The sequence below is a fragment of the Cygnus atratus genome, chromosome 1 (assembly GCF_013377495.2).
Source record: "Cygnus atratus isolate AKBS03 ecotype Queensland, Australia chromosome 1, CAtr_DNAZoo_HiC_assembly, whole genome shotgun sequence".
Taxonomy (NCBI): domain Eukaryota; kingdom Metazoa; phylum Chordata; class Aves; order Anseriformes; family Anatidae; genus Cygnus; species Cygnus atratus.
This window is the reverse complement of record NC_066362.1, coordinates 181,544,248-181,685,773: the sequence shown is the minus strand read 5'-3', so window position 1 is coordinate 181,685,773 and position 141,526 is coordinate 181,544,248. Positions and strand designations below refer to the sequence as shown.

General features: G+C 42.7%; 3 long non-coding RNA genes across 6 annotated transcripts; 2 read left to right on the top strand and 1 right to left on the bottom strand.

The window, feature by feature from the left end:
* Nucleotides 1–19,884: 19,884 nt before the first annotated feature.
* On the top strand, nt 19,885–42,254 carry LOC118245993 (uncharacterized). Its single transcript, XR_007707718.1, has 3 exons — nt 19,885–20,230; nt 40,732–40,803; nt 42,168–42,254. It is a non-coding gene; the product is annotated as an uncharacterized LOC118245993 (long non-coding RNA).
* An 8,366-nt stretch (nt 42,255–50,620) lies between these two features.
* On the bottom strand, nt 50,621–67,519 carry LOC118245992 (uncharacterized). Of its 4 annotated transcripts, XR_007707717.1 has the most exons (5): nt 67,433–67,519; nt 64,502–64,601; nt 63,064–63,208; nt 51,914–52,094; nt 50,621–51,608 (listed from the first exon to the last, which is right to left on the bottom strand). It is a non-coding gene; the product is annotated as an uncharacterized LOC118245992 (long non-coding RNA). The 4 variants fall into 4 exon arrangements; XR_007707716.1 differs by having other exon boundaries at nt 50,621–52,094; nt 63,064–63,302; XR_004778051.2 differs by having other exon boundaries at nt 50,621–52,094.
* On the top strand, nt 66,249–73,023 carry LOC118245991 (uncharacterized). Its single transcript, XR_004778049.2, has 3 exons — nt 66,249–66,503; nt 70,089–70,303; nt 72,825–73,023. It is a non-coding gene; the product is annotated as an uncharacterized LOC118245991 (long non-coding RNA).
* The last annotated feature ends 68,503 nt before the right edge of the window (nt 73,024–141,526 follow it).

Here is a 141,526-nt window from a genome sequence, read left to right as displayed (position 1 = left end):
AATTATGACAATGAGTTATACATGAGCAAGTAGAGGGATTCCTATGTGTACACTGAAGTGCATAGACTATAACTGGGCACGAAACATTTCTGAAAAAGTACTGTGTTTTAAGGCATCCTATAATCAGCTTTTTACTATTATTATTATTTTTCCTTCTGAACACACTGAGACTACCTCATAAAACGGATGGATGCCCTAATAATACTATTCAAAAATTTAAAATGAAATTTCATGAAATGGGAAATCTGTAAAATATTTGTAACATATTTTTAAAATCTAAATATTTTCAGTAAAAGTATTTTGATAAAATATACGACCTTATGTTACAAGTCAAAACAGAATTGGTAGTCTCAAGGATGCTTTAAACTAAGGTAATTTATACATGTGTTGTTTAATATCTCTAAGCAATATTTACCTCACTTCATATAGATTTCAGGCTGTTTTGGTGGTTTATATATAGCAGCTAGTTCCTTAACACATTTGTGAATCTGATTAATTTATTTCCTGTCTTTTATGGCAAGTTAATATTTCCTATAACTAGCAATGATAGTAAAGTTCTCCCAAAGCATGCCAGCTACAGATGCAAGCATTATAAAGACTAAATAGTGTGTATCATCTCATAAATGTGTCCTTTGAGATAATGCAAAATGAGGCACAGTCAGTTAAGATATTAATCGTGTATGTTTAAAGTCCCTGACAATGAAACTATTTTATGAAATAGCTTTTAAGGCAGTTATAAGAATGATTCTGTCTCCATTAACACCCACACACGTTTCATAAGCCTCCATTTCACTTTGATAATTTTAGAACTGGATAGCTTTGTTGTGAAGCTGAGAAAGCAACAAACTCACTATTCCTCTCGTGCTACCCACAAAATGCTGAAGATGACCTCCAAAACTGGGTTCCCCTTGTTTAAAGGACAGCTACAGGCAGTAGGGTGTTCCCCCAGGTGATGCCTCTGTGTCTCCTGAGGAGCTGTGGTTGGTTCAAAGGGGGCAGTCGGTGCTGGCACCTCATGTGCACAGTCTGGAAGCTTACAACAGCCCCCAAATTATCTGCTGATGGCAGAGGTGTGACTGAGTGCAAAACTGTGTATCAAAACCTGTACGATAATGCTGTCCACTCAAATTCACCCCTGGGGTATACATATGCATATATACATACATTCATTCAGGTAGCTATATGTATACATATTCACATCTGCTTCAGGCACGGAGCTTTGGCGAGATGCTGAGAACCAAAATGATGATCTGAAGAGATCTAGAAAGGCTACGGGGAAAGGCTATAGGGAAAAACTTCCTCTCCTTATTCCCTTCCCCATTGCTCGTACAGCTCATTAGCTCAGCCAGCATACTGTATTTCAATACACTGATTTCAAGCTCGGTCCCAGCAGGTTCTCACAGGGGCTGATGAACAGTTACTGATCTGCACAGACACATTCTTCTGTTATTATCTGAACGGGATTGTTGCTGATTGATTGACAAGGGGATAAACCACAAACCAGTGAATCCTCCCCTACATTCTGTTCCCCCCAACAGCTTTTGGGTGCAGGAGGAAAGAAAAAAGCTGGTGTCCCTTAACGAGGATAAGACATCAATGTGCTTAATGAGACTATGCACAATTATATGAGATAAGATAAGAAGCTTAGTGATATCAGAGCTCAGGCTTCAGGGCAAACCCAACTCATAACTAAGAGGTGCTCAGAAGAGATACCCTTAGTGGGCTGTGGAGTTGTCCCCACAGCTGCAGGGAGGTGGCCCACCACTGGTCATGCCTGTGCACCACTGATGGAGTCCCAGGGACCTTTCTGCTCCCCTCCCAGCCTTCACAAGGAAGGCACATGGGTGCATCTGGAGAAAGTATCTTGCATTATTTTTGGTTTCATGCAAGCGTTTCTGCCCTATGGGGCAGATGGAGGGGTCCTCATCTATCTCAGGGTCTCCAGTAGGAAAACACAACAGAATGCCTTCTCCAGAGTAACCCCATACAACAGTGCCAGCGTTGCTTGGCAAAATCAACATTTTTTTTTCTATTTTTTATTTTCTCCTTGTGGTTCAGGTGCTCCTAAAACCAATGCATTGGACCTCACCCTTAACAGAAGAAGCTGACGGTGCCATGGGACACCCCTGCATAAATGCAGTGCTAAGGAACAGCCACATCCTTGGAGCATTAGCTGGTGCAAAACCTGTCCCCAGGCAAAACAAGATGTGTTGCTGGTTACTGCCATCTCTTCTGTTTTTTGTACTGGATTCAGCCAAATCTGGAGCTCTGCCCTGCTGGAGACTGGGAGAGGACCACACTACTGCAAGGCGAGGATGAGGTATGGAAACTCAACAGAGCAAATAAATTACCACCCTGCCCCCCATATGAAAATTGTCTCCATGCTGCTTTTACAGCATGGGGTGTTTCAAGGCCAAGCCCATCTGAGGGAAGGAGGACAGCGGCCAGCTCTGAAGGAAACTCTGCAGCACTGGTGGCTGGCTCTGAGCAGAGGAAGCTTGCATCATGGTGGTCTGTCCTCTGCCCTCTAGTATGTAATTATTTATATTATTCACTTCCTAGTGCTTGCTTCAGAGTAACAGTTGTGCCACATATTTGTGCCTTTGTGCCAGGTTCTATTACTGTGTATTCTTTGTATTGAAATGCAACTGGGGACAGCACCTGCTCCACAGGGAGCTTTTTCCCTCAGTGCACTGGACAGACAAAACCCAGGTTGTTTTCTGTGGTTTTACACACAAGAGAATGAACGAGGTCTAGGATGCATTTCAGAAAATCTTAAGCACATCTGCTTAGCAGCAGCGTGTGTTGAAATGATTTGCTAAATCAGGCCTTTCAGAATCAACCAAAGCCTTTCAGGAAAAAAGGTCCCAGTGCCAGCTATCAGAGGGGGGATGGCCAAGTCCAAATTTTCTGTCTTAATTATAGGAAGGTATTTAATTTATTAATGTATTCTTTCAAGTCATGTATATATCTTTTCCACAAGTAATCCAGGAGACCAAGAAAACATCTTTCAAAATTCCCAAGATCCAAGGGGACAATTAGAGGAAATATTTATTTATTTTTTTTCCACTAAGTGGTAAAAACATAAAGAAGGGTGCCACTTCTCAGGAAAGCCACATTGACTCTCTTGCTTCTCGGAAGCTTTTCTAGGAAATAGGATGGGGTTCCTTCGGTTCCCTTTGAAGAGGGCAATGTCACTGAATTTCAAGCCATTCATTTGCAGAGACCTAAGACAAATATTTTCCTGAACTTTGACTACCTGAATCAGGAAAAAATAATGTTTATAAACAGACACTGATGTTACTGATGACATACTTGGCTGAAATCACAAAGGCTTATCAGTATTCAGGGGCTTCTGAAGTAGGGTTTGTAAATGTCTAACATGTGTGTAAGTGAGCAATTTCCTGTAAATCAATGTACCTTACTTTAGACTTCAGCTTAATAGCAAATCTACCCTCCAAAACAAATGACACAATCATTGCTATATCTCTACATGAATGCTGCCCTGTACCATTTTGCTATTTTCTCTTTTTCTTTTAGCAGAAAATTTGTACTCATCGTAAGCTTCAATTATGCTAAATGAGCGCTATAAATCTGGAATACCTGAATGCATAATCAGCAAACAAAGGGTGGTTTCTTGAATGTTTTTATTAAAAGGATGTACCTTAATAAATAGATGGCAACAAATGCTAGAGAGAACAACAGCATGGCAAAACGGGTACTTGCTTTTTATGGTTTGAAGAATGCCTATTCTGATCATTTAAGGGAACAGAAAAATAAAATGGAGCAAATGGGTTGATTCAGAGAGCAAACAAAGAAAAAAAAAAAAAGGAAAAAAAAGTGCTTCTTGGCCTTCGTACCGCAGAAGACAGATGGGTAGAGTTCGCATTTTCTGTGTTTCTGGGATAAGCAATATTTTCATGGCCAGTCCACCCTAAGCTGATGTAAGCAGATGACACTCTGAAGTCACTGCAGCCCTGCCAGTTTACCAGTCCCCGGGATACCCTCCTCTGTTTTTTAGAGCTGTTATTTGAAGAGTGTGCTTTTTAGCAAAGCAGCAAAAGTTAAGCAAGGGGTTGAAGTGGCTCTCATTCCACTTATAAGCTTGGTCCAAAGCTCCGTCTTGCACTTCATTTCCAAGCCAGCACCAGGACTTAATGCATATAACTCATCCTACAGAGTTTCTGAAGGAGACCTGGTTTGCAATTTCTCAGCCACAAAGCCTGCAAAATAGGGCTCAGAGGGTACCAAGCTGAATTGACCTGAACTAGGAACCTCCAAAGCTGTGCTCAGCAGAAGCTTTCCCTTTTATAAAGAAGCCAAGGAAAGCAAACATCCCAGCATATCTCTCTCATGGGTCCCACAGGATGCTGACCTGTGGGCCCCTCTTGCTGCCCCCTGCTCTGGGTGACGTAGGTAAATGTGTGATGCTGTGCCTTTTGGACAGGGGCTTTTTGCCAGCCTTTGGAAGAGAACGAGGCTCTTGTTTCACAACCGAAGGGAGAAGACTAAGCTGTGTGAGAGCTGGCCCCGCTTGCTTACGTGCATAGCTATTGCTGAATGGGATGCTTAAATTGCTAATTCTTCAGGAATCCATTTCCATCAGCAATAAGGGGTTACAGAGACACCTCCTACAAGGACAAGCACACACACAAAACAAACAAACAAAAAAAAACCCCACCAGCTAGGACTCATGATCACTTTGAGGCCCATGACTACTAAATTTTCTTCTCATATATACAAGAGAGAGGGATAAAATAGCCTGGACCATCTCATGCATCTGAAGCACTACCTAGGGCCAGCAGAAGCAAAAATGGAGCTTCCTGAGCAGGGTGGAATTAGAGCAGGAACACATATTTTTGGGAAATGACACTGAAAATTCTGATGCTTTCCACAAATGTGGGCCCACTGAGTTCTGATGCCATTAAGCCAAGGTGTATGAAACCTCTTCACTTTCCTGTGTGGATTCTCTGATGTCTGGACAATGAGAAGCTTGTCAGCCATTGCCTGACCTAGTGCATGAGGAGGGGCTGACTTCAGGATACTTTTATAATCATATACACCTCAAAACTGAAAAGTTGGACTACTGGGTTCACGCATCATAAAGACAGGATAGACATGTGCATGCCCACTAACTTGATAAGATTATGTGTCAATCTTAGGAAATGTGACCAATTTATCTGCCAGAGCAGGAGGTAGTACAGCAGTTGTTCCAAGTTCTGCCAATGTGTAAAATCAGAAGTGGTACTGACAATCCTAACAGCATGTGTGGTGTTAGCTAGGAGGCATCCCTGTACCTATCTTCACCCATACAAAAGACAAATCATTCACCTGCTCACCTCTCAGAGGAGCAGACACACAGTGCAGCTTCATGATGTCACTGAAATCAAAGCCAAAAGCTCCCTGCGTGTCCATGGCACAGCCAAGTGTATATTGAGCTCCCATCCAGCCACACCATATAAGAGCATGATGGCATCTGTGCTATGAGTGAATGAATGAAGGAAAAAAAAAACACCTGGTCTTCTCATCCAAGCTCCTTCCTACACCGGGTGTGGGCTGGATGCAGGGTCACTCTGCTGGAGAACATCTGTGTGTTCATGAGTGGCCTGGTGACCATCACCTCTTGAAGCTGAGAGGTGCTGCTGATGGCCCCCAGCTCTATTTCATGAGGGCTCAGCCAAGGGCTGCGGCCAGGTATGAGGCACAGGGATTCATTCCCTTGCTGCAGACTCAGTGAGGAGGATTTTATCTGTAATATCTGAATCCTACTTCATAATAAGAAGCTAATTACCTTAAATGAAGCCTCAGCGCAGCTAGTGAACTGAAGGTAATGTATAATCATCCCTCATATCAACAGGATAGCAAGTAATTGGCTACTTTCCTGCAATCTTCACCCCAGCTCACCTTGATGTAAAATAATTTCACTGCTCTGCCTCAAAATTCCCTTCCATGCCAAGTAAATAAGGGTGCAATCTTTTTCCATTAATTCTAAGAGGCGTTGGAGCAAGCCTTGCACATGTGGGAAGTGCAGCCGCGGTGTGGTCTTGCTGGCTGTGGCTGAAGCACTCGTTCACAGAGCTCATCGCACACCAGCCTGCATACCCAGGGCCACAAAGGCACTTCTTGGCTCCCTTTAAATGTGCGTGTGATGCAGTTAGAGCAGGAACAGGTATTTCTGTGAACCGATACACTCTGAAAATGCTGGTGCTTTTCACAAATGTAGGCCCAGTGAGGTCTGACTCCGTAAAGCAAACTAAGGCAACAGCTCACGGGAGTGTTTTGGGCATGCTGTGTTTGGGACAGCTGTGACAGGTTTTTCCTTTTCTGCTCATATGATGAGCATATGAATCCTCAGGATGCCTTGGGGTTCTCTAGGTGAATTGTTCTGTCTGCACAGAACTTGAACCTGCATTCCTCAAGCAATGTGCCAGCCACCAGATGAGGAGGACTTTCCATGGCTGAGTCATGGTGTCTCTTCCTGGAGTAATTATAAATGTAGAGTAATAGTGCAGTAATACTGTATGGTGTATAGTATTTCAGTAGTCACTGGAGCAGATCATGGTCCCCAGCTGCCAGCTTACTGTTCCTACATCTCTCAGTTAATATTTAAGTATCAAATAGCTATTCTTTATTAAGAAATATTTAAGTGGGAGAGGTATGGTTTCTGAGGTCACTTGCAAGATAGATGGTTGAGGTGCATTCATAAGATAGAGGTAACTTGGCTCAAATCCAAATGCAAGTCACAGTGAGGATTTGACCTGCCTCTCTCATACCCTGAATGAACGCCTAAACCATGGGAGTTCAGAACCGAAGAACAGTATTACTGCACCTTACTACAGGCAGCCAATCCCTTGGTGGGTATTTGTTTATTTATCTCTTAGGTGGCATGTCTGGAACCACTCAAAGGCAGTGTCAGGACTAGTCGTGGTTAAATCCAAACCTCTAGAGGACAGCAGAATGCTGTGCATTATTGCAGATGCTGTGGACATCAGATAACCTCCGCAGCAATGGCAGGGTTCATGGCAGCCGGGAAGTGATCAGCAGCCACCCTGGGCAAGAGAAATCTCTCCGCAGGTTTTGAAATCACACATGTGAAAGTACACAGATGTGTAAGTACATGGAATTGAAACAATTTCTTTTTGGTCAGCCATTTTTATATATATATATATATGTGTGTGTGTGTGTGTGTATATATACTGGTTTGAGAAGCTTTCTTTTATTTTTTTCACCCAGGTTTTATTTCAGACAGTCAAATGAATACGTCTATTATTTGTCTTTTAGTACCTGGAAAATTCAGAGTGTGTTTGCTCTCTGGATTTTATTGCATGAGGTCCAGTTCTCTCTAACCCCACCAACGTGTTTGATCCTAAAAGTAGACATGAGAATCAAAATTTCTGTATACTCATGACTAGTTTAATGACACTTTTTTCCCCCTAGGATGTATGTTCCCTCTTTGAAATGACACCAAAGACAACTCTCATACCTCAGTGTCATCATGCCTTTATTGCCATATAGCTGTCCACTTCAGTGCAGTGTCCCTGTGGTACGTGCCAGGTACATTTATCCTCCAGGTACATTTATTTACACAGTAGCACTTTTGTTTTACCGAGATTGCAAAATGAGCTGTTTTTTTGTTTGTTTTTGTTTTTTAAGAAAAAAGACAAAACCCAGTGGGAGCTGGGCTCCTCTCAAAACATCAGACTTAAGGATGCTGAAACAGGTGCAGAAACAATACACTTGAATGCAGCTCTCCCCATAAAGGGAGCTGGCCTGTGATACTAAAATACCACAGTTCAGCCCTCATTCTTTTTTCAGAGCTGGTTGGGAATCTGGATGGGGTCTGTTTTTCCAAAAGTCAGGACAGTGAAGTCATAACTCTTGTGTGCCTCTGCACACACTTCATGCAATGCTGCATACGGCAGTGGTTTATGTCTGCAAGGGACAAGTTGTGCTGGTCCAAACAACAACTTCAGCAAAGCTCTGGCAGGCTCGGTCACTTGTTCTCCTGTTAGGTAGTTGGAGGTGCACCCATGCAGGTGTTGTTCATGCATCTTTATGTCATCTCCAGATTACCCAGTTTCCCTTCTCTCAGAAACTGCAGTGACAGCTCTACAGGAGGTGTCCACCATGCCCATCATAGGACTTCAACTTCTTTCCACGTACTAGGGTCCTGACTTACTATTGCACACAGCAATAGTAAGCCGGGAATGTGCACTTGCAGCCCAGAAATCCGAAGGTATCCTGGGCTGCACCAAAAGCAGTGTGGCCAGCAGGGTGAGGGAGGGGATTCTCCCCCTCTGCTCTTCTCTGTGTTCAGCTCTGGGGTCCCCAGCACAAGAAGGACGTAGAAGTATTTGAACAAGTCCAGACAAGAGCCATGAGGATGATCAGAGGGCTGGAGCACCTCTCCTGTGAAGACAGACTGAGGAATTTGGGGTTGTTCAGCCTGGAGAAGAGAAGGCTCCAGGGAGATCTTATAGCGGACTGCCAGTGCCTAAAGAGGGCCTACAGGAAAGGTGGGGAGGGACTCTTTGTCAGGGAGTGGAGTGGTAGGACGAGGGAGAATGGTTTTAAACTAAAAGAGTGGAGATGTAGATTAGATATTCGGAAGAAATTCTTCCCCCAGAGGGTGGTGAGGCACCTGCACAGGTCGCCCAGTTCTGAACTCCCATGGTTTAGGCGTTCATTCAGGGGATGAGAGAGGCAGGTCAAATCCTCACTGTGACTTGCATTTGGATTTGCCCCAGGTCCACCCTGTGGAAGCCCCATCCCTGGAGGTGTTCAAGACCAGGCTGGATGGGGCTTTGGGCAACCTGGTCCGGTGGGAGGTGTCCCTGCCCATGGCAGGGGGGTTGGAACTGAGTGATCTTTAAGGTCCCTTCCAACCCAAAGCATTCTGTGATTCTATGACTACTCTTTGGTGTTTAGGACCTCTCTGTTTGGTCAAAAGGGAGAGTTGAGCTTGTAAGAACTGGCATGCAGAGCAAGGGCCTTTTTCATCCTCTAAAGGGATATTGTGTGAGTGAGATGTGCCTTAAAGCTGTCTCGCTTAAGGACATTTTGTACGGTACTTGAACACCCACCAGGGTGAGGACTGAAATCTAGGTGTACCTTTCCTTGAGCCATACCTTAGCCATGTGCATGGAGCCAACCTCACCTGTCCTCCAACCTCCTAAGCATCTGAAAAATGGGACAACTTCAACTGAGGAGAGCCCAACAACCTTCAGTATGGGAAGATGATTAAGGTGGTGGGAGTACTGCACCTGGAGATGCACTTTCAGCTTGCAGCAGACAAGCTTGCAACAGAGCAGGCTGCTAAGCTGGGTTTTGCATCTTAAATTTGTTCATGGGAGTGGGATGGCAGGTCATATCCTCCCAGCTGTAAAAGTAGGAGAGTTCCTAGCTTTGGGGACTGTTCACAAAATAAATAAATAAATAAATAAATAAATAAATAAATCCATAGTGAGGAGCACTACATTTCCTTCATCAAGGATGTGTTCCAGTGTGTGTCTATTTACAGGTATTAGTAGATGCCAGGAATACAATAAAGCAGAAGACTTGTTCCCTGGTGCAGTGATATTTCTTTCTGTTTATTCACATTACAGTTATTATTACGCAATGAGCATGAAGAGAGTTATAATACAGAGGGCGGCAGAGATAAGATCATGTGCCTGGCACAGGCTGATGGTACTTTGCACGCAGCTTGATCCTATTCAAAGGCTTAGATGTGCTTAAACCCCATCCGAATACTTTATCACTTTAAGCCTCTTAAAGCTTTAACACTTCAAAAATACACCCTGGACAAGTCAGCCTGACAAATTGGGGTGAGGAACGGCTGAGACTTTTGGTGGCACTCGTGGCTGGTGTCCAGCCTGGCCAGGTGGGGGGAGCATGGGACACGTCCCTTGCTGGGTGGGGGGTTCATGGTGATGTAAATAAAAGCCTCTGCAGCAGTGGGCTGTTTGAAAGGCTTTAAGAAATGACAGCAACAAAATGACTGGGAATGGCATTTGTTCTGCAAGGAAACCTTTTTATTTTTTTTTTAATTTTTTTGCCTCTTAAGTTTGACATTATGATTTGAGGCAATGGCATTAATATCTGCCCCAGTTCCTTTTCCTGAGATGAAATATGACTTCAGTATGCTTGGCATTAAAGTCTGTTTTTAAAGAGTCCTTTTGCAGTATATTTTGTTGCATATATTCATCAAGTGTGGGAATAAAATGTCATAGTTAATGGTTTACTCATCATGTGGCTTCTCTTGTTTCAATGAAAATAATTGATCCCAGGCATGTACATGCAGTGGCGCTTTGCAGAGAGCCGCATACTGTACACATACTGTACCAAACGCTGCATACTCTACTCGCAGACTAGAACTTTGTGTCAGCCCATGTGAATTATTTGCAAGGCAAAATACAGAGGAATTCTCTCCAGGGTAACACTGAGGTTACAGCAGTTCATTTAGCACAGGGGAATCAGCTTCTGGGCTGGAAAAACATGTTATGTGATCTGCTTGTGGAGTGGTTCTGGTTCAAAGACAAGTGTGCCAGGAGCAAATACATTACTGAAAGGAAGAGTAAAACACATTTTGCAGAAGAAGAGCAGCAATGATCGTATTCCAGCACACCGTACAGGCAGCCCAATGGACACAAGCTCCTGCCATGACCACGTGGAGATGCATGGACATGGACCACATTGTGGTGTCAGTGATGCAGCCTGGGCTTGCTCCCTTCTCCCCTCACTCCCCCATCCCAGTCTGTTTGTGATCGTGGCTCAGTGTGCTTGAGGGTGGCAGAGCTGCTGGGGTGACAGGGCAAGGGCACCCACACACCCTACCTATTGGTGATGATGATGATGATAAGGCGGTGTGTTTTGGGGTTAGACACTGCCTTCCTGCCCACTCTCATGACTGCGCAGCAACAGACTCTTCACCCCCAAAGATCAGATGCCCTGATTCACCACTAAACTTGTATCATCCTGCAAAACCCTCTTATGCTGTCACGTCAGACCTCACTGAAATTGCTCTCTGTGGGCTAACGCTCATCGCTGCAGAGCACATCAGTGAGAGTATGCCTATGTCAGCTCAAATGATGCACCTACCAGGTCTATTTGGACTCAAATTGCTATCAGACAACTGTTTTGTTTTTTTTTTTAAAGAGTCCTCTTTGGCCTCATGTGAACCTTGCACAAGCAGAACTTGGCCTAGGAAACTTGTCTAGTGCACTGAAATGCTGACTTGGGGTGCAGCTCAGATCCTCAAAGCGTGGGTGCCTTGCAACCCTGCCCCATAGCCTTGTACCACCCTCCTCCTCGTGGTGAAGATGCAGTACTATCAATGTTAGGTCTTACTTCCACTCTGCCCTCCGTCATGGTGGGAATTTGTCTCTTCTCACACAAGCCCATGTGCTTGCCCAACTCCCTCACCCTCCCAAAGCCTGATGAGAGGGCAGAAAGCCCAGGAGGAGCTGCAGAGACATGCAGGGCCAGGGGGTGCCTCTGTACCTATCGAGGGTCAGTATTATCTGTGACTCAATAGCAACAACAGGAGCTGTAGGGTGCTCAGCACATAGCAGCAGGAAGACTTGATGTTTTCCAGAAATGGACAAAGTGAATGTACCCAATAATCAGTACAGATTTAGGGAAATTTCCCTGAATTGTTTAATAGTTACAGAACCTTTTTGATAACATAAGTCAACTCCAAATTTGCATTAAATAGAACAGGTTTTCATTTGTTTGTTTAAGCTTTAAGTTACTTTTTTCTTACTTTTTCATGTCCTTGCTTTGTCTTCATTTCCTTCCCTGCTTTTTCAACCACTGTTCCGGTACTAGGAGACAGCCTACCTTTGCAATATTTCTGATATGACTCAAGCCAGAAAAGGCTGGCTTTCGTTGGTAGAGATTTACAGCCCGACATCTGAAGAAAAACATTTTCTATAGAGGTTGACCTAGAGAAAGGGAGAAGAAGGGGTAGAGGCACTGAGTGGCACTGTGCATAAAACCAGCTGGGGGCCTGTCATGTTAGTTGGAGCATCCTAAGAACAATCGTATGTATTGGCTATGGTACATATAACTATTTTTGCTCTTTTTTTTTTTTTTTTTTTTTTTAGCAAATGTAAGGATGCTTCTTTTCAAGATAGCTCCATGCAGCAGAATAATGTTTGTGTATGGGAACAGTTCTTATTAGATACTTGGATTCTTTATGAGTTGGGAACAGTGGAGAATTGGTATGACCCTCCATTGCATGTATCGTGTGGTGACACCTGATAATCTTATCATTTTGTACTCTGATTGTTTGTGAAATCTTCCTTTCTCTATGTTTTTGGGCTTGGTTCTGGGGTCCAACTCTGTCTGTGTGTCTCTATGTCAGACTTTAAAACTGGTTATATTTTGCTTGTGCATGTGTGTCTTATTTATTTTTCTTTCCATTTTTATCATTCTTTGCTCTTATGTACGAACCTTTGAAACCAGAGGAGCTGGAGGAAGAATTCTTGCGTTGGGTATAGAGGGGAAAATCACCTTCATAACTGTAGTTCTTCAAATGAAGCAAGCAGAGTAACAAGCAAAATGACAATTTCCCGTGACAAACCAGATTTTCCCATCTGAGCCAACTACTGGGGTGGGTGGGGTGGATTCACCACTCCCCATCTCTGTCCCAAACTCCTGCTGTGAAGCAGGGACAAAATCAGGAAAGGGAATGGCATCCAGGTGTTTTGCTATGTTTAGACTTCCCGTGTCTTTCTGGGACTTCCTATAGCCTCTGCACGGCAGAGCCAGCGCCGCTTGAGCACTTAGGTCTGGGACGGCCCTGAGGTTGCCCACACCCCACGTCCACTGGGGCTGTATGCCAAGGGTTTGTACCACAAGGGCCCCACAGTTTCCCCTGATGTGATGCATGGTGAAGCAGAGGTTGTGAGAGCTAGCTAGATGTCAAACAGTTGAAGTTTTGCCCACTTTCGTGAAGGCCTACAGGCCTGGGCTCCCACAGACCTTCATTTCACATCCCCTTCTGGCCCCAGACACCACTCAAATCCCGGTTCAGCACCGCAGCTCCTCTCATACAGGGGTTCAGCCCCTGAAGAGGAATGCTGCACCAAACCAGGGACACAACAACAGAGGCCCCGAGCCTCCCCAGCTGCCCCCGCTGCCTCATGCCCCTTGCCCAGAAAGGGCCTGGCTGGCTTTTTTGTAAATGTCTGTCTTCTAAAAATGACTTGACCACTCATTCCTTCCACTTCTAGACCTCACCAAGAAATGGAGGGCTGGGAGGGGAGCTGTGGCCGCTCGGTGTGGCTGCCAGCAGCTGTGGTAAGCCACACAGGCCTGGAGCAAGCACAAGGACATCTGCTCCAGCCGCCTTATAGCAGAAGCCGCAGAAGTCCGTGCAAGAGGCTAAAACAAGCTTGAAGACTTCAGTAACAAAAGCTTGGATGTTTAGAGACTCTACTGCATCCAAGTCAGAACAAAGAAGGGGTCATCTACATCTTAGGTCCTTTCAGTGTAAGTAGGTCACGGCCGAAGTTGCTGAGGAATAAAAACAATCCCTTCCTAGCACCAAGAGCCAAAGGCAATATCATGGCAACAGGGATGTATCTCAAGGATTTGAAAGCAGGTCTTTCTCTTAACTTGAACTGGCAATTTTCCTGCAAGAAATAAACTTGATTTGTCCTGTGCATTGGCAGCCACAGCTTAGAGAGCTTCCCTTGTGTCTTGGTTTCCATGTGGCTGGATATTCCTGCAAATTTTCCGGTAGCACACTCCCGAGTCTTGGTAGAAAGGTGTATTTTGAAGTGGGGTTAAGAAAGGCAATGCTTCTGAGGTCAAGAAGATTAGCAGTGAAATTTCGTTTAGCTAGACAGATCATTAACTACATTGTACTGTGAGATTTCCAGTTTAGCTGGCCTGGCCCAGCTCTGGAGGTAACAGGTCAGTTTTGCACCTTTCAAAAATGTTGTGGGTTGATTCCCCAGCAGAAATACTTGAACTGCATCCAAGTGAGTGATCAAATCCTGCTTCTTGCCTTTCCCCCTCAGCACAGGAGGACAAGCAAGCCCACTTGGAAGAGAGCTTGCATTTCTTTCCGCCTTGCTCTCTAAGGCATGTCAGTTCAGCTGCATCTTATCACTCCAATCTTTGTGGGCCTGCATCTCTGGTGTTAAGAGAGTTCAGGACCACACAGAATCAGATGTTAGTTTAGATGGATAACATGAGACAAAGAATAAGGTTGAGGCTAACCCAGAGAGCTGTGCAGTGGGAAAGCAGACATTGCGTTAGCTGAATGTCATGGCTGCTGTTTTCAATATGAGCTTTTTCAGTACCGTGATACTATTTTACTGTATTTTATAAAAACAGCTTGAGAGCTTTAGTGAGATTTGCAAAAGTCTGCTGATCACTTTTAGTATACCTGTGTGTTTCTTTCATCGGAGTGCAGAGCGCTACCCTGTCACTTACTCCACCGTAACGATCCTACAAAAAAGGGCTAAAAAGGTTAAATCCACTACTCCAGTTTCAAGCAGCTAGGACATGAAAACATAATTTTACAAGCTGCTGCCAGAGAGTGAATTTTAAAAGATTCACTCCAACCAGAGAGGAGACCGGATATGACCTTCTCGAAAAGTCTTAAGAGTGTAAATATTTTGTATCAGCTGTGTAAAATACCAACGTGATGAGCACGTGTAAGAATGCTGTCCAGGCTGCAGCACATCTGAATGACCGTAAAGGCAGCTCGGGACTGAGAGGGATGTAGTGGATGTGGGCTGGGAGTCTTCTGCCTTTGGACACACAGTGATAAAGGGTTTGTAGGATTATTTGAAAGAACAGCATCACTGACTCCTGAATGCAGAAGGACTTCCATAGCTCTCGCTCCCCCTTAAACTTCAGTTCAAAACCAGTGTCGTTTTGTTTATTTAAGGAGCATTCCTAAGTAAGTCCCCACAGATGCCCCCCCTGTGGTATTGGTGGCTTGGAGAGATTCTCCCAGCAGTGGTCAGCTCTGTTTTCCTTTACCAGACCCCTTCCCTGAAATGTGTGCCCTGGAAAAAGCGAAAACTGGCAATAGCCTATGTTCACTGAAGCCCAGCTGGGAAGCTGTTAATTAGAGGGATTTTTCCAGAACTTCAAGGCTTGGTAACTTGACTGTACGTCTAGTTAAGCATTTCATTCTGACTCTTGATTTATCAGGGAAAAAGGCAATGCAGTGCTACCTGGCTTGGAAGGATTTTATTCCCTATGGACTTTACAAGACCCTGTATCCCTGGTATCCCTGCTGTGAACTGTATCCCTGCTCATAGACTCAAAGGGGATCGGCCAGCCGCAGAGGTACACCAGAAATGCCTTTCTCAGATGCAACAGTGGTGAGAAATATGCTAAAGCAAGAGCAGACGGGTTCAGTGCTGGTTTTGTTAGGTAAATCACCTGGTAATTGTAAGGTGGTTGAACCATAAGAGCGCCCAGATAGGCTCTGGCCAAAGCACTCTGCAGCATCGTTTCTCTGCTAGTGCAATCTGCAGGTCCTCAGTGAAAAGCGAAAAGTCTCAAAGCACTTCCTCAGATGCAGCCTTCCAAATTCCAGCTCTCTATGTCTCAGGGAACTGAAGCTGTACTTAATAGCCCTCCAGGAACTCTTCTTCCATGAATTTGTGAAAATGGGCTTATTGGAACCCTGCTCCCTTTCCTCTCGTATCTCAAACCCAAATACAAAATGGAAAGTTTAAGACAGGGAATGAGGAGCTGAGGGTCATGGCATCAAATGGTACCAAAAGTGATGAAGAATAAAAAAGTGATGGAAGAACAGTTAAAAAAAAAAAAAGGGGGGGGGGGGGGGGAATCAAAACAAGTTTGCTGTGCGATATCATGTTATTTTATTGCTTAGCAATGTCAGAATCAGCTCCTGCTTGTGAATTCCAAGAGTTTCAAAGATTACTTTTTCAAAGATTGGTATTTCAGAGAAATATTATTGCTATGAAGCACATATCTGTATATTCTCTAGCTTCTGAGAGGCAGCCATTTAAAGAAAGGATAGGACAAATACCGCATGACTTGAGCGACTGATTACACTTCATTAAGAGCAACTATTGTATATCTAAAACATCCAGGGCAGGAGCAGCCTACACAAAAAAAGCATTCCTGTAATCCATAGAAATAATCAGCCAATTCCCAGAAATTAGGGAGTGATTGGAGGGCTAACTGATTGAGCTATTTAGCCAGAACAGATGATTTGGTTACTCTAATTAGCATAAGTACGTGAAGAAAAGCTTGAAAACCACTTAGCTGCTGAATTACTTAGCCCAGTGGTAGTTGTCGCTTGTTTTTATTGGTCTTTAATTAACTGATACACTTACAAAGGCTAAATATAAAAAGGCTCCTTACAAAAAAATGGAAAAAAAAATGACAGCAGCAAACGGAGCGCTTTGTTTCACAGTGAAAGCTGGAGTAAAGGTCTCAGAGCGGTTATCGCTGCCACCACAGCTCTCTCATCTGGAGCCTTCACTGTATTTTCACCTCTGCCTGCTATGGCCATGAGTGTTTTTCATCCTGGGGCTGCGTGGTGAGCGCTAGGAGTAGTGTGGGGCCATGGCAGGGATGTTAGGTACCTGTATGCTGCACGCCAAGCTTCCCTGCAGGAGCTGTAGGGAGGATTTAATCTGGCCGTGGAGCTTTGGTCACGCCTGTCTGCTCACCATGCCAGCTGCAGACAGGTGGCCGGGGTGGGCTGCAGGCATTTCTATACTCATTTATAACCCAACATCGCTCCAAAACCCGAGGCGGCTGACAGCAGCTGCCAACGTGAGTGCGTCCTGGACCCTCATGCTTGCTCTCCTACCAGGCATTGTCAATCAGGATGCTGGTTTTTTTTTGTTGTTGTTCTTGTTTGTTTGTTTGTTGTTGTTGTTGTTTGTTTGTTTTTTAATCCACGAGTTAATCTGTTTTTGTGATGAAGTGTCTCTCGGCTGAAAAATGCTGGTTCCATGAAGGAAAACACTCCTTGCAGAAAATGTTGTTTTCTAAAAACTGAGCAAAAGCCACCAGTCAAAAGCATTTCTCTTCAGCCTCTTTGAGACAAAATTTGACTTTGCATTTCAAAGCAACATTTCAATTTTGTGTTAGGAACTTTTCAGATGTTCTAATTCCCCACAAAACATTGTATTTTTCTTTTGGCAAAAAGAAATTATCTGACCAGAAGCATTATTTTCCTCATTTCAGTTTTGTCTCCTAAACAATTTATTCTTTTTCGTCTTCTTCTTTTTGGTTCCATTCCGAACAGGAAAATTTTTTGAATCACCGACTTTCCTTTGAAATGCAAAAAACTGTTTTCCACACAATCCTTTTTAAGTAGAGGGAATGTGTTTCAGCAAATGTCCCTGCCATAAGGACCTTCCAGACAAAACTGATTTAAATCTCATTTAATTTTGCTTTCTTTTCCTGCTCAAGCCTTTGCTGGTTCTCCCTATTGTTTGTAGATCTCTGTTCCTCATTCACAGCAGACTCACACCAACCTCAAATCCCACTTCCCACTAAGTCTGGAACAAGAGATTCATAACTCCACTGAGTATCAAATAGGATGGATTTGTTGGAGATACCAGCTTTGCAGCCCTTCACAATCCTGCTCTCCCCACTGGCTGTAGGCTGTAGATTAGCCCTTTCTTTTCTTCTCTTTCTTTTTCTTTCTTTCTTTTTCTTTCTTTCTTTTTCTTTCTTCCTTCCTTCCTTCCTTTCCTTTCTTTCTTTTTCTTTCTTTTTTTCTTTCTTTTTCTTTCTCTTCTTTTCTTTCTTTCTTTTTTTCTTTCTTTCTTTCTTTCTTTTTTCTTCCTTTCTTTCTTTCTCTTTCTTTCTCTTTCTTTCTTTCTTTTTCTTTCCTTTTTCTTTTTCTCTCTTTCTTTTCTTTCTTTCTTTTCTTTCTTTCTTTTCTTTCTTTCTTTTCATTTTTTCTTTCTTTCTTTTTTATTTTTCTTTCTTTCTTTTCTTTTTTCCTTTCTCTTTCTTTCTTTCTTTCTTTTCTTTCTTTCTTTTCTTTCTTTTCCTTTTTCTTTCTTTCTTTTTCTTTCCTTCTTTTCTTTTTTTCTTTTTTCTTTCTTTCTTTCTTTCTTTCTTTCTTTCTTTCCTTCCTTCCTTCTTTCCTTCCTTATTTTCCATCTTTATTTTCCTTCTTTATTTTGTTCTCCAAGGAGACACATTGCCTCTCTTTTCATACTGAAACGAGTTCTTCACAGATCCCAACTACCTCCTCTCAGATCCTCTGATACCTGTCTGATTTCACTCAGGCAATTGTTCACAATCTGTATTCAGCTTCAAAATTTGCTGCTTCTATTTCAACCCTGAAAAAATGGCTTGCTTGTTTGAAAGCTTGCCTGCTTTTTCAAACTATACTTGTTTGTTTAATAAGAGATGATAGTATCTCTGCATACAGACCTTGCCCTGCCTTTTATTACAGCTATATTTTACAATAAATATTACTCACATGGACGGACATAGTGAAGAAGAGCACGAGACAGGAGGAGAATAGCAAAACACCATCATTATGCCAACTGCCTCCATATAGGTATCAGGGTAATGTTCAGCAGACCAAATACAGTCTCTGCTCTTTGCACCTACTGGTGAGATGGTCCTGTTCTTGGTGGCAGTGTAAGGTCAAGATGCTTCACACAATGAAGCTTTGCCCTTCCATAAGGTCCCACTAGAAACTGCACAAATTGACCTTTAGATTGAAGTGAGATATTAAAGTAGGGCAAGGAGGTATTTGATTTGGTGAAACCAGTGCAACTAGAGCAGAAAGCCCTTCTTCAAACACCCAGAGAAGAACAAAGCTAAAACACAATGGTCTTTCCAGCACTTTAAAAAACAGTCCAGTTTCCAATTCTTCATCAGATAAGAATGTTTTGTGCACATTGGGCCAATTTATTCTGGAGCAGGAAAGCCTGTAGCCATGCACAGCCCACCCCACCACTTCCTGTGGGAGTCACTGAAAAATCTTCTGTCCTGCCATTCCCCTGACCAAAATATTTCTAAACATTCTGGGAGATTCTTGCAGGCACCCATGTGACTGCATTTAGGAAGCAAACAGCCAACTGCAGGCAGTCACCAGGGGACACACATTCATTCCTAGTATGTTTTGCTGATGTTTTTATTAAGGGGGCTTAACCTTTCTCTGGCTTGCAGAACCCTAACCAATTAATTGCTATTTATGCAAGCTAATTCTTTGTAATTATAATAGGATAAATTCCCCCATCCACATCCTTAGAGGGCATAAGGAATACGAGAACATAAAAGAGCGTCTAGCCCTGAATATTTGACCTTTTCTACTAAGTTTTAGAATCAGAGTGGAGTAATTCTTCCAGGATAAAATCACTTCTATTTCAGGAGAGAATGTGTACCTAGGGAACTATAATGAAATTGTGCAATCTGTTGGTCATTTCCCCCATGTAGATAAGTCCTAAATCTTATTTTCCTAGAGTTCCTCAGCTACTGTCTTGCTTCAGGAGTGGTATAAAGAAATGTGAATTCATCCCACATGCACAAACACTTCTGCCAAATGAAATTCCATAGTGTATTCTGTTTGTAAATCTTAAGAAACTATCAAGTGTAGTCCATTATTCAGCACATCTCAGAGATAATATATTAGCTTGAGAGCTGTATAGAAGAGCTTTATCCAAATAAGATAAATCAACAAGCAAAAGTTAGGTAACAAAGGATACAAAGCTGAAATTAAGCCTGTTGGCAAATCTTTTTCCAGAGCATAAAGCATTTTTCCTCTTCCTAAGCCTGGTTCATCATTATAATGTGATTAGTAGTAAATGGCTCAATAATACTACTTAGGGTGCATGAGCTTCATTTTGGTCTACACCAGGAAAGAAGCTGATTGACTCCAGCTCTGCAGCATGCTCCCATGGGCACTGGGTGCTAGTGCCTCTGCAGTAGGCATCTATCCTTCACAGATATTTTAGAAGGGCTAGCTGTAACTTGCCGAGAGCAAGTCTTTAGTGGAGTGTCTGTAGAAAGCTGCAACAATACAAAGGAGCCATAATCATGTCAGCTTTGCACGAAGACATGGAGGTGTAGGGAATGATCCTTTCTACTCTGTTCAATTGCCCACTTTGTTCCAGCAGTAATGAGTGAGTCCTGCAAGGGGAAATTCTTCAGCACACGGATCATTCTGGGATAGAGAACTATTGTGGCTGTAAGGTGTGCATTACCTGAGTGACCCGCAAATTTCTGGGTGGAAGTGATGAAGCACTGCAAGGTAAGTACTGTAAAACAACTCATGGCTTGCAGTCTGGATCAAGTGCCTTGCCTAATGTGATAGAGAGCTGAAATGGATTGGTACAGGGATCATGAAAAAAACAGTCCTGAGGGGTTTACAGGAGGGAGGATCTAACCTCTCCTCTGCACACAAAAATTTAACCTTGTATGGACAGCCTAGGAATGGGAGCCTCTCTAGGATGTCTCTACAGAGACATCCAAACTCTTCCTCAAGAGCTGCAGAGTAGCAGGAGCTACCTAAGACCCAACTCTTGGGCAGAAACTGAGTCGGGCAGGGGCAGGTGCTTCCTTCTCCTGATTTAGCTGTGCAAGGGCTTCCAGGTCTCATGGCTACAAAAACCAGGAATCCTACAGCATACTTCTTTCATGGCAAGGGCAGTCAGCCTAGTCTTCACCTCACACTGCAGAAGGATCTCTAATAGAAAATGCTGCCATCCCAGAGCTGTCCTCCACCTCATCCATCAGAGCCTTTCCCAGCTCCTTTCTTACCCAGATATATGCCACAAATTAGAGGAACCATCCACCTCCTCTACCTACTTCTACTAAACAAGATTCGTGAACTAAAGGTACTCCACATCTCCATTGTGGATTCAGCTCCGATTAATCAAGCAGGAATTTCCCTTCTCTTAGAGCTTTGTCCTTTCCTGAACAAGGACACTCAGCAGACATGAAAAACAACTTAACTTTTTCTTTCTCTTTCTTTTTATTATTATTATTATTTTTTTAATGAGGAATTTCATGCATTTGCCAGTTCAAACCTACAGGATTCCTCTTCCTGTTACCTATACAGACTGTTTTGTTACTAAATACAAAACATGACACATACAGCTAGAATAGCCACCAAGCTGTTTTTACACAAGCAAACCTGTTTCAGCCTGAGGGACCTGGCTTGGGCCCTCTCCATCTATACCATGCAGGGTTATGATTCAGGCTGAGACAGACAAATGACTCTGTTTTGGAGCTGTGTCCTTGACCAGAAGGGACAAACTAGCTGATTTTTTGGCCAAGTGCAGGGAGGGGGAAGCCTGTTGCCACTCCAAAGCCAACACTTGTCCATTGGATAATGCTGGGGCTCAGGCAGGAGCTTGTAGTGCTTCCAGAACCAGCAGTGGAGCTCTCACTTGTGCTTTTGCAAAGTCTCAGCTTGTTGCAGGAGCCTTTCTGCCCAATGTTAAATGAGACAAGAGAAAGCCCAAGCATGCCGCCACGTCTCCCCCCACTAGCAGCCCTGCCTTCCCCTTGGGCTATGAACTGTCTGGAGCTGCAAAAGCCAAATGTTTTCAGTGCTGCACTAGCTCTCCTGCTTCATGCATCTAGAAAGAGTTTGGGCCTAAACACATCCTGCCCCTTTGCTTCTCACCCACCTCCTCCTTTATTCGCTATCTCCAGAGATTAACATGTCCACCACCCCCAGCCTTCTGCTTTCTCTTTGCTTTGTACTAAGTAATGAGCTTTGCCATGCCATGGGAGCAGGCTGACTAGGAGCAAGGACTATGTTAGCATGGTTTGTGGAGCCTTTGAACTCACACTAACCATGGTTGGCATCGTGAGATGAAGCACAGTTCCTAGATCCTGATGCACACGTGAGTAGAGGCTTAAGATCTGCCCTCACACAGAGAGCTGGCATATGTTCTTGGCCTCACAGAGACTTCACTAGGAAGGAAAAAACTAATGAGCTCAAAGCCAACATGTTAGAGATAGATGTCTGAGAACCTGTCTGCATTCAAGCCAGCACATCATTAACAAAAGCATTTTCTTTCTTGGGGAGAATCTGTCAGTTCTGGTGCAATGGAGCTTCCTGGATGGCAAAAGTGGGAAGTACCCAAACCTAGGAGATAAAGTGAGGGGATTTACTTGGCACTACGTCCACTCCACATGCTAAAAGGGACCTAGTAAAGCTGAAGATAATTACACAAATTAGGATGTGCCCAAGGGATTAACATGCCCTGTCTTCTTTGTCTCCATTGGTACAATTTATCCACAACTGGTTGCTTCTTCATTATTGTCATAGCAGCAAATAACAAATACAATTTCCAGCTGAAATATCACCCTCCCTTTGAACTAATGTCTAGGTCCACCCTTTTACACCATCTTTTTATGTTGGCGTCCAACTCATCAAATCAAAAAAAACACCAGACTTTTTTTGCATGCTTAAATTTCTTCCTCTGAGACATTTCAATTCAACATTTATTTTATTGCAGTTGTGAAAATAATTGACCCTGAGATCCAAGCCACCTGTCAGGAAAACTCACAGTTCATAGGTGGAGCCATCTTCTGGCAGGAGTCCTCCAGACCCTGCTGAGAACACTGACCACAAGACCACCATGCATGGGCTCCAGAGGTACCCTTATGTGCAAAGGGAGTCTACAGAAGATGGACGCACCCAAGATTTGCAGTTACGCTCCCCTAGTCTCTGTTGAAGAGATGGGCACTGGCAGAGGTGTCAAGGTTTGGCACCCTTGGCAGGCAGACTAAATTCCCACTTGGATTTTTCCACAGGAGGCCCTCAACCCAACCATAAGATATTATTTCCTTCTTCAGCATGCAGCTTCCCTTTTGAGGGGCATTCAACTTATCTGCCCCACAAGGAGCTGTGCAGCCCTTACAGTTACCCTGGTACACCTCAACCTTCCCTTTCATTCTCACCACAGTTGCCTGCTCATGCTGGACTCAATTTCTACCTTCCCACCCCTTACATTTTCTGCCTCTCCAGTGATGTGCCTGCAGCCAGAGCAAGAAAGCTGCCATGGGGATTTAGTGCTGCTTCAGTGACAGTTTTGAGCACTGCATAAGTTGAGCAAACTTACATAAAAGTTATAGCAAGCTTAGAGCCAGGTTGCAGAAGCTGGTATATAATTCAATAACGTGCTGTAAATTCATCGAGGCAGGACATCTGGGAGACCGGTTTCTGACTGCTCTGACCTGCAGCCAGATAAATTCTCCAGAAGTGCAGTATATATATAAAAATAAATAAATAAAATAAAAAGAATCAGAGGCATCATCCCAGCTTCACAAATATATGATAGCAACCACTGCATCTCTTATTTCATCATCATCATAACAACTTCATCCTCAGTCAGAGGCTGTTTTATTCACAAGTTTAAAGCAGAGAATCAGATGTAAGACTGGGACTGGATATGTAACAAAATAATTTATATTTGAGAGTAGCACTCAGTATAAATATTCAGAGTATCCTAGAAAAGTGGAAGGAGGTTTCTGTGAAAGTCAGGGGGATTTTGCTGCTGGCTTTAAGGAGATCAGCATGTAACCTTAAAAGGTGCAGCATGTTCAAGAATGAAAACAGAAGTCACCTTTTTTTTTGTTACATTTTTATGGTGCTTCTGCTGCTAAATAAAAACTTCTTCACTGCCATTAAAACACCATCCAAAACATGATAGCCTTGATATTGTTGAGTCTGCAACAGAATATAAACACACACTACTGGCAATGCTGCATGAAATGATTGCCTTCAAGTGACCTTCAGAGCGGTAACACAACAGATCATACTCTTCATTATTATTATTTCCAGGCTGCTCTCCATAATATCTCAAGTATGAGCCAGATAAGCAAAACTGCATCCCACTGAGCTGATTTTTAATGTCTTGATTTGTCAAGTAATAGGGTGGCTGTTGGCATACATGATTCTCATTCACACACATTGGTGCTAATTGCAGGAGAATATCCTGAGCAGCTTATTTTTCAAGCTCTTAATATTCACGATTATTGTGAAGAATTTCCCAGCCTGTCCTGGATATAATTAACTGCTTGAGTGAAACATTGCATTTACTGCTATTGCTAAGCTGTTCTGAATACACTTTCAGTTTCAGGGGGGTGAATTGACTAGTGCACGAAATCTTTAAATGATCAGATTGATAGTGCGTGCTAAGAAGACAAAAGACTCTCTTCAACAAGCAAAGAGAAGAAACTTGGTCTGTGGCTTCCAGTGAGGAAGTGCTTCAGGTATGAGGAGGAATAAATGCCATAGTGTGGCGGGCTGTGTTTTAACTCTGTGTGTGGACTTGATCAGCAGCACTGGAAAACTCTTTTAAACAGTAATTCACACAGTTCAGGAGGGGAAAAAAAAAGCTTCTGTTCATTGTTTGCACATTAGAGTAAATAACATTTGATGACAGGAAAAGGAACATTTGGCTCTCACCACGCCAGGACTCCGAGTTTGTCTTTTAAATTACTCACATGGTTATGCAGTGGATTCTTTCATGCCCTTTTTGTAGCATCCTGTTTTTGGAGGCTGCTGTATTTTCTTTTAATTAGCGCATCCCTGGCCCACCTCGGGATGCTCGGCAGGGACTGGGGAAGGTACAGTGGCTGAATTGATGCCTGTCTCTGCCCCACTGGAGCTGTTGGCTTTTAAAATAGCCGTGCTTGATTACAGGATGGTCATAGAGTTATTGACTGGAAGGGCCCAGGTCGTTAAAAATGGACTTGAATTTATTTTAACCCACTTATACAACCCAAACCATCATTCATTGTTTTTATAGAGGAAACCTGGAAAATGCTTAAAGCGACTGGGTGAGGTCTCCAGCCACCCCTGGGGGGGGTGGGGGGGTGGGTGGGGAGAGATGAGTTCTTCTCCCCACCAACCTCTCTTCTGCGTCTCACCAACATATTTTCACTGGAAACTATGGGTTTAAAATGATGGCATTTTCTGATTAAAAAACCACATTGTGTCTCTCCAAACCCTGTCTACTTCCCACCCGTGGGTCTCCTCACCAGGCAATTCCATGTTTCAGGGACTTGCCTTGCTGTTAGACATGGGTAGTGCCACCTGCACAGCAGACTCATAGTCTGAGGATGAGAGCTGGGATAAAAATATTTGAATATTTGATTGTTATTAAAGAGATCTCACATCTTATGCTTGCATTGCCCCTGTCCCTGGTTCCTCTCTGACTGGAACATAGCTGCTTTTTTAAGCCATGATTTCAGACAGGTGCCTATAGAACAGTTTGGTTTGGTTTGGTTGGTTGGTTGGTTTTTTTTTTTGGGGGGGGAGCAAAGGTAACACCAGAAAAAGCAATATGTCCCTAATCTGTGCTGGGTCACATAGGCTTTGAAGCGGTCTGAGCCCCAGGAGGAGCTCTGTGCTCTGGCTGGGGAACCTCAGCACCAACACAGCCACAGTGTGGCTCATGGTCACCCTGCAAGACGTGCTGGTATTCTTGTTCTCCTTAACCATTTTCATTGGTGTTAAAAAAGCACACCAGCCATAAATCTTTCCATTGTTTTTTTGTGTTTTACTTTTTTTTTTCTTTTTCTCCCCAAACCCCAGATATAGAGCTGAACTGAAGTTGCCAGTGTTTTCTTTATGTTCATCATAATTTCGCTACAAACTCACCACACGCTATGCTGGAAATCTGCCTGACAAGTGTTTTTAATTTGAAGGGAAAATACCAGAAGTTATATTGCTTGCAAGTTGACGAATGTTTTTTTTTTCTTTCTTTCCTTTTGCAAAATGCTTTGGTCTCATTTCCAACACCCTCTCCTTGCAGATGGTATCAGCATGAGCAAATCAAGGTATCGCTGGAGTAGGCTGTTCATGGTTCAGCTAAGTACACTTCTGTGCCTTTGCGTGTCTTTTTGTAGAAATGCATGAATGGTTTACAAATTCAGCAGTATCCCAGAATGTTACTTCACACAAGATTCTGCCATTTTGCCTTCCATTACATATTGTAGCACTTCACACTGCGTACCATCTCCTGGCTAGCCAAGACTGCCAAAATCATTTAGGTGTCTCAGTCCTGTGGGAGATCTGAACCCCTGTTCTTCTCGGACCCCAAACAAGCAACCTATGTTCCGTTTGTTTTCTCTATGCACTTCCACACCTGAAACCAGTTCTACAGGGATCTAGGAAGTCAAAGGGAGAGAAAAAATTTTGAATTGTCCTAGCAGGATCATTTCCATAACACCTGTTCACATAACAAAAAGAGAAAAAATAAAAGCAAGAAGGGAGTGAAGGCGAAAGAACTTTGAACATATGAGTAGCAAAATGAAAATGCATGGACAAAGTTGGAACGAGCACTTTACAGAAGACCATTTCAGAGAAAAACAGGGAAACGTAAACATATGCCTGTATCATCTGCTTTAGGGGCCTACCAGAGAGGAAACACAACTACAGAGGAACTTGCAAAGCAAAGCACAGGATTTCTGGTCCTCCTCCTGTTTTTCTCTCTTGGCCACAGACCAGAGGAGCACAGTGGTATTCACAATAAATACTCCTTGTAGGTCGATGCCAGCAAGAGGCACAATGTAGGTCTGAGACAAACAGCCTGACTCTGCCCTGCTGGCCTGCCCCTGTACCTGGGGGCAACCACATTCCATCTACCCTTACACTCCTGCAGCACAATGCAAAGTAAAGGCACAACAGAACACATATCATACCGTTATATCTCCCACATCTATGTTGTATTCAGGCAAAAATGGTCCTTTTGGTCAGACTTTGAAAGGGGGCTTCTCACACAGGTCAGGCTGTATCTGTAGGGCACAACAGAGACTCAGGAGGCAGGGAACATACCACATGAAAATATAGCATCTGCCCCAAACCTGGCCAGAGTTTGTTGAGTTATACGTCTGCTGACATGTACTATATTCTTTAACAGAAAAACTGCCATACCTTGGCTCAAGTAGTCCAACTGTATATAATAATATAAACTGTTGCTTGTAAAATTCTGTTCAGTAGGTGCTGAAGAAGCTATTTTCACCCAGGAAAGCAAAGTCTCCTACCTAAGCTTGCTAGTACTGCGTTGTAATGAGTTAAAACAGACTACAGCTTGTTAAAAGGGCTGAGATGAACCAGCAGATATATGTGGGGAGGTTTATGCTAGCACCTACTCCTACAGGGTATGAGTCAGGCCAGAGCTGTTGCTCTTTCACTTTTGTAAGCATTAAACTTTGCAAGCTTTTGAGCTGCTCTGAAATTTCAGGTACGTATCTTTTAACTGACTAACCAGCTAAAATGTCTGCAGGCTGATAAAAATTGCAAAACAAGCTTAAAAACAAACCAAAACAAAACAGGTAAGGTGGCAGAAGAAATTAGGCTTAAAAAAAAAAAAAAAAAAAAAAAAGTAAAACCATAGGATCTAAGCCTTGAAAACGAGGCATCCTAAAGATGTATGATGTTATAAAGATGGTTTGCTAACTTGTCTCATTCTAGGCCTTACCTATTAGTTGTAATCCAGTCCAGCCTCTTTCTTAATTTGAACTATGACCTGTGGGGTTCATATTACCTAAATTCAGTGGGTACAGCACTCCTTTAAAGCAAACAGTTATAAAAACAACCCTTAAAACATTGATCAAAACATGGTAACATAGGAGAGGAAATGGGACTTGAGGGAAGTTACTGCTTGAAGGAGGCAGGAAGATGAGAGCAGAAGCTTGTGTTTGAGCCACCTTCTCACCATGGCTAGTGTAACTATTCTGACTCCTCTGGCTTGTGAGGAACCTGAGGAGAAGCAGAAAAGTCAGTCCTCATTGTCAGGTTTTTGTATCTTGTTTCACAACCCATTTCAATGCAAACTGCATTGAGCACTTCCTTCTTTTCCATCAGGTTTCTCTTCCATCAGGCAACTGAGTATTATAAGTAATTTTTATTTAGCTGTTTTTCCTTACTATAATACTGTATGAAGTCATTTTTAATTCCCCTTCATCTACTTTTTCTAGAATGTGCACATACGTGGAAAAGGTCAGAGTTTAACTTCAGAGCTATGCCTAAAGTTAAAGGGAAGATAATGGTACCTACCACCTTATGCATAACATATGTGTAAAAATTGGTGATGTTCAAGGTAACTTTGAGGTTTAGAAGCCACCCCCCCCCCCCCCAACCCTTCAGCAAGAAATCAGAGAGCACAGAAGTACAGGTCTGCTACAGATCCTTGACACAGCATGACCCATTCCCTCTGTGAGAGGACCAGCACCTCTGTCCTCTTCAAATATCCTGATGGAGGTACTGAGCCTAATGGTACAGCAGTCCTGAAAGAAGAGGGAGATCATCATGTATTCTTTAAACATGGTTCCCAGAAGACAATGGTTTCCTATCTACCTGGCTGGAAGACAGCTGAATAGGGTAATCTCATCCATGCTGCTAAAACTGGACCCCTGCACAGCCAGGAAGGCAAATACAGTGCAATCTGTAGCAGCTACCAGAGAAAGCACAGCAGAATAAGGACCACATCATGGTGAGTCCATGATTGAGGGACATGCCCCCACAAAGGAGAGCCAGGGCTGGCATTTCTGAAAGTCCCAAAGGCGGTACAAGTGTACAAAACCAACCAACAAACAAAAAAAACACAGAAGGCCGGTAAGAAAAGCCAGGACTTCGTGAAGAACTTTTTTCCCTACCTACCATTTGTTTCTCTGTACTCAGCCATTTCCAGTTTCAAAGCCTTTGTGCCTTTCTTCCTTCATACATAAAACTTCAAGAAATAATACTTCAAAAAGTCTACATGTCAGACTAAATTCAACACCTCTCCTGGTAAATACATCCCACTGTGCCCCGTAGCTTTCATTGTGAATCAGAAGAGATGACTAATGCCATAACTGCTTATTAAAAAGAAAATTAATCATTTCTTTGTGAGTTAAACTCTTAAAATTTTTTTAACACTTTAAAACCGAGGAAAATTAGCTTTGATGAGATACAGCAGTGGCACTTGGTTTTTGTAGATGTAAAAGAGCATTTTGTTCTCAGCAGCTATTGCTGATTTTTCTTTTTGCTTGACAGATGAGCTTATCAAGTGTCACTGACATTTTTGCAGTACTGTGTTAAAATATGCTTCATTTGCTACTCATCTGAAAACTTAAGATGTGTGTTGTTCAGAAGGCACTAAAGGATTGATCCAATAAATCATGTGGGCTGGAAATGCTTCAGTTTCCTAGAGACCCCTTGGCTTTACTCTCAGTGCCTACATCAAGAGTAGCAGATAACTTGATGAATAGAGCTCTTTCCCAGGCAGTGGGAAGTGATGATTTGAACCTCCTCACACTGGTCCAGGATATCTTTTGCAACATGTGATGGAAAGCAGTTACACACTTGGTTCACTCCATAAGGCAGTTTAAGGAGGTGCTTAGATATTTGGTGCTTTTCTGAGGAAGAGTACACTTGAACAAAGAAGAGGGCTGCATCCATTGATTATCTTTTGCACCTGTAAGCACTTCCTTTTCTCTTCAAATTCTTCTATCTCACCCTCAAAAAACACTGGTTATTTTAAACAATAATGTAACCGGGGCCTCAAACAATAATATGTGACTAGCAAACTGAGATTTACCAGTAGGCGTTCACAGAAAAATATAGGATGGAAGAGACCTCTGCAACCACCTCATCCATCCCTTTTCTCCATTGAGAACCAACTTCAAAGTTAGATCAGAAGCTGGAGGGTCTTGTCCTGTCAAGATGTGATGATATTCGAGGATGAAGATTTCCCAAGCCTCTCTGTGTAACCTGATTCAGTGAATGACCACCCACCCAAAACTGTACATGGTTCTACAGGAGTGGTTTCACAAATGCCTAATACAAAGGAGAATCATTTTCCTGGACCATCTGGCTTTTGCTGATGCAGCTCAGGATCCTGCTGGCCTTCTTCACCCAAACTTGTTGTCCACAGACCCCCAGGGTATTGTTTACAGAGCTGCTCTTCAGCCAGTTTGTCCCCAGCTTATACCAGTGCATGGGGTTATTCCACCTTTGCACATGCTGTTGTTGAATTTCATGAGGTTTCTGTCAGCTTGTTTCATCAGCTTGCTATGATCCCGCTTAATGGAAACCCTAACTTCTAGTTCCTCCCCCCAGTTTGGTATCATTGGTATACTTGCTGCAGGTTCATTCTGTATCATCACACATGCCATTAATAAAGATATTAAAGAGTATCAGCCCCCCTTTATTAAGCCCTAAGCAATGCCATTCATGACTGGCCACCAGTTCAAGACATGGATCCTTATTCTTTCAGTGGGGCAGTTCAGCCAGATTTTTTCACCAACCTTGTACACACAGTCCAGACCTTCCCAGTCTGACCACATCAGTGCTATGGGAAACTGTGTCAAAAGCCTCACTACAGCCTTGATAATGCTGTGCTCTTGGTTTTCGAGCCAGTCATCTCATCAAATAACACAATCAAGCTGGTCAGGCATGATTTGCTCTTGGTAAATCCATGCTAGCTGTTCTCTGTCATCTTTTTCTCCTTCACGTGCCCAGACTTGCCTTCCATGAGGTTTTGCTCCCTTTTCTGAGGAAGGAAAGTGGAGAGGGAGGTGCTGGTTTCTTCCCCTGATAACTAATGTTGGAGTGAGAGGGAATGTCACAAAGCTGCACCAGGGGAGGTTCAGACTGGACATTAGAAAAAAATTCTTTACTGTGAGGGTGGTCAAACACTGGAACAGGCTTCCTAGCAAGATGGTTGATGCCCCATGCCCATCACTGTTCAAGAGGCATTTAGACTATGCCCTTCATAATGTGCTTGAACTTTCAGTTAGACCTGAAGCGGTCAGGCGGTTGAACTAGATGATCTCTGAAGGTTCCTTCCAACTGAACTGTTCTCTCTTCTTCCCTTCCCTTCCCTTCCCTCTTTGACTCAAGTTGGGAAGATTCTGGCCAATAACCAATTGATTGGTCTGTTACTCATTCCATAGCAAAGCTTAATGCTCTCAAAGCCCTCCTCTGTGTATCATTAAAGCCTCCCCTCCTTACCTTCTCTCTCTGCCCTTCCTACAGACCCTGTATCTATCCATGGCACCAGCAGGCAGGTAAGCTCTTCCCTTGCATTTCTGTGATGCCAATGGCATCGTAATTTTGTGACTGAGCATAAATTTGTAGTTTCCTCTTTACTTTCCCATACTTTGTCTTTTGCGATTTAAAAATAAAAATTAAAAAAATCTCTGCAATTACTTATGGAAATGCAAAATTTGTAAAAAATAGAGGATTTTTAAAATCAAAATGCCCCTAGGAATGATCATATTTTTTCCTCAGCCTATTTTAAAAAACACTTTTGCTTTTGCAAAGACTCTAGCTTTTCAAGACAGCTATTTCTGCTACGGCTAAGAGATAATAATCTCATCAAGTTATACTGTAAGCCCTTTAAATACACGTAAGTAAGAAACACTAAAAAATTGTGATAAGGATACTATATGCTACTGAACATTTCTATTTCTTTCCCTCTGAGCAGCAGATGCAAGCTTGAAGAAACAACATTCACAGGGTGATATTTAGTTCCAGAGGTTATATTTGTAGTTTCTATTATGAGATTAAAGCACATGAGCTACTTTGCCCTCCAATACTGGTTTTCATGGGCTTTGCAGAATTTGAAGACTTTTAACTGCTGGAAAATAGTCTTAATATATCACATCTATGCCAGTAAATGTATCCTTTCATTGAAAAGATTTGGCCATTAAGTTTCTTTACTTTACAGAGATTGATGAGATTTACCTTACACTTAGGGCTATGCAAATAATTGATTTTTTCAGTTCAGCAGAACACAGCTAAAGCCAAAACCAATATTTTTGGAATTTTCTTGCCAAAATGAAAAAAAATATATATCATTTTTCTGGTTGAAAGGAACATTGAGATCAACCAGAAACTAAATATTTCATTTTGTTTTATTTTTAATAAAAACAAAGAAAAGTAAGGGATAGAGTCACAAAATCAGCATGGAGGAAATTTTCCATTTCTACCTGGTTTCCTAGTGGTTGGCAGCTCACAGAATAGTTTGGAAGTGTCCTCTGGAGACCATGTAGTCTAACCCCTCTGCTCAAAGCAGGGCCAACAAGAGCAGCTTCATCTGCAAAAACTGGTTCCATCTGTGACCACACTTTTCACAGGATCTGGATGAGGACAATCCCTTTCTTCTCAAGTTTCTTCTCATGTGTTTGCAATGTCACTTCAGTTGCACCAAGCCTGAGTGACTGCGGGAAGGTTGAGCAGGCAGTGAAACTCACTTCTGACAGAGGGACTAGAATATAGGTCATTATACTAGTTAATGAGGTGACCAATCCTCTCCTAAAAATGTTTTGTATTACAGAACAATAGAAAAAGTCTTAGATATTCTGCTACTTAACACTGTTGCTGCAAAGAGAAGACGATAACACTGTAGAGATTAGAGAAGATGAAGCAGTCCCCACACTACTGAAGAAGGTTACATAAAGCAGACTATTCATGTCTCTTACGAAGCATAAGATGTTACTTTGATTTTTTTTTGCTGTATGGTTCTGATTTCCCACAGTGAGATTCTATTTAAGATGAAGAACATACTCTTGAGTCTCAGGGTCTGATCCTGCGATGTTTACTTCCCCCTTACTCACAGACAATAGAAGGGGAACTCTGTGTTGGAAGGGGCCACAAAGGCAAGGAGGCTCATGCTCCTGCAAATGCCAGACCAGGCACTGCCGTACATTTGCAGCCAGCTCTGGTTTCAAGGCTGGCTCTAAATGGGAGCCTCAGAGTTCAGCGCACCCCAAAGCTACAGTGCTTTGCATCTCTCATTATTACAAGCTTGGCCTGAGGTGTACTGTGGGAGAAAGGTTTGACCTTGGTCACTTTGAGTACAAGCTAATACACACCAGGAGCAGGGTAAAGTAAGCACAGCCTCGGCTTCCACCCTGCTGAGCAGCAGGTTTGGCTGCTCATTTGGTGCACCCTGCCTTGTGCTCGTCCCTAGAGAGACACCAAGCATACCCTAGAGGTATGACATGGTATTTGGTTTCTCATCATGCTCAGTATGTTCAGCTCCAGTGCTGGCAAAAACAGCACTGTGAAGAATCTACAGGTAGTGCAAACCTCATGAGGTTAAACAAGGCCAAGTGCAAGGCCCTGCTTCTGGGTTGGGGCAATCCCAAGCACAAACAGGCTGGGCAGAGAATGGATTGAGAGCAGCCCTGAGGAGAAGGACCTGGGGGTGTTGGTTGACAAGAAGCTCGACAATATGTGCTTGCAGCCCAGAAAGCCAAATATATCCTGGGCTGTATCAAAAGAAGTGTGACCAGCAGGCTGAGGGAGGTGATTGTCCCCGTCTGCTCTGCTCTCATGAGACCCCACCTGGAGCACTGTGTTCAGCTCTGAGGCCCCCAGCACAAGAAGGACATGGAAGTATCAGAATGAGTCCAGAGAAGGGCCTCAAAGAGGATGAAGGGGCTGAAGCACCTCTACCATGAAGACAGGCTGAGGGAGTTGGGGTTGTTCAGCCTGGAGAAGAGAAGGCCCCAGGCAGACCGTGCAGCGGCATTCCAGTACCTAAAGGGGCCTACAGGAAAGCTGGGGAGGAACTCTTTGTCAGTGAGTATAGTGATAGGAAAAGGGGTAATGGCTTTAAACTAAAAGAGGGTAGGTTTCGATTAGATATAAGGAGGAAATTTGATGAAGGGCAGCTCCTCTGCAAATCCCCATCCAGCTTCCTCCCGTGCCACAGTCATAGCAATGCTTTCATGGTATCCAAAATTTCCATGGCATGTGATGAATAGGAGATCTGCTTTTCTATTTAGTTTGGAGTTATAGCTGAAGAAGGTAAGATTAGTAGTTTTGTAGTATAAAATATCTCTGCATTGTCCTCACCAAAAAAAAAAAAAAAAGGAATTTTGCCCACAGCCTCAAATTTGAGGCTTTATTTAATCAAGGTGATATGCACGCACCTTGTAATGGATCCTCATTGCAGATACAGTGGCACGGGGGCAGCGAGAACAAAATGACTCCTCAGACAGCACCTTTCAGTAAGTCATTAGTAGGATACATATAGTAGTCAAGCACCCATGATGCTGAGACTCGGACATTAAACCACTCGTTGCCAAAATTTTTTGCCTCAATTTTAAGCAGAACTGTAATATGGTTTATAAACATTGCTGCAGACTTGAACATTACGACTTTTTAAAGGAGGTTTACCAAAACAGAGAGAAATTATTAAAGTTGGTTGCAAGATCTGCTGCTAAGTGATTCAGAAACTGTTGGACTCTACAAAATTAGTCATTTATTAAAAGGTGCAAGAATCATTTCTTAACCTATTAATGAATGCACTCTACTGTAAAGCGTGACTAACTTCCCATAAAAAGAGATCAAATTTGTGGGTGCACATAGTCACTTTGTTACCTTTCTACCATAATTCGGTCTGTTTCTGTGCTGTGCATGGGCACATCCAGGAACTCAATGCGCAGGTGCTCGAAGGCGCTTGGTGAGGGCTGACAGACTCGCTCCTTGAAGGGAAACCTTTTCTCGGAAAGTCTCGCTCTGTGCTTATTTGGAAGATAGGAAAAGCAACAGCAGGTTCTCTCATCTGGTTCACCAAGCCTAGACCTGTTCCCAGTCAAGCTGTTAATCTCAGCCTCTTTTTAACTCTTGTGGCTTTTCTGACCCAGCCTTAATTTTATATTTAGGCCATTTTCTTGTAATGAGTCACAGCTGTGACTGTCATTTTAGTACAGTGAAATGTGTCGACAAGACCAAGAATAGCAGCTGTCTGTCAGACCTGCACCTAACATGTTAATGGAGATACCAAACATTGGAAACAGAACCAAAGGCAGTGAAATGGAGAATGCAACTCTACAGTGAAAGTCTTCTTTTAAACAGCCTGTGGGTTTTTTTTCTCCCCTAAAAAGACAGTAGAGGATTTAAAAATGAATTTCACTGGGGCTTATCCTGCCCAGATCAGCCTAAGGTAATGGAAATAGTCAGGATAAACCCTCTACTGGGAGGAGTGGAAGAATCAGGGTTACTTCTACCTCATTATGATCTCCCCACCAAGCTGTCCTGGTTGATACAAGCTAAGAACTTGTCCCTTCCAGCTTCACTGAAATATATGTATATGGCCTGGGAGCATAGCATGAGATTTGAGAGGAGGTTGGCCCAGCTCATCTTCTGCACCCCTTGAGGTACCACAGCTGCCTCTGTTCTGGGCAATAAAACTTTCCAAACACAAAAACTTTCACTTCTGCAGCAGCTGCTCAGTTTTGAGATGTTGTGGTCAGTGATGCAAAGGCCAGCTCACATCCAGTACCTACTGGGGTCCCTCAAGGATCAGTCTTGCTTCCTCATGACTTTACTAACAACCTGGGTGATGGGACAGAGTGCACTCTCAGCAAGTTTGTGAATAACACCAAACATTCAACACTTTCAAAGGCTGGGCTACCATTTGAAGGAACCTGGACAGGCTGGATAAACTGGCTGACAGAAACCTCATAAAGTTCAATAAGAGGAAGTCTTGCATCTTAGATGGAGACAGGACAGTCAGGGGGGCTGCTTGTATGGGAAACAGTTTTGCGTAAGAGGATCTGGTGGGCAACAAGGCCAACAGGACCTTGCAGCAAAGGTCTACAACCTCCTGGGCTGCATCAGCTTGACCATAACCAGGTAAGCCCATGAAAGAGTCTCTTCCTCCTGCTTGGCATCTGGAGCACTTGGTGTCTAAGCTCAGGCAAGGGGCAGACAGCAGGAATTCTCTTGGTTAGGCTGCTTGAGGAACCCATCTAATGAGTGCATATCTATTTTGTGTTAAGGTCAGTGCAATAGGATTGGCAACAGCAGAGACCTCCAGGTCTTCAGAATGAGGCTCGTTTTGTGTTGGTGTTGTTTACTCTGCTGTCAGCAGCGGGTTTCCACTGTTTTGTCTGGAAGGGAAAAAGGCTAGCCTGTGGCTTTTGGGTCACAAACCGAAGGGATCTTGAGGGATTTAAGGAAAACTACCGTTGTTGAGGTGATGTTACCTGGTCAACAGGTGGACTGAGATGGTGCAGAGGCTGATATGAAATCCAGCTCTTTAGCTATAGGTGGAAGTGACCCAGAAAATGAGGAACTGGTTCTATTCTTACAAGAGAACCTGAGACTCCTAGGCATCACTGTTCTCACCCACCTGCAAGTAGTTTTGGATCTGGCCTGTCCCTCTGCTGCCATGTGCCTGGTGGCACTCAGTCCCACGTGATTTGGACATGCAACTTGTAAGTGTGGAAGCTGTTGGTTAGTGCATGTCCGCAGGCAGTTGGGGAGCAGAGCCCAGTGCCATCCTGCTCCGATGTACGTAATGTTGCCTCTCCTGATCAGCCAGATTCACTCCTTAGAAGCTGCACTCCCTTCCACTCCCCCAGGAATGACATAAAATGTGAAACAGAAATCGAAGAAAGAAAACACAAGAAGAGGCAGTGGGTCTGGCATTGACTTTGGAGGAAGGAGACTTTGGTCCAAGATCACTCCCCTGTTTTAGTCAATGAAAAATAATTCAAGGAGGAATCCTTGTCTTTGATCTGTCATTATCATCTATCTCTGGGCTAGTGTCTTTCAACTTCAAACAGCCCTCTCATTAGTGTTTGACTATTTTGGAGGTTTGACCAACTCTCCCAAGCACTATGTAGGGTCTACACATCTCACACCAGGTTGTAGATTACACTTTGAACCTGAGGCATTAAAGCTGGACATCACGGCACCCTCATTGCTCAGCTGTACAAATCTTTATTTGATCTACTAATCAGTTTCTGTGTATGGAAAACTTACCACAGCCACAAAGTTTTCCATGCCTTTGAGCGCTAGTATGTAGTAGTAGTAATAGGATGCTGATGCTCATGACAAATGATGATTTAGTGAGCTCTCTGTGTTTGTCAGGGAAATTTCAAATGCCTTGACAAATCTTATTTCCTGAACTCGACATAACCCATAGTAAGTCAGTAGGTTGGGAGGAATTAAGCACAAACAAATAAGAATCTTCATTAGCCTGGTTGAGTCACTAGTGTTTCAACAGAGTTCGAAAGGCTACAGGTCCCCTGAGGCACAGAACCAGAGAAGCTAGCTAAAGCACTTCCTCCAGCATTCAGACTGATGCTCAAGTGGTTCAGACTACAAGATGTTAGACTGAGGTTCCTAAAGTTTTCTTCGTGGAGGGCTGTTTAATGAGCCAAACATCAGGCTGGGGCCAGATAACAAACCTCATGTGGAATGTAATTCCCTTCTGATTAAGAGTGTAATAAAATGTGCTTTACGAATTGAATCTGAAGTAGAACAAATACAGAAGTATTTTTCTGTGTTGAAGTGGGACATATGTAAGTGACATCCTTGCCAATAATTTAAGACAGCCTATACTCAAAACCCACCCCAGCACGAAGAGCTGAGCAAAGGTAGTACACAGGGCAGCTCTGCACATGCCACCCTTAAAGGAGGTTCAAACTGATCCCAGTAACACAGTGTGTCTGGAACAGACCTTGAAGCAGTCTATTAATGCTACATAGGGAAACAGGAGGGCTTGGAAGCACCATTATTGCCTATTCCGGGAGCCTGAGTTCATCAGTTTTGTACAACATTGTGGAGTTTTGTGGTAGGAAAAAAAAAAAAAAAAAGGTCATACACTAATTTATGCTGTGCCCTTTAAAAAAGAAAAATACCAGCAATAATTACTGTTATGCTGTTCTTGATCATACAGAGAAGTGGTGTAACAGCTTTAAGGACACATTCCCTCTAGTCCTGATGACATGGAAGTCTATTCAGTCCTAGATAGTACTGTGTGAGCATGATGGGTCTGCTTAACAGATTCAGAGAGTTTAAAACCAGGGGAAACTCAAGTCCTCTTCTGAAACAATCCACAATGTTGCACCCCATTACCCTTAGTTGAGTTCAATAACTTGTGTCTGGCTGAAAGCTTATTTTTCAGAACAGTATCCAGCGATGGCAAACCCATCACTGCTTTCCATGGCCAATCCATCACTTCTTTCTGTAGCTGTTTCCATTGAATAACCATATTTCTGATTTGAAATCTTGGCTTTATTTCTGATTTGAAGTCCTCTGATTTCTGCATCTGGACATTGGCCTGAGCTCTCAACTAGACAAATCTTTTTTGCTTGATGTCATGCCTTCCCAAGAGGACGTGATACCCATTATGGTACTTCTCCTATAACAGGGTCACATCGAAGCCTTGTTTTGGATAATTAGACCTAACTCTTTAAGGTTTCCCCTCTAAGGCATTTTCTCCAGACTACAAATCATTTTAATGGCTCTCTTTGTGACCTTGGACACAAACACTGCGCACCAGGGAACCTCTGAAGCGCGCGGACTGAACTCGTGAGCGTGACTCTGCCTCAGATACTTCTGTAAGAGATAAGAGTGTTAGGATGAAAAAGGGATCTGTTTCCCAGGAATGGTGAGACTTTCCTTGAGAGGCAAGTTTCAAAGCAATGTCTGACAGATGCCCGCTCCAAACTGGCATCAGGGAGAGCTGCCTATATCTGAAATACTTAAAGTATTTCCAATTCACTCCAGTACGTTTCTAATTCACTATGTAAAGATTTAAATCAGGCAACACAGGCACACACTAAGTAAAAAGTGAACTTGGATTTATGATCTTGCGTTCACAACCACCACAGTCAACAAATTGTACCACGTGTCCGTAAATAACAGGCAAAGTTGAGATCACATTCTCCTATTATTAGAAATGTAATAGTCATATCTTGTTTAAAAACCTGTTTTTAAATCTGTTGCCACCTGGAAAACTAGACTAAACAGATCAAGAGTTAAGGTTATCTACAAATATTCTGGGCAGAAACATAATTAGGGCTGTAATTAGGATTATCGTTTAGTAGGCAATGTAGACAAGCCTGAGAAGATAAGCCACTATCAGCTGCTGTTGAGGGCTAAAGTGATTATTAAGCTCGTAAGTTTGGGCCATGTGTTTTCCTGGCAATGTGGAAATAATGTTGAACAGCTTCCAAAAACCCCCGGCAGGACTGCAGGCTGTTTCTCCTAAAAAGCATTCCCAGTGCGGCAGCACCAGCAGGCAGGTAAGGTGCTCGCATCTGCCAGCTCTTGCTTGCAGCTCTCCAGCACCAGGTTGGTGGAGCGTGGAGGCTGCAAAGCTGGGTGTAAAGCTGCTTGCTGAGCAGACTCCCTCTAGTCCCTCCTGGCATGCCCACCTGGGGTCCATGCTTTCCACCTGCACGGATTCACTCCCATTACTGGGATGCGCAGAACCCAGCACCACTGCACATCACTAGGCTGAAGGCTCCTGTCTGCAATAAGAAGGAACTCCAAGCTGAGATAAAAGAGCAAAATCATTTTTATAGCAAACCATGCTAAACAGGCAGAGCCTTTAAATGAACGTGTTGCAGGATGCATAACTGTCAGTCCAGGAGCTTTTTGTGCCCCTGGAGCGTGTGGCTGGTGGACACGGAGGAGCCCCACTTGGAGCCTGTAAGGTGGCAGGGGAGGGCAGCCAGCTCTGCAGCACCAGGTGTCCTTCCCCTCTGCTCCCTCTCGTCTCTGCCAGTGAGACAGGCAGCTCCCCAGCACCCTCACCTTGCCTTGAGCTACATTCCTCAACTCTCCCAGGCCCTTACCACCAGGAACCCATTGCTGTAACCTCCTACCACATGGAAACCCATCTGGGATCAGGTACCGGGGCAACCACCAGGACCTGCATGCTTCCCTGGCTCACTCCACTCCCAGGCACCGCTGGAGAACCCGTGGCACCTCACCTGCAATGCAATGTCTGCATTGCACTGGGGACCAGTAACAAACCAGTAGCAAACCAGTAGCAAACCAGTAGCAATCCCCTGATCATTTGATGTCACTGATTTTTTTTTTTTAACATGATGAGCTGCTCAGTGAGGAACCTTCATTTTGTTTCGAGAAACAGAAATAAATTGACTCAGCACTTGCTTCTTTCCTCTAGATAACTGATCTTTTTCTTCCCCTCCAGTTACTCAATGGACCTGTTTTTATCTGTGTGGTGTTTACTTTCCAGAGGCTTTGCCATGTTTGCAGCTCCATTTTTTTTGTTTGTTTGTTTTTTTAACCTCAAGCTTCTCCACAAAATACACAGAGAGCTCCCTGCTGGTCCCTGTCATTGGGTGGGTAAATTGACTCTTGAGGCAGAAAGGATAGCGCTCCTCATGCTTTTTCTTTTCTCGACTCTGTTTTGACATTTTATTTTCCTCCATGTTACTTGAACAGGAAACTATAGGGGCAGTCACAAACTTCTCTCTGGCTTACATCCTTCAGCTTCACTATTTTTAAAGTGTCAGTTGTTTTCATACATGTGGCTCTACATTTACAGGACAAAATGAAGATGGCAGAACTTCTCTTATTACAAATTCCATCGTATATAAAAAGCCCAAATGCTGTTCCCTTACTCAGACCTAGCCAATGAATTCAATTTATAGTAACTATAATTCCAAAAGATCCTCAGATACCTCACAGTGGTTTTTCAGTGTGAATAGGTTTTACAGCTGGGCAAGGTCTTACATTACAGAGAAATTTATGCTTAAACATCTGCTCTTAAATGTCCTTCAGCTAGTCGACATGGTTACAAATCCATCCACAGAACCTCCTGGAAGTTATAAAAAAACTACTACTGAGGCTTAACATGCTAAAGTATTTGTTATTCCGCCATTAGTCTGGATAGCAGGAAGGAAGATGTCAGGAAACTTTAGATTCATGTCAGACCTTTCAATTTCTGGTTATTTCTTAGTGGTAGGGAAAAACTCTCTCCTTTTTTTTTTTTTTTTTTTTCTCTCTCTCTCTCTCTCTAGCCTGTGAAATGTGCTCAGGAGTTGAACTAATTCAGCGTTGCTGTGAATACACAGCTTTACATGTCCTAACAGGTAGGAAAGCAGTGGCTACTCATTTATTTATGCTTGCCCTAAAACTTTTGATAAGGATTTGATGAAGCACATTGCAGCAGGCTGACTTTGCACACATAATAAAAACTCACCCTTGACACGTGAATTTCAAAGCTGAGAGCTGAAACCTACAAATGCCTATATATATGCTTCACTTTGCTACCATGAGTAGTGCCTTATTCGAGATAATAGGGTAAACAAGTCTGTAAGTATTGTTGCATTACTGAATTACTATACTGAATTACTAAATATTTTCCCCCGCCCAACATTGCTTCTTAAAAAAAAAACCAAAAAAACACAAACACACACAAAAACAAAATCAAAAACAACCAAGCATGGAGAGTCATCTCCAAGTAGACCAGCCTGGCTTAGCATCTTTGCCCACGAATGAAGATTTATGGGGCAATTCTCCATGGAGCAGGTCTTGTCAGGGGAGTTCCTGGTCTAATGGCCAGATTTGTTACTTAATTTAGTGGTATTGATATTGACCTCCTTGCTGCTGTATCTCAGCATCTACACTGTTGTTCTTCCCAGTAAGGTAGGTGTTGAGATATATTTACTTTTACTCTTACAGATTTCCAGCATTAATATAATACAAACAACAGAGTTAAAATTATGTCAAAACAGTCATATCTGTCATCGTGGAATTATATACATTTTGTTATAGTAATTGAATATATACAAATACAAATACATTGAAAAAAATACAAATACATAAAAAAATACAAATACAAATACATCGAAAAAAAAACAAAACAGTCTTTCAACTGAAAATGAAAATGTAAACTTCTTTAGGTTGGCCTCATTTGGGTTCTGTAAATGCTCAAAATATTTTTTATTTACTATGCCAAAACCTCTCTCTTTTTTTTTTTTTTTCCCTGCTAGTGCATTTAAACCTGAATAGTTCTTTTTACAATGCCGTTATGGAATTCCTGCATCTTCATCAGAGCCAGATTTAACATCATGGTTTCTTTGAGCTTTTATACAGTGGTTTTCTTCTTTAATCAGCTCATTCAATGTCGAAATAAAGCTAGCACCTCCCATGGGCTAGACATTCAAAAGGGTAGATTGGTGGTGCTCCAGATGGAGTTATGCCAAGTGACGCCAAATGAGGACAGCTTTTAGAACCTAAAATCTCTGTAATAAAAGACTGGAGCCCCATACCACACTGATTAAAGCCATTTGGATTATTCCCATTAACTTTAGTAGTACATATATTAAGATGTCGCTTTTTTTTTTTCTTTTCCAGCAAAAGTATCTTATTTGATGCACACTGTGGCTCTCTTATATGTGACGAAGAGCTGTGTTACACATTCTCTGCTATTTTTTATTTGGGTCTTTTGTAGGCTTTTGCCACACTGTTGTCTGGGGCTCCCATGGCTGGTACAAGTGAGGAATTGGCAGAAGATACTACACTGTGGATGAAAAAGAAAAAAAAAAAAAAAAAAAAAGTGATGTGTGTCAGGAGAAATAATTTCTGTGTTAAATACTTGTTAAACACTCACTATTTTGCCAAGATGCAAAAATAAATGTCATTGCCTGGAAATAATGGATGCCCATTTATTCTTTCAAAACTTATTTGGTATTTGTTAATAAAAAAGACTATATATAATCTAAATACATCAACATACCCAGCTCTGAGAGAGTCTAGGCGGTAGTTACAAAGCCTAAAAGGAGTCACTGACCTTCTAAACAAGCCTTAAATCAATGGCTAAACCTGTGCTGATTTCAGGGATGTAAAATCATACTGTAGAAGAGCAAAATTAGAGCCTAAATGCTATGCTAGGCTGAGTTCAGTCTAATCAAATTCATTTAACCCCATTATTTTCTTCCTCGTGTATCACAGATGAATACAATGGAGCCCTCTTGGCAGGAGGCCAGCCTGAAGCCGTCTATTACCCTCCACGCTGAAGTTCTGACAAGGAGAACAAGGCAGCTGTCCTTACAGTAATTGATATTAATGACTGAGGTTAGAGCCCATAGAGACAGCTCGGGACTTAAAAACAGACAAAGAGAAACCCCAGCCCAGCTCTGCAGCAATAGTAGTCTAGAGTAGTCTGATGTAGTACAGAGACAGCCTGGTGAAATTGGAGCAGAACTATACTGTTCTATCCTTTCGTTTGTTTGTTTGTCTTGGAAATGATTTAGATGGGATATCAACATACATTAAATAAGAAAAAGAATTACAGTTCAAATTAGCAGTAGGATTAGGATCTTTATTTCTCATTTTTTCTGATGTGTCCTGCATTCACCTTTGGATTGGCTGGAAAAAGCAGAGGTGGGGCTGGCCACCCACTCATGGGGCTTATCCTCCATGGCATGGGAATAACAGTGTCCAGGGGGCCACATCGCAGCCCGATGGTCCTCATGGGCTCAGCCCCAGCTGTTTCTCAGCAAGCCCCAGCCTGAGCTCAAGTCCTGCCCCAAACTCTGTTCCCAGGCTTCTTACTAAATGCCTGCTAAGGTCATTTTCAGTGGTTTGTGGAAGTCTGTGCTAATTTCTTCAGATGCCTGCAGATTTCACACATTTTTGCACATTTGTGTAATGCTGAAAATTAGCTTTTGCTTTCAAATTTGCTAGAGATATTTTAACCAGCAGAACCAGTGATTTGCATTGGTGAAAGCTGAAGTGATTGTGCCTACTTAGTTCGACTTCCAACAGGCTCTGATTATTTGCTTTCAGCTTTACCTGTTGAACACAGAAGCAGGGTATCCATTAAAATGAAAAGCCCTTCTCCCATGAAAGATGTGTTCACATTAAAAGTGGCTCAAGGCTGAAATAAAAGGGTGTGGAGACAGCCCTCATGGTACAAGAGACAGCTTTTATATCCAGGAACAAGATTTTTTGAAGCATTTCTTGATATAGTTTTTGACAGTTTGGGGTTTTTAACTCCTGAACGAAAAAGAGGTCAAGGGGACAACTGGATATGACAGTCCTCTGTCATACCAATGTGGGGGCAGCCACTCTGTTGTGACCTCGGGTTTGATAGACCACTGTGTGCTTTCTCATTCTTAACTCAGGTTTCCCATGTCTTCTTCATGTGTTATTTTCACTTTGTCCCTTATTCTACTCTTAGCTATTATACCCTACAGCCTGGAAACTATGTTTAGATGAAGAGCATGGAGATGTGTCACAAAAATATCTAGCACTGCTGGGCTCCTAAATCTTACCTTCATGCAAACAGCAAGTAAAATCAAGTGGTTTAGAGTATGAATATTTCAAATCATGTTCTCATTGTGAACCTTACAGGGCAAGTAGCAGTTGTGGGACAGAGTGCACCCACTTGAGGGGCTGCAGTAATCTCAAAAGAAGAGGTGGGAAATGCATTTGCCAGATGGTCAAAGAGATCATAAGAGGAGTGATTAACATGAATAGCTGCTCTGCCTCCTAGGAGTGTTTTGTCATTTGGTTACCCTATTGTGAAGGTGTTGAGAAGCATACACTGGCTATTAAAATAACTGTAGTGTCTTCAGTTGTTGCTGAGTAAAACACTTTCCTAAGCAGGTCCTTGAGAAATACATTCTCTTCTTGACCCAATTCCCTTCAAAAGACTGACAGACATAGTCAAGTGTATCACTCTTGAAAAGAAAAAGAAAAAAAAGAAAAAAACACTAAAACTTGCTCTATAATTTCTGTTCTCTCATGTAAACATATAGTGATGTTCCCTTCCAACCATCCCTGCTTCTGCACCTGTGGAATTTTTTAGCACAAAGACAAAAGAGCAGAGACTATCCAAGAGGAAAACAGGACTGACTATACATCCTCACTTTTCAGGAAGACAGCAAATCCCTGAGTTATTACTAAAAAAGCAATGTTTGCAATGCTCTTACTTTCCCAGCCCCATACTTTCTCTACCATCACTGCTTTGGAGTTCCAATAACACAAAACACGCAGTACAATTCATCTGGGCTGGGTCCATTAAAAAATTATTTAATGACACAGTAATCTGAAGTTCCAAGACACTGTAACAATCTGATTCTGATAGCTACCTTTAAGCTGCTGACATGACAGTTCCAAAAAGACGTTATAGTCTCCTATGAAAGGGAGTAGGGTTAAATCTCAGGAAGCCAATCCACCATATAACAGAATCACAGAATTGTAGGATATTCTGAGTTGGAAGGGACCCACAAGGATCTTTGAGTCCAACTCCTGGCTCCACACAGGACCAACCAAAAATCAAACCATATGTCTGAAAGCGTTGTCCAAACACTTCTTGAACTCCAGCAGGCTCAGTGCCGTGACAACTGCCCTGGGGGGCCTGTTCCAGTGCCCAACCATACTCCCAGTGAAGAATCTTTCCCTAACACGCAGCCTGACCCTCCCCTGTCCCAGCTCCATGCCGTTCCCTCAGGTCCTGTCGCTGTCCCCAGAGAGCAGAGCTCAGCGCCTGCCCCTCCACTCCCCTCATGAGGGAGCTGCAGGCTGCCATGAGGCCTCCCCTCAGCCTGCTCTCCTCTGGGCTGAACAAACCAAGGGACCTCAGCCGCTCCTCAAACATCTTGCCCTCTGGACCCTCCACCATCTTTGTAGCTCTCCTTGGACACTTTCTGATAGTTATGTCCTTATATTGTGGTGTCCAAAACTGCACACAGTACTTGAGATTAGGCCACACCAGTGCAAAGCAGACTAGGACAATCACATCCCTCAGACGGCTAGCAATGCTGTGCTTGATGCGCCCCATATATATATATGTACGTATTTTATGTCTCAGATAAATCAAGAGATTTGGGATCTTTTTTCCCCTTCCTAGTGCTAGCAGGGTACTTTTGAGAGATTATTGTTGTCTCTAGGGAAGTCACAGCTGGACTGTGAGTAGAAGAGATGAGTAGAGGAGGTTCATGTGATCGTGGTTGTATAATTCATGGGCACAGACTCAATGCTGTAGTGTGTGACTTTTGGACCAAAAGCCATTTATGAACAGTTTATACAAGACCAAAGTGCATGGCCATGGATAGCTCAACATCTGTGCTCTTGAATCATCCTAATCCCGAGCTGTGGAAGAAAGCAGTGAAGCCTTGGGCCTGCAGTGTGCCATGTCCAGAAGACCCACTGCCATCTCCTGCTGGGAACTCTCCAAGGACATTCACATCTCTCAGTTCCCCGAGGTGTGCCATAAATGTCTTCTGGTTGTCAGATGTGTGGAGACTTAGCTGTGTTTTGTAGAGTTGGTGTGGCAGTTTTACCCAGCTGGGCAGCTGAACTCCACCAAAACCTCTCTGTCACAACCTGTCTTCAAAGGGAAAGGCAGAGAAAATATGATGAAAATGGCTCAAGGGTTGAGATAAGGACAGGAAGATCACTCAACAATTATTGTTACAGGCAAAACAGACTCAGCATAGGGAGAATAATATAATTTATTACCTACTACTAACAAGCTAGAGCAGTGAGAAACTAAAAGCAAACTGAAAACACCTTCCCCCAATCCACCCTCTTCTACATGCTCCCCTGAAGCAGCACAGGGGAACAGGGAATGGGGGCTGTGGTCAGTCCCTGACGCTTTGTCTCCACCGCTACTTCACAGTCACTCTCTGCCCCTGCTCCACGTGGGGTCCCTCCCACGGGGTGCCGTCCTTCCCGAACTGCGCCTGCGGGGGCTGCCCACAGGCAGCAGCTCTTCAAGAACTGCTCCCACACGGCTCTGTACCACGGGGTCCATCCCCCAGGAGCAAACTGCTCCAGCACGGGTCCCCCACGGGCGGCAGCTCCCCCCAGACCCCCTGCTCCTGCGTGGGCTCCTCTCCACGGGCTGCAGCTCCGGCCAGGGGCCTGCTCCTGCGGGGGCCCTCCATGGGCCGCAGCCTCCTCCAGGCCACATCCACCTGCTCCACCCGGGGCTCCTCCATGGGCTGCAGCGTGGAGATCTGCTCCATGTGGGACCCATGGGCTGCAGGGGGACAGCCTGCTCCACCAGGGGCCTCTCCACAGGCCGCAGGGGAACTGCTGCTGCATGCCTGGAGCACCTCCTGCCCTCCTGCTGCACTGACTTCGGGGTCTGAAGGGCTGTTCCTCACCCCTCTCTTTCCCAGCTGCTTTTGTGCAGCAATTTTTTCCCTTTTTCAAATTCACTCTCTCAGACGCACAAACGACATCGTTAATTGGCTTGGTTCTTGCCAGCAGCGTGTCCCTTTTGGAGCTGGCTGGAGCTGGCTCTTATCTAACATGGGGCAGCTTGTGGACTCCTCACAGAGGAGTTGGAAGGGTCACTATCCCTACTATATGTAGTATGTAAAACATCTCTTGTCCCTTTCTTGGCAAGTTCAACTTAATCACTTTGTATAGCTCCCTGCTCCATCTACTCCTGAATTTTAGCTGTCCATTATTATTATTTTATTTTTATTTTTAATCTTTACTTACACATGTTTTTACACTCTGCCCTCTAGGCTAAAAGCTTCTTTCCTGGGGGAACCTGCAGTATCTTTTTTCAGATGTCTCTGTAGAAGTCCCTTCCTCTATGAATTCTCCAGGTACAAGTCTTCTATTTTTAGATCTAGTGCTCACAGACAGAGCCTTCCTTTGGGTCTCAAGTGAAGTCTTGGCCTCACAACAAAATTGTTGTCATCATTTACAGAAGCACAGATTGTACAGTTACATGAATTGCCCATTTCTGCCAGATTCTGTTAGAAGCAGCACAAAGGAAAGTTTGGCATTTCCATTTTTTTAAATACTTTCAAAAATGTAATAAAAAAAAATACATTTTTAAAATATCCACTTTCAAAACAGTAGCATTGAGTGTCTGAAGATCTGGATCTTACAACTTAAATCAGTTGCTTATTTTTTAAACACTGTGGATGCCTGGAGGCACTGTATGAATGTCATCCATTTGCACATATTTTTCTGAGCAAAGGTGGTTCTATTTCACTGTTTCTTTACAGAGATATTTGGCAAGAAGTGAAGAAGTGTCTTGGTGTAAGAGATTGGCATGTTGTAGTCTGGGTTTAAGTCTTAAGGCTTTCAGACAACAATGAGAGCACTGTTGGTGTTCAGATATTTTTCATCTTACAGTCATACAGATGGGTCTCAGCTTAATGTCTTGTCTGGTCCACCACCACAAGACAAATTCTGGGTCATGATTGTCCTTTGTGTGTGATAGGAGCTGGAAGAGAAGTACAAAAAACATGTCTCTAGTTGCTTGATCAGAACTTGATCAGGATCAGAACAAGTTAGGGTAATTTGTTACTGAAGAAAAAAAATCCTACTCATAGCTTTTAATTGTGCTGATGAAAACCTGTTCATCATTTCATCCAGAGCTCTGTCATAAAAGGAGTAGCTGATGAACTTCTCAGACCATCACCTTCCAGTTATTCTTTAAAGATGAGTGTGCTCATCTTTAAACATGCTGTTAAACAGCATCTTTGAGATGATGTTATTTAGTGGGGACTACATGATTACAAAATCAGCAATAAATTTAAGGGCACTGCCAGTATTAGAAAGGTCATAAATAGCTATCAAGAGTGTTTATCTCCATATCTGAGAGAATTCTAACACCACAAAAATCAAACAATAAATCATTTTTTTTACCACATCCTACCAAACTAACCCCTGAAAAAGCCTTTGTTGTTAAAGATAAATGTTTCACTGGGCTGTCCTTTACATCAAAATAATTAATTCTGGATGGCACTGATTTTTAGATCTATTGTTCCCAGAGGTTTAGAGAGATCATATATTGCCTGGAGAAGGGAAATCCCCCATTTATTACTTGTCTTGCAATAAGTTGACCAAGGGAATACAGCCTGTGAGCATGTAGGATTTCAAGCCCGTTATCATGTCTCAAGGGAGAGTTCAGTTAATGAGACATTAGGAAGCAGTTTCTTTCCTGAGAAGATGAGGGGTCACAGTGCCATGGTAGTGCTTCATAACCCAGTTTATTCACAGTTATGTGCTTGATACAATTTAGATCATCGAATCATTGAATCATCGAATCATTGAATCATTCAGGTTGGAAGAGATCTCTAAGATCATCTAGTCCAACCTTTAATCTAGTACTAAAGTCCACCACTAAACCATGCTACTAAGTTCTACAGCTACCTGTTTCTTGAAGACCTCCAGGGATGGTGACTCAACCACTTTCCTGGGCAGCCCATTCCAATGCCGCACAACCCTTTCAGTAAAGAAATTTCTCCTAATATCCAACCTAAACCTCCTCTGATGCAACCTGAGGCCATTTCCCCTCGTCTTATCACTTGGTGCTTGAGAGAAGAGCCCAATCCCCACATCACTATAGCCTCTTTTAGGGTAACTGTGCAGCACGATAAGATCTCCCCTAAGCCTCCTTTTCTCCAGGCTAAATAACCCCAGTTCTCTCAGCTGCTCCTTGTAAGACCTGTTTTCTAGACCCCTCAAGAGCTTTGTAGCCCTTCTCTGGACATGCTCAAGCACCTCGATGTCCTTGTAGCGAGGGGCCCAAAACTGAACACGGTACTTGAGGTGCAGCCTCACCAGGGCTGAGTACCAGGGGTCAATCACTTCCCTAGCCCTGCTGACCATGTGATTTCTGATACAAGCCAGGATGATGTTGAACTTCTTGGCCACCTCAGCACACTGCTGGCTCATATTCAGCCATCTGTTGACCAATACCTCCAGATCCCTTTCTGCCGGGCAGCTTTCCAGTCACTCTTCCCCCAGCTTGTAGCGCTGCTTGGGGTTGTTGTGCCACAAGTGCAGGACCTGGCACTTGGCCTTGTTGAACCTCATGCAGTTGGCCTCAGCCCATTGGTCTAGCCTATCCAGATCCCTCTACAGAGCCCTCCTACCTTCAAGCAGATCAGCACTCGCACCTAGCTTGGTGACAACTTCTACAACTATTTCAGTGTGCACATGATAATTCTTTCTTTGCTTGGTTCTTGAAACTGGTTTTGATAACCCCAGCTTACTACCAACTCAGACGACACATAGGTTTTAGTATATTAATTGCTAAGGTTAGATCCAGGCAAGTAGTACAATTAATTTTGCTGGTGTAGATCTGGAAAGCTTAGGTGTAGGGTTTTGGACTCTACTGACTTGGCACAAATTTGTTTAAATTACTGAAGGCCTACCAGTGTAAGTTAGGAGAGATATTTTTCCCGTTTTATTTATTTATTTATTTATTTATTTTTTATTCGATAGACAGACTCACCAGCAGGAACTCAAAGTCCCTTTTCTTTGAAGACGTGATGTGCAGAATGTTAGGCTATAGTGTTACCTGGCATTATAAAGCCCTGCGAAGCAGGCAGAGTCCAGTGAATTCTCAGCAAGACGAGAACAGTGGCTCATTCACGTCACAGGTATATGCTATTTTTGGCATCCAGTTGACTTTTCCTTATTAGGAAAATAAAAACTATTTAAGTAGAAAGTCCTTCTTGCTCAGCATATTCCCAATTCAACTCCTTTCAGCAAGATTTACTTCTTTTCACTTGCAAAATCTGGTGGGGTCTTTTTTTTTTTTTTTTTTTTTTTTTTTTGTCTGCTGCAGCACTCTTTAAAGCAAGTGCATTTCAAGATCTCTCTGTCTCTCTGTGCTTCTTCTGTGAATATGGAAAAGGCTGGCCCCAAGTGAATGACGATGGATCTGGTTATTTGCCAGGGAGAGGAGGAGTTAAAGTAGGCAAAAGAAGGGTGGTGAATTTTCAGACTTCACTTGGTTGTCCATGAGCAAAGCACATAGCTACAGACAGAGGTGGTCATGTACAGGAGAGGCTGCAGGAACGCCACATCTAAGCAGTGTGTTCATCCTGCTCTCCACATTTCCCTCCTGTGTAACTTCTCCTCCACTTAAAATTCTACAAACATGTTCTGGAGTTTACCAGGCCAAGGATTTTTCAAAGCAGAACCATGACAATGTTGATTTTGTGCCTTCCATGGGGATTAAGCAGAAATGCTTCATTAATAACAGCTGGAAACCTTGTCCTGGCTCTCTTTTCTTGTTTTAATCTGAATACCACATCTGATCACTAGAGCAAGGCCAGGGCAAATCAGTCCTAAAAACATCACTCTAAGGTGGTTTTTGCTCTATTCATACCAATCCATTTTTGCACAAAAGTAGCAGCTTACTAAATTAATACCTACTGACGTGCATCAGCATAATATATAAGCAGTAAGAAAAAATGTGTCAGTCTTTTCTTCATAAACTTTACTGAGGGAATGAGATGATACAGTTATTGTACAACATGACTTCTCCTTATTAGGAGAATAAAATCCATTCTATTGAAAAGTGTCTCTTGGTCATCTCTTAAAGTAGTTCAGATTTTCTCCAGTCTCTTCTCATTATTTAAAAGGAATGCAATTCACATCCATAATGGTCATGGATTATTTTCTGGAATGGATCTCTGTCAGGATGGCAGGCATACATTATACAATGTACGAGCGCCAGTAAAATCGTGCAAGGACAAGTGTAGCTCCCATTCTTTTCTAAATGATAAATGAAAGAAGTAAATCTCTTTATTTCAGTATGTGTTTATGGTCCCAGCTGGAGATCAGCTTCTTTCCAGATTCTGTTAATACAGAATGTTGAACTGAATTTGGTCTAAATCATTCAGGACTTTTTTTCTTATATTGAATCTAAACTGCTTTCTGAAAGTTTTGATGGGTTTAACAAGAACCGAACAGGAACAACTCCATCCACAGCTGAACCTGAACTAGAACTGACTGAAAACAGATACTGGTTCAGCTTCCTGGCTCACAGATGAGGTATTGTAAGACATTACTCACTTTGAGAAAGATGGGACCCAAACCTGTTGTGATATTTGGGTTGAATCGGGTCTTAGTTGAGGTCATTCCAGAGCACAAGTATTACTTTCCTGTAATGTCCCTCCTAAAGAGAAAGGAAAATGTCATGATTTCATGAAAAAGAGGGATTCATCTCAACTTTGAACTGGGCAGTTGGTTTAAGCTGGTTGTCTTCTCCATTTACAGAGACAGAGGCAGATCCAGTGAAAAATTCACAGAGCCCACCCCAGCAAGTACCCTAAGCTCATTTCATGACTTTCAGAAGGAGAAAGTTAGATTAAAATTTCAGAGTCAAAGGTCTACACGTGCATAGATGCTTTTTTTTTTTTTTGGTATTTCAGCCACTCTGCTCTTTTTTTTCCATGTGTTCCATCTTTCTCCAATTCATACCTTCACTCTTCCCAAGGCAACTCTGTGTGGTAGCGAGAGCTGTGAAAGCTACCAGGTTCCACTTCTTTTAGAAAGTTCACAACATTTTTGGAAGAAGGCTCTCTTTCCTGTTTCACCACAAACTGGCAGCACCAATCTGAACAAAGCCAATGGAAAATATGCACTTAAAGGTCATGAGGAACTAGGAAAAAAAAAAAAAAGAGAGAGAGACAGAAGGAGATTGTTTGATTTTTATTTTAATTCTTATTTCCATGATTGTATGAAAACATGATGGTGAGAATCTCTCTTCCCTTTCTCATCAACTCATTCCATCTGTAACTAGTCAGGAAGAAATTACAGATGAAGAATGGGTCATTCAAACTTATTTGTCCATGAAGATATCTGTTGCAAGAATGTTTTTTTTCTCTCAAAAATCTAAACTGCTTCATTCTACCAGCCAGACAGGATGAATGTTGTGAAGTAGTTATCCACAAATACTTGAAATATTTTTTAATGAATCCACTTTAGTTCTGTTTGCATCTGCTCTGGCTTTTCTTTCCACAGATATTCATGCAATATATTTTGTTAGAACAAGGTCCTTCTCAATGTAAATATTAAGTAAAAGCACTCAAACATGTGTCCAAAGGAAATTTGAGATTGGCTTTCTGCAAGGCTTCAGAAGACAAACAAACAAACAAAAACTCAGAAGGGTTAGGCTTATTCCTCCTGTCGAGGAGCAGTAAGAATGCAAAGTAACTGAAGTGACAAGTCCAAACTGACCAAGCCAAGGCTCTTTTTCAAGGGTGAAATCCTAGTTCTTCTGAATTCAATAACAGAATGTCCATAGATTTCAGTGTGACAAGATTTTATCATCTTTTTAAGGTACCTACTCCAGTTTATTGTTGTCGTTGTTGCTTGTTTGTTTTTTGCCTAATGGCTAATTAAATGCTGACAAAATAAATTCAAGAAAATCCCTTTATATTTTGGGGACTTTTAAAGAGCACAGAGCAGGCAAATCATTCTTTTCCACTACTGTTCCAAATTCATTTTAGACCAATTTAGAACTGCATCACTGCCAAAAAAAAGATGCTTTGCCAGCCTTGGCTATGCCCTGCCATTCCTTCCCTTGCATCTGGCACCCTGGTTGTTCTGTTTAGCTACACCAGTGAGCTGACCCAGCAGAAAAGAAAAAAAAAAAAAAAGGAAAAAAAAAAAGGAAAAAAAAAAAAGGAGGAGGGGGATGGTTGTGAGTTTATTCTGAAAAAGACTTGTGTCATCTTGATGAGCCCCTCATCTGGCTGGCAGTTTTCTGTACAAAGAGAGGTGCCCATAGAGGGGAGGTGGCAGAAACACAAGGTCTGGAAGGATGGCACAGCATTTGACTACCTCTAAATTGCTTTTAAGCCAGCCGCATCCTTGTTCCTTAGCAATAATGAACAAGAAGTGTGGAAAGAGACTCCTTTAGCTGCTGCTATGGCTTGAATGTCTTGTCTTAAAAAGGGGTAAAACCAGAGACAGTGCTAGGTGAGGGGTGTTACGGTGGCAGGCTGCAAGGCAGCACACAAACATACCTTTCTTCAGACTGAGGTTTCTCAGCCCTTTCTCAGGGCTCTGCTCTTCTTTCCCTGCTCCCGTGGCACAGTCACAGAATCACAGAATCACAGAATTGTAGGGGTTGGAAGGGACCTCGAAAGATCATCAGGTCCAACCCCCCTGCCAAAGCAGGTTCCTTAGAGCAGGCTGCCCAGGTAGGCATCCAGACGGGCCTTGAATATCTCCAGAGAAGGAGACTCCACAACCAGCCTGTTCCAGTGCTCCGTGAAGTGCTCACCGTGAAGAAGTTCTTTCACATGTTGGTATGGAACTTCCTGTGATCCATCTTGTGGCCATTACCCCTTGTCCTGTCCCCACAAACCACAGAAAAGAGGTTGGCCAAATAGTCTGCCAAGCTCCAGAGGATTAGGAGCCTGGAGGCTGTGGCTGCAACAGATCTACAGCTTCTGGTAGGACCAGACCCAGTGGGGAGTGTTCACACAGAGCCAGGGTGAGCTATGGGGCTCCATGCTCAAAATTTGGCTGTGATTGTGGCCAAGAGTCAAACGGCACACTGCCACTGAACTCAGGTGGGTGATATTTCACCTCGAGTACCGTGTTCAGTTTTGGGCCCCTCGCTACAAGAAGGACATGGAGGTGCTCGAGAGAGTCCAGAGAAGGGCGACAAAGCTGGTGTGGGGTCTGGAGAACAAGTCTTATGAGGAGTGGCTGAGGGAGCTGGGGTTGTTTAGCCTGGAGAAGAGGAGGCTCAGGGGAGACCTCATCGCTCTCTATAGGTACCTTAAAGGAGGCTGTAGCGAGGTGGGGGTTGGTCTATTCTCCCACGTGCCTGGTGACAGGACGAGGGGGAATGGGCTCAAGTTGCGCCAGGGGAGGTTTAGGTTGGATATTAGGAAGAACTTCTTTACCGAAAGGGTTGTTAGGCATTGGAATGGGCTGCCCAGGGAAGTGGGTGAGTCGCCATCCCTGGAGGTCTTTAAAAGACGTTTAGATGTAGTCCTTAGTGATATGGTTTAGTGGAGGTTTTGTTAGTGTTAGGACAGAGGTTGGACTAGATGATCTTGGAGGTCTCTTCCAACCTAGACGATTCTGTGATTCTGTGATTCTGTGATATTTGACTCACAGCTCTGTTGTCTATACTGGAATTAGGAAATAGCCCCTAGCCACCTCTCCCAAATGTCAGTTTTGAAGTCACTGCCTCCACCAAAGCAGGGCAGCCACCTCTTTCCGCTGCCAATGGAAATCTCACCAGCATCAGGATGTCAAACCTATGGCCTTTATCTAATCTTGCCCATGCACCCCTTCCCAGCCCTTCATTATCAATATCCCCACAGCTGTAGATGTGTTTTAATGCAGCCAAACTTAGTCATTGCAGGGTCCCACAGGAGTACTGTTTCTAGACCCTTATAATTTTCCATTGTGCCTCTGTTGAAATAGAGAATACTGGAAGGCTTTTATGGAGGAGGCTTATAAAATATGAACATCTGTTTGTTATGAAACTTAATGCTGACAGCTTGTAAGAGCCATCTAGAAGAGTATTTAACTTGAAGTGTTCTTCGTGTGTGTTGGAACAAAAGGTTTATATAGGTATACCGGAGGAGGCATCTGCTTCAGGTAAGATTTATTTCAAGATAGTGTCATTAGGGAGTTAGAAAAGATTCAAATCAGAGGATGTGAATTCCCCAGAGACTCCTCTTCAAGGCACACTTGAAATGTCAGATTTCCTCACTTCAAGACCACTATCTGACATGCTTTGTTACCTGATTAGACCTGCATTTCTTCAGTGCTGGCTTTCCACTGAATATGAGGATTGCATTATGAAGTGAAAATCACCGGCATTCACCAAACGCATGCAATGTGTCAGAAGGTTCTGCGTTACTATCTTGTAATTACAAAATGCTGCCTGGGACAGGTTAATTCCAACAGAAAGTTAGCAACATACTTATCTTTGAAGTGAGGCTATTGAATTAGATGTGGTGTAGCAGGCTGTTTTATACCTTGGTTTTACATCATACCAGTTTAATAAGCAGCATGAGAATGGGAAAGGAGTAAATAGCGAGCTTTGTTCCAGACATTCTTCGATTCATCTATGTATCCGAGGGGGATGAGAGAGTTACTCTTTTCTGAAATGCATCTGTCATATTAATAGACCATTTGGTACATTGCCATATGTGCGTGTCAGATATTGCCAAAGGCAATATAATATTGTTAATAGTGGGATCCTAGAAATTAGAAATGGAAGAAGCTTATTAGATTTACAAGCTGCCCTTCTGTCGATATACTGCTAAATGACTTTCTCTGGTGTGTTCTGCAATTGCATTTTAAATGAGTTCAAAGTTATATTCTGTTAGTCAGCCATCGGGTCTGAGGAACTCAGAGCCAGAGGAAGTGTGCAGGTTAAGTCTCAAGTAAGAAGAATTTGTTCCCAGTGGAAATAATATTTTTTTTTTCTGAAACTGATTATTGTTTTGCCATTGATTCAAATGGAGCCAAGAAGACTCAAATTGACAAAGCTGTCCTTCAAAAACAGAGTGCAAACCAAAACATGCTGGTGGTATTTTAAAGCAACACTGAAATATTGGAGCACAATGTGGTTCTACATTCCCAAGTATTTTTGTATTTCTGTCATGACTGATCTTTTTCCCTTTTCCCCTTTTGCTTTGTGAGCAACCAAGAAAAACAGGGGAAAGAGCTTCCCTGAGAGTACAGGAGGAACAAAATAATCTCATCCCACACGCAGAGGTAAGAAAAAAAAAAAAAAAAAAAAAAAAAAAAAAGGAAGGATTCTTCTTCTTTTAAACTATTTTAGTAGGCTTATCTCAGGTGTAACTTAAAACACTAGAATACCCAGAATACCCAAAGGGTAATTGAACAGAGTGTATTTATTTTAAGTTTCTAGCATCCACTTGAAGAAATGGCACAGAATACTTTAGCTTAAACTTTGTCTGACCTTGCATTTGTGTGCACTTTGCCAGTTTAAACACTGATGTAAGCAAAGCCATTCGAAACTGAAAGCACAACATAGCCCATAACACATTGTCTTCTGGTACGAAATGTCAGCTTAGTATACTACTATTTTGTATAATTTACTACTTGACTTATAAACAAAGACAAACCTCCAGTGACACGGGCAATCTCAGTTTGCAGTGGCTGGACCACACGCAGGCAGATTTATTTGTAAGATATATGAGCGCATATGCATGCAGGACATACAATATCTCCTGTTATTAATAACGCGCTGATATGATTATCCCTGGGTCTGGCTACTGTTGAGCTTCCTAATATATTATCTTTCAGCTGCTTGTAGTCTTAAATCCCTGAGCACATCAGGGATCGCTAGGTGTAGGTTCACCCTGAGGTGTCCCATAGTCATACTCACCAGGAGACCTCTGGAAACTCACTGTGCTCCCCACCATGCTGAAGGATGCACCAGGGTGGGGATGCGCACCCAGGTCTCAGCCTTACAAGAAGTAGGACTGAGCCAGGCTGTGCACTGCAAACTGGGTCCTCAGGGCATGCAGCAGTTCATCTGCCTGCTGAATTGTCTAAAATGATGTGAAAAAAAAAAAAGGAAATCTTGCTACTTAGCTTTACGGGAGGCAGGCCCCCTCCACAGCCAAGCTTGTCTGCTGCTTTACTAGACCCACAAATCTCTCAGAGGTGCCCCCAGCTTACAGCCCCATGCTATGCGCTCCATACCATGGCACAGAGGCAACTGTGCTCTAGCATGTAACCACATTAAATGAGATTACTTTGTTCATGCTAAGCCTCCTGCGAAATAAGCCAGGCTTCAGAAAATGAGAAACCACAAAAAATACCTGAAGCGATTTATTTTTTATCAATGTGATGCTACCAAGTACAAGTGCCAGTTTAAATTAAAACTCACTCTGAATGATCAAAAGATGCACAGCGAGCCTACTGCTCGCAAAGCTCCTCTCGCTCGTGATGTTTTGAAAACAGGAGTAGATGAAATCCAAGAGATTTCTTGCAGCCTTCTGGATGTATTTAAGGCTTCGGGGAATAGGCCTCCAACACAGTTTCAAACCACAGCATATAAACAACAGTTCTTGTTACTGAGAGTTTTAAAAAATCAGGTAAAGGAATTAAATGTAGAGCTCACTACATTCCTACAAATAGTCAATATATTGTAGCTGATATTTAGTCAGAACAGAGATCGTGATGAACACACTTACAGCAAAGACAATTATGGGGCAGAAGAGGCAACAAAGTGGATTACTGATTTCTTTTCTTTTTCAATAATCAGTCTTGGTTATTTACAAAACACTCCCTAGGGATGTCACTTAAAATACTACTAGAGTCACATTCTCTAACAGGGAAAGTGATGATATTTTGGGACTTCCCCTCTCCCTTCCCCCTCCCGCCCCCCCCAAAAAAAAATCAGAATGGCTAATTCTATTATATAGAGAAAAATTAAGTTGTGGTCACTGATACACCGCTTTGCTCATATTTTTCTTCATTTTCTATTGGCAGTAGACTCAGGGTTGGCTTCCTTTCCTGGACTGCTGTCCTCATTTCTGAGAAACAGGGTGTCCTGGACTGTGTGTAACTCACACTGTCGTGAAAGATGATCAGGGCCAGTTGTATTTCATAAGCTTCATGAGCTTTTGTACTATAAACTTCTGCAGTAGCCGCCTTTGCACACATCCTATGGGAAGGCTTGGTCCCAGTATTCAGTGGAAATCCTGTTCCCTTTTGCAGCTTTGCAAAGCTCAGTGGGACTCTGCAGTGCCTCTCGGCAGCCAACTGTCCATGCTAAGACACGTAACTGGAAGTGACCTGCAGCAAGTCCCCCAGACTTGCTTCTGGTTTTTGTGTATGAACTGGGAATCGTCCAAACCAGGAGAACCACACCAGCTATACACTGCTAAACGCATCATTTTCAGAGGGTGATCCCTGCAGTCTCAGCACTTGTGGATTATCCCCTTCAAGACAGTCTGGCCACACCCCCCACTGCTTAACACAGATCTCCTCCAGGTCACCAGTGGTGCTTCTGCATTGCCAGGACGTCAAAAATCTAGTGAAGAATTCAACGAAACAGTTAAAATTTTGCATTTTAAAATGCTCTCAGGGCAAGACTTTCCTCCCAGATCAGAATACACTGCACTCAGCACTGATATTTTGCCTTTCCTACATGTGAAGATCTCTCACAGTTGACAGTATCAAAGAACAAATATCAAAGCTCCTTGGTGCCTGGAGGATCCAAGAAAAGAGTTTTGCGCCCTTACAGCAATTTACACAAGGTGTAATGTATACTGTGCATGGCATGGAAATGAAGCTGTCATTTCGTAAGATTCCTTGTGATATTGCAAGCCTCGAGGGTGAACACTGAGCAAAGTGGTTGTGTGCCTGAATCCTCTGTGTGCATGCAGTCTCTCTTCACAAAATCTGTGGCTCGTCAGGTATTTTTCTTAGCGGTAAACCAGCTATTTGAATACTAAACTTTACAGAAATGGCAGGGTGTAGAAACTTTGTATCCATTCAGGTCTGAGTGCTCTTTTATTTCCTTAATTTTGAGTTTTTTCCCCAGGCCCACTTGTTCTTCAGTGTATTCCACACTGCTGTTCTGAAAGCAAATACACACTGGATCAGACACTCCCTGTGTACCAAAAGTTGAGTCTAACCTAACTGGAAGGCAGAAAAAGAGCAGCATACATTTGCTTGCAGTCATACCTTAGGGCAAACTTCAAAGCAATGAGATGAGGGATTCCTGGGAGTAGTTTGCTCGGGTATGATGCATAGCAGCAGCTCTGTGCAGAGCTGCATACGAGAACCATAAAAAAAAAAAAAAAAAAAAAAAAAGGGCTATTTCAGTAGCATTTATCTACAACTTTGATGTAGATCTCATATTGCTAATGATATGTGTGCCATGCCATTTGGGAGCTGTGTTTTACACTACTAGGCTGATATTCATTGGTATGCTGTCTACCCCTTGGAAGAGGCACTTTTATGAGAGGCAAGCAAAGTAGAAAAGGACATACCAGGATACCAGGATGTATGTTTTTTTTTTCATCTGAGAGCTTCTAAATGCTAATATCTCTGAATATCTCTTCTGAACACCAGTATTCACCTACTGAGGACTTGTCCCCTTATCTTTCTCAATCTGTAAAATAAAACCACTTTCATTATCCAGTTTGATAGATAAAAAATCAGGTAAAAATTCCTGTTCAGTTTTCTCCCCGGTTTTTCTATATTAGACCTTACACAGGGAAAATAATTAATTAATTTAATTTAATTTAATAATAAAGAAACAAATTAAAGACTCCTTCCCAAATGTTTCTGTTTTCCAGGCATTCACATCACTGCAAACATATTGACGTCAGTAGAAGAAAAATTAGCCTCATTGACTTCCCAGACCTTGCATTCAAAGGACCAGTCACTGTACAGACATTGTTTCTACTGTATCCTCAATAGACAGTGTATTTTACTTATAAAAACACATCCCTCAAGAGGGAGCAAAAAAAGAGAACACATGAAGTATCAAGAAAGAGTAGAAGTGGGGAAAAACATTCAAGAAATTCAGATGCAAGGATGGAGACACCTATTGCAAGCGTAACACGAACAAGCTCAAACTGATGTCCGAGCCAACAACAGGCAATAAGAAGGTCTAATACTGTAGTACTAGAAATTGTTTGGGGGTGGTTTTGCCAGAATCTTAAGCACAAGCTCATTTACCATCAGCATGAGCTCTAGCTGCGTTTCCCTGGTTGTTGACCACAAGGAAACATTTTCTGAGAACTTTGTCAAGGGTCTATCTGAGCTCCTGCACTGATCTCTAGTCTCACATTTACTAGGCTTGAGATGATGCAATGCAATTTGGTAAAGAAGAATGGAGGCACAGCATTACATCCTTTACTAGTGATGTCTCTGCAGTATTAGGACCTACTGCTAAAATGTTAAATTCCAAAAATATCACTGTCCTCTCTCTTCGTCTGTCCCACTTCAGTGGCAGAGGAATATGAAATCCTAACTCTTCTCAAGATCTGAGACCCATGGGCTGTGGGTTCCCAAACTCCATGAGTAGCAAAGCTTGTAGATGTGGCAGGACTCATTGGTGGCTGGATGTGTTTGTGTCATGCCAACAGCGGCAGAAATTACTTTAATTTCATATGCATTTAACTATGCCAAACTGCCACAACAGAAAGACCAGGTAGAGCAGAAATCTGGATACTTTTTTGTGGGTTAGAGCAAAAACAGGCAGATAAATAATAAGCAAATGTTTAATTTTAATTAATAATTAATAATAAAGTGTTTAATTGCATGGAGCTTGAGGTCTTGATTCTGCTAAAGTATGAATTAGGCAAACTGGTATTTGTACAATTGTTGTAGCTGAACAGGTGATTGTTTGTAAGACTGAACAGTAAGATCTCAAAAATACTACAGTTTCAAATATATCCCAACTAATAGAAGTTAGGGGGAAAAATATTGTATTTATTTGTTGAACAGAGATTTACCATCTACAACAGCTAAATGTCTTCTGTCTTGAAGTGGCAGTAATCAAAATTCAAAGAACAGATCAGGCAAGCAATGAAAAGAAATAGGAATTTCCCTAAGACACAGAGTTAGATTTTTTGATTCACATAAAGTTGTTACTCCTTTTCTTCTTTTCTTAAGTTATTAAATCAAACCCTCCTTCTGTGGCCTGTGGTAAGCGCAATCCTTTCTGCACTGTTTAATTTCCATTAAGCCAACTATGTGTTGGATATACCAGAGCCATTTTTTTTTCTTGAATTTTTCATCATTTAACATCTCGTCCTTCCAAGAAACATACATACATAAGACTTTCTTCCAGCACTGAGGTTGATTGTGAAATTCAAAGGGAGCAGCATCCATTCTTTCCTTAGGCAAGCTCTATCTTTAACATTTGTCCTCTTAACTCCTTCTTAAATGGTGACAAGAAAGTAAACTCTAACTGATATACACCATAATATAAATTTTTAAAATAAATATATGTAACTACTGCAACTTAAATCCTACTGCTGCCTTCTGCAAAGATTTATTAATGGTGGCAATTGTTCCAGTCAGGCAGAAACCCACTAAACTGGTTCTTATTGGCAGGATTTGTATGCCACAAAATCACCTTCCCATCCATCTTCTTAGATGGGTCCCTGAAGAGCTACCAAAGTTCTGTGGTCCAGAAAGGAGAAGGAGGAGAAAGGAAGAACAACCTCATACTACATCAGGAATTACTCCAAACCTCTGTAAGTGCAATGGGAAGAGGACAGGTTGAAATATCAAGCAGAGGTAACAAGCAGTGGGTACAAAAAAAAAAGAACACCAGGATGGAAACCTGTAGTGACAGCCAATGGTCAAAATATGTCAGCAAGACCTATCAGTTTCCCTCTGCTGAGAATTATGTATTTTATTTTTTTCTGAAAAGGTAATGCACACAGGCATAACTTTAAAAAGCTGGATGGGACCTCCAGGACTCTCCAGGACTCCAGGACTCATCTACCCTGCCACACCAAGCAGCATGACCCAGACCTTTGCCACCATTCAGCCTCCAAGTCCCATTCAGTAACATTAGAAACATTTTTGAGAATCATCCCCTCACAACAAAATTTCTTTTGCATCCCAGAAGATGCTCACCTGGAACTTCCTGACACTTTCTCATTCTTCTCCTCCAGCCTCCCCTCCTTGGGTTTAATTTCCTAGACCCTCTGCTTTTTTTCTCTTAATTACACACTTATTTTTCATTGGGTTTCATCTGTGGGAACAGTGCTTGCTCCATTCTGCTCAGAGAATGAATAATATGACAAACTTCTGCATATGATACAAGACCCAATTGCATTTTTGGTTCCTTAGCCATCCAAGGAAACTCGTCAAAGAATAAAAGAAATATCACACTCTTCAACCGGATAAACTAGGTCAGGTTTAGCAAAGACTAGCAACTGAAGTGTCATATTCTGGCTCTACTGCTCAGGCAGACAGTAAGGATATACCCATAAAACAAACACAAACCATTAACATTGAGTTGGGAGCTCTAATAGGCTTTGGCTTATTGCCTTTGCAGGAGCACACTGTGCCAGCGGAGCACAGAAATTAGGCATTCAGGCAAATGGTCCGGGGCATGGTGGCAGAGTGCGATCTTTCAGACCTTCAGAGCTATTTAACTGCTCTCAAAACACACACACAACAACTCTGATAATTATACCCACTGCAAAACCTAGGCATGGCACGCTGGAAACCTTTTAGGGGCTCTTTATCTTTTCCTGCCTTTGCCAGAATAAGGCCAATTTACTCCTTGCTTGTGCAGAGTGCGAAAGGAGAGACTGGATTGTCAGCATTATTGAAAAGATTCATGATTAGTCACACTCACTTGAGGACAAGTTACTTGCCAGACACTACAACGCTCATTAAAAGACCTTCAAGCTGGCAGCCCTCCAGCTGCTGCAAAACAGCTCCAGGGCTGGCAGGTCCAAGAGGACCTCAGAAACCCTGGGCTCCCCCGCATGCCGGGGTGCGAAAGGCCAGTTCAAGCATGCCTGGGTGTGATTGGCACCCCAGGAGCTCAGCAAACCAGGCTCATGTTTCACAGGGTTAAAAATATATATGTAAACACAAGGGTGCCCAGCTGGTGCTAACATCAAGGTACTTACTGCCTTTTCAGGCTGGTCTGAAACGGTTGCCTTAGCACGGTCCCGGTATTACCTGTAGGACTTCACCCTTGGTTGGCCAGAAAAGTCTTTCAGTGATCTGGGAGCTTGGATTGTTTCTTAACCCACTGCAGCTCTTAGCCAGTTCCTGCAGGAGACATCGAGGTATATTGGAAGTGCCACGCCTGCTCAGACACACGAGAGTCTGTTCCACATTCGTAGTTTCATTTCCACGCCCTTGACTTTGCCAGAAGAAAGGGGAAACAACACTTCATTCCTCTCCTCACACACTGTAGCCTGCATGTCTCTTTCTTTGCCCCTTCTCCTTCAGGGCCAGCCCAAGCCAAACCCTTCCAATTTTTCCATCTCTCGCACCATTTGATGAATGCTGACTTCCTACCTTGGTGAAGCCAAGTCCACCACTGCCCACAGCACCTCAGGGAAGTGCCTGCAGCCTGGTGGATCAGCACGGACCTGTGCCAATATATGCCTTATTCTAGGCTGGGGGGTGAGCCGGAAAATACATCTGAAGGATGTGCATCCCAAACTGAGAGCAGCATGTGTGAGTGTGTGTGGGGAATAATTACTTCTCATAATAATCTGAAGCAACGTATAGTTTCCATGGGGAAAAGTTCTTTTTAGTTAATCACTCTTGCTTTTCCCTATCCCTCTCTTGTAAACAAGCTTTTAATAGAAAACTAGTGCACAGTATGCTTCTAATATGCTAGATTTGTATAGTGTATGTGCTGGGGAATTCATCTTCACGCTGAAGTTAAACTGCAGTATATGAATAGCGCTCCCCATGGAGAAAATACCAACTTCTTTGCCATTCGGTACCAAGTTTAAAGCTTGAGTGGCTGCAGGTCTCACTTTTCTGCTGTGCAGCAGCACTGTGTTGCAATATTTGCACAGCACAGACAGCTCTGAGGAACCCGCACAAGGCTGATCACATCCCCTCCTGCACCCTGCGAGCTCAGCCCTGAGCCATTCCCCAGAGAAAGCTGAGCGAGGACCATTGCACACGCTGAATCCCAGATGCCACTTCTCCCCATGTCCTGGCCACATGGTTGCTCTGCAGGACTTGCCAAATTTCATGTGAAGGAGGCTAAGTATGCATTGTCCTGTATGAGTTCCAGGCTGGGTTTTCACGTACTCAATGCTCAGTACATCCTCTGGGCCTGTGCAAGTTTAGGAGCCATGCTAGTCACACCCCATTTCTCCCAGCCATCTGCCACCATCACACAAGTCACACAATCACTTTTGCATCGTCATTTCCACTCCTTGGGTTATAATTCCTTCCTTCCACCTTTGCCTCAGAGAAATACTGATCATGGGACTGCACTCTGAAGTGACTCAGTGAAATCCTTTAAACTCAAAACAAGAAGCAAGAAATATATTTCCCTATATATTCATCTATCTACCCATCTATTTATCCACCTACCTTTTTGTATGCAGATTAATTTTCAGCCTCAGCCTTCCACTGAGACAGATTACTGCCTGTGGTTGTCCTGGCACTGCTGAGAAGGTGGTGAGCGGTGGGGCTGGTGGGAAATAAGAACACAAGAACATTTCAAGCTGGATTAACCACAGAGATTGATATACCGTGTAACGACACCATTATCCCATCTCCTGGCAGTATGTGCCATCCCATTCCTCGCTGTGTAGTTGCACATTTTGCCTTTCCATGACAAACTTGACAAAGAGCTTCCTAAGCCTGCCCACTCCAAGCTGCTGCTGCTGCTTCCTTCCCTTCTCCTCCCAATGTGAAGATTTCAACTGTGTATGTGAATCAGGGAGACAGGACTATAAGGCAGGACAGAAACATTTGATTTAGGTGGAGAAACCAACTGCTGCCAGAGCTAATAACATGCAAAGATACCTGGAGAGGTCTGGCCTTCTATATTGGTGTTGAAGCACAAAGGCTAAGAGGAAAATGCTAATGTGAAGTACAACACTTTTCTTTCCATTACTGGAGCTTCTTTTGACATCTTTATACCATTTGCTGACTCAAATAAAAGTTGTGAAGGTTTAAAATTGAGCACGTATTCCCTGTAAAAAGTTAACATATTTCAACAAGTGCCAATTAGTTTCTACTCTCTCTTGTTCCTAATCCATTCAAAGTACCCATAGGCAAATTATTTGAGATAGAGCAGCCTAGACTCCTTCACCTGAAAGTTGTCCCATACTTATGCAAAATACCACCCTGCCCTTCCACTGCTCCAAGAAACAGCTTATAAAAATAATACCTGTATTATTTCATTTTCATTATTTATTTATTTTATATGTATGTGACTTATATTCAGGGAGAGCATAAGATTTAACACAGAAGTTTTCTAGGGGAACATAAGATTTAACACAGAAGTTTTCTACAGACAGAACTTAAGTTTAAAAAACTACATCCATTTCTATCAAACATAATACATTACAGAAATTCCCAGACACAGGACTCAGGAATGCAGGTGGGGGAATCAAGGTGTTTGGTAGGGCCCGTTCACATTTAAGAGTGCATACGTGTGCACATGTTCATGGAGTGCATATTCAGGACACAATTTAGACAGCTGTTAATGCTGGTGTGACTTGGACAACATTTTGAAAGGCAGCTTCTCCCTCTTCTTACCACAGACATAACCAAAACACTTTGAGTGGTAAAGTTGCTAATCACTTCCCTGAACAAGTGACATTTATTGTCCTTAAAAAACCCTCTTATAAACCAGGCCCCTGTGCTGTCAACACGGATGCCTACCACCCACCAGCTCTTGCACTTCTGCACTGGATTCCCACCTCAGCGTAGCCTTTTCCATTTCAAGTACAGGGTCTTACTGGCCAAAGCTGGTGACAGATTTCTGATTTCTGGAGCCTTCTGGAAACACCACAAAGCCTGCTGCAGAGCTACCACGTCCCACAGAGAGGAGAGGGAGCCCACGGCTGGTATCTTCCAGCCCATGTTGGGTGAGTGCTGATGCGTTTTCAGGAAGCAGAGGACAGACAGCGAGCGTGAGTGTAGGACGTGTGAGCCACAGCAGAAGGTTAGTGATGAATACCAAAGAATCCCAAAATTATGAGTTACAACCCGCAAGCGGTTCCAGGGGAGTTTCCATTCAGGGCTGTGACTCAGCAAGGCGACTGTCACAGACAGCAGCGTGTCAGTCTCATGCGGCCACTAAAACCATCCGTGATGATCACCCTCTCCTCAGATGGGCGATTGCCTTGCCTCCATGGTTTTTCATAACTACCATTTTGCTCTCACACGAACTGTTGGCAAGGCAAGAAACCAGAAAAGTCTAGGCTCTGGCAGCATTGGTTTCAAAGCCAAAGCACAAAAAGTTAAAAAGTTGAAGCGCCCTGGCTTCTTCTGGAGGTGCACACACAATCTGCGGAGGTGCACACACAATTTGTGGAGGAAACGTGCTGAGGAGCAACCTGGTCTGGAAACCAGCTGCAAGGTAAGTTCGCTCAGCGTGCTGGAGCCGTGCAAGGCTCACCATGAGATGGCAGCCTTCCCCACCGCCTTTGCACGCTGCGAGGAAGATGTGCCAGCTCCAGCTTCAGCACAGAGCAGTTCTGTCTTCCTGGCTGAGATGGGCTGCCAAGATCTTAACAAAGGGCTCCCTCAAAAAAAAAAAAAAAAAAAAAAAAAAAAAAATCAGCCTTGCTTTGCAATGCATGCAGCGATCTCTTGGTGAAATCCCTTTCGTTCCTTCACATAAAAATGAAATCGCAAAATTTTGCATTTCCAGTGGCTGTGCTCCCCACGCAGGTCTACCAGCTGCACATTGTCCCCACGGCTGGACTCGGCACCCCTCAGACCCCCGAGCTCAGGCTCTGCACAGCGTGCCGCTGTCTCCCTGGTGCTGCCTTGCTCTTGGTGAAGGCCCTCGCACGCTGCCAGCCACGTCACAGCCAGAAAGTCTGCTTTATGGGTTGAGGAGCAGCAGGAGGTGGGGTGGAAAGGCACTATACCATTCACATGTTCCCATGGCTCCAGTGCTTTTTGGAAGCACATTGAGGATGATGTTGATGGGAAATGCTGGCATGACTTTTCCATAGGAGTAGAGGGCTGCTGGCCTCACAGCAACACACTTCTGGGAGGCTCAGCGTGTGTCGAGGAGCCCTTCAGCTCTTCCACTGTGGAACAACCTGTGCTACCCCTTCCTTACTGGACACAGTGAGAATGGGCACAGCCCTACTTTGTGCTGGTCACACCTGTACGTAGTCTCACAGAGAGGACCCAGGCAGATTTGGCAATATCAGAATATCTTTCTGCTTTCCTGGCAGTTGTTCAAGGAGGAGATAACAGTGGGGCCATAGTACTGCTAATCTTAATGGGGAAATAAAAGAAAAAAGTCAGTCACTGAACTGAGCTGTCCCTTACCTTATGTAGGTGTAGTCACTCCGTGGGTAGGGTTGTGTCTATTTAAGCCTGCTTCAGTGAATTTTGATTTGAAACTGCACTAATGTGAATCTGGAGAATCGGCACTGCCTCGGATGAGTCAGAGAAACTCTCATGTGTCAGATGCTGACTTCAGTCGCACCACTGTAAATCCAGGGTCACACCTCTGAAGGCAGTAGTGTGATTTCAGTGGGACAATTGTGCAACCGTGATCAAAATCTGCCCCACTCACCTCCAGGTGTTGTACTGGTACTACTTACAGCAACATTTGACCTCTTGCAGCTGCAGACTTCATCGGGTTTACTCGTGAATGGCTGCTGAGCATGCTGTTGACAACACAAGGTGACAAAGTATAAATGAGCAGGATTTGCCTCCAATATCAGCTTCACTTACACAGCTGTGTGAGCAGGGGTGTACGTGTGGCACAGTCTGCTCCCCTCGCCAGGATCTCCAGCCTTCATCTTCACAGAGCTGTCTAGAGCAACTTCATTGCCTTCAGCAAAGAGATTCCCAACAGACAAAGAGAGGGTCTGATTCTGCCTCTCTAGATTTTAATTAACGCCCCTCTTGATGGCACTAATTGTGCTACTGAGTCCCACTATGCCTTTCACAGCTTTGTTCAGGCTATAAACACAGTGGGCAACTTTAAAATCACGGGCTGCAGTTGAGCTTGTATACTGAAAACATTCAAATATAGATGACTTTTCACCTTTACTTGCCAGAGGCCAAATTCTTTTAAACAATGATAAACCTTATTTAACCAGGAAGTCTTCAAAATTCTGGAGTGGGCCTAAAGGTCATGAGGTCTGAGATGACCTTGAGAAGTGACTTTTATCTCAGTGGACATCCTGGTGACTCAGGGCTTAAACAAATACGTTCTGATACCTAATTCTCCCCAGAGCAGGTCTTTGGTGCCAAAGGTTATATACTTAGTGAAGTATTCTGCACAGACACGCAGAGCTGGGAGCCATCATATGCATTTCCTCATAATTAACAGGGATTAGTCGTAATTAATAAATATGGGTCTTTAGAAGGAGGAGGACTTGGAACTCCAAGGATACGCAATCTTCCTGCAGAATGTGTGCCGCTTGATATAATGATTACACAAGACCAGACGATGCAAAGCCACAGGCAGAAGGATGAGCACAAATCTTCAGGTCCAAGCACAATGATTTTTGTTATTTTGGAGGAAGGCAAGCAAACAGCACGGATGCAACAGCACCGAAGGCACTTATGCACAGAGCAGAAGCTGGCAGGCTGTGCATGAAGCTGCAGCCACTCTTGCTTGTGCTCACAGAAATAACACAGGGGCCATGTACACACGAGGCAAATGAAAGAGCAGAGTGGGCAGAGGCCTGCATTAGGGCTGAAGATCTGAAACCATCCAAAAGATGTGGAAAAGAGAGAAGCGGCAGCAGGGCTAGGAGCGTCTCATGGCACTGCATGAGTAACAGGCTAAGCATGTGAGGCTGGGTGGAGCACTGCTGGGCTGTCACCCAGGCAGGGCAGCCCTGCTGCAATTCCAATCATCTGAGGGCATCTACTCCAGGGATTAATCGCGGCAAAGGTACAGAGGTGTTTTGAGGTGCCTGAGTACTGCTGGGCAACCCAGAAAGGATCTGTCTGGCCCTGTAGGCACTCTGGCATTCAGAAACCTCTACCCCTCTCTGAGAGGTAAAAGTGGCACACCTCTGCTTGCAACAGGAGCATCTCACTCCGTTAGCTTGGGTACTGCAGTCTGAAGAGCTGTGGTATCTAACCCTGCATCTCCTCTTGTGCTCCTTGGCTTGTGTTGAGCCTGGCCAGTTGTGAGACTTCTGCAGTGTCCTCAGCAGCTGCTGTGTTTCATGTGCATAAGTTGCCTACAAAACCCCTGTGATTCCTCACCAGCGCGGGTTACGATATGTGCAGGTAACATGCAGGGAAGTTAACTTCAGGGCTCCTTCTCTGCAACAACTTCCCTTGCTTTCTGGTACTTCCTTGCCTGCTTTCTCTACTTCAGTTCAGTTCTCTTTGGCTTTACTGCTGGTTTTATCCTGGTTATCTGTAGACATGTATGTGAGTCACATATGTGAACATTGCCATTTTTATTCCATAATAGCTGCTGCTTTTATTGCAGCCAGGTTAGGAATTTAGAAGGTACTTTACTTAATCTCTCCTATGTATGTCACAAACAAAAGGACACATACCAGGAAACACAGACGGTTCTTCAAGAGCCTGATCATTGGTGCAGAAAGTCGTGGGAAGACTTGCCTTCAAATGGCTGTTGTGTTGCTGTAGCTTAGTCCTTGGTCGTGAGTTAGATGGTGAGGGTGCCTCAGAAGTGAATGGGGGGAAAGGGCAATTGCCAGCAAGTTGCATGGCAAGCTGCCTTATCTGACTAATAGGTTATGCCTCAAAGAAAGTTGGGTCTTAAATCTCATCTCTGTCAAGGACTCAAGTGCTTTATTCTTGTCTGAAAAGGGGTATTTCCTCCCACTTAGAAACCACAGCTCTAAATCTCTTGGAGTTGGTCATTCAAGCCCTTTAAAATTTCTTCCAAAGAAAATCTGCCAAAGAAGATGTGGTTCACACCCCCATCATTCTTCTGTCCATCAGCTCAACATTTAGAGCATGACTAAATCCCTCTTTTTCCCAGGATGTGGAGGGAGCTACGCCCCTTCTCCCCCCAGGCCAGAGCCGTCTGCTGTGGGACTGACTAGGAGGAGAGAGCTGGAGCTCACCAACCTGCCGTCACCGCTCATTGTGCCAAGCCCACAGCACTTCAGTAAACCCTGCTAATCCCACAGCCAGTCTGGGCTGGAGGACAGACAGCACATGACCGGAGGAAGAGGAAGAGCAAGATATCCTGAGGTAATATCACTGCAGTCAAACTAAGCCCTTTCTGCATGCACAGAGGCAGAGCTGTGCTGGAGATTGTTTGGTCCCATTTGGTTAAATAACTGTTGAAATCAGAAGAGGCAAAACCCAAACTTGTGACAGCCTGCTTCAGTGCCCCACTTCTGTGTTGCTGCTCTTTTCCCTTTAAACATATCACCAGTCTTCATTTCACTAGGCAGCTTCTGCTCTGCTCCATCTCAGATTCAGACATCAATGGCTCTGTAACATCTTCTGCAGCTCCACTCCATGTCCTTCCCCTCATGTACCTTCCCCAAGGCCTCTTGCTACTCTTTCTGAACAAGGTGACCCTGAAAGGCTGAAGATCTCCTGTGTGCAGAAGCACGTCTTGATGAATCGGGGGAACTTTGCTGTTGAGCCCAACATCCCCTAGGAATGGCAGGTGCTGCCAGGGTTCAGTGGCAGCATAGCTGGGCATTTGAGAGTCATAGTTTTGCATACAGTATCTAAATCCTCTTGTGGCTCCAGCCACAAACCTTAAAGCATAACCCCCAGAAAACAGAAACCTTGTCTGGAAGGATATTTGGAAGGTGGCTATGTCCCCTATATGTTTCCAGGGGAATTGTGTGCTTTGCTGGTTCTCTGACAAATAGGGACATCTGAAGTAAATATTTCTCCATGATGTACCAGCACTGCACTGGTGAAACCAAATTTGGCTATATTATTCTGTATAACCAGACACTTGCACCCTGATACAGATTGATAGGCATATTCAAGGCATGCAAACGGGAAAGCATTACTCATCTAGAAAAAGGCTATCACAGTCTATTTGAAAGGCTGGGTTGTTTTTATATTTATTTATTTATTTTTATTTTTATCTATTTATTTTTAATTAATGTAATTATAGGGCAACCAACTTGCCTTGTAATTCTGTATCACTCTCGTCACTCCAAAGTTACACCTGTAAATTGCTTGTCTAAAGTTTTCTGGCATTTCTATGAAATATATATCCTATCAGTTCACCAACGCATTTACATACCCTTTCCACACTTACACTGGTGTTTAACTCCAAAGAATCAGTGAATCAAGAAGTTCTCTGAATGATGGCTAATCAAAGAGTGAACAGGCTTTGCACTTGGTGGAAAACTGCAATAATTCACTTTCAAATGAGGTTTTTCTTCATTTGGGCATACACATGCACAGGTGCATACTAGTATTAGCTGTGTCAGACCTGGGAGAAGCTAGACTAAGCAAGATAAATATGATGATAGTGACAGGTGAATGTTCAGTGATAAGATCCAGAGATCCAATTGTTTATAATATTCATTATTTTCAGGCCTAAATCCCAATGTTAGCTTTATTTGTATGCTCATGATTGCATCAGGTTTTCAAGATTTCTGAGCTATAGGAAGTAAATAGGAAACTTGATTGGATGAAATGGCAAGTGAAGCCTCCAGATCTCGATGTCTTTATCTAACACATCCTTATCTAACACTATTGCAGAAGTACCTGGGGCACTGGGTATGGTGGAGGGGAGAGGGAATGGTGTGCTCAACTGAGCCTTGCTCCGACAGGATGGTAGGACGTGGTTCAGAGAGCATAGGTGGAGGCAGAGGTTTGCAATCTCTCCTGGGTTTGCTACAACAAACTTCCTACAGCTAGGCTAGATACTCCTAGCTATATCTACACCATTTTTTAGAGCACAGCTGGGACTCATCTGACTGTGCAAAATTATATTTTGAGGTGTTGATACACTCTATACTCCTCTCCTAGAAGTAACAGTAATAGTAGAGATAATATTAATAACAACAACTTAGGAAAAGAATGTATTCAAAAAGTTTGTTCACTTCTCACATTCTAACAGTCTTATTATTATTATTATTATTAAAAGACTCAATAAATCTTCCCCCATCTACATCTTTGCACTATCCTGGCTACATCAACTCCACAACATGTTTGCATTCTTGTATGTGTAAAAGATGGTGGAAAGCCTGGAGGGAAAACAATTATTAAGGTTGCTCAGTGTTTCTCATTAAGACATCTTTTCTTCATGAATTAATTTCAGGTTTAGAGCTGGACTTATAAACATTAAGTGTCTACCTCAAACTGACTGAAATCTCATTTAGAAACTGAATCAGCTTATGATTCATATTGGAGCTAGGAGAAGAAAGGCTGTTCAATGCTGTTCCCTCAGAAGCCCTTTTGGCATATATATATGGTTATTCAGCTCTTAGCTGCTTTGCTGGATTGCCCCAAAAAGGACTGACACTTAAATCTAGCTATATTTGAGAAATGGGTGCTTATCACAAGGAATTGGTTGGGTATCAGCTCAAACCAGTCCACTATGAGTTGGCCAGAGAGTCTGCTGGGGAGTAGCATGCCTCCGGGTTACACGCAACCTAGAGGGAAATATTCTATTTCTCTCATGCAACACTGTGTTAGATTTAAAATTAAATTGCTCTGAATGAATGCACTCCATTGATTGCGATGGGAAAGATACTGTATGTTGTAAATTCTACCCTACTACTCACCACAGGTAAATTGTCCTTTGGTGGCAGCGATGGAAATATGGGCTGAAGATGGGGAGTCTCCCTTCACAGCCAGTGAGACGTTCTCTGTGTGCAGCTTCCCGACGGCTGTGGATCCTTGGAGACCAAGGATTTGTAATGATTTTTTGTGGGTGTTAAGTGTTCTTATACAAGTGAAAAATAAATGACTCACAGGAAGAAAAGAAATTCATAATTTTTTTCCATGCTGAAAACTCCACTATTGTCATATTTGTTTTATCTCTAGTCGGGATGAAAGTCAATGGGTTAACATTATTTGAGGAATCTCGAGTCCCCCCCAAATTGTTACATGAATGTAATACAAAAATGCTTCAATATTATCAACTGAAATAAAATGTTTGGCTATTTTCAAATCCAAACATTTCATTCTGTATGTCAATGCATTTCACTGGTGGTAAATTCAACTTAAGTTACACTTAATGCCTTAGCAGGGTATTGGTACTCCGGTGCCTCTTGTTGATCTTCTTCCCCAGGGGCTGAACTTCCTAGACAAACAATACTTATAATGTGTCTGCAAAGGCTTCTCTAGATACCAGCTACAGCTCTGAGGATGCACAGCCAGGAAAATGTAAAGAACAAAACCAAACAAAACAGCAACAACAAAAACACACAACAGGTTGATTTTCCTGAAGGAGACATACGTCGGAAAAAGAAAAAAAAATAGTCTTGGAAAGTTAAGATTTTGTAGAAAATGCAGTTTTGGTGGAAGTTTTCCAGGTAAGCAAAAGAAAAAGCAGCTATTTGAAATGTTGACAGTAGGCTGAAAAGCTAAGTAAATAGACCTGGATTGTCACGTCTTGCCCCTTCCACCTACCATGGTTTAGCTTTTGTTCTTATCTGTGGCAGCATTTGCCAGCCCTAGATCTGCAGGTTGCCACTCTCCTTACATGAAAGGAGGCAGGTGCCTGAATTGCAGGGGAAAAGGAAGAGGAGGAGAGGAATTAACTTCCTGGAGGCTTCAGTTTCCATAGCTCTGCTTCTTATTCAGACAGAGGCAGAAATGCAAGTACTTGAGCTGGAAGTAAGTGAAGAAAATAAAGAAAAGACTGCTTTGAGTTCTTGCTTTAATCTATTCTCTCACACAAAGGTTAAATTACCATTTGAATGCCACTGTAGAAGAGCTAATAATATTGCTTCTATGTTCCAAGGATCCTCTCTTTCTTGATAATACGCAGTCTTTTCAACTCCAATTAAGGAAAGCTGTGGTTCCAATCATCCCTACGCTGAAGATCCCTGTTTTTGCAATGCAGGAGCTGGTTGCCCTGTTGTTCCCTCATCGATTTCCTGTAGTGCTTCAGGTGGTGCTTCAGAAACCGCTGACTGTAAGGATTCGCTGCTGCACTTGTAGAGAATGGAGCTATACTTTGAGGTCTTTATGAAATTATGCCAAGTGGCTTGTGATTTCCAGCTTCTGGACCCCAGGGAGAAATGTGAACCCCTGGCCGAGAGCTGAACAAAAACTTTGGTACTCTATTACTGTCCAAGAAAGCATTTTTGGACCACAGTCGAAAATACGCTCTCCCTCCTGATTAGGATACAGTGTTTTCATTGCCATTTAGAATGGATTTAGCTATCTATGGAGGTTATCCTGCAGACTTTCCAGGCTTTCCCATTATGTGTACACTAAAAAGGAAATCAAAACAAATGTGTATTTTTCTTCAGCACTGGCAGTGGTGTCAACTGGAAGATAAACACAGCTAAAGTAGGAAAAGGAATAACAAAACCACTTACAAAGAACTGAGCTAGTATATATAATTTTTTAACAGGGCTGATAAAAGTTCAGCATGAAAACTCCCAGCTCAGCAGGCAGCAGTGGGAAAGAGTTCGTAGACTGGTGTATCATGGCCCAAGTGAGGACAAGGCGCAGCTCATCCTCTCATTGGTGTGTGCTCCTCATTTTCCTGATCTACGCTACACACTAACACACCTCCTGTGCAGAGTCCCCCTTGGAGATGGATATACTCCCTTGGTGCTGGTCTTGCATTGCTTTGGATGAGCAGAGAAAAAAACGTCCATATGTCCAAGATTTTTCCTTTATCTCCTGATCTCCCCAGCCAGTTTCTGAGAAGTGTCCTTATTCATGAGTATCAGATAGGCAGAGCACATCTAAGAGGACATTTATGGCCACTTTGATTCCTGTCTGTGCTTCTCTGGTCGAAGAACCTATCCCTTTTTAGGAGGAACCTGCTTCTAGAGACAGTTATCTCTCAAACCAGCATGGCAGAAGTTAACTTAGGCCCTCTCATATATTCTTTCTCTGAAGGTCTTCCTCACTGCTAGCTCAGGGTATTTACATATTCCATATGCCCTCTTATGAACCCCTTATGAAGATAAGGACGATTAAGAATGAGACTCTCGGGCCAGATCTGCTGGAGGAAAAAATGAAGAGAGTTACAGATCCTCATCAATACTGCAGGTGATGATGGCATGACCCTTTCCCCAGCTAGAAGGCCTCCTGGAAGAGGCCAGGTTGGAGGTCTGCCCTGACTTCAATACATGAACTAATGATTGGAGTTGATGTGATCTGTGGCTTGAATCTGCTTACAGTCTCTATTCAGCTCTGAGTCTACCTCAGAGCTCCTCCTATGAACACCACTGCACTCACCTTTAAGGCCTGAATAGCTCTACATGTGTGCACTGAACAAACAGACCAGGAGAATAGGACTGGAGGGCTCCCAGTTACACAAGATGCCTGTCTAACCCTTCCAAGAATCCCACAAAGTTCTTGGCTTTTGGGACGTGTTGTGGCAATAAGTTTTGCAAGCTAGTTCTGTGAAAGGTCAAAGACCTCTGTCCCGCAGCTGAGTATTTGAAATTATGCCTTCTCATAAACACTGTCGTTATTACATTGTGGTAGCATTGCAAACACTATGGCCTTGTGCACACTAGGAGGAACTGCAATGTTTCATTTTACAGCTCAGCTCCACCTTTGGTAGCATTGCTGGGAACCATCAAACCAGCAGCAGGGAGCTCAGCTCCTCCTTGGTAGCATGTGATCACCTGGAGGCAAATCCCAGATGGGCACAGGCAGAAGAAGACTTTCTGCTGGAACATCTCAGCAGCTTGCTCGGTTTAAACCCAGGTGACAGCTCAGAGATAGAGGTTCCTCTGGTATTTCCCCAGTGACACTGACCTGAGGATATCCTGGACATCTTCCCCATATGCTGATCAGCTTGGAGCCTGTGAAAATGAGAAATCTTTTGAAGTCTTTTTGGGTTGTCCATGGACTTGAACATGGCTCTCCCATGTCTAGTAAGATGGTTCAGCCACTGATGGAAACAGTTTATCTTCTCTTTGTTTCCTCTCTTCTCTTTGTTTTCTTGCCTGTTGCAGCAATAAAGAAAACCATAGAAACCCAGAGGTTTAAATCTTTAGGAGGAGGCTCATAGGTATCACTCATTACAGAATTTAGCATGGCAGCACCCTGATTGACCTTTGCATCTCACTTCACTTTGTGCATGTGAATCTCTGTTATCTGTCTGCTCAGAGGAAAGGAAAGAGGTGCCTTCCCACACTGTAGCTTGTTTTTCTGAAGACATTATAGGATATTCTGAACAGAAATTTTAAACACTATCACAGAAATGGTCAAAAAGTGAAGTTCTTTTCATGTTTGTATTGCAGTAAAGTACAACAGTAGTTAGCCATATAGCAAAATGAGCAGTAGGCTTTCAGACTGATACAAATAGCTATAGACCCTTTAATTGTTTTCAGATCCTTTAATTTATTCTTTGGTTTTCCTGCTAAATTAAGCTATGCATCTGTCAACTCACAATGTAAAAACTCCCAGGACTTCATGGCCAATTAAACTCTTCTGGCAGAGGAAGAGCTCCTAAAATTGAAGTAAATTGTATTAAAAACTATTGGAAAGCTTTTCCATTATTGGCAAAAGAACTTCAGTTTATATTTGGATCAAACTACTTACAAAGAAATTCATTGTATCCAGTCAAAGATCTTATATATCTTAATTGTGTCTTTGCTTTCTGTGATGTGTTGAGAAAGGAAACCAACTATTTTGTGAGAATGAAAATCAATGATGCCTCATATTCCACAGATCTGTGCTTGTGGTTTATGGTAATCTCTAACTAAGGTTATCACTGTGGTTGGGGCACCCATATGGTGTCTCTTCTTTTTCTAACAACATATGAATTCACTCACCAGGCTTCTCTAGCTTGGGCCATTCGTAGGATGTATTTTTGGAGTCTTGCATCTCCACTTGGGTATACTTATTTTCTTGAAACTGCAATGTAATCTCTCTCACACTTGTCTTCCTGTCTTAAATAGGGCTAAACTTGGCCAAGAATAGGAAAGCAACTAGTGAGAGATGATCAGACTGACTGATCACACCACATGATCACATAATTCTCAATATCACTAGGAAACCATTTGTCTAAAAAATGAACAGTTATTTAGAAACTAATAAAGTTTCAGAGTGACTTCATAGACTGTTTCTTTCCTAATGACTTTAAAAGCTTCTCTGGAAGTAAGCTTGAAGAAATACATAACATTAGATGTCTGACTCTTAGTAGTGACACTTGCTTGGACAGAGGTAAGCTGATCCACCGAGGACCACAAAGAACATTTTCATTTCACAATATGTTAGCAGGAACTGGGTCGTTATTCCCCCTTCCCCCCCCCCCCCTTTTTTTTTTCTGGAACAATGAACAAGAGTTATCTCTTACATTCAAATGAACAAGGCCCCACAACATTTCCTGTATCAATTCCCTATGGAGAAGGCAGGATGTTTAGGAACCGTGATGCTGAGGACAAAGGTTGGTCAAAATACCCCACTAGCCCACTGCAGGAGTGGAATAATGGCTTCAGTGGTATTTTCCATCAGAGAAAATTGCAAATAAATGTATTTCAACTTTGTTCAGTGGAGAGCCAAGAAAAATCACTTTTGCCTCTGACAGAAACCTGTTTCAAGTCCAAGACATGTCCAGACAAAGGTGTATTTCTCACTTCCCTGATCTCCAATACGAGGTTAATAAATTTTAAAAAAATCTGTGCCACAGACATTTAAGATATATATTGCTCAGTGACAACGCAGACTGTTTGATCTTTGCTCTAAGGGTAAAGCACCATTTCAAGGTTGCTTGGCAGCTCTGTTTTCCTTCCCTTAGAAAAAGAGATGGATTCATTTAGAATCACAGGCCACTGAGAAGGGAGCTCAGGTGTGGCAGAAATGGCAGGTGGCTAGAGCTGACTTGACAGCAATTAAATGTACAAATCTTTGATTAGGCTCACGGGAATGGAGTCATTAGCTACAGCGAATGGACCAGCTTGCTTTCCACTGCCTCATTAGCTATAATACTGATATTACTTTAAAAAGCCTGGAAAAAAGCCCTCCCACACAGAATTAGGAAAGCTGAGTTTCAGGGGAAAAAAATAAGCTAGTGTAAGCATTTTCTAGCCAAACAAACAGAGCTTGGCTTTTCTGCATGGTCACTGACAAAAAAAGCCTCATGTTTGCTGTACTGTGAGATAGCCCCATACCTTGCGCTGTGAGCAACACATTCACGGAGATCAACAAGTTGCTTTTGGCCACCGAAATTTAGTAATGGCCTCATCAGGCAGCTTCCTGCTGTGCTCCAGTTCTGAATATTGGTGCCTTTAACAACATCCTACACTGCAAGCGAAGACCTTTGTTCAGTCACACAGTGAAATTATCAGGCTGCATACAAGTTGCACATAAATCTTCAAACTAGCAGGCTTAGCCCAGAGGAAGATTTGGCTTGGGCTTTATTTATCTTCCTATAATGCAACTAGTTGAAGAAGGGCTGCAACAACATTCTGCCGTAAATTAACATTCTCCCACCCCTAACTCTACCCCTGCTATTTCATGGAAAGTTCATAATAAAATAATTTGTGCCCACTCACCCTTTCTCTTCCACTCTTCCTCTCATACTCTCTATCCCACCAGTTTAATTTCTCTGGCATGCTAACTGAAGAGTCTTCTGAACAAAGAGAATCGGAAGAAGTGCTTTTCCCCAAGGCCCTTTAGGTAGGGGTTCAGGCCAAAAAGTTGTCTGCAGAAAAGGAATTCAGGACTTAGGGAGGGTGGTAGACTTTCTGCCTCTCACATTGTTCAAGCAATAGATAGCACAACTGAACTGGGAGCAGAGAAAAATCATGTTTGCTGGTCAGTGGCAATGCTGCCACTGCGCACTGTGGGGCCAGGACTTCACCCTCAACAACAAGAGGAGGATTGGAAACAAGGATGCCATGCTTCCTCAGGATTAATACGGTCCTCTTGCAGCATGGGACATTGAATTGCTGTGTTTTTATGCTGTCCTTTGCTTACTTCTGAAGTCTATGTTTAGGTACCTCTGAATCCCATGGGTCTGTTCTCCTGTTGCAGTGGTTTGACAACATTGCCGTGATTTGGTCCTTCTAAGATTTCATGGGGACAGGACTCTGAGACAAGAGATATCTGTGTCACACATGATTTACCAATATAGGCACTAGACAAAAATAATAATAAAAAAAAATCACATGGAAATAGTTTGAAATTAATTATACAGTCTCCCTGCAGTAATAACCAAGTACTTCACCTTCTTTAGATACATTTGTTCTTTACATGTCTTTTGAGATATAAGAGCTACTGAAGAATAGAGCTGTAAGGGATGCTTCCTCTGAAGAAGGATGTTCATAATTGTCAAAGTCAAAAATATGTGATATAAATTGTCCCCTGAAGGTAATTCCACTGAAACAGAATAACCAGTCCAACCTCGATGTCTCAGTGACTGCCAAAGTCATGTGAAGTAGATGCCATGTCATCCAACCAGCCCACACTGCACACTTCATCTGAAAGACTTCCATCAGGATGTCCTTTCCCAAGACCATGCAAGCAGAGGACAGAGAACCGGCTGCAGAAGTTCCTAAAACAGTTCAGAGGTTCATCAAATACACAGCAGCCTAATCAGTCATGCGGCACTGTTTTTCTTTCCAAAATGGTGGTGTTAGAAACACAAGGCGGGATTCGGTCAATAATATCCCTGGGGTGTCTTTGTTTTATTTTAATGAGCAGTGAACTTCCATGTTGAAACACAAAATATGGTGTGGAAAAAAAAGCAAAAATGGTATTTGGGGGAGGGGAAGTGCAAGGAAAAAGGGAATTAAGAACAAGAATAAATTTAAGAGGTAGGAGAAAATTAGAAAAAGCTGCTAACCAGCTTCTAAATTCTTCTGCTACAGAAAATACAATTTGCATTGCTTTTACTCTTTTGCTGTCTGCCTCCCCTGCATTTCAATGCCAGTAGAGTATCTAGCCTGCCAGGCATTTGTATAAATCTTCCTTAATTCGTACCTGCTTATGTATGCACCCAGTTTCCTTTTCAGACCTGGCCTTGAATGATTTCACTCTAGAATCAGGCCTCTAAGGATCTGGGGTCTCACTGTGAGTCACTTTTAAAGTGGGAATTAAAGCCTCAACAAGCTCTGACAGACACAGGGATTCAGAAGACTGCGGTGGAAGGAGAAGATCTGTCTTTGTTGCTCCCACTTCCCCTCCATACCCATCTCTTAGTGCTTATTTGTCCCCAGAGCAGTGAACAGCAGGAGCCCGACTCCACTTCAGCAGTCACAGTTCATTGCTTAATATCTTAATTCGAGCTGCTGAGGCACAGACACAGGCCCTCTTTTGCTGACTCTGCTATGGGGTTGGCAACCTCCAGCCAAGGAATGGAAAAGACATTGGTGGGCTGCAATAGCTGAAATTGCCACCCAGAGTTTCTCTGGAGGTCATTTGTCAGAGTGGTAAGTGGTTTAAAAGCCTTGGAAAAGTTCACCCTCTAGGACTTAATATGCCTTTTCCATCTCGAGCTTCTGTGGCTCTGAAGAAAGTACAAAGGGTGTAAACAGTGCAGAAAAAAAAAAAAAAAAAAGAAAGAAAGAAAAAGAAAAAGAAAAAGAAAAAGAAAAAGAAAAAGAAAAAGAAAAAGAAAAAGAAAAAGAAAAAGAAAAAGAAAAAGAAAAAGAAAAAAAAAACTTTCCAGTTGTCTTTTTCTCTTCCCATTCACAGCAAATATTTTGGTAAAAAGACCCACTGAAACAGAAGAAGAATATGCAGCAATAGCCAGAGCTGCGGCTGCAAAAATCACAGGCAGTTCTTGGGCCTCCATCATCCTGCTGCCTGGCCGAAAGCTGTGGTAGGGCCAGGATGGAAACAGGAGGAAAACGTATTTTTCACTGTGTGTTTTGACTCTGCTCCTGGGGCTTAGATGACCTGTTGGTAAAAATGCCTGTGTCCTGTCTCCACAACAGATATATCAGTTGCAAATTATCTGCCCAGTTCTGCTATTGTGAGTCGGGCCCAATGGGAATTAATGGCACCATATGATTGTTGTTGTTGGCAGTGGGCCTCCAGAGAAAGCCGGCTTCCCTGCTGTGGTCTGCTGGGCCTCAGAGGTTGGCGTTGGGCATATTTCTGTTTGGGGCAGCCCACTGTTTTGGGAGGAGGTCAGAGGGGCGAGGGGGCAGCCCCTGCCCGGGGTAACAAGCTCCTGGTGGATTGTCACACCAGGCGGGGAAGGCCACAGGACGGAGCATGCCCGTCCTGCCGCCATGTCATGTCACGGTCCGGCCTCCTGTTACAGGCGGACGGGGTCGGGAGGGGGGAAAGCAAGGCAATTTGTAGTCATGTTACATTTCCTATTTCAAAACTTTGTTTTTACAACTATTGGCCTTGCCTGCCCCAGGAGCTCTGGCCTCCGCAGCAAGCTGTGTTGTTTCATTTCTGTCAGCAGTGGGTCTTTTCTCTTTGCTTCTGCAGGAAGGCTTTTGTTTCATGTCTTTCCTCCCCTGCTGCATGCTGTGCCAGCCAGGCAATTTGCCACGTGCTCGAAAGCCGGCTTTCCATTCCTCTCCCCTGTGCCGCGGTAGCCTCCCGCTCTGCTCACCACGCAAACACTCCTTCAGTGTTTCGGTCGCAGATGCTGGGGCTGTGTGTGACCATAGTGTGTGGTGCGATAAGAGGGTGGACACCTGGATGATGGCCAGTCCAAGCATTATGTCCCTCTTTCTTACACTGTTTGCTCTCGTGACATTTTCTCCTTTTGATTCTCGTGCCTGCAATGTTGATCTAGGAAGGTGGCCATCTGGGTTCCTGCCTCCACTGCTAGCTGCTGCTTGGTCTCCACCTCCTCGCTTCTCCCTCTAATTTTAACAAGGTTGCCTCTGGCCAGCCCCCGTGGTGAGGCTCTCCATGGCCAGGGGGGCACAGCTTTCATTTTCCATCCTCTTCTTTTGCCTCTCTCAGGTTAGGCCAAACGCAAGGAACACACAGGGGCCATCTCAGCTCTGTGCCACAATGATGGTTACAGCTGAATCAAGACTCAGCTGTTAATGAACTGAGATTCATCTAATCCCCAGTCCAAACAGGGGCACAGCCTATGATAAGTGTTGGAAAGGGCACGCACAGATCCATTTTATTATTAAGATTTCCATCCACCCTGACTGTCCCGAGGCTCTGAGGTTTTCCTGTGGCTTTTCCCTTTGGAACCACTGCCTCCATTTCACAAAGGGTTTGAATGGAGCACAAAAGTGACTGACCTCATCCAGGATCCCAGGGTGTGAGGTATTTTCAGAAATCATTGCTGAGTTGAAAAAGCAGAGAAGAGTCTGCATGAATCTTTTTTTTTTTTTTTTTTTTTTTTGGGCCAAAAGCTTCTCTTGGGAAAAAGAAACAGCCTTTCAGCCCGCCAGCTCCAGCTATTCTCCTCAGTCCTCAGTTGGCCTCTCATTGGGGTTTGCTGCCAGGGTCCTGAGCTCCTGGGAAGCAATCATGGTATGTCTGCAGCACAGCATGGATGCGATGCAGATATCTAAGCTAACTGAGACCAAGCAAGAGCTGCAACCCACAAAAGTATAGCTCTATCAGCATGGCTCCCTGCCCAGGCTAATTAGCCCTGCCGAGAAGGGCTAATTAGCTAGGCTCAGTGCCACACTGATGTGACTATACTGCTTTCAAGAGGCAGCAAGTATCACGTGTAGCTTTCTGTAGCAAGGAGATCCACCACAAAGCCGAACAGACGGAGTATATATTCACGGGGCTTCCCTCTCCAGTGTAAGCACACAGAAGATGTAAGAGCCAGTTGCACATAGCAGTGTTCATTTGGGTTGCAAAGGGGTTTACAGCTGGAACTCCATGAATTAAGCTTCATCATGCCCACAGTGCAATGAAGCACAGTTATATCTTTCCCTTCGCTAGAGAGGAAAACCAGAGCATGCGGAGTGTAAGCCATTTGCTTGAGTTCACACAGGGAACCTGTGGCCAGGCTCGCCGTGCCCTGCCCATGAAACCACCCTGCCTGCTTGCCCAGCAGCACTTGGCTGCCTTCCTCTCCCACATGCCACAGCACTGGCCGCTCCTGCACAGCTCGCAGAGAATGGCTCCCAGGCATGCTTTGGACCTTCCGAGGATCCCTTCCCCACCTTGACAAACAGTCACACGTTGTATTTTTCCTTCAACGTCTGCTTCCACTTAAACTCTATTCCATAACCTTGCACGCTTTTGGGGGATGCTGCAGCTCTCACTGGCTGCCTGTGGGACAGCACCGGTTCCACGGTGTCTGCGGTTCCCCACAGCTGCAGGAGGGTGGAGAAATTCTCCCTTAAAGTGCGTAAGAAGGTAGTGAATCATAGTAGTGGTAAGCTCTTGTTTACCAACATATCACTCTGTAAAGACTTCTTTAACACAGTAATTTGAGAGATATCCAAAGCCTGGCTTCCAGTTGAGACAAGCTCGGCATCATGCTTGGAAAAGTTTCTTCTTGGACAACATGGAGGGGACAATGTCCATGGGCCACCATGGCCCCAGCTCCTCCTGTGGCTAAGGACTTTGTGTGGGACATGCACACAGTGAATTTGGCTACCAAAGGAAGGGCTCCAAGGCTTATTCACTTCCTTCCCAGGTTTGGCAGACAGTCTGTCAGGGATAAAATATATGAGAAGGAGCTTACGGAGGCAGTAATACCTCTCCTGTTGGACCACCATTTGGAAGTGCAACAAGAGGAAGCATGGGTTACACACACACTGAAATACTGTAGCATGTATTACAGTGCTGCATATTCCAGGCAAGCGTAGCAGCAACTTGTTACCCTAACTGAAGGCTATGGTATAATTAGCTTAATTACAATGCCATCGGCTGAATTCACTTGAGAAGTATACCATTCCCTGTGCCCTACAGGGTAATGCATAATCCCAAATACTTCATCAATTGAAAGTGAGCTATGAGATACATTTGGGCTGCAGCACAGGCCCTCGGCTGTACTTTTGTTCAGTGGCGTTTTTCCCCAGCTGCTCAAAGGATCAGACTACAGTCAGAGCCCACTGATACATTTACTCACTTTATCAATCATTTAGAGAGATTGTGACACTTTCTTTCAGGAAAGGAGCTGGATTTAAATTTACTACAGAGGCCACAGGAACTTCCAAGGGACATCCCCAACAGATATTAATGTGAAATTATTTAATTTATAGTATATCAGGCCAACTAAAACAACAAAGCACAATACACAACTGTTTCCCACATACCCACATACATCTGCACACCACATAACCTGTACCCCAAAGGCAGCCATCCTGCCTTTTGGGGACCAAAGCCACAAGCTCAGTAAGCCAACACACTCCATCAGATTCAGAACTAAGGACAGGATCAGGTTGGGGATGCAGAGCAGGTGCTGGTGGCAGCAAGGCTACGAGCACCAGAAGCTCCCTACACACACAGGTCACAACCCTGTCTTTCCCAAAAGGGTTATGGCAAACACAGCCTGAGCAGATCAGCAGTGCTCACTCAGCTGGCCCACATCTGAGCTCTGCAAAAGGATTCCAGCCCTTAGCTGCTCTCGTTCTGGAAGACAAATAAGTATCCAGCATTTCTTCAAGACCTGATCAGACATAATCCCATACTTACAGTGATATTTGGACCTTCACCAATTGCTCGTTTTCTCTTCAGCTCCAGTCACTCATCGCCTTCCCACACACACATGCACTGTCCTGTGAAAGCTCACCTCACTTCCCAGAAAAAAATAATTCCCCAAACTTTTTTCCTGAAGAGCAGTAGGAATAACTGGCTTTTGAATTCAGAACAGCAACCCTACAATTACGAAAAATGTTTCATTTGGGTTGACAGGAAATCAAACTGTATTTTCTTGGTAAAACAATAAAACCCCAAAATTCCATTTTGGATCGAGCAAAGTGTTTGGTTCGACCTGAAACAAAACACACCATTTTTCTGTTTAAACTTTTCACCCCTTTTTATTTATTGCAGGCAGGAAAACCTCAAAACAAAAACAAATGTTGTTTCACACTGAAAAGCTGAACTGTTTCACTTTGAAATCAGCAGACTGCATTGACTGCAATTTCTCAGAATTGCTCTCAGTCTTTGGATGAAACTGCTTGCTAGATTTCATGTTTAATTCACAAAAAGTTTTGCACAACACAAAATATCATCCCAAGGATTTCACCTGGCCCTACTTACCTACTGTTTGGAATTGCATGCCTGGAACACGCACACACACACACACACACAAAAAAAAAAAAGGCAGGGGCGGAGGGAGGGAAATTATGTCATTTAGGCAATTATATTCTTAATATTAATGTCTTCTCAAAACGAGGTCCTTCCCATGGAATATTTAGCTCTTCTCTTCATAATACTTCATGCACAGGATGAAGGAGGAGAGAGGTGTTTTCTTTGGCTTGGTCCTTACGTGGCCTGAAGACAGGACCAACGAGCAAGCATCAACTCCAATGCACTGCGGGCTTGCAACAGGGATCCCGTGACTGAGCTGCAGGCAGTGCCGCTTCACAGCAGGCATGTGGCAAGGGGGATCCAGCTGTGCGGTGCCGGGAACGGTGCACGTCTGGGAAGAATCACCAGACTTAGGTCCAGGAAATAAGGAGCTACTCACTCAGCCCACTTTTGTCTTCCACTGCTCATCAGCCAGTGGGAAAGTTTAACTGCATATGGGGTTTATTGGGCTTAACTCTGTCTCCCGGTTTTGTCTGTTAGAAATAGAGGGAAACAGCCTCTTGAGATGTTCTATTGTTTCCATTTCTGGTTCCATATGAAAAAGCAGAACAGGGAATAGATTTGGTCTTTGACCCTAAAAGAGCCTGGGGCAAAGATCCCATCTGTTCTGCATTTTAGCTGGACCTCTTCACCATTTCTGGTAACATCTGGATATGTAAATACTTTAAACAGTGGAAACAGCCCTCAATACAGATCTTGCTGCCTGTAAGCAAAAATATGGCTTCCCTATCCATATACCCCTGCAGAATCACCCAGGTTGTTAAAACGTGCATTAAACTGCCTGGTCATAAGCAGATACGCAACAGAATGGGAGTTCAAAAAGGAGGAATAGAAGTGAAAGAGTTAAAAAAGTGTTACAGCCTCTCCCAGTGTTTCCTTGGGTGGAGTGTGCAAAGGTTAACGATTTCTAAATATTCAGGAGTAATAAATGATCTAAGTAGTTTTCTGGCGGTACCTCATGTTCCCAGAGAAACAAATGCTTCAAGGATACGCACCATTTCAGAAGAATGTGACAGAGAGAAGGGAAGATTTATTTTAAAAACTTGAGATGGTCTGTCTCATCATTGGTAATAAAGGTGCAGGCTCTTTCCATCCAGAAATACCATCGGCTAAACAATGAAGAACACAGTGCCTTAGGATTTGTGTCTCACCATTGAAGGGCTTAAAATTACATTATAAAAAGATTTGCTGTTTCCTCCAGAAATATCTGTAAAATTCTCCATTCCCCCATAGAGCCTTTCCCATTTGAGTTGTTTGGCAGCACACTAGGGGTTATTTTATTCAATCAAAATTAAATTGCCTGAAAGGATCAAGTAGGAGTAAAAAATCTTGCAGATATTTGAAGAGTGGTCACTCTTGTCCCCAGTTACCAGAGCTGGGGGTGACTTTTATGGGAATTTAATTGTCTTCACAGATACCCCACTGTCAAGACCAGGTGAAACCAGTCAATCACAGAAGAAGCTACTGAGGGAGTGAAACACAGAAGGCATCCCTGGGCTGAATTGTTGAAAATATTTTTTCTTGCTTCTTTGGCAAAAAGACAAGAAGAATTTTCTCTCTTATACACCATTTTTTTCAGGAGTAGAGTACGGAAAGGGACGAGGAGAGTGGGAGGCCATTTTAAGGCCTGGGATGGAGAGCAGCAGTGTCTGTCCCTCTTCCTCTACTCCTGGATGTAAGGCTGAAAAAGGGGAAGGAAAAGTGATGTAGTCTGTGGCCAAGATAAGGATCGGTAACATGATTTTCAGGAGATGATACAGAAGTGGTAGGAAGCAGGACAGATGGGTGGAGCCGCTCCTAGGAGAGAGGGCAGAGCAAAGTTTACCTCCCACGAGATAGGAGCAGGAACAATGTCAGGATGGGTTGCAATAGGAAGCTCAGGACCTGACTCAGATTATAGGATAGGTGCAAGTGAAATTATGCATTTATTTATTTTGATCTGTCTGCAACCTGTGTATTTGACTAACAGAAAACCCACAGTCAGAGAGCTGATGGTTTGGCATCTTTGCAGCACGTACCCTGGTTGACTGAGCAGGAGCTGATGATCATGTTTGCATTACACACAGGGATGCTACCTGATAACAAGCCCTTCTCAACCATGAGCAAGCAAGGCTGGGATTTCTCACTCAGTATGCAGCTGGAAGGAGCAAAGACCTTCAGGAGATTCAGAGAAACCTGAATGAAGACACTGTGGTTAGTGGTGCAAATGCTAGAGAACCCAAGCTAGATTAATATCCACAGGGAGGACACATCCTACCCCCTACACGTCAAATCTTACTTACTATCTACCAGTTCCAAGCTTTCACTCACTTCTAAGTCTCCTCTGTGCACTTACTCTGTATACTACAGCACATCAAAGATTGACCCAGCACACAGTACTAAGTACTGTGACTGATCTTCAGTACATACTGCTCCATGGGTGTAACAGCTCCCCTGGCTCTTCAGACATCCCTTTAGGTCATGCTGAGTTCAGCCAACTGCTGCTGACAACTTCTTAACTGAGGATGTAGTGCAATAGCTTGGGATCACCCCCTCTTCTGACCAGATCCTTACCATGTTGCTGGTACAGCAGCAGGAGCAGCAGGGGACACCAGCCAGATAGCTCCTGGCTCCAGCTCCAAGGTTTTCTCATGGCAAGAGAACCAACAACTACTTTCAAGGGGGTTTCCTGGGATGACAAATCTACCTGCAACCTCCCAGACCCCTCAGAAAACATGATTAAAGACAGCTTCTTATACTGCACATCCTTTTAGCTAGAATTGGATGATTGGGATTGAAATGAGTGTGGTAGGATGAACCCTTACCTGCATGATCAACACAGATTCAACTGCTAGGACAAGCCCATAGCTATGTACACCTCTCTTTGGTAATAGCTTGGCTGAAGTCCAAGGAATCTGGATAAAACATGCTCAAGACTGTTCAGCCAATTAATCTCTTGTAACTTGTGGGGGGGAAAATGGCATGTGATCATGTAATTAATGGTTGGCTGCTAAGGTGTGTGCACTAATTTAGGTTCAGGCCTATGGTTGCCCAGCAACTGTATTTGCAGCATTTTCTAGCACTGAAATGCTTGACTTTACGGCCTGAATAAATGTTTGACCTTAATAAATGTTCTCTCAGGCCATTTTGTGTGTTTATTTTCCTCAACCAAATGGGAAAGAAGCAGACAGGAAAGGCAAAAGGCTCCCTTGAGCACTCACTGTCCATACCAGGCCAGGCCAGGCCCTACCTCTTGCGCACCTGTCCAGACCCCTACTGTGAGGGCTGACAGACAGCACTAGGGATTTGTTGCCCCTCCAACAACTTGTGTTCCTAGGGAGACAAAGTCTGGCCATGGTGTTTTCCAGATTGTAGCTGACAGCAGAAGAATGATGGTACCAAAAATTTGGGGGTCTCTTCACAACGCTGCAGCAGAGTTGCAGTGCTCCTGCTCTCCAGCAGCAACCTTCTGCCTGAGTCTCTCCAAGATGGTTTCTTTCTTTCCCCTCACTTTCAGCCTGTCACTGTCCCAAACTTGTCTTCTCTTCCCTGCTGTTTTCTCCCAGCCCTACACCAATTTACAGTTCATCTCTCTCATTCACCCCAGACCTCTTTGGCTTTCCTTTCCACATCTCTCTCTTCTTCAATGCTTGGGGGTCAGCCAAAAGAGAGGAAAAAGGAGAGCACAGAGAGAAGGTGGGAAAGATCTGGAGAGACCTACAATGACCCCAGTGTGGCTTGTGATGACGACGGCAGGGAAACGTGTGTTCAGTCCCTGCTTCCACTGGGGGGGAAACATACTCTGAGCAGTCAGAGTCCTCTGCTGCCAGCAGTCTACAAACTATTTTTCAAAGGTTCATAACTTGGCCAAATTTGGGCAGATTTTCCTGGACATAGCAAAATTGTATATTCCTGCTTCAAAGGCTTCCTCCTGCCAAATTTCAAACCTTTACACCTTCTCTTGATGAATGCAAGCACTTCAGAAATAAAAACTTCACCCGGACACAATACAGAGAAAGTTTTCCCTTAAAGGTTCAGAAGTGCTTGGCAATATCTGAGACAGGCGCTCAGAATGGAAAATATAAACTTAAACTGTAAAAGCCCTGCAGGGCTACAGAATCAGCTAAAAATTTGCATTATAATGGCAATGTGAAGGTAGTTGGACTTTAACATCACAAAAGCAATACTCAAGATATTACCAACTTAATTCATACTAAACCAAAAAACATTATGTGGAATTAAAACTGGTAATTGTACACAACAGCCCTATTGACTAAAACATGATGGAGCTTGATGGACAGCTCTGTTAATATATTGGCAAAGAGGGTAGGTAACTTCTCCCCAAATTTCTGTTTCATTCTATATATGTAATTTATTGAAATTTTAATTAAAAAAAAGACGCTTTTTTTCACCAAAAATCCTGAACAACCAGATTGACAAAGCAAGGAATGTCCCCTCGGTCCCTGTGCTGGACCACATCCAGGGACATACCACCACTGTGGCTCCCAAGAACAGACACACGCCAGAGGGATGAGTTTCTCATGTAATTTTTCAAGTGTAATTTGCAGACAAGCTCTAGCAGCCTCCCAAGAAGTTTACCTAACACCATGGCACCGTGACACTGTGCTACAATGAACTAATTGTCCTGAAAGGAGTCACTGGGGAAAGTGCTCACAGTACTGGCACTAGACATGCTTTAGCTCACTTTCTAGGGACTGTCTTGAATTTAATATTTTTAACAGGTGACAGGAAGATACTGAAATCTAGTTTGGATATCCTGAATTTTAGTTTACCATTTAAATTCCCTTCAATTTTTCTCATCCCCAGTTAACACCGCAGACCATTAGCCTATATTATTTAAGCCATTCACTGAATACAGAACAAAAGGCTATCAAATCCATCTATTTGTTTATACTGTCATCATCATTATAGCATACAAGTATATGAAAGACGCGTTCTGTAATCATAACAACAGTGAATTGTCCATGAGCTGTGCAGCTAACAAATTACACCTACACAGATTTGCGTGAAATGAATTCTAGTACTTTTTAGCAAAATCATTGTAAAGCTCACAGACACTTTGAACTGGAAACTCATTCTTAGAAATGAATGTTGGCTTTCCCCCCCCTTCCTCTATAATGTTTGGGGTGCTTCCCCATTTTGAACTAAAGTACAATCTGTACTTATTTTTGTTGTCATGTACTCATTGAGGTTGTCTCTCAGACTGCTCAAGAACATTCCCATGTTTCCTTTGAAAAAAAAATGAAAGAAAAAATGGATAATTCAGAATTATTCTACTCAACTCCAGCATTCTACAATCTAAATTAGAAATTTTATACAGTCTGATTTAATGGAAACTCAACATTCTGGGTGGAAGCATATTACAGAATGGAAAATTTTACCATCAATAAACTCAATATGATCTTGCAAAATCTTCCTTATTTTGAAGCTATTAACCATCATTTCTCCAGCTAAGAATCTAATTGGGTTTTACAAAAGATATCAAATGACACAGGATTCACCGCTGGAAATAGTCACGAAATGCAGTGTGAAACCTTCAAAGAAAACTGCCTTTCACTGTGTTCAGAGGTTTGGGGAAGGGGTTGTTAAGACTGTATAGGAAGACTTTAAAAATAGATTTTAAATTTGAAAACCTCTTCACCTTCTCATAAATGCGATGGAAATGTATTTTAACAGTTACGGCATGTATCTTTTACTATTGAGTACACCAAACCATTAAAATAATTCTAATGTATATGTTTGAGTACTTGTTGATGGTTACATACCAAAACACCATTATTCACTCTGTGTGGGCAGTCATTTATTTTGAGACCCTTTCATTTCCATAGGATAATTAGCTGGGAATACCTGAGATCATCTCTTGTTTACATTCATATGCCTTAGTTAACTCTTACTGACTTCTCAAAACTGTCATCCCAAAGAATCAGGGAATGCAGAAAGACTGAATTTTGTGGTGCTAATGAATCTAAGTCCTGCAAATCTCACCTATAGACAACCAGATCTTAACCTCTTTCCTCTAGATTCCCTTGATAGTTAACAAAGCAGAAAAAGGAAAAAGGATCTCCAAAGGGAAATTGCTTCCAGTTGTATTTAACATCTGTCTTTGGGCAAGGGGAGTGCTCTCTGGAGTTGCAACTCTCTCTGTCCATTGATGATGGAAGGAATGCCTAAATTTTCAAACATTCAAAGTCACTTGGCATAAGCTCTGTGCTTAAACAAGTACATATGCAGGCTTCAGTATGGTTTATTCATATGGGTGAAACTACATTCAAGCTCAAGCATTTGCTTGGAAGACCAAGAGATGTGGGCGTAACTTTTATGTGAAAGGCACAAATTTATACATATCCTTTGTGGGAAAATGTATTAAGACATACTCCTTTATTTCTTTTGCTGGCTCCTGTACCCAGATTAGTTATCCATGAATGTGCAGGTCTTCCTGTACAGCAGAAAGAGCAAGTTCCAATCAACTTATAGATGAGTTGCAAATTATACGAGCCATATTTTATCAACCTCAATCACGTTTCCATTAAAATAAAGCAACATATACACTCTTACTGCTGCAGAGTGGGTTACAGCTCAAATGATCAGTGGAGTCATCTGTACGTGAACAGAACAGAACTTAGCTAAGCACCTCATATCTCTAAACTCCACTGGAGACTGTTACCCTCTGATCACCTTTCAGCTGCACTTCATATTTCATGAGGCTGTGAGAGATGGTATTCTGAACCTACTTATATAACTTGCTGGAGTTTTGAAACTTATACTCCTTTGCCAAGGAAGATTACCTTCTCAGTGAGCAAGCAATGGTCAATCGATTTCAAGAGCAATCCTGTTGGCACTTAAGACAGAAATGATTAGATCCCTTGTTATCGAAGTCCCAAGGTCAAGTCATCAAATATGACTGATTACATTTTCTAATGGTTTTTCTATGCTCATTAAAGTGCATTCAAATATTCAGGAGCACCTCTGATCATGACATTCAAAGCCTGCTCCAATGGGTCCTGACAAGCAGGAATGCATTCTCTAATCTTTAACCACATAAACAATAGATAACCACTTGTAATTGGGTTCAAATTGATTTCAGGTGGCTTCAGAGAAAAGCAATTTCTACAACAGATTAACCTTTTAATTAATGCTTATTAAGGACATTACCAGGTGCTGGAATCCTGCTAAAGCAGAAAATTACACTTCATTGACATTCATTTATGATAAAATAGCTGAACCATTCCCAGGTCATTATTCATGTATTTATCATCATTTCTTGCTCCTCATGAAAATGCCACAAACTCTAATTAACTATTATAACACTGTATGTGTTAAATACTTTGTTTTGTGTTGAAAAGAAGAGGGGGCATATGAAGATCAAGATGTCCTTTGGCACAGGTTTTAGAGAAGGAGCCAGCCATCTTTACCAAATGGCACCATGGGCAGGATATTGAACTGTAGCATCATCCTTCTCTAATGGCTTGTGAGATACCTCATTCATGAAGGGCTCACACACCATAATGGACTTCATCCACAGAGGAAAGATAAGCTACTTTCTTGGGAGGAACATAACCTGGGCTACAGATAAGTTTATTTTGCCATGTTTGTGGTAAACTGGTGCCTCAGTGTTTAAGTGTTCGAATCCAGATTGTAAGGAAAATGATCTCTCAGACGCCTTTGGATATTTCCAACTGTAACTGAACCTGATGGTGATTACCTGGTGCTGATATTGTTGCCTCCTCTGGATACACCTCTAATGCTAATAAATAAATAAATAAATAAAAGTCCAGTTATTTTCTAGATACATCTGTAATACTAACTTAAGAAAGGCATTATTATTGGCCACGCTGTTCAGCTGTCAACTCTCCCTGGCTCTGCTTCAGACAGTTTCAAGTGGCTCTCCCCAAACCATATCAGCTATGGATAAGGTTGACCCTGGCTAGTGTGGATGTGGACTAGTATGCACCACCTGACCTTGGGGTCAGGATCAGTCTCTGATCCTCTTTCATGTGGCTGTGTAGATACGGACTCTGTGGTTATTGTTAATTTGCTCCTGCCCAAAAAGAACTTCCTGTGGCCTCAGGCCATCCTTCTGATGAGCAAACTGATGAACCTCATATTCTCTGGGGGTTGCTGTATTTTGTTTTGTTGCAGTTGTGGACAGAGTCACTGCCAAGCATTGTACGTTACTTCCTTCTCTATCCATGGCTTCAGTTCAGCATGCTATATACATGTTATATTTTTCAGGCACTGAGTAAAAAAACATCTTGCAAAGTTCTCATTGCTCCACAGTATGTTTCTCATTCTGTAAAATTAAGACAGTTTAAAAGGCCTTTTGGAAACAATTAAATAAATAAATAGATACAGAAATCCTTTGGTTCTCTTTAACACTAAAGCCTGGGGTTTTTAGTGGAAAACTTTTTTCAGCTACTGGTAGTATATGACTTCCTTCCAGCGTCCTTTTTGTCCTCCCAGTTCCAAATAAAAGGCATCAGAACACTACTTATTTGATAATAAGAAAATCTTTCAGAAAGTACAAGGAGATTAATACTGGGTTGGGGAGAACTCCGGGACAGACACCAGTGGGGATTCTTGTCCAGAAACAGAAGAACTTGGTCAGTCTATGGCTACAGCATCTCTTCAGGAGGTGAGGGCTCAGCCCCCAGGAGAGTCAGGCTGACTTTGACATGTCAGAAATCACAGAAGATGCTTGCAGCAGGTGACAATATCCTTCACATCTCTTTGTGACTGATAAATCTCTGGACACCCTCCCAACAACTCCTATCTTTACTCTGTTATCTCATACAGCGTTACCTCATAAACTTCACCATAGATGCATTACTGGATGGACTCTAACGTATAGATAGTCGATCACAAATTGGCGTAGTCCACAGAACCTTTGAGAGATCTCCTAAAAGTGTCCTAAAAGTTCATGGAAAGGAGATCCAGCTTAAAAAGTTATCTAAAATATTTGTGTGTGTGTGTGTGTGCATATGTCTACATTTCAGTACTCAGGTATATCTACTTACTAGAAAGCTTTTCACGCAGAAGTAAACTGTAAGAGGGTTTGGTAATGTTTCTGTATTTCTTTTAAATGTATAGGTTTCTTGATGCTATGATACTCTATTAACTTCCTAAAACATCCTAATCTGAACCAGTTTAAAATTTAATTTCCCCTACCATTTCAATTTAGTTTATTTGATTCCAGCAAATTTAACAAATTTTGTTAGATATCCCAGAGGTATGGAGTTCATTTTCACTCTCTGAAATACAAAGAAGAGTTATTTTTCTCTATATTAAACTTTTCTGAGCTACAAAAGAGAAAGGTGCAAGACTCTGCAAGACTTACACAAAAGCACTTAAACAGTATAAAGGGAAAAAAAAAAAAAGAAAAAAAAAAGCTTAGGAAGCTGTATTGCTAGGCTCTGCTTCACAATATGCCTCTTCCTGATTAATATCATTCAACTGTAATGAATGAATAGATTGTAATTTAAATGATTGTATGTATGCACATCACATCAAAACCAAAATGAAACACTTAGACAATCATAGCTTTCTCAATCTCTCTCCCTCTCACTCTCTCTCTTTTAATTCCATATTCACATCTTTCCCTGCTCTAAAAAGGGAATTTCTGTGTCACAGACTTTTTCTATGATTTTCTGCAAAGGCAGGGCTGATTGCAAGGCAGAACTTTGACAAAACAGGGAAGTGGACTACGCAGGCACAAATGCAACCAGCTCTGTGGAAAAACAAAAGCATGTTACAACCTGTTAAGCAAAAAAAGAAACAAAAAGTAAAATTTTGTTGATAAGGCATGAGCCCAGGACACACAAGAGACAGATTTAAGTTCCTCCTGCACAACAAATTTCCTCTGAGTCACCAGACACATGCTTTCTGCAGCAGTTTGTGAGATACAGCCAGAGGGAGAACTGAAATAACACATCTAGGCTTTGAGGATGTGTGAACTAGGTTGCCTGTCTTTGCAAGGTCCAAACATTCTTCACAGTGTCCTGGAAACAAGCTTGTGGCTCAGCTGACCACCCTTTACTTCTCTCGTCCCAGAGAATCAGAAGCTGTTTGGAGCCCAGTCTCGCGATGCTGCAGGTACCACAGCAGGGCTTGGAGCAGGGTTGATCCACAGACAGGCACCAGAGACAAGTCCATGGACCCTGTATCACTGCGACAGTTTGGCTAAGTGGGGGTATATTTAGGAAAAACAGGACTTCCTACCTGATCAGGCCTAGTTCCTGAATATCGGGGGCCCAGCTTCTGGTTACTTTATCCTCAACCAACCAAACTTCATCTGAGGCAGCTTGCCTACATTATGCCTATCCCTATCTCTGACACCAAGTGGTAGGCAGGACTGTCCCTTTTCTTTCTTTGGCTTTTTGCCACTGTGCCATTAGCCATCCTTTCTGCCTCTCCTACATGGTATGGGATCTATTGTTTTTCCCACATTTCTTGCCACTATGAGGAAAAAGGTGCTTATACACTTATATGAATGTTTCTCCAGTGAGGGAGGGGAAGTGACATCAAACTGCAGCAAAAACTAGTTAGTTAATGGACACATCCAATGTTGTGTTTTTCAAGCATAGGTTATGTAGTTCTCAGATAAACGTATTAATTGTATGGAAAATTGTTCAGAAGGTGAATTGATGACTTTTCTATATAACTTTTGAAACAGAAGAAATTAACTGGTTATCCATTAAATTGTCATGGACACAGCAAGAAACATGAAGATTATGGGTAGGTTTTCATCAAAGGTGAGAGTGTCTACTATAAAAAAAGCATGGTGCAACAGGTAATGTTGTTTTGGTCCTCAGATTGGCCGTGTTGAAGATACTGCAGCTGAAGGAATTGCTGACATAGGACATCGACTTCGGAAAAATGGCTTTAATTTAGTTAAATGTCATTAAAGTTTTTGTGATTGTTACAGCAAATGCACCCTTTGTTTGTATATTATATCTTGTGGTCTGCCAGGCACTCCACTTTAGACATGGTATCATTACAGGAGAACCACAAAAATGCTTTAGATTCTTTGGAAAACAGAAGGGGGACAAAAACCTCAAGAGATCCAAGAATAAATAAAAAAAAAAAAAAGAAGAAGAAGAAGAAGAAGAAGTAGAGAATAGAAGGTTTGTTATCCATCCTGTTCTTGGAAACAGAACCAATGGGGATAAGACAACAAGGGCACATATTTATAAAGCACAATAAAAAGCCTCTGTGTGGTCATGTCTGCATGGAGCAGATGAGCGGTGGAGTTCTGGGAAGAATTACATAAGATGGCTTGTGTACACGTGCCTGCAAACATGGAAACACGCATTTGCACACATACACACAGGTCGTGCCCAGATGATGCCCCTCTTCACATACAAAACCTCTCAGTCTCAGTCAAGAATCTCTGCAAACGCCTCAGATGCAACACATAAGAAGTCCTGTTTTTAATACTGCCAAACTGCCCAAGTCATAAGCAGCCGAAGAGCAGGACTGTGAGTAACTTTTCTCAGAAACAAGGCTATTTAGTCTGGCTTCAGCTCAACGAATCCATGAGTAATTATACACAGCCTTTGAGTGAATGTCATGGACTTGACAGACTGGAGGAAAGGCAGCTTATGTGCACAGCTATTCAACAATAGTGTAAATTAGAGGATCTGCTACAAGATGGTTTTAGATGGATTTGTTGTGTGTCCCTAGTGGCTTGCCATGTGTCCCAGCAGTTCACAAAGCTTCCAAAATATTAGTGCAAGCCTTGTGTCCAAGAAATAACAAGAATACATTTTCCTTTGGAGTTAAATGTTAATAATTCAATCTATCTGGACACCCCAAAGCTCTTGCTCTCTCCTTCACACTTAGATCTCTGCTTTAATTGTTCCATTGTGTTAAATATCTAGTATCATATTTCCTTCATCTACAACCTCAACCTTATTCCTTTTCTCGACAGAGTGAATGCTGTCCGGTTGTATACCATCCCAAATGCTCTCTGCTGTGCATCCATTTTTATCTTCATCCCTTCTTTAAGCTTCCACATCTTTAACTATCTCCTTGCCAGACCCGGTTGCCTTCCCTAGTACTGTCCTTGATTTTCCTGGCAGCTTTTATAAAATCAATCTCTTTTTACAGAAATAATGATCAGTGAAGTGTGATGAGATGATGCTAAATATCTAGCTTTCTCTGTGTCACAGTACATAAGTTTTCTACTCTACCTTCTTCTCCTTAGATATTTTTAACAGCAGACTTCCTCAGACCTGTTGGATTCAGTTTTATCTCCTCTCTCTGCTAACATTTCTCCAGGAAGAAAAGTTAAGTCTTCATCCATACCAAACTCTCTCCACATGCATAACATCCCATCCAGGTTGCAGAAGGGAATAGGAATGGGATGAGCAACTTCTTGATTAGTTTCTGTTGGCACTCCAGAAACTGCTGACATCTGCTCTGTATAATGAGGTTGCTATGAATCTCAGTTCTCTCCAACTAGTAGCATTACCCCGCATGATTAGATGTTTAGATTAGACTTTAGGAAGAAATTCTTTAGTATGAGGGTGGTGAGGCACTGGAACAGGTTGTCCAGAGAAGCTGTGGATGCCCCATCCCTGGAGGTGTTCAGGCTGGATGGGGCCTTGGGCAACCTGGTCTAGGGGAAGGTGTCCCTGCCCATGGAAGGGGAGCTGGAACCAGGTGATCTTTAAGGTCCCGTCCAACCCAAACCATCCTGTGACTCTTTGATATTATGATTCCCCCTTCCTCCAGGAGTTAATTGATTTATGTACTCTTTACCTAGGCTTAGAGTGAGGGATTTATTTATGTTGCCAGTTTGTTACTGTTTCTAACCCATATAATGCCACAGTCCTTCAGGCCCTACAAGTACTTCTGTATTGTAGCCCTTGGCCCCTTTCACAGAGCAGAAATAAACCTTTGGTCCAGAAATATGAAGGCATTTTTAAAGGCCGTCCTCTGAGAAGCTAGGGCTGATCGTAAGGGTCCAATATGAGATTCTTCTAAAAACAACAGTGAACTTTTAAAGCTATGCCAGATCATCACTGGAGATTTGAGCTAAGTGTTTAGCATAGCCTGCACAGTCAAAGCACCTCAGAGACATTTGCAGAGAAAACCAGTGACTTACAAGACAGAACTCACCTGGCTAAATGCAAATATCTAAATCAGAACAGGCTTTCCTTATAGTCAGTAGAGGACCGTATGCACTTGTAGGGTGCAAAACACTGGACATTCACTAGAATGAGATTCTTTTTTTTTTTTTTTTTGGTCTTACAAGGGCCCTATTTATCTCAGTGGGCCATAAGAGGAATGATAAGATGATCTATTCGGACAAAAAGCATACTCCATAGGCTTCCTGCAACTCTGGGAAAGGTAAAACCTACCTTAATTACAGGCTGGTCATCTGATTATCTATGCTGACATTTCAGTCAGATTGCTCAGGTTGCTTTTCTCTATGATGTGTGCAGCTTGGTAGGCTGACACATGAGGAAGGACCACAAACCAAGGCTGCTCGTGGGGAATGTGCCAGTGGAGCTGGAGACTTCTGAGAACAGAGACCAAGAACCTCTCTACTAATCCCTGATCTCACATACCTACCTTTGTCTAGCTGTCAAGGTTCCTTTTTTTCTCCACCCCTACGTCCTAGCTCTCTCTGCTTCTGAGCCCCGTACTCCATGACACATAGCTCACATGGTAACCCTGAGAAAGCAGTGTCTGCAAGATGTTGCAGGATGGAGGAGGTTAAAAATATGCTGGTGTGGCACAGGAGAGTGCTGGGCAGTAAAGTATGATGTTGTGACAAAAGAGTTGCAAGGTCCTCCACAGAATTTGTTGTTAAACTGGGTCAAGAGTAATTGCGCTGGATACTTTTCCCTGGATGTCCTCCTTGGATGAGTGCCGGGGCAGGACCCGGAGGGGTCAACATCCACCTCCATGGCAATAATTCACACAAATTCTCATTAATGACAGGTTTTTATTTTGCACAAGAAGCTAAAAAGTTCAGACTCCTTGTGTTTCAGACACCTTCTATCTTCCAGTATTACCTTCTCCAAAGGATGTCCTCAGATACCAAAACAGATGAGGTACCACCAGTGAGACCACTCCAGAACAAGAGGTGCCCTGTGTGGGCCTGACACCCAGATGCTCAGGTACTTTATGCTCACTGACTGCTAGCCACAGCCAACACAAATCCCATGTGCTGTTTGGACTTTTTACACACAGGCTGAGGAGATTTTAATCACTTAGCCTGAGGCCTGACTTTAAGGAGCAGCTGCAGGAAAAATGAAGCGACTGTACCATTAAAAAACACAGTGTTTCCATATTACATACCCATGAGCTGGGGAGCCACAATATTCCCAAATCAGCCTCCTGTGTCTGTGGGTGGCTTACCCAGGCCATGAAGGGTCTTGGTGGGGATGCTGTGCCAGGCTCACCAAGGGGGATGGAGAAAGCAAGGAGCAGCTCCAGGTGTGCGGCGGGGCCTTATAAAATGTCTCAGCAAACGTACTGTGAGTTCAGGCCTGGACACAAATGTCAACAGGGCTAACATTGCGTATGTCCATTCTTAACAGGAATTTGCTAATTAGGTCTGAGTAACCTACGGAAAAGGCTACTCGCAGACACAGTCCAAGAATGACCAGCCTCAGAAAGCAGCTGCAAGTGGTTTTGCAATATGATTTTATCTGGGCAGAATGAGTTCATAATTGGAAACTGCCCAATCTTTCAGTCAGCTGAGTCCTTACTTCTCTTGACCAGATCTCTATCATGTAAGAAATTCCTTTAGTTGAGGGGGTGCAAACTCCCCTGCAGGTCTCTCCTGGAGCGGAGGGACAGGAGAGTGAGAGGGGTGGAAGACAGAAGGGTTTCATCAAAGTTTCAGCTGTCCACACATTTGAAAAACCAGAGCTGTTATTCTCTGGCCTGGCCAGCACCTCGGAGTCAGGCTACAGATGTTGACCCGTAAACCTCAGTGGCCTACCCTGCACCAACAGCATGAAACCAAACCACAGGATATGGGTACAGCACTTCAGAATGCTAACCAAGGGGAAACAACTCATTGAAAAATCAAACATAGCAATGGATCTTTAGAAATAGCAGCATTTGATCACTTCTCTAATAAGAACCAATGTTGTTTCAACCAATTGATTTTTCTTCTATATGTCCTGCACCCCAAGTCAAGAGAAGCAGGGAGCATTTGGCCAGGCAGGAATGATTAACCAGGTGACTTCAGCTGCAAGGGCTGACATCTGACAGTAGAAAAAACAGATGTGGAAGAAAGAGCCCAGTGTTCTCAATCTAAAATACTGACTCTGTTCTTCCTGGGGTTAGCAGTTAAAAAACTCAGAAGCAAAAATATGCATGCTAAAGCTAATTTCATGGCTCAGAAGGGTCAGAAAGCAGGACCTCAATTCTAGGCAAAGGTCCCCACCCCCTGAAAATTTCTGGTAGGCAGAGATCTGCCATTCAATTTCCAGCTCCGCTGGCTTCTTTTCTCCATCAATTTCCCTGGCAGTATAAGGGTCTGAGCACAGTGCTCATGTCTGATTGCATCAAAGGGCTACAAGTCTGATGGTGAAGTAAGTAGCTGCAAGCATGAAAACTCCTTCCTTTGAGGAGCAGAAGAAAGAGATCAGGCTAAAATGTAGACTTCTCAAAGGCAAGTACCCCTAGCTCTCCTAGCACTAACTCAGTTTCCACGTTCAAACACTTGCAATAAATGCCACAGATATTTTGTTTTTCTATCCCTGATTAGGATTAGGATTTAGGTGATCACTGGGTGATTAGGACTTGACAAGCAGAACTGTTTCTCAATGGCAAAACGTTTACAATCAGGCCAGATTAACAGGCCAGAATGAGATTTCTTTATCTCTTGGTGATTAAGTTTTAGACAACATTGGCTTCAAGATGAAAATTATTATGCCAACTTCACAGATTTCATATGTAGTCATGTTACTGCAAAGAATATTTAAATGTATGTTCAAATCACAGTTGAAGTCAACTTTTAGTTTCACATACATGTTTGGAAACTAACTGAATATCAGCATTTACAATAAACAAGGGGCTTAACCTCTGTGTTAGAGGAATTACTATTCAGTATTTATTCTCATGGTATAAATCTTACCCAACTAGGAAGCTGAAATGTTTTCTAGTGACATAAATGGCAGATGAACACAAAAATCCGGATGTTAGATTTGATCAGAACCAACAGGTTTTAATGAATTTCTGCAGGTTTTCTATTAGTTAAACCAAAGAATATCTGCTTTTTACTTACTCCTTTCTTTTGTTTGAATTCTCCACTGCTTGTGATGCTTGCCCCTAAGCCCTGCTGAATCTACTTGGGCATCCTTCCCTATCCTTCCCTCTGACATCTCTTACTGGTTGTTTTGCATTTGAGTACAAAAAGGACAAAAAATCTTTTTTTTTTTTTTTTCCTCAAGGGAAAAGATAGCATGTTAAAAACAACTATGCAGATCAGCTCTAATTCTGATGCTGGTCCAACTCACTAGGCCAGTCATTTAATCCCTGAAAGTAGGAACAGGAAAACTTCTGTTCCATATTCTTTATATCAGAAAGAGCTAGGAACTGTTAAATCAGATATATTTCTAAAGTATATTGTAATCTGTGGCTGAGTTTGGCATGTTTTAAACTAGACAATGAAGTCCATAAGATGTATGGTGTATTTTATATGGAAGGGGAAGGTAAATGATGTTCTTTTAATTTAAAGAAATTAAACTCTGCTTCCTTTACTTTGCCTTTTTCCTTCACAAATGCAGCCTTTTTATTTTTGCATGCTATAGCCTCAATAGAAGTGGAGAATATATAACACACTAATATTTTCTGAGGTTAATGACTGGGACATGGACCCAAGAATCTTGGCCAATATTTAATAGAACATGAACTTTTAGCATAATGTGGTGCCTAAGGGATGTACATCTATCCTTGGGTATACGCACTGGGAAAGATCATGAAGTAGGGAAGTAATACTAAGATTTTTTTCTCATGATAGAGAGACAGTTTTTACAAATTCTATGCAGTTTTGATGCACATATTTCAAAAGGGTCATAAAACCCTTTCTGACCCTCCAAAAAAAAGGATATTGTTATGGCTAACAGTGATGGTGAGAGTCATCTCGCCTAATTTCAGCCACCAAAAAGCTAGGTACCTAGTCTAAAATAGAAATGCAGTCCATGGAGGCAGATAGGTGTCTCCAGAGAATGATTCATCTCATCCTGAAAGAAGTGTCTAAAATGAATTGGATGAGTAATCTTCTGAATGAATCATCTTTCCCCATTGACTGCAGGAGGACTGTAGAAAACTACGTTCGACTAGATGCTTCTGATGTTTAGGTAGCCGAAGATACAACTCATCCCAAGCACCTATGCTGCCCTCCATGAATTTAATTTAACCAAAAGAAGCTTTCAGCTGATTTGATTATACATACCTCCATGGGGGTTTGGAACAAAATTAATGAAGGACATGGAGGGTTCTTTGTCGTGCAAAAACCCAAGACTAAGAGATGTTCTTTAATCCAACATCAAAACCTTAGCGCAGTGCAGGAAATATTAGTGAAATCACGTGTCCCGGATTATGAAGGTCAGACAAGATGACTGAAGAGTAGCCCACCCTAGCTTTTATCTCTACCTCTTATCTATGAACAAGTGTTCTGTTTATACAACGGTAACTCTCAGAGCAAATGAATATATGCAAAGTATCAAATAAAGTAGTGGACAGTTTGTCAGAGCAAAATCCATACATCTCTAATTCAGCAAAACTGAATTTTGGGGTTTTCTTTGACACAAAGCTAAGTGTTTGCAGCTTTGTGAAGGATATTTAAAATAGCCTTGTTTTACTGCACTGTTCTAGTCCTACATCCTAGAGAAACTAACCAGCTGGTTCCAATGAGGAAAGCAGGATCACCTGGGTTTATAGTTGTTTCTGGATTAGCTTTTCTGATTTGAAAATCAACACTGATTGGTGCCTCTAAGGATAACCAGACACTGCTGAAGCCTCACAAGTTAATTATATGAGGACAGCTAATCATTATTCACAAATAATTACTGGGTTGTAAATCCACAGATGTCACATCCCTCAACGAAAGTGTATTTTTAGCTGTGAAGCACATTGGCCTTTCCTGGCTCTGTTTGCTCTAAAATTAACATTAATCAAGTTTTGGCTCTATGCATGCACTATCCCCCCAACCAGGTAATTACAGTAAATTTCCAGAATAAAGACAAAGAAAAAAAAAAGTTTCATTTATAATTTCTTCCAACCTTTAGTGGCTGGTCACTTGTTTCTTTTGGTATTGGATCTATTACTCATAAGTCACAATGAAAGTCAAGGATGTGTGTGCCTAGAAATGTGTCATTTTCCCTAGAACATCAGTCAGTTAGTACAAGCTATTACCTCTCCCTACACACCTGGCCTCTCATAAAAAGGGTGTATGCAAAATGCTCTATGAGGCAGGAAAATCATCACAGAACTCTTCTATGAGCTGACATCTTTTACAGCAACAGCCTTACCCTGTATATTGGGAGAGAAAAGATATATTTAGCTGTTATGTTACAGGCAAATTATATGGAGAAAAGCAATAATATTTCAAATTATTACCACTTAGAAACCATCAAAATAGTTACAAACAGACATAAACAAACCTACACATCTTGTTGCTTTCTTGAAGTTTAGAGAAGTAGCTGGAACCTCAGTGCTAGAAGACTTTGTTTAGTTAACAGATGCCATATCTCGTGGCTGTTAGAATCTTGTGAAGCCAAAAACTGTGACTGGTAAGTATGAGATAAATTATATATGTTTCTTTTAGCAAAACAAACAGCACTATTCCCCCCTTTTCCCCTTCTCCACCTCTCCCCAAAATTGGCCACTCATTCATGGAAAATCTTGCTTCCCTCCCAGCTAACCACTGCAGGTGAAGGATGCTATTTTCCCATTGCTCATGATATTCACTGCAATTTTTTTCCCATTATCAGTCAGTGAATACAGTGTAAATTGGTGTAAGGCATGATTTTCCAGCTCTGAAGCCTCAGCAGCATATTTTAGTAGATAGCAGTCATGTGTAGAACAACGTTGTTCTTGTTGACATTTATACATTTTCCTACTCCGTGGATGACATTTTTTGTAGGATCAGCCCAAAAGTGATCAAGTTGGAGTACAGAGGACAGCCTATGCAGTGAGGCTTGCTATTTTTTCAGTATTTCTTACAAAGACTTAAGATGTATGCCTCACCTCCCTGAGTACTGCACCGTTCTGAATATTTCTTGGACTCTAGAGGTTATTCAGCAAGTTTTTTCTTTGTTCTGCCATGTATTTAATGGCACAAGGCAGTTGACAGAGTGGAGGCTACTTCAATTGTAACTACGTGCCTGCCTCTGCCACTGGGCTAGTGCCTGTTGCCCCTTTATCAATTTTACATCAGTGAAGTCCTTCCATGATGTGGACTCCCACGAAGTGAAAGAAAACTTTTTATCTTTAAAAACCCTGAATGCCCAGTATAAGCAGAGCCAGCACAACCTCCTCTCCTGAGAATAAAACTTGGTTTTGTTGTGTTATCCATGAGAAGCTCTCAGTCAGAGGTTCTCAGACTTGCTCCTGTACCAGACCTCTCATTGCCACCACCACAGTCATGTTCACACAGGGGTACTGAGCTTCTCAGGCAGATAACAGGTCAACCCCAACAAAGCACAAATTCACCTCCAGGTCATTGTCTTTCCACAGCCAGCGCTGCAGTGTCCCAGGATGAAATCAATACCTGCAGGTGCAGTCCAGTAGTGCCTACCACTGAGGAGGGGAGTATTTCTGCATTTTATTTATTAATGCAACATTTGTGTTGATGCAAAAGTACCAATGAATGGAAGTATTTGTGTTTTTCACATGAGTTGCAAATAAATCAGTCGATAACAGGAAAAGCCTGAGTGCTGAGTGACAGGAATTAAAGCTCCTATTCTTAGACAGCAGATGATAAGTAAATCTGATGTTCGTATTTCACAAAACTACACTGCATTTTTACAAATGTTTTAGTTTGGTTTTATTTTGGCTTGTTTTGTTTTTTAATAAGGAGAATAGACAGTAAATGAAAAATTCCCATCCACTCCTACAGTCTCACCTTTCTGGGCTGCTCTATTGACTTTGATTTTCGAGATCTACAACTACAGATATGTTATTAAAGAAGAGTCACCCAAGGGGGAGTGCCATTACAGCTGTCCCTTTATCGAATTATCTGCACGGGCACCTGATTTGTTTTATAACTGCTAGTCCATAACACATGCTAAAACCCAACTGTCATGAGATGCTGTCTTGGCATGTTCAACCAACATTTATCTTTCCTTTCAAAACTCTTGTGACTGTCCCTGATGGACTTTGTTTCTCAGTCCTTCTGCCATTTTCTGTCCTCACATGGATTTGTAAAACCTGAATGCCAGCAGGTAATTTTTTGTCATAGCAAATTACAATATCAGAAGACAAAGAAGTTCATAGCCTCACCCACTCAGAGGGATGCATGACTCAGGCAGTGATAACTGACGAATCATCCAAAAGTCACCTGGAACACTCCTTGCATGAACATTCAGAGGGGGAAACCTTTTGGTAATTGATAGGTAGTTCTTCACTTTCTGTGTCGATACTGAAAGTCAGCTAATAACACTGTGACATACAAAGAAGGGAAAGGTTGGATGCTAAGTTTTCAGGTTTGTCACTCAACTGACATCACAGTCATTACAGATCCAGGAGTTGTCAGTCTATTACTTCTCTGAAGAATACCACTTTCAACATGATCTTTTAGCTGAGACTTACTCAAAATGATAGTCTTCATACTACTTGAAAATTCACTTGGTAGGGGACAATATAGTTTTGTGGGTACTGAGTATCAAGACAACTGAGTATGATACTAGACACAGGTAAGAAACATAAATGAATCTGAAATCTGTTACTACAAAATATTAAAACCTGAGATTTCTTCTTCGCTGGCTCCTGCAATGGTTTGGTCACTCTTTCTTTAGCACTCAGAAAGATGACAGCTGTCTCATGAACCAAACTGACTTGGCTTTTGCTCAGGAGAGCCAGTCATTTGATTCACAAAGGTCCATTTTATTACTGGGCCCAGAGAAAATCCAACTAAACTGTTAAATAATTTGTCCTATCTGGAAGCATATTTGCTTGACCCTTCCATCAACCTGTTCTTGCAGATTTGCAAAGTAAATACGTTGCTTTGCCATTGCTCTCCTTCAACCTGGAGCTGCCTGGTTCCTTAATGCCACATGTTTAGCTCTGCATTTTCCTTGCCACTTACACAACCATCTTTTGAAAATGGTTTACCAGCCACTTTTCACATTATCTTGAAGAGAATGCCTACTCATTATTTCCTGAAGTGACTGGAATCTCTATCCTCAAACAGAGTGTTTTGCCTCTTCTTTCCTGGATTGTCCTCCAGTTCATCTTCCCCTAAATAACTCCTTGCTGATGATCCCTTACCTTGCCTGCACCTCATTACAATGCATGTCATTCATTTCAGATCTAAATTTATCCCTCCTGCCCACAGACATAGTATTATCTGACTGCAAATTACCGAAATCAGAAATGCTGAGTCCCAAGTCTGAGGTTATGGAAAAAGTAGTATGTTAAGAATAATCCCATATAATTAAAAGCTTTCTCTGCTATTTTTGTCATGTTCCTCATTTAAAGTATCAGTTGCATGCTTTACAGGTCAGTGTCAAAAATATTAGATTTTGACAGATTCGGAAAGCAGGGTGGGCCAAAATTGTCCCACTCAGTAAATCACACTGGATGGCTGAGAGTAATGAGATACAGAGCTTGTTTCTAGGTCATTCACCTCAAATACACTCTGGTTGCCAGTTCCTGAAATTCATAACAATCTAACGCTGCTCTGTATATATCCAAAGGTAAATGATGTGGCCTGGGTCTGCTCCAATTAATTTTTTTAGGCATAATCAGTGTGACCAAGGCCTGAATGATTGTGCAAATGGAAACTCAGTGTTTCTCCTGTAAGCAATAGAGGTGTTCTGACAGAGAAGAAGCTTTTAGTAGCTCTGTAGGGTAGAATGTGATTGTATGGAGACTGGAGGATACTGCGGTAGATGGTCCATTGCTCCTTGTGACCCAGTACTGATAGAGTATAGATAGAGATAGCTTGTCACCTTAGTCCCTTTTCCCCACTCTTTCTTCCTCCCCATCTTCCTCTATTGGTAAATCCACCTCTGGGCCAAAGACTTCTGTGGTTGCACTAACTCCTCGTACTTGCCTAGATGAGCTGGGCCCATGCCTTTACAAGTGTGGTACAGCAGGCCTGAAACTTTTCTGCTTGCATAAAAGCATTTGAACAGGCACAACTGCAAATGCCAGGAAGCAAAATTTTGCAAGTACTATTTAATTAAAGCTGTAAATGGGGCCTGAAGGAGAAAAATAACATATTATTAGCAGCTTGAATCCAGATCTGGCCATAGGTCCATATGACAAGCCAGCTGCACTTTCGGTATGAAAAGGAAGCTGGCCAGTGGCCCTTGCCCAACTCCACTACAGTTTTCCAAAACACACCCTTTCTCATGCCTCCCATCCTTGTGACACACCTAGCATTAAAAAAGCTTCCAGTAAAGTTGTGCCTCTGGCCTATGTAAAATGAAAGAAGTTCAAGCCTGAACTTGCCCTCTCTTGCTTTAGGAGGTAATAAACTCACTCCTCTGTGTTAATAGGAATTCTGCTACACAACCAAGAGGTGAAAGTCTACCACTTCTAAGCAACATGCATTTTTTCTCTTTCAGCTGCCTAATTATTCTTTTTTTTTTTTTCTGATTATTACCAGGCTCAGAATCTACCAGCTACTTCCATGGTGTACCATGATGACAAGATTTTGTCCTAACCACAGACATTCAAAAGGCTGTAAGAACACCTCAGACCCTGAGGCAAAGTTAAAGGCACAAGCTGGAGCCAGAATACTCTGTACCAACCCTGCCGAAAAGCTATGGCATGTTAACCAAGTTGCTTCAGTGCCAAAAAAAAAAAAAAGACAGTTGATGAGAATCTACTCAACCTCTTCCATATTCTCTGAATCAAGCAAATAGCACAGTCCAGGCGTAGCCCTTAAAAGAAGAACAAAATTTGCTAACATGGTTGGAAAGAAAGTTGGAACTGGAATGATAGCTAACGACTTTCATCAAAGAACATCTCCAGCTTGTCATCTTCTCAGCTTCTGTTATGAACTCATCTACCTCCATCCATGTCTTTGATTTTTTTCAATGAAATTGAAGACTATCACTAAACCAAAATTATATTTGCAATTGTGATACCTGAGAGATAGGCACATTAATCTAATTTTCTCACTGGTCATCTTGAAAGAAAGAACACTGAGAAGACAGTGAAAGGAAGAGGCCTTTTAGAAAAGGGGTATGCAGACAGGATTCAGTCAAAATGACTGCATTTTCTTTTGCATGTGTGCTTTATTGCAGATTAGAAATAGAAGTGCAAAGGGCAAAATACATCTTGTACAGGATGCGTTGTGTGTTTAGGTGTATAAATTAATCCTCTTACTACATTCATGGGTAATAACGTATCCTTTATACACATTACATAAAGGATATCCTCCTGAGAGAAACTTTCTGAAGACCCAGATGGCAACAGAAGTTCATACTACCAGCCGGATCACAAATTTGTCACTAATTGAAGTGGTCGGAAAGAGGGCTATTGTGTGATATTTCCAGCACCAAAAGCTGGAGGTAAGGACCATAAGGACCATGGTAACATAACGTCTAGGTCAGCCACTGAGGGAAATCCTACCACTCCTTAACTAATAGTTTAATAAGATGGAAATGTAGGACTTGAGGACTAGTTCTGCCACCAGGCAGTATGGACAAGACCAACATGTTTCTGGATAGAAAAAAGTGAGCTGAAGAGATGTGAGCCATGCTAGGCCAATTGCTCTGGCCGAGTGTTGTGTAGTTTACTAGCACAGTAATTACCCCATTGAAGTATTGTTCCCTCTTCCCTTTCTTACAGCTTCTTACACCTTTTCTTGCATTTTGTGTTACCTCAGTTATTCTAGTTTATTGTAAGTTAAATAGCACAGCCTATTTCTAGGGGAAAGACCAAGTCTTGAGCTGTTACACAGGCCTAAAAGTGCAACCCCTGCCCCAACTCACAAACACATTTCTGGCCTTTTCATCCTTTTTTGCTTTGTGACTTTCTTTGAATTGAAATCATGAAAATGCTTGTGCAAGAGCTTCTCCCCAAAACCAAGCATCACTTCTCAGAAAGAGAAAATAAAGTATACACACGTATGTGTTACATGTGTATAGGTAAAACACCTACAGCTGTAGCGCTGGTGCATAGTATAGACTATACATTGTAAACAGAATTTAGATCATGTCAGCTTATCCCTGGTGCGTCCAAAGAGAGTGCAGATGAAATACAAAGGGTGAGGGAATTAAGAGTTACCAGGGGAAGGAAATGCAGAGAAAAGAATAGAAAACTCATAAATATCAGGGAAGAAGGAGAGAAACAAAGGGTGATGCAGAGCAAAAAATCCTCTGTTTCTAAATGAGTGCAAATTTTCTCACCAAATAGTTTTCTGTTTACTTGTTGCTATGAGAATCAGTTAGTGGGAAATAAAATAAATGACACTCTAATAGATGATGGAAAATAGGTTTTCCCTAACACCTCTCAAATCACTAGAAACACAAAAAAGTAGGTATGGAAGGAACTCTAAGGGTTCATATTCTCATTGAAGCATTGCTTGATGAAGGTAACTCAGCACATATGATAGACCATAATCCATTTGACTTAGCACAACATGCTCATTAAATAGCAGTACTGCACAATAGTTGGCTCTAACTTCAATAGCTGGCCCTGTTTTGAGTGGGGGTTAGATCAGATGAGCTCCAGAGATTTCTTCCAAGCTGAGTTATTCTATGGTAATATGAATAAAGTGATGATAAATGTGCAAAGGATTAATGGAGGGAAAATCTAAAGAAGTCATGAATGGAGATGAATGCTGATCATTGAAAAAGGGTTCTTATAAGGGTGGATGACAGGCATAATGTTCTGCAACATTTTGACAACAACCTAGGATTTAATACGGAACTACTGCTGGCAAAATTTGTACATGATGGTGATGGGAGAAAGAGCAGATAATGGTGAAGACAGAGAAGTCAGTGGAATCCATCCGGCTGATTTTTTAAGACACTCTAGTAAAGCCAAGAGCAAAATTATACCTGTAGCAACAATGACTGCAGGCTGGGCTGGCATAATGGAGGACCTTAACATGGACAGCAGTAAGATTGGGAAGAAATTCAAGGTTAAATTCTGCAAGCACTGCTGCAGAAACAGCACTGCAGCCTTTGTGATTTTGTGACCATAGGTCACACATCCTCAGACTGAAGAGATATTGCCTAAGGCAAAAGGTATCTGGGCTTTAATTTGCATTCTTAGGGACTCTTAGAATATAGATAGATAATGACCATCACTTCTTATAAATATTCATTTCAGTAATTTTTACACACAACTTCTCAAGCAAACAACATTACACTATTGTTGCAGCATCTCCAGTAAGTAGAGTATGTTATAATATGCTTCACATGCTACATAGGTCACCTGGTGATAGTTCAGCACATATGTATGTGTCCTACACATTAAAGATCATAACCTGCCTCTAGCAATTTCCTCCCGCGTCTCTCTTTTTAGGAAATGAAATAAAAATAAAAGGGAAAAAAATGTATTTTCTGAAAGTAAAGCAGCAGCATTTAATTATCATTAGGACTGTAATTCTGCTCTGGCATTTCTTACAAGGTGTCATGTCACCAGGTGGTCAGGTCAAAAGTCACGGAAACAGCAACATATGAACCATGGTTTCATCTCCTCATTTTGAACCCCAAATAATCTCTGTGTTATCACTGTATAAATTGGCAGGCCTGATTATGTTATTTCAACACCCAGAATCAGAAAGGATCATTTTCATTGATAAACCAGAGCCAAATTTTGAAAACCAGCTTTATTCAAAACTTGAGGAAAGCATTAATGAGATGCTTGGGCTGGGGTTTCAGAGCACTGGTGTTGTTAGGCATCTGGTATCTGACTTGCATGTCAGGTAAGAAACATCTCTTGACACCTCTTTGGTTCATCTGGAAGGAAAAAAAAAAAAAAAAAAAAAAAAAACCACAACCACACTTTTCAGAATCTAGTAAAAACTCATTGTGACATTTGCTAGAATTGAAGATGAGTTATGTGTTTTGCCTTGACAAATTTCAGCAGGGTTTTTTGACCTACTGTGCTAGCAAGTGTTTCAATCAATATGGATCCAAAATCCTGGACAGATTTTTTAAAAGCATTAAAATCATGGAATATGTGGAAAGTTAACAAATATGTTAGCTTACTTTTTGTAGCTCAGTAATTATTTATTTTAAACAAACGTCCTAAACACATTAGATTAGATCAAATATGGAAAAGTATGTGATACATGAATTACAAATTACTGATGCAAAAACTAAGTGGCTAAAATTTCTCACCATATGTTTGGGAAGGTCACATTATTCATGAGCAGTAAAACCACCAAGGACTCAAAAAGTATCCCAGATAGGAACCAAGTTATGGGACAGTGGATGCAAATTTCAAAGTCTTTACTTGTGTTAGTAACCAGTTACTTCTCCAGGTATTCGCAGTGGTTTCAGTATGAGTAAGAGCTTGTCAAACTAATCACTCCTGCACAAAAGTGATCTTTTGGGCGTAGCTACCTACACTCATTGCCACATTATATTGTACTGTTTTAGAACTCTAGTATTAGAAGCATTCTCAGGACAAATCAACTACTTGGTCTGTAACTTCAGCCAAAAAAAATATGGATCACAAAGCACTGTGTGTGCCTTTGTAGCTTGGAAGGTCTCACATGCATTTCTCCAGATCTCCTTAATCTCTTCCTAGAATTTTATTCCACTGTTCCTTAAAACTTGCCTGAGTCTTGGACTTGGCTTCTGCAGAATGGCTTCCGCATTCCCACCTTGCAAGCCCCACTGTTCAAAAGTAATCCTGATATTTGAGACCCATAAACACCCCACCTCATGGCTCAGTTGGAGCAGTTTCTACAGATACTGAAGATGCTCCTTCCAAGGCATTAGAGCTTATCATGTAGACCAAATCTGCAAGCATGTATCCCCACAGACTTTTGAGAATGCTGTATCAGAACAGCTGTACTTGGCCAGACAAAAAGTACGTTTGGCAAATATCTTCTGAGAATAGACAGCACTGAACACTTAGGGACAGAGTAAACAAACATCTTCAGAATAGAGATCATTTCCACACCAGTCAGTATACAGACTTTCTGAGCCAAAGGTTGCATCTGGATTGTCTCTTCGCTCTTGAAAGAAGATTTGAGAAATATTTAAGCTAAATAAGAAACTAGTCCATTAATACCTTTTCCACTCCCATTTTACCTGTTTACAAACCTTTGAATTTCATGTTGCCCATTCTTTCCATTCTCACACATACAGACAGAAAACAAAATACAATTATCACAATTACAAGATGAAACAAGTTCAATTCTCACAAACTATCTATTCATTTAACCTAACAAAAAGCCCACCACATGTTCTTCTGAGAAAAAAAAAAAAAAAAAAAAAAGATTCTCAGATTCTCTGGTACTTGATTATAATGTTGACATGTTAGAGTGGAATCCCTTAAAGCAAGATATAAACACACACACACACACACACAGGTCTTTCCCGACCTCAGTGTGAAAATAGGCATATTTTCTTAATATTCTTCCTTGCAATTATTTCTCTTCCAATCAAGTGGATTGTCCCATTCAAGAATCAGGCTCATCCTCCTTCTAGGCACTCAACCAATTCATTCATGCAACATCTGTATCCTCGGATATTTCCTGAATCACAAGGGTTATTTGAGGTTCTCTCCAATTTCATAGGGTATTCACAAGCCAAGTTTGTCTTGAGGGTTTCCTTTCAGGCATAGTTACCAAATATGTTCATGGTCTAACACTTCTATAGGATTTCCTAGTGGCCTTGCCACCAAGCCAAAAATTTACTTCCTGGAAATAGTAACACTTTTTGTTCCCTTGCAAATTCCTGTATTCTATGCATGTTTTGTTTCTGCTAGTTTTCCCAAACCTCCTTAGAGTTTCCCTTTCCTGACCAATAAAATGCTGCCTGCTGTCCATTGTCATGACTTGGTCATTTTCTCACGGGCATCCCTTGTTGTATCTAGTGATAAGGGAAACAGTCTAGTAAAGGAGCACTAAAGTTTAATTCAGGAAAAGATACCCATATTCCACAAAAGGAAATAAACTTTTAGAAGAGGTTTAGACACCTAAACTGACGAGAAAACTCCTCTGTAACTTATTAGAAAGAGCAAATAACATGCAAGGAATGGAAGAAAAGCAGCAGTCAGCAAAGAAAGCTGCATCTCATCAGACAGAGAGTGCAGGAAAGCATAGTTTCAGGATGATCTAGGTCAGCAAAGGAAATTAAAACATTCTGGGGAGGAAAAAAAATCTGCTTTCCACTTGGGAGGGATGAGAGGCATCTTAGGTAATCCAGATGGGGAACTACACCAATTGCTTCTGCTACTTTCAGAAAGAGCATTGCTACAGTAGAGTGGGAAAAGAAAAGATTTTGCCTCATTTAGCATTAAAGCAAATGCAGACAAGGGGTAGGACCTCTTTCTATGAAAAGGGAATCAAACTTCTAAAGGGAGAACATCATAAATTTACTGCAGAAAAAAAAAAAACTGATATATAAGTAAAGAGAGGCTGGCTATGTATACACTGAAAATCTCACTTAGAAATAAAACTTCTAATCATCAGGAAAGTGAGGCTGCACAACAACCCATCTTTCAAAATACTGGGGTAAAGAGACTTAACAGTTTCAAGACAGACATGAAAGGGGTACTCTTTAGTATGACTGACCATGACAACTGCCCAGGAAATCCCTTCAAGTTTTATTCTCTGAAATAAAACAAAAGTGAGGAACTAATGAGGCAAAAGTTAACTGAGACACACACCACATCCAAGATTTTCAAAAGCAGCAGTCTGCAGCATCTCTTCCACAGACTACATAGTCAAAGAGCATATGCATATGTTACAGAGCTTAATCCAAAGATTATTTCCTCTTTACTCAAAGAGGAAATTGCTCTGATTGCTAAGGTAACTCTAGCTCTTCAGGAACCAGTGTGTGTTAATAGCTACCTTCCCATTCCTTCTGGCATGATACAACTCATTCAACTATTTCCTAAACTTGGTTTTGCCAACCCTAACCAACAGTTCAACACAGTCTTCCTTAGTTCATATTGCACTGTTGCAGCTTTAGTGCATGATTGAGCTCACACTGTGCTTAGCTCTACATAAGAAATTTTATATGAATTATGAAGTTGATATGAAACTGCAGCAGGTGGAAATAACAGAACTGAAGTGTGTGTGTGTGTAACATATTTTGCAGAAAAGGCATTCATCAAGAACTTGAGTATCATTGAATATCATTACTTATTTGAAAAAAAAATCCCCAAGCCTGAGATACTGCAAACTCCAGGGTTTCATCACAAATTCTAATATATTTCTAACTCCACACTCAGTAACACAGGCTGTATGGAATCCTAAGTTGCCTAATAGAAAAATCAGAGACAGGCATCATAATTTGCATTGCATTAGTTCCACCTCACGAGAAAAACAGGAGAAAGGTAATGAAATGGAACAGCTCTCATATTAAGCAGCTAGCTATTAAAGCTAGAAGAGGAGTAGAAAATAAGCTGAGATGAGAGAAATTCATTAAATCAAAACTACTCATTCAATGGCTTAATATCTCAGCAGATTAATGTTATTGAAATGGCTGCAATTTTTGATCATGGGGATGAAGATGGCAAAACTTTTTTAAGATTTTCTTTTTCATTCCAGCATTCATACTAAAAAAAAAAAAAAGAAAATAACACATCAGTATAGCCTTACAATGGAGCTGCTGAGTTTGAATCCTGCTAACCCTGTGGTCTCAGAGGAGCTGCTGTCCCTGTACTGCCAACGACATCTGTGTGTTCCTCTGCTCTGTGCTACACAAATGCTGGGCTGCTAACCTTCAGTGGACGACTGAAATAATGTAGCATAATGTAATTTTAAGTAAAATAACAAACCAAACTGAGTCACACCAAGGATATAAGTGGCCCAGTGTCCTGTCTCACAAGAGGGCCAACAGCAGGCCTTTAATGAAGAGCACAAATGAAGCATGTAGTGATATTTTTACCACCCGATTACCTGTGGCTCAGGTGTTCTGCTCAGATACTAAGATAGCTTCTAGACCATATTGGGTGCCTGTGGCAAGGTTTTGGCAGTCAGGGGTGGGAGTAGGGGGGGGCATGACTTGGTATACGTCTGTGGGAGGTGAGGGTCTGCCCTGTGCCAGACAACCAGTTCTAGCTGACCCCACAACAGTTCCCCAAAGGGACTGCAGCCCACAGGGAACCTATGCCAGAGCAGAGGAAACAATAAAGAAGGAACAGCAGAAGAAAAGAGTAAGGAACAAGGAGTGGCAGAAAGAAACTGCTACACGCTGATCTAAATGTCCTGCACTACCTATCACCTCACCAAGCAGACTGAGTGATACCACCTGTGGTGGTAACAGTGTCAGTGGGTGACAAGGGGCAGAAAAGGTGTTTTCCCTAAGCATTTGAATGTTTGTCATCTTTGTTTCCCAATACCCAAATCAGTAATTAAACATTTTAAATTAAATTAATTACCCCAAGTTAATTCTGTTTTGCCTATGACAGTGGCTGGTGAGTGATTTCCCTGCCTTTATTTAGACCCATGAGCTTTCTTGCTCCTCTTCTTCCTATTTTCTCCCCCACGGTCCTGATGGGGGAAATGAGCAAGCACCTGGTTGGGTGCTTGCCAGCCAGGGTCACCCCCACCACGCATTCAATAGCAGTAAGTTTTCAGGAGGAAATAGTGTTTCAAAAGTCTAAGTGTGGTTTGAATCTTCAGCCTCTGCCCCTCTTCCAACGTTTTGTTCAAGACACTGAAGCATTATGCTAGAGCCTGCCTTTATCACAGAAGAGCCTGGCATTAACGGCCTGCATAGCATTGTCTTTATAATCACACAGTGAATATCTCAAGTTGAATACATTAAAAGCTAATATGATCAAATATTGCTGTGATGGTCAGGTGAGTTCCTAATGCAGATGCATTGTATAAGCTAGATCCATGTATGCACTAAAGGCTATAACTCCATGGGTACCTCCCCATTTATCTCCCAAGGGGGAGCACAGTTCAGAGGCTCTGTACTCTCAGGCTCCCCGTATGAAACTCAGCTGTTATAACAAAACTAATGCATGTGGAAATCTTCTCATTTAGATCTTGCTGAAGAAGAAAGACACACAGTTAGTTATCACACCACCAGTAATGAAAGGTAGATGGGAAAATGGACTTGTGTCTGTTCAGAAAAGATTATGTGTGTGCTCACTCAGCTGTATGACAATCATTAAAAAGGAATGGTTCGTTTTGGTAAAGTTAAAAAAAAAAAAAAAAAGTCGTCACTTCAGGGACTGACTCTTTAGATCTTACTAGCACTGAATCAAAGTCATGCAACCAAAAGTGACTTACTGGGCAAGATTCTCAGCTGCTGGAAATTGGCATAGATCCATTGAAATTAAATGGATCTATGCCAGTTTATACCATCTGGAGACCCAGCCCAGCATGCATAAATGTTAAACAAGCTGTTTTTAAACCAGGAAAATAATTCCATTTCTCACTCGCCTTCCAACACATCCTTAATAAATTGCCTAAATGAATTACACTACAAATTAAAAGGAAAATACCTGTCCAAGGGAAATTTTCTGCACCTGTCCTTTCAAATGTTTTGAGGACTTCATTCTTGTAAAAGACACCTTCATTTCTTTTCACGGACCCCTGTGAACATCCTCAGAAAGTTCACCATGTCAGGAACATCTCCCCTCCTTTATCTCTGTTGTGAAGACTACTAACCAAAGTAGGACTGACACACATAAATCTGGAATGAATAACAAGAATGTGAGAGTTACAGAGACTCGTTGGTCCACAACTCACTGAACTCAGCATTCAGCTGAGTACCATTGTCACACTCTGTGTGCAGATGCATCTGGGACGTGCTCCTTTGTGGGTAGCATTAAGTTATCTCAAGGGATCAAGAGGGAATTTCAGGAGACTATAAAAGGAGAAAAATTGCAAGGGTACATAAATATACAGTATAATCACATAATTTCACGCTCTCCAGGGAAAGCATCTAGGTTTAAGTTGCTTACCAGTGGAATTTTATACTACTTGTCAATGTAAATTTTCCCCAGTCCCAGTGACAAAAACATATTAAAAAAAGGTATCCTTCAAAGAAAATAAAACTGAAGTAAAAGCTGTGAAGTTTAAGAAAGATAGATAGGCTTACTCAAAGGGTCTGTTTTCTATAGTGATGGAAAATTAACTATGCTCTGGGGAAGAAAAGGAGAAAAAGATCTTGAGGATACAAGCCTCAACCAACAATTGCTTGTGGACAGTTTTACATAACCACAGAAACACTCCAAAAGTTGTCAGAAGGAGAAACCAAGGTGATGACTGGAACTAGATGACTAATCTGTCTCAGACCTTGTCATTTGTCATATCAGGTAATTTATTCATGAGCAATATTTTCTCCTAGCATTCAAATTATTCTTTTTATTATGTGGTAGTGCCAAGCCTCAGCACAGCTCACAGTGGAATATTTCAGGATCTTGTGAAGAGTTTTATCTAGTGATTCACAGTACAAAAGACACAGGACTGCTAACCACACTAAAGCACTGGGATAACAAACTGTCTAGGGTGTCCAGAAATAGAGCAGCCTGACACTTGTCCTTTCAAGTGAGCAGGAAGCAGGCTGTCTTTTATTTTTAATGGATACTTGAAAATTTGGAAAATTGTGCAACTAGTTCAGCAAATAAAGGGGAATTATTAGAATTGATGCTATTCTTATTTATTCTTAAAGAGACAATTTTGCTTGGTTTTGTTATAATGACAAACAGAAGATGACCTTGAGTGATAACCAGTCAAAGAGTGATAACCTTGGGCATGTCTATAGGACGTATTTATTACTTGACCTTGCCATCCCATGACATGTGAATACAGCCATTGTAACTAGAACAACATAGTTTATAACTGGGAACATAACAAGGGCACTTGTTTTTGTGAATTTGTCATCTCAGTAGAAGTAGAAATTTGATTTCTCTAGAAATCAGGTAATACAATCATATACACAAATAAAACTGACTACTCTGAAATCAGGAATGTCAGAATTTACATCTTTCTGGCTCTTGTGGTCATTTCAGACTAATCTCAATGTCTCAAGCAATGTCAGGCTGGAGGATCGTATTAGTTTTCAAAGGTTTGGCATACATTTTCCTCCATTTATTCCAAGTTCTATTAGTGAGTGGAAAAAGCATGGACTTCCAAAGGTGTAAAAGAAATCCATAGCTACAGGCACAGCCTCACAATCCAACACAAACAAATTACTGGGTTTGACTGCAATATCGCGTCTTAGATAAGCAGAAGCAATGGTGTCAGAGCCCAAGCTTAGCAACTTCTCTGAGGTTATACGCCTGAAACCAAATAGAGGCATCTAAATCTTGTTGGCCTTTCCAGAGAAAGTGCCTCAATTTTCCTGGTTTCAAAATGCAGACAGTGCTACACAAGTATCCCTGTAAAATGGTCTGAAACATAAACTATATCGAAGCTCCTGTGACTACACTGATAAATTGCATTAAATTATCCACTGCATCCACACTGGCTAGCATATAGTACAAGATCTGAAATGAGGTAGAAACATTTGAAGGTTTGAGAAGGATAAGATTTATAGAGATATCTCGTAAATGCCGTTTCCTCAGTGCTACCAACTGATAAAGACATATCCTATGATAAGCACAGTGCATGCAAAGGTAGATGTTATATGATTGCTCATTCAGAAGTTTAAAAATAAATTAGCACTATTGCAAAATCTATGTGCCACTATTTACAGTAACAATCTGCAGAACTATTTGTTTCAGCAAATGCCACCCGAGGGAACTTTGAGAAGAAACGAAAATTTTTATAGCTTTTTTTTTTTTTAATCTTTGCTTAATTGTGTCTCCATTTTACACTACGCGCTTTATTCTCTGCCCTTTTGACATAGCCAGCTGCCTTTCGGAGCTCTGTGAAGAAGCAGGCTGGCTTCACGCCGTAACAGGCACCGGCTCCCAAAGCCCCGTCTATTGATGAGTCACATTGCTTGTATGTGCCTGCAAGCACATCGCAGAAGTTCCTATGCCGCTTCCTTCCAAACTGCTGGGGAGGAGTGGGGGGAAAGTGTGCGTGAAGCATAAAGCTACAAAAACAATGCTGGTAGCTAAGTCTCCGGCCCCACGGTAGAGCACAATAAGTGGTGACACAGTGGAACCTCTGGTTCAGGGGGAGTTCAGGTTCATCCTGTTATCGGCCCAGCAGCCTGGGGAAGTGACGTCAGGCACATGGGGCTCTTTTTTGAAGGCAGGGAAACACACCGAGACGTTTCAACACTTCTACTAAGGCAGGAAGTCTCTTTTTTTTTTAAGTAGGGCTATGCTCACGTCAGTGTCCCGAGATGTCTCTTTCCCTGGCTGGCTGTCCCCAGCTCAGCCCAGGACAGGGCTGCCATCCTTGGCTTGGAGATCGCAGTGCCTTCGATGATGTTCGGTAACAGGCTTGGGTTCTGTATTACCTCAATCCAAAATCTTACCTACCCAAAGTGGTGCCTGCACTCATACCATAGTACTGTACATCACAGCACCCAGCCTGAAAACCAGAAACTGTAGCTGCCAAACCCTACTGATACACTCTCCTGCATGAACATATGTCCTGAAGACTTCTGTTTATCACTGGACTCTCTCCAAATATCAAACCATCGTTATAAAATTGCCCCCACTAAACCTTCCCCTTGAAATCAGTGTTGTATGTGAAAACACACGTCAGAGCGTTCTTGGCACCTACCAAATCTGCATGCATGTGCTTAATGAGGTTTTCTCACTGTTTCTAAATGCCACCCCACCTTTCTTGCAAGGACCAGACCTAACCTGGGGTCACTTCATCCCCAACACGTGCTTACCCTCACTGACATCCACAGTCCCTCGGCTGCTCAGGCTAGGTGCAGAACAACCTCTCAGGATGTTCACAAGCCCTGTTCTGCTCTTTTGGGTGTACCAGTGTGTCTCCAAACACTACTGATAACTCTACCCTTTTCAGAGCATTCATTTTTGCTCATCTAAAGCATTGGTGAATTTAATAGCTTAGTTTAGGATAACGTGAACTTTTTGTGAAAGCCCTCTGCAAAGTCTCAGTAAGATGCCATGAGTGAAAAAAGGTACTTCATATAACCCTTTTCTCTGCTCTGCTGGAAACTGGCAGATTGGCAGATGTTAGTTTAAGGGGTGGCATTCTGCTGGCCAAAACTGTGTTTTTATGAAGTTTCCTTTTTAACAGAGATCAAGAGGGTCGAAAGTGTTTCTGGAAGCCTTAAAGAGTTTCCTGTTACTATACAGACTGAAAAAGAAAAAGGTGGAAAGTCTCTTCACCCTCCTCACCCGTTATCACTGATGCCAGCAGTGAGGTATCCGAGTTACAGTGAGGGGCCTTGAGTTAAGAGCTGTGATGACTCTCAGAAGAACAGGGTTATTTTTGCTGTGAAATTCAAAGACTATTCAAAACCACAAGAGGAGAAATTTACCCTTAAACCTTCTACAGTCCCAGCAAGGCACTGTGATATCTAAGTCAGGGCACAAATTACATCTTGAAAAGCCTCAAGTTCCTCTCTGGACCATCAGAACAGGTGAGGTAGAAAGAGTCTGTGGTGATGTGCATGGCAGAGATTGTCTTGAAGCAGCCACATGTTGGCCTGTGCTACCAAAAGGCACGGAAATGCCTGCACGTCTGATGGCCTGAAAACTCTGGAGCAGCAATGGTAGTGCTTCACCGTGCTCACAAGGAGTGTGCAGAGAGCAGTGGCATGGATTTCCCCCAAGGGCCAGAGCAGGTGGAATGAGCACGTGCAAACCATGCAAGGAGGACATCATGGTGGAGTAGCAAGCACATAACAACGTAAGTGCTTTCCAGTTTGATTTTTCTTGAAATGCAAGCATCCTATAAAATGCCCACTGCACTCTGAGTGGTTGGTCCACTTGCAGCTCTCTCCATTGAGATAAAAAATAATGTTGTTACTGCATTGAAATAAGACTTTTTTTTTCCCACATAACCCAAAAGCTGGGGTTTAAAATTCCTATTGTATGAACATTAATATGAAAAGAATGCTGTCTCCTATTATGGAATTGTGTTATAAAACTGGAATGCCATCCCCGCCCCATCTGGCTCGCGATCACCCAGACTTTGCCAAAAATCATCCTGTACTACAGAGCGTGTGTGTCTCTCGACGGGAACTGCCTCCTGACTCACAAAGACAAGAGGCCATGAATGTGTAAAGTTGGCAGAAGGGTGTTTTTTTTCTAATCTGTCGGTAACAATCAGGCGACTTGGTTAATGGTTCTGCATTCTGATCTCTACCCTGTGTGCAGCAAGCCGCCGAGCACTCTGCAGCTGTGTGCCTCTGCTCGTGAACTGCTCCCATTGTCTCTTCCAGGAGACCGAGAAGAGCTCCAACTAGAACACTTTCGTGTGCCCTCCTTGCTGCTTTTTTGGATTTTAAGTGATGACCTGGAAAACATAATGCCCGATGTTCGGTGTCTCAGAAAGCTGTTGGGAGCCTTCTTCTCTGGTGTTTTGTGCCGCAGCAGAACACCTTGAAAGAGCAATGTGCATGAAGGGACTTTCAGGCTTTCTTTGTATGCAGCAGCGCTTGTCCCTAATATCCCTCTTTCAGCAGTTGCAAAAGGGTACTTCAAAGGCCAAACCCTCGCTGCAGCAGTGCCCATGGTTGGAACGCGGTTTCTCTGGATATAGACTGCTCGTAATCCACTGGCGCTAGTTTAATGCACTAGGGATCAATTTCCTTTGGCCATGCTCTGAAACATCAAGATGTATTTTCTACATTTTTTATATGTCCAAGCTGCTTTACCAGCTTGTTTCTTGCTTGAGATTTTTCTTTCTCCGCCATTTCAAACCCCAAAGTTATCAAATCAGCTCAGGAAATGCCTCTTGGGAGGGCTTTTTCCTCTCCTGCCCCGAGGACTACATCACATGCCTCATAACCCAGGGCAAGAACTGGTAAAATTTCTGGGGTATTTTTGAGGGAACTTGTTCAATTACACAGAGCACATTCTAACCATACGGCCAAGTCCTCCTCCGCACAGGGATGATGTAAGCACATCCAGGAAACTTGGGATGCCAAAAATCTCAAACTCTGGAGGAAATATTTGCAGGTCGACATGGCTGCAAATTGGTCAGAGTTTAGCAGCCTGGGAGTGTTCCACTTGCAGCTCCAGTCTGAGCCTGGAGAAGATGGACACAAACAAAGAGATGGTGGCACTGGTCAGAGATCAGAGCAGAGCCGTGCTGGGATGCACTGAAATGCAGCTTCTCAGACCAGGGCTGGAAACACAGTATTTTTCCCCAGCTTGTATGTCAGGAGGGTGCACAAGGAAGACTCACGAGATTAAGGAGATGAAAGTTGCCAGGACTTTACACTGATGAAGCTGGATAAAGTACTCGGATAGAGGAATGCTGGATATAAATGAAAATAGGGTTGCACTAGTTTGACAGTGCTGGGACGTGTGCCAGCGGCAGATACCAAGGCAATAGATGGTCAGGAAATATGACACACGAACCCACTTGATTACTTGATAGATGCTTTTTAAAGCCTTTCGTCTGCCTTCATCCAAAGTTATTTCCGATGCGGTTCCCAAAACGAAGGAATCTCTGGCAAAGATAAACAAGACTAAGCTGCCTTCCTCTTCAGGCTGAAGCAAAGATCAGAAAATACAGCACAAGCACAGAAAATTAAAACACAGAAGAGGAAATGCCAGTCATTTTCCTGACTAATAAATGCTCGGAGGAGAAATCCAAGGTTCACTGAAAGACCCGCGTCTCTATGGAGTCTGTACATTTCTCCCCTCCGCGATTTTCTGAACTCCACAACACTGACAGTTCAGTTTTGCCAATTATGCAACTTCTTAATGCTTTTGTTGCTTTTATGACATGTGTCAGCTGAGCGTGCAATCAAACCAAATAAGACTACCATAATAAAATAACCCACATTAACTAATTATCTTAATAACAACCCTGTTTAAGAGCGAGACATCTGATAGGAGAGATAGAAGAAATAATAAAAGGGCACTGTCAACTGCATGAACAGACTTGTGCTGCTTCCCAATGTGATGCTCCAAGGATATTAACCCCTGAAATCCTGGGAGAGGAGTCCTGGGAGGCACCAGAGGATGAGGTTTTCTAGAGAATTTTAAGGAATCCAAACCACAGGGATCAAAATTGGGGAAAAGTTTTGGGATGGGAATGAGAAAGGAATGCCTAAGATACATTTCCTCTGTTGTCTGAGAGCTGCCCTCTGCAGCAGTACGTTAGGAAGTGCATGGGCTGCTGGGGACGGGATGTACCAGAAAATAAACACAAGATTTATGGAGCAGTCTATGTTGTGAACTCGGACTCGATATGTGTGAGGCTGAAAGGTCACCCCAGGAAATCGCACTCCACCAGGCTCCACTGACCTCGAAGGCATGGGAATGCCACTGTCTCCACTGCTTGCAACAGCACCAGCCTCCCAACACTGGGGGAAAAGCAAATTGATGTAACACCAACCACCGTGTTCTTCAGACCCAACACGTGAGCTGGATCAGGACAGGGACACTCTTTGGGTCTTGTTTCCTCCTCAGAGTCTTTCTGAGATCTTCCAGAACTACCCCTGAAGGCGAAAGCCACTTTGCCCTACGTACATACATGACACAATCTGTTATGCACTTTGGAGCTTGAAATTGTCCCTTAGTGGCTGAAGTGCAGTAGTGAAGTTGGGGCTGATGAAACAACAGAGCTGTGCTTGTTGGGGTGACAGATGGGGGAAATCTTAGTGCTTCTAATTTCCATTCCACATGATGTGATCCAGAAGCTGTTTCTGCTTTGAAAGCTAAAATAAGAAAATGGCCCAGCAAATTCTCCCTTCTCTGACCCTCTTCCTCATGGTGGCACCTGCTTTGCTCTCCTGGCCTGAAACCTCCAGAACGTCCATTTAGACAAAAATCCCTTCTATTCAATTAAATTGGGCTGGAAGTTGATCTATAGAACCAAGCAGATCCAAAGCATCCACAACAGATCTGAGGGAGGAATCACACCACCTACATGGGGGATCCCGCTTAGGTGCCTTCACCAAGCATTGCCCCCTATACTAAAAAAAAAGAGGCATGAAGGCTCCAAAGGTCGGGAAGGAGTAACTCAAAGGTGGCTTGCTGTCTTTCTTCAGTAACTATGGTGGGAGCCTAGGGCAATAATCGCAAAGGCTAACATTAGCCTGTGAAGGCTAGTCTCCACAGGTTCCCTTTGTAGTCAACAGAGGGTGAGAGGCTGCTTTGGCAGCAGTTCAGAGCACCTAATAGGTCTGCACAGCTCCTGCTTAGAGTCGCCATTCCCCAAACTCTTTTCAAAGAGGGAGGAGAGGAGAAGAGAGTGACTGCCCTGGACCAAAGGTACACTTTATGAACAGCAGCTTCAGAGGTAACTTAACTCCATTATGTTAGTCCATAGGAATAGCTCAGGCCCCAAATCCAGCCCACAGTGAGCTGTACTAAGGGTGGTCATTTATGAACACTTCTTCAGGAATAACCACCTTTTATGATTCTGTGTATGTGAGTTTCCTTTGGACAGGTAACAGATTGTGCATTATGCATCATATTGCTACAAGATCCAGTGTAATACAGCTTCTAGGTGTTCAAATTTATTTCTGCAGCTCGTGCTTTTCCTCCTATCATCCTGTTGACTCACGCTGAAGTGACATGGTCAGTGCGAGTGCTGTGTCCAATGCAGACTTGCTGCAGTGGGTGAGCGGAGGAGGAAGATAAAGGGTCTGTGCAGCATTACTGTTGTCATTGAGGCTGCACTCAGCTCTGACCATCCCTATTTCCTGTATTTGGTGTCTTTCTCAAAAAAACAATACCTAGGATCTCCTCCTGGTTCACTGTTCTCCAGCTAACAGGTAGGATAGTGTTTTTATGGACAAACACATGAGTTATTCCTCATAGTCACTGAATGTCTGAATGCCACACATGCAAACCTAAAAGAAAAATGAGATTTTTATGCAACTAAGGGACTTAGGTAGGACTTCTGTAAAATCACCTGCACAGTCCCTTCAACCCAACCCACGTTCTGGGGTTTTCCCACAACTAGAAACATGAGTGCACCACGCTTGTGAAACTCCTGAATAGGCAAGAGGCTTCCTTCTCTTCCTACAGAGTGATCTTTGTTATAGTAAATGAAACAGGCTGGAGGAGCATCAATCTGCCTGCTCAGGACTTTCACAAGCACACTCAGCCCCAAGGTGCAGCCCAACGGTCCTTGGGTCCACTCTGAGGCTGGTAGAGCTGCAAGACCACCTGCAGCCACCATCACAGTGAGGGGTCTGCCAGGAGACCCTCTTCCAGGAGTGCTGCTTTGGATGCACAGGTGGTTCCAGTACTGGGACCAGTCAAGACTTCACCTGCTAGCCCTAACACTGTCTCTACCTCCTGGGAACCATTTGTGCTTACAGGCAGTGAGGTGAATTGGTTATGTCATATTTACCTCTCCACTGTCTAAACAAATGGGAGTTGCAGTTCAGAACTCCACAATTTAAACCAGGAGAGAGCAAAAGTCAGCATGGGTCTTGGCCTTGAGCACTGAGAGAACCCATGTAGGAGTGGATGTGTGGCGGAGAAAGAAAGGCCATCTCGAAGACAGTGTGAACTGAGTGGGTGAGAGGACTGGGAGTTTGCTTGCCCAGCCAAAATTTCTCAGTCTTTCCTGGGTTCAGTTGTAGCTTCCACCTGAAGGCTGTTTACCATGTTCAGAAAGCAGGAGGAAATGGATGTGTCTAGTACCAAAAAAAAAAAAATGCTCCCAAAATACCTGTCTCAATACCTGTCTCACTCCAGACTTTATTTCAGGATACTTTGGGGATATTCTGTGAAAATATGTGTATGCAGAGAAGCCAAGTAATTAGCTTAAGGCCTTAGCTGTATAGATATGGCCCTTCCCTCTCCCCATAACACACACACAGCTCATCCTTAATGGGGTGCAGCAAAGACTTCACCCGTTGGTGACAAGGTAGGACTAGGTCAGGCATCACAGAACATCTTCTCCCCAGAAAGGTATCCCCTCCACAACTTGCCCTAGTAAGATCGGGTCTGATTTTTTTTTTTTTTTTACTGATGTCAGGTGCCAAAACGTCTTTTGCAAAAGACAGCATCACGTGGAGCATCCTCCTCTTCTCTCCCTCCACCACATCTTCTTCCATTCACAGTCTCCCCAGTGAAGGGATAATATCCCAGTGATGGCAACAGCCCCAGGTCACACACAACGCTAATCAAGCAAAATACTTGCCCTATTGACAGCTGTCTTTTCATGTCATTTAGTAGTTGGAAATGGAAAGCAGACATATAAACAGCTAGAAAGCCCTCAGCAAACCAGCTTTGCTTCCCAGGCTAGCACCTAAGAGCCCTTCTTGTAGATGAGAACCAAGTGTCTCGCTTACCTTTCTTCTCTTTTCAGATCTGATCTCAACAGGATTTTTTTACACTCCAGTGACTGTGATTTGGAGTCATTAAGGCTATATGCGTTTCTGTACTGTTGAACTGCATTGCAAATCAGTCAACACAGAAGCAAGCACACTTTTCCCCATGCCTCAGAAGTGTGGATTTATAAAGCCTTTCACAGAAAAGGTCAGTCATGGAGAGAATAAATATGGTAAATGCAGTTTACTCCCACCAGAATTAGATTTATTCATACCTAGTAATTAGCTTTAATTATACAAAACATAACTGATAGGCAAGAAAAAAGGAGTCACTGGTAACATTATTTGTGTCAAAAACAATGGTATGAAAGTAGAAATCTCCCTCTGACCCGCCAGAGACTAAACACGGACCATCTCAACATGCATTCTGGCAACCCAGTTCCTTCCAATTAAATGACATCAGGGAAGCATTAGAAATAGTGTGGGCCCTTTTTCATTGCTGCTTATGACTAACTGATGTAATGCTGAACTGTTTATCACCCTAATCCCAACCTACATATCCTAATCACTGAGTCAGTATTTAACCGAATCTCTCAAACCAAAACAGTTGTATAAAGAATACTGCATGTGGTTTTCATTCCGTGGGTTCAGAAGCTTTAAATGATTATTAATTATATTGCTCTAACAGCATGGTTCAGGACCCATGTGCTGGGCCCAGGCAGGGTCATTGTGAAGGGTCCTGGACAAATATAGAATAAAAATACCTTGCACCCCAAGTATCTTATAAACTGATTCTCAAGCAAAAGGTAGCAGAGGGTCAACGTAAGCTTCAGAGACAGAGAATACAAGGGACCAGGAGACAGGCTTCAGCCACCATCCATTTCTACCATCATCGTGTTTATTAGAAGTTTGAAATACCTGATTGCTTGGAGAAAGCAGCCTGCAAAACAGAGCTGAGGAGCTTCTTGGCTTAATTCCGTGATGTATAAAACGAACTGCTGCTGAACTGCACACACACTAGTCAGCACATGCCTTACACATGGCAGGTCTGAAGTTAACCTTCTCTCTGAAAGCTGGTCTTTCAGAATACCGAAGGGAAGATACCTTTGGTATGCAGAGCCATGATCAGCTGCACGTTGTCCAGATCTGTGGTACAGACCACAGTAGAAACTCAGGCTACATTTACCTCACATTTCTTCAAGTCTGGACCTATCCCAACCAGCAGGGAGCCAGTGAGGGCAACCAGAAGCTCTGCAGTAACTATTTGGGCCATTTCTTGTTTCTGAAGTAACACTAGTATGTTCTGAAGAGGATGATCTGTGTTGCTGGCCCGGAAGATTTAGAGGTAAGATGGCAGGCATGACATGAACTGACCAGAACAAGCGGGTGTTTACACATATGCCCACACTTTTGAGTGGGTCACAAAAAAACACAGGTTCTGGTCCAAGCCTGCTCTGAGGACCAGACCTACACACTGCTCATGCTGTTAGTGGTACGTTGGAGATGAGGCGCCACAGCATGTCCATGCCGTATGTAGATTCATGATCACCCATCCAGTCAGCCTGGATGGATCAAACACAGGCAGGCCAAAGACAGCTTGGGACGAAGTTGTTATCAGGCATCCTAAGACACCTAGAGCAGGGGTTCATCTGACTTAATTGAAGCCATATAAAACATTAGGTGTCTTGCCTTAGCCAGTTGTCCAGCTTTTCCTTGTAGTCGGTGGTAAGAGGCATGTCCAGAGGGTGAGTCATTCCACTCCAACACAAATACCTGCTGCAGGTGGGAGGAACCGGCCTCCAGAGATGCCCATCTCTCCCTGCTACATGCCTAGCTATCCCACGCCAGTAGCTTAGACCAGGAACCTGACCCTGCAATGTGGTAAGAATCCCACCCCAAATGACCATTCTGAGAAGGGCTTTATGCCCTCCACAGCAAGGCAGCAGGGGTCTTTCCCAGCACAAAGAGGAACCATGCAGCCAAGCCACAAACAGAGAAGCTGTGGCCAATCTAGTGCAGGCAGAAAACACAAGGGTAAGATGTTTAAACATGTTTAAGCCTGCCCTCAGGCCTACTCTTCACCACCCAGAGTGGTAGAGAGGTGGGAAAGGTGTCCTGGGAGGAAGCTCAGGCCCAGGGCGTGTGGATCCAGTGTGCGTCGGGCATCAGAGGCAGGACAAGATCTGGGGCATGCGAGTGACGGGTGGCTGGTGTCTGCCTGGCATAAACAGGTTTCTGCTCTTCCTCACATCGATGGGTGTGCCCTCAGATCTCGGCAAAACTCAAGGCCGCCCCGGGCAGTGCAGCGCAGAGAGAATGACAATGAACGTGAGTAATTCTTGAAATTTGTGGGAAGACTACTCAGACGTCTGACTTCCTGCTTCTGCATGTACAAAGGAGATGTTTTTGTCTAAAGGAGTGGAAACAGCATGTGGCAGCCTACACTGATATAATACCACATGCACCCGAGCAGAGGTGATGGAGAGCCCAGGAGGGCTACAAGTGGCAAGGGGGGAGCAGGGGAAAACCACAGCCAACTCCACCAGCAGGCAGACCCAGTGCAAAGAGGGAAGTAAGTCACGGCTGGGAAGGAGCTAATATATAGGAATTCCCCTGGGAACAAAGGGGAACCAGCCACCAAAGCAAGACTCTGAGTCACTACTCGCTTCCCATGGCGCTGCTGGCCTAGGCAATCACATGGTTGCCCCCGTCTCAAGGGCAGATTGCATTATTTCAGTCCAGCCCAAAAAAATATTAATAAAAGTTAATCTGGATGGCAGCAACAGCTTTACAAAACAGTTCATCACTTAATCATCAGAAATTCTCAACCGAGTTTGAAAGGCTGCAGCAAAGGAAAACGTTTTGCTTTAAATGCAGCCAAAGAATAAATAGGATTTCTGTCTGTGGAAGCTATTTGCTGTATTCTCCAGGGCACCATTGGAAAAAGGAGAACACTTGAGGTTAACAACAGTATTACTTTTTACAATTTGAGTGTGCAGAATCTCTTCCCAGCAACTGGAGCCACTTTAATATGAAATGCATCATTAGAGCGATAGGGCCCTGGTGATGGACGACACTGAAAGATCACCGGAGTAACCCTGATGAGAGCTGGTGCTCAGAGAACGCACCACATTAATTTACAAGCCTGTCATGATTGCTCTGGGTTTATTTTTAACTAAAATATCCTGGCCTTCAGCAATCCACACTAGGGATACCCTGACTCTGCAGAATGTGCAGAGCAAGAGCAGCAGCATATGCTTTTGTTTTCATCAGCCAGAAGTTTCAAGTTAGGAGCACTCGATATTAAAGTAATGGACTTTTTTTTTTTTCCACTTCTGCTCTAAGGTTAACATTCATTAGACCATCAGGAAGCCCAGATCACATTCATCAACATGGTACTGAACCACAGAGTGGGGAAGGATTTAGAGAGAGGTGGCCCATCTGGTCCATCTCCCTGATCCCAAAAGAGGATCTTGTATATATACGGTTGATCTATACACATTTCTCTTTAGTTCAGGAACAAATTCATGCCACAAGGGTGCACACCTACAGCTGCCACATTTTTGTCCTGCATTCAGAATTTCCTCCTGCCTACAGCAGAAGGTATGCCCCAGCCTGTCAACTACTGCAGCTCAGCCGTCAGTATCCAGGAGAGCTGCCACATTGGGACAAAGAAAGAGCTTGTATAGGTGTAGTACAAGTGCCTTGACAACTGCACAGCAAGGCAGCAAATAAAAGCTGGGAAAGAAAACGGGAAAAACAAACAGCTGCTTCTCAGCTCATGGCATGGGGAAAACACAAGAGGCCGTAAATGTTTGTTGATTTAAAGGCCCCGCTGATTTCAAAGTGACCAGCTGGCAGCAAGTGTTGATTTTTGGGCCATTTAAGCAATTTTCAGATGATGGTACAAACATATCAATTGCCTTGGGGACCTACTGGCAGCTTTTCTGTATTGTAAGGAATCACTTACTGGAACAAGAGATATTGCAAGTGACAACCAGAGAAGAGTCTTCGCAGAGTACAGATAGAAAGGGAGAGACCCAGGACAAGGTTGTCAGGCCAACTGAAATCCCAGTGCATCATAACCACACACTGCTATGGCACCCAGAAGAGGAAAGAAAAACCTCAAAATGCCAAAGCTGTGTGGAAGAAGTGGTGCCTACAACTTACACAGATCAAAGTCCAGTGAAGAACGGAGCTGCCTTGGAGACAAAATCTGGTCAGCAGAAGATTGGACGGAGACCTATCTAGTTTGCTTTCAGTAAAATCTCCATCAGATGGTTTCAAGTCATCACACTACAAAGATTGCCTTGGTTACCAGATGAAATTACCTTCTCTGAATGCTGCTGGCCTCCCAGTTCAATTGTTGTTCAACAGTTGCCATGAGTTAGACTGTGCACTCCACATGCTCTGTGGTCCCTCAGGAACAGGGGCAACCGTGAGTTTGTTAGCAGTAGTGTAAGGAATAAACAGACACTTGCTGGAGGTAACAGAGCCATCTACTCAGTTGGGATACTTGGGCAGTATTCATCTCATTCAGTTTAACATGCCAACACCGATGACTACAGTGGCCTAGCATCCCTTTATAATCACTGGTAGTGAAACAGATCATTTCTAGCACACAAGCCATCTGGTCTTCTTTGGACATCTGCACGAGGATGTGATAAACTGTCCCCAAGAGGTGTTATTTCTCTCCACAGAGAGTAGCACAGAAGGCAGCAGCACTCATGGGGATGCAAGAGCAAGACCATGGCACACCCATCCCCTCTCAGCACCCAGTAGAAACCCTTCACCCTGCCAGAAAAGAAGGTGTCAGGAAGTCAGCCAGTCTCAGAAACCTCTGGGGTCACTCCAGCGTGAACCAGCAGGACTCATGAAAACGTAGCAAAATTCACGGGCAGTATTTCTTCATGTCCACGAGTGTGGCTCTCATTAGATTTGTAAAGCAGCTGGATATTTTGGGATCCATGAGCTGCTGAGGATATACATACTCGAACCACTTCATAAACAGGTGGGTGTGAAATAGCTAGCAAGTGCAAGAAAAATTCTGTCTATAGGCGATTTCTACTCTGTGGTGATATAAATGATGAAAACAGTTGTTATATAAGCAAAATCTTTTCAACAGATGGCAAGAAAAAGATACATCTAACAGTAAAATAAAAGAAAGATATTTGCCAAACTTTATATAAGAAGGCCTTAAGGAAGGAAAATGTTCTGGCTTCTGCCCCATGTACAGCCAGGAAGCAACTGGAGAAATAGGCTTTGATAACCATATAAATGAAACCCATGTGTAACTGGAGTGAGTTTGTGGACCTGGAATAGAAAAAATAAATAAACAAATAAAACAGATGCTCTCATCATGACTGGTTTCTGGTTCAACGACAGCTCCCCAGCAGCGTGTAACTCACAGAAAGTGAAGCTAAGAGGAAGTCCAAGTTTCCATGAAGCAACAGGGAATACAGCATTGTGCAACAGCTTTTCCAAACCAATGTACATTCAGGCATTGCCCAATCAAATGATAGCCAACAGTGTATGCAACAAAGAACTGATTGAATCTTGGTATAAGACACAACCCAAATGACGCTATTAAATGCCTTAATCTTGGAGCTGACAGAATTGTGGCATGACGTTTTATGAGTAAAAGTTATAATGAAGCGGTGGCATTACACACACACACACTCTTTCACACTCTTTCAACTTCTAACACAAAACTGGAGGCTGGAGGAATGGCATGTGGCATCCCCAGCCAAGATTTTTCAGGCATAAGGAATTTTCTCACACAAGCAACTGTAGGTTAGGAAACTGTCCTATTAATTACAGCAGAAGAAGAAGCCCTTATTTTCATAATCAGAACATTTTCAGTTCGTATTTTCAACCACACAGACCAATCTTTATGTTTGGAGTTGGACTGGTGACTTTATTAACAAGCAGAGCAGCCCAAAACCCAGAAAAATAACAGATCTGTTACAATTCTCTGACAAAGTACATGCAGAAGATGGGACAGCACAAAGCCAAGTGCTCTCCATTAGAATGTATCCTCGCAGACATTTTATTCTCCTCCAATTTCTATTAATAATTCTGAGGAACATTTTCACTAAAGTCAATGAGAAGACACTGGGTGCAAAACTAATCAGCATGAAATTATGAGGTGTACTGATCAGCAGTATTCTCACATGATGGATGAACGTGTTTTGGGAAGGCACGAACTATTCGACCACAAGTTACTGGAATCCAGGCAGGGATATATGGAAGTGCGCAGTATCTGTATGAAGTCACACCAGATTTTCTGATGGTCCTTTACAAATCTAACAATCTATTGATTGCCCGACCTGGATTCAGGAGAGGACAGCAAGATACGGTACTAAAAGATGTGCTGCTCAGTGCATGTACTGACCCTATCAAGACCCAGGCTCTAGGTGAGATTTGGAGCCCACAGCCTGCCTCTCAGGGGAGAGCTGTGCCCTCTCACAGGGGTGAATCCACTGGCACACCATGTTCGAGGGCTCTCTGTAATTCCCTTTATACCCTCATTTACCTGGTGCCAAATGTTTTAATGTCACCTCGATCCATTTAGAACTGGCCTCACAAAAATGACATTTGAAGAACACAGCATTTAAAAACAATCTATGCTGCACACATGAATAATGCTGGATTTTAGGCATGCTTTTTTTTCTGCAAACAGAAAGAGTTTAAATTTCTTTCGGTAATAACCCCTTTTGACTTACCCACATGTAGAAGGTAATTATTACTGCTTTTTACGGCTAGGGTATTTTAATCCCAACACATCTCATTCCCTCTCCCACATAGACTGTCTTTGAAGCAACAATAACAAGTACCAGCTTCCCTAGGCCAGTTTGCAAATTTGCCTCACGGCTAAAACAGTCAGAGCAGCCTTAGTAGGTCAGAATTGGATTTCCCAAATATGAACCATTCCAGAAAAAAATGAAAAAATAAAAAGCCTTTTTCTTATTGTTAACTTATTAGAGAAAAAAAACTCATTAGAGAAAATTAAAAAAAAAAAAAAGGTGCTGGTTTGTGTGTGTGTGTGGATATCCCCCGAATGAATTATATATGGAAAATAACCGCACAAAAAGCTCTGGCTCCATTGAACTCAATGGGAGTTTTGCCACCAGCTTCAGCAGAGCCACAATTTCGTCCACTGGCTCCAGGATGACATCTCGTATGTCACCATTCACTAGTAGCAGCGAGGAGCTCACCACCAGGCCTCCCATTACCATACAAAACATAAAGGAAAGCTGAGGTGTCTCTGTGGGGATCTGGCAGCCTCACAGGGCTCATCCAGATTTGTTTGCTTTTAATTACCATTACAGTCAAGGGCACTAGAAGCTGTGTGGAGTCTGGGAACAAACTGTTTTGGTTTCCCTCAGACACGCATTATCCCAGCATGGCCCTGGCAGCAGCGCAGTAGTGGTACCCAGCCAGAGGAGCTCTGCTGGGGGGGGTTCCTTCGTTTCCTGCTAGATGGAGGGACGAAGCCACTGCTTCCTCCCGTCTCCCTGGGGACCCTCATAAGACATGCACAGGGGTGGTGTGTCTCTCTGCTGATCCAGAGATGCTAGTCCAGGCTTTTTTCTAGGTGTGGTGTAAGGGCTACTGCTGCCGCTCTGCTATCAGCCGGTCCCCAGCCAGATGTGCCAGCTGTGACACAGCCATATCTCCTCCCGGCCCTCCACATACTCCTTTGGGCACAGCAAGCTCAGGGAGCACTAGCCATTCAGCCTCCTACAGCCAACCCCCAGTTAAAGCCTCCATTCAGCCTAAGTTGAAGCGCTCCGTCTCTCCATTTCCTAATGCAGTCAAACCTTCCCAATGACAAGCCCTGCCAGCTGATACATTGCCATGAAAATGTTCCTCTGATGAACTGGCAGGAAAAGCAGTTTCACAGAAAGAAGAACCCTGAGCAGCCCCATTCACAACTGCCCTTTGCATCCACAGGCTCTTGTGCTAATTGGGAGTAATACATTTAACAGCCAGCATTGAAATCCACAAGAACTAACAGATCGCAGCCTAAATTCGTGATATCGCCAACCCAAGAGGCAGTTCAGCAGTTTTTTGGTTTGGTTTTTATGTCGTTTTTTCTCTCTTTTTTTTTTTTTTTGAGTCAGTGGTTTGTTTTCCTGTGACGCCTTGAGAAAAAGCTTACTTGTGTAATGTCTACAAACCTAAAATAACAGGGAATATTTAAATTGAGGTAGAAGGCAATTTAAAGCCCAGCTAGAACTCCTCTGCTGAAATCTCTAATGGCAGGAGAAATGTGCATTTCCAACACATAATTAGGAAGAGACAAATAGAGGGTGTGGAGTCTTACTATGGAATGTTAATTACAAGCAGATCCTGAATCCCCGGGTTGAGTTCCAGCCAGTTGAGGACACACATTGAAATGTACTTAGTGATATACTCATTTCTACTTAATTACTTGTGAGACAAAGTGCTCACAGCCAAAGGATATTTCTTTAGGATGCTGAGGATAGCTCTGAGAAGGATTGATAAATGTAAAAGATACATGAAGCCATTTCGGTCCACCTACTTGTCAATTAAGGGTATTTCACAACAGCATTTTTTTGTAGTGCTCTTTGTTGCTTATTTTTAATGTCCTGAGTGATACAGTTTCCACCATTTCCCTTGGAAGCTTAGAGAAGTCTCACAGCCAGGACTTTTCTCCCCTGTGATATTCAGCTTGTATTGTCTTCTTTGTTAATCTAGTTCAACTACTTCTTTCTGTTAAAAAAAAAAAATAAAAAAAAATTACCCTAAATCATTTCTCTCTCACCTCATTAACTGCACCCCTTTGGCAGACACAGAGGTTGCACTGCAAAGAGTGTCTAGAGTGTCTAAGAAGGCTTTTTGTTTGAATCACACCCAATCTTTTCCAGGAAGGACTGCTGGAGCATCAACTAGCCAGGGCAAAAGACCTGGATGGGAAGATGGAGAAGGTTCCCTACAGCCTATTTCCTTCTCCAGACCTCCAAGGTTTCCTCATGTCTGAGACCCCTGCATCATGTACTCCACAGAGCATGATGGATGCAGTACTTCAGACCTTGTGAGGGGCTAAGTTGCAGAAGGCAGCTGGTAAGGACTGGCAGCCAGGCGACTCATCCTCACCTGTGAGCTGGTATCACAGACCCTTCAAAACACATCCCTGAATGGGCCCTGTCAATTGACCTGAAGTGGTAGACGATGCGTCCAAAGAGCAGCTGCATCAGGATGGAGGGATGATGGAGAGGCTGTGCTGCAGTGTCAGCTTCAGGCTGGGGTACAGAAGGCAGGACCCAGCTGTGTGACCATCAAGAGCATTGCACAGGTTTGTGACATTCCTCTTGCATGTAGATTTAAGCTCAATTTCACCCTCAGCATAAATCACCAAAGACTGCCCTGCTGCCTTTGCCCTCCTTCCTAGCTTACACTTTCCTCAGTGAGTTGTTCTGCTGCAGAGGGCAGGGCTGTCGGTATGGTGATACAGGCAGACCCAGGCCCCTTCTTAGCCAAAGGAGAAGCGTAGCCTTCTCATCTCAAAATCAGACACACTCAAAGTGTCAATGCCCACCAACCATAGAGGCAACTTAGGTCTGTAATTACATCAGAAGTCAAGTGGGAAGAATTGAATCCTATGTGATCGAAGTGTGATGTCAATTGATTGCCATCCAGCAGACAGCAATAAAATACAAGCTAATTATTTCCCCCAAATATGTATCACAGAGCTCATGCAGTAGTCAGGACCTGGAAGTAATCACCAGGATCCTAAATCCGCTTGAAGACAGCGTGCTGCCAGAGGCTGACAAACCAACAGCTTGGGAACACAATGCGTGATGGCTCAGCAGGCATGATGTACAAGGTACAAGATAACATTGCACATTGCCCAGTCCTCCTGAGAAGTGATGTGTGCAGGCTAAGAATGCCCCCGTGCACTTGTGATCATCCAGGTGAGGAGAGTACTCCCTCGGGGTGTGCAGATTTGCGTTGCTGCCTGTTTGTGCTGGTTGATAACAGACATCCAGAGGATACAACTGTCTGTCATGTAAGTGGCTGCTTGGCTTTAAAATAAGTGCAAGCTCAGACACCACCAGGGGAAAAACAAACAAACAAAACAAAACAAAACAAAAAAGAGAGAGTTGGAAATTATTTTAAAAAATAAGAATGAGAGAAAGTAGAAAAGGTACAGTGTAGATTTAAAATAAATAAATAAAAATTATCAGTGTTTTCTCTAAATTTGTCACCTCTTTGTTCCCAAAACCACTTGAGCAAGAGGATACTGACCATGCTGTCTGAGTCATCTGCCACAGTCATCTCTGAGATCAGTACCAAAGAAGAAATAGAAGGCATCTAAACAAAGCCAAGGAGTACACTGGCTTCTTGACCACTGAGGCCAACCCAAAATCTCACTGACAACAGTATTCTGTTGACAGAAGAGGGGCACCCACACAGACAGTGGTGAATCTGGGGCAGCACAGAAAAAAAAAGAACTGAGGTCTGAAAGTTAGAGATGTAGTTCAGTATAGATATATACCTTGAATTGAAAAAAGATTGAGAAAAAACGTGGAAACTCATGCAGACCTCACTCAAGAAAGGTAAAACCATTCTTCTTCACTGGAATGGCCCCTCTGTTGCAGGGATGTTTTTTAGCCCCCTAGTTGTTTTTTACTTTCCCAGTATATTTCAGTTGTGCTCAATATGGGCTCACCTCTAACAGTAGTCCAGGCTTTCCAGATTACCTTTATGACTCCTGTTTCACATGCTGGACAAGCAGGACAACAGATCCCCAAGGAGAAATCACGGGGACAAAACAGAGATACAGCAGACGGCATAAAAAGATTAGAAATTACCTGTGGCTCAAAGTGCAGATATTCAACCTATGGAGTGAGTTATTGTGAAGAGGAACAGGTTAGCCAGGGGTTAATGGCATAAGGTGCCATCTTCATTTATCCTAGCTGCCCAGAGCAGATGTGACTAAGAGAGGCTTCATTTTGGGGGATTATACTGAATAGCTAAAAGGGACAAGGAAAACGTGAGTATGGGCGAGATTAACTGGACAAGTTAGAGTGCCTGAAGTAGTCCTCTTCCCTTTGAGCAGATCTGCGTAGAGAGTCAAGAGTAGTATAGAAGTCAGAAGGCTTCTTTCCTCTTTCTGATGACTCTCTGTTAGATTGTCTGCAGATCATTACCCACATCAGTTCCTAACTCAAAGCTATGTGAACATCTAATGACAGACCTCTCCATATCCAGCAAAGTCTATTAGCACAAGTTTTCTGACAAGCTATGACATTATACTCCCATGACATTGTCATAATGAACTTCCACCACTCCGATTTCTGCTAACCTAGCCAAACTTCCTTTAAAAATCAAACATGACCAAGGGCAACACCCCATGGATGACACAGTCTGTCAGTGGAGTGCCTTACCAAGGACAGGGTATGAGGAGAGGAGAAAGGTGTTGGCTGTGTGAGATCATGCTTCCCACAGCTGCAATACAGGTCCATGCTGGGTGTCAGTAGTTCAAGTCCTACATTTGTTCATGATTCCTGCCTCATTTGCTATACGCTGTCTTAGTCATGCCTGCTTTGGTGAGCTAGGAGAAATGAAGACGGCACCCCTGGCTAATCCATTCACCTTCACAATGACTTACTCCGTAGGTTGAATAGCTGCACTTTGAGTAACAGGGAGTAGAAGCAGAGAACAGAGTTCAGAACAGAGGATCCAGATATACCAGTATACCTAAAAAAAACTATTTAGAGATTAGGTTCAAGGACACAGGAATAAATACCCATTCTCATGCCAGTTGTTTCCCAGCGTAGCTACTTTTCAGTCAAAATCCAGACCAACGCTACCATTTGGTGGCCAAGGTAAGCCAACGCTGAAGGAGTGAGATGTACTGCTAGCAGGGGCCATTACTAAGACCTATTTCTGGATCTATTTGGAGGACAAACTCTTAAATATCAGAATTTTTGGAGAACAGTTTCAAGTACATCATCCCTAAAGAGTCTGAAAGCAGACTGTAACCTTAAATAAATGGTTGGTTTGTATTTACCTTCATGCCTTTCTGGATCAGCTGAAGAGCTGGGAACAGAATAAGGGTCTCTGTGTCAGATGAGAAGATGGAAGCAAAAGCCATTTGAGGGTTTTGTCATTTGCCAACATTTAAGACACAAGCATTCAGGGTTTCCAATCCACCTGCCCCATGTCAGAAGTCCTGCCAACTGATCTTTGAGGAAGACCATGCAAGAAATTACTACCACAGGAAAGGGGATTTTTCATCTTAACAAAAACTAGCATAGTATTTGCTTTCCCAATGAAAAATTGAAAATGTCAAGAAAAGAAAAACTGCAACCCCAAAATTGCCAAACCCAAGCAGTTTTGGCTCCAAACTCAGAACTTCCTTAGGGGGAAAAAAAAAAATAAAAAAAAATAAAATAGATTTTGCATCAATTTTTGCCAAAACTCTGAGAAAGCCCACACTAATTTGTGTTACCTCAGTTTGGTTGGTTGGTTTCAACCAAAAGCCAAAATTGTATTCACAAACCAATTCTAAGCAGATCTACTGCTACTCACAGACTGCAGCAGCTTCTGGCAAGTCATTCAGTTTAACATAAAGAGGCCTAAACACATTGAAGGGGTGAAATTGAGAGAAGGAAACACTTGCTACAAACTCTTCAGTGCTTTAACGTTTGTCCTTGACCTTTTAACACAGCAGTAAAGGAAGGAAGTGGAAGGGACAGAATACCATTAGTGTTGTTTTATACTAAAGCTAATTTTCCTAAGTTCGTGACCAGTACTCACGCTGAACTTGTCTAAGGACTTTGCTCTACCAGAAAGCAAGGGACTCAGCAAAAACAACAGCTTGCTATTCTTCCTGCTTCACCCTATCACACCAAACTTTGCTCTCCCCAGGACTTATACTCAAGTACATACCCCGGCTACATCCAGACCCTATAGTAGGGTGCAACCATGGTGTGCAGAAAGTCGCTTCTGCCATCCCAAACTGTGGTCTCCACAAAAAAAGAGGGACCACTCAGATGTCATCTGGGCTTAAAATCCCCAGGTAAGCTGCAGCAGGCATCCAAGGCATATCTCTAGATAAGGGCACCAAAACCAAGCTCCTCATGTTTGCAGAGTCTGTGGGAACCCAAAAGTGACCCATGCTCTTTATTTGCATCCTCCCTAGTGATTTCTCTGTTGCTTCCTTTATCTGTTTCAGAATGACTCAAGCAATAACACTTGCTCATCAAAGACAAAGCGTTGCCTGGTCAAGCTGTAAGGTAGGGTCTGGGCTCATACTCAGCACTTGCACAGCGAAGCACTTGTAACGCTAATGCTTACATAGAAGAACAGTATTTCACATGCAAAATTAAGAAATGCCAGATTTAGCTTTGCTTGAGCAACTTTAATCCTTTCCTTTCTGATTCAACCCTCTGATGTGTGGAATGAAGCTGGGTTGGCCCTTGTCTGTGCAGCAAATGACACACTCCTCTCCTTTGTCCTGTAGGAGAGAAGAGGGAGAGGAGGAGAGCTCCTCCTTGAGATCAGGGGGATCTCCTTGAGATCAGGGAGTTCAAACAAGTCACAAGAACACTGGTCAGATGGTCTATGCCTGTAGCATTAAATTAAAAACCATGCAGGACCTCTCTCCATCCTATCAGGCTGAGGGGCACAGCCTGGCTCACACTTTGGCTGCTTTCAGCTACAGCTCCTTCAAAAGCCTGCCTGTGACCACCTCACCAAGTGTTTGACCACAGCTCTCTCCAGGGCTCCAACCAGTACCCCACTAGCACGAAAATACTGAAATTTATTCTGCATAATAACCCTGGGACTGTCCTGTGTCCCAGCAGAGTGGTTTTTCTATATCTCAAGCCGGGTTTTGCTTTGCTTTTTTTCCTCTCTCAGTAAAATAGTATGTAACTAACTTAATTTAAAAACAATTATAAAACTAAATAGATTTTGTTCTCAGTTATCCCTTCATAATCCATTTGGCCAGGCTTGTTTCTTCACTGTGGGGTCTTAGCCAACACGAGTTGCTTTTAGGTGTTCTTCATTTTCCAGTTTTTCCCTTTGATGTGCCTCTGTCTTTGAGCAGCCAGGTAGCATATTGGGTTTCTCTTACTCACAGAGGCTTAATTTATCCAAAAACTTTTCTCTGTGTACAGTTCTTGTCATCGCACCCTGTTGTTGCTGACAACACATTACAGCAAAGGTGTGAAACCATTTACCATTTATGAACAGATCCCAGAAGAAACGATTTTCCTGTTTGCATACAATGTGTGTCTTGCCCTCTGACTTTTCTCTTGCATCAGAGCTGTCAGTGAAAAGTGAAGCAAACTATGTGTTATAAGGTTCACAGTCCAGCCACATCACAGCACAAATGGCCTTCCCATGCAGATTCATCCCCTTCAAAATGTAACATTGAAAAGAGCAACCTGTTTTAAATCTCTAAAAATATAAGTATTAGAGAGCTTATGGGAAATACTAAAAACTAGTTTTCAGCACCACA